Here is a 121896-nt window from a genome sequence, read left to right on the forward strand (position 1 = left end):
ACCTCGAGCCCCATCTGGCTTCCACTGCACACAGACACGGGAGCTGGCACTCGGGGAAACAATGCCCGTTTCCGCACACCTTATTCCTCCTCCTCCTCCCTCCAGCCTTCTGCTGCTCATTAAAAAGAAAACTAAAACACGCACTCTGGAGCCCTGTAATGGCAACTGCTCCTCTCCACCTTTCATTGAAGAGAAAAGTCCTCCTGACCGGTCTGACACAGGCTGTCTCCTCCAGACTGTTGCCTCGGTTGTGCAGGAGCAGGGTGGGCTCAGTCCCTGGAGCAGGCAGGAGGTGGGTGCTGGCTCCCAGCCTCGCCGGTGTGGTTTTTATTCATTCCTTCAAAGCCGAAGGGAATGAACACCTGCATGCAGGGAGCTCACGGTGCCTGTGCACCCGCTCTCGCCAGTGGCTCGCTGCTGTTGTGCACGGGAACGATGCACACTCTGCACCCTCCTGGACATCCCACTGCCAGCCTCCTCCGAGGTTCACCGGGGGTCGCTGGGAACAGCACTGGAAGAAGTTGCTGTTTTCTGGCTCTTGCCTTGTGTGAATGAGCCCAGGAAAACTGCGCTTTACAAACCCAGTTCCTTAACAGAGGCAGGCTCTGCTGTAAAAGGACTCTGCACAACACTTCAGCTTTCCCAACAGCCCAGAATTCAGCGGTTTTTAAAGGATCTGAGTGCATAAATTAACAGGGAACTTGTGGATAAAGGCAGCGGACCCTCACAGCTGTGTCAGGGCTCAAGTCGAACAGGGTTTGCCATTGATTTTTCTTGCACAGTAACATTAGGCTGATTATTTGCATGGTTCAGTTATGCAATCCAGGTTAAGGTATCTCTATGATCTGGGAAAGTGCAAACAATCAATCTAAAACTGTGAAATAAATTACTTGAATTATTACTGCATCATATACTCTTGGTAATTCTTTGCCAACTCTTGGCCCATACAGACACACACAAATACTGTCCTCCCAATGCATTACTAGAGCACATCCAAGCCACATTTTTACCACAAATTTTTGCATAAGGAGACACCATTGAAAATACTGACAGACAGACACAAAAAAGTCTAATTGAATTAAATGTGAGCCATTTATCCCATCTGCGGGCAACCTGGATTTTTGCACAGCAAACCTACAACAATCTCACTGGCACCCAGGACCTAACTGCTCCCTCATCCTGGTGGGTCCAGCTTCCCTGATCCCCATCCCTTCAGACTCCCTGCTTGGGGTTGGGACGCCCGGGGGCTCAGCCCAGGGGTCACCCACTTGCTCCCCTCGGGCAGATCCACCTGTGCGGGACTGAAGTAGAGCTGCCAAAGTCCCAGACGGAGTTTCCAGATTTTGGAGTACCGTCTTTCCCAGAGAGCTTGACAAAGAGGCAGGACCCCGGGGCACCGGTGGGGACCACAGGGGCTGGGGGGTCTCTCACCTGCGCTTACTCCTCCTTCTCCCAGCCCGGCGCGGGGAGCCGGTGCTGAGCCTGTTCCCCTGCACCCCCGGTGCCCAAAGCATCCCTGGGGCTGGAGAGCGGGGGCCGCTTGTCCTCGGCGCCCCTTTCCCCCAGCCCACCCCTCCGCGCCCCCCTCCCGCACTTGGGGCTCACCTGCGGGTTCCGCCTGCCTCTGGCGCGGGGAGCGCGGCCGTCACGGCTGGATCTGCCGCTGCTGCAGCCGCTTCCCGGCCAGGAGGAGGAGGAGAAGGAGGAAGAGCCCGAGCCTGAAGCCCCAGCAGGATGCCATAGCGCCGGGCTGCGCTGACAAAGGCGGCAGCAGGTTGGCATGGGAGGAGGGAGAGAGGGGAGGGAGGGGAGGAGAGAGGGAAGAGAAGGAGGGGAGACGGGAGGGAGGGGGCTACACAAGCCGAGCCTCTCCGCACCGCCCCCCGATCCCGCGGCGGGGCTGCCCCGGCCGGCCCCGGGCGCTGCGGCAGCGGCGGCCCCGGGTCCGCAGGGATGGGGCGCGGCGGGAGGCGGCGGGGCCGGGACTCCGCTTCCCTAAACCATTATCCTTATTATTTTTATTATTAGTGTGAGTCCCGGCGCTCCTCGGGGCGGGGGACAGCGGCCGGCTCTCCCCGCACCGGCAGCCCCGCTGTCCGGGCAGGAAAGGGGGTGCCCAGCGGGAAAGGAGCCTCTTTCTTCCCAGTCGGGGACATGGAGAGCAGCAGTCTGAGGAGGAGCGGCTGAGGGAGCTGGGGCTGTTCAGCCGGGAGAAAAGGCGAGTCGAGGGTGACTATCGCTCTTTACAACTGCCTGAAAGGAGGTGGTAGCCAGGTGGGGGTCGGTCTCTTCTCTCAGGTAACAAGCGATAGGGCAAGAGGAAACGGCCCACGTTGCACCAGGGGAGGTTGAGGTTGAATATTAGGAATTATTTCTTCACTGAAAGGTGAAGGCTGGAACAGACTGCCCAGGGACTTGGTGGAGTCACCATCCCTGGAGGTACTTACAAGATGTGTAGATGTGGCACTTAGGAACATGGTTTCGTGGTGGACTTGGCTGTACTGAGTTAACAGTTGGACTTGATGATCTTGGAAGTCTTTCCCAACCTAAACAATTCTATGATTCCATGACAACACCCCCGTGCCCACCTTGCATGCCCACCACCCCCAGGCCACCAAGGCCACCGATGCACAGTCCCTGTACTGCACAGCTGCCCACACCCCCCTCAGGCAGGTGGTCCTTGCAGGGATGGGGTCTGGCGGTGTAGGAAGGGGCTGTGAGGGCTGCACGGTGTGGGTGGGAGTCCCCACCCCAGGTGTGCTGCGGTGCACGTGCAGCACCACGACACTCACGCTCTCAGTCTGGGCAGGCAAGGTCTTACCTCAATCAGAGCACTGCCTCTTCCCCTGCTGCTGCTGGCTGGCCACGCCACGCAGAGATACTGCAGAGAGTTTTTAATAGAGGTGTTGCTGGGTGAAATAAAGCAGAAAGATGTCAAGGCTCGACTTTTCCTCTCACTAGCACTGTTTGGGGAGCGGACTATCGGCTTTCCTTTCCTAGATGAACTAATTTGAAGGGTTGTATGCACAAGAACACCACAGCTGTCAGACCACCATGGACAAAGTGGCCTGAAACTATGTGGTTTACTTATTCTGACAACCTTGGGAACAGAACTCTCTGCTTTCCTGAGAGAAACGAGGGGTCAGGAGGGGTTTTTTTTTTCTGAAACCCACTGATGGGTGAGCTCTTCCCCTGACTTGGAAGAATATTGTGTGTGATTCAGTGTATGCATAACATCTGTAGAGACACTTAACACATATAGCAAGTAATACAAGAGGAGAAGGTAAACATACATCCTTGCAAATGGAAAAAAACTTGTTTATACTACATTATTCTTACCACTACTCAACAGCACTGAAAGAGGCAGTGTCCTTGGGCCTCATTTTCCCTGCTTTCATCAGATTTTTTTAGTCTGTAAGTATCCATTTACTTGCAAATTTCATGGCTGGGTGATTTCAGCCCTACACCACTTCCTAGAACACATGCCTTCAGGTCATCAGAACAGTGAGAAGAGGTCTCTGTACCCTTCAGAATTGCACACACCAGAGAATAAATAGACATTTCTTACCCCTAGTTCAGGTCTAGGTGATCTTACTTGGTTTTGCCTGGGTTCTGAAAGGTTTTCAGAGCTGGCTCCCATAGCTGGAGCCAGAGGAAAATTTGGTGACTTCGTCTTTTACCTTCCTTGTTTCTGCCTCAGCATGCAGAAATTACATTTAATTGATGGCAAGGGTTTCATTAGCTTTTTGTGGGCTGTGACTAGCAGCATATAATTAGGAATCGCCTGCAAAAATTGGTTTGAAACAGTTGAACACGGTGCAGACTCATAAACACATTGATTTTACACTGGGTGGTGTGTCCCGAGGGCAGCAGGGCTGGCTCCCCTTGGGGCTGGGGAAACCCTCTCTGAGTAATTGGGGTGCTCCAGGTCTGCAGGGGCACCTGCCACCACCCCTCCTTTATCTCTTGTTTTCCAATCTTGGAAAACAAGTTCTTGGATCCCAGTTCTCCTCCCTCCCCAGGCCACGTCTGACAGCAGCTTCAGTGGGAATTTCGTCCAAGAGGAGAGCACCAGATCAGCACTCCCTGTCCCAGTTCTCCATCTAATTTTGGCACCATCAACTCCTGTCTCCCCTCCCCACCTTTTCTTGACATTTCTGCTTTGTTCTTCACTCTTATTTTCCCTTTCATCTCCTCTTTCCTTCAGCAGCTGGCACATTTACCTCATCTGGCTCCACCTGCCCTCTAGGCCTCCCATCTTCCTTTCCCCTCTGCTTCAGCAACTCCTTCCAAATTAAACATGGGAGGTAGGAGATGTCTCCTCGAGCCAGGGGTGTCCAGAACTGAGCACACCCACCTTTCCCACTTTGATGGGCATCACAGTGCTGCAGAAATGGTGCCCAGTTCCTCATGGTCTCTTCCCTCTGTAGCACAGCCCTAATATAAAGATAATTCAGCCCAATTTGGTTGTCAGGGCATTTTCCTCCTTCTTACATGATGCTGATTCCAGCTGCACAAAAATGAACACGTTTCCACTGTCCTCTCTCACAGCAGCAGTGGTGCTTTTTATTTGTGCACAGGAATAGTTCCTCAGGGTTGGAAACACTGAAGCTGATGGATGCAGAAGGGGAAATGTTGAGGGTAAGGTCTAGGAAAGAAAATCTGATTTTCATCACTGCCACACTCACTAGATATTTCTCTGAAACTTTTTGGCCTCCTTCACATGTGAATAACTCCCTGTGGAGGGGCAGGTTTTTTCCACTCTTGTCTTATCCACAGTCTCCTGCAAAACTTCCTCTCTGTTGCGACCCCTCTAGAGCAGTGTGCGTCCAATGAGCCAGCATAAACATCAGCAAGCCTGGGCTCTGGGCTCTCACTTTGCCTTTCCTCATGCCCGTGGCTGTAGCACCACACAGCTGCTATGTGCCCCTCCTCGCAGAGACTCGTACAAGTGTTTATAACTTCAAACCAAGCTGCTTGTCCCAGTGACAGCAAAGGGACTGCCCCAAGGGCTCGTTTTAAAGCACTAACTAGTCTTTATGCAGCAAGTCTTTTCTTCACCTTCCTTATTGCAACCTCTGGGCAAATTTGTGCCATTAGAAAAGCAAGACCAAAAATCCTTCAGTCAATTTGGTGTTTTAGCTGCTCTCAGGAACCCCCAAACCGTTTCCTGGTGAATCTCTTTTCCTAAGAGGCAAAAGAAAAAAAATTTCATTTTAACTGGGACATGACCTTGCCTAGCACCTTCTTCAGCACAGGCATTTCTTAAACAGCTAGCAGCATTCTAATGGTATTAAACTGTAGAAAAAACAGTCCTTTGCCAGTATCATCTTTAGTGCAGAGACTGGTTTATATTTTCCAGTGTTCAGTAGCAAGTCCTTAATCTCTTCTGGGCTTGCTTTTAAGAGAAAGAGAAAATCTAAAGCCCAAAGCATAGCCTGTGCTGGGAGTACAGTTAGTTACACTCCAAACAGACAAGTCTCTCTGAGCCTGCTGTGCTTCCTGAACTCTTTAACCAGGATTTGGGAGAGCAAGGCAACCTCTGGGGGAAGAGCCAGACAACCCAGAGCACTGCTTTCTTCCTCTCTGTCATGGTCTGGGTGAAACATGGAATCCTCTCCTAGCTTAAAGACAAATACTAAAACTTTCTGCATCGTTAAATAGCACTTAGCAATACGGAGCCTGCAGATTGCTATTTTTATCGAGTACTCCGTATTTGCACTTCCTCTGAAATCTCAGCAGGGTCTCAATATTGCTGAAGCTGACTCCTGCAGCCAGTGTGCACGCAGGCTGTGCCTGGAAGGATGCATCTTGGAGCTGGCAGCAGTTATCAGTGCGTGATTGATAATGGGCAAACCTCTTGTTCAGCTAAACGGGCTTTGGCACAGGATCACTTGAAATATAACAACAACCAAAAAAAAAAAAAATCAGTCTGTTGAGGAGCATCCACCCATACCAGATGTGCTGACTGGAGAATATGCCAAATTCTTCAAAGCAGTACAACTTGACAGCAGTTCTAGGCAGAAGTGATATTTTTCCCCCAATGTATTTACAAACAAAAAGAACAGTAACTGTGGAGTAGGGTGGATAAGATATTTTTGTGAATGTTAGTCTAAATTTTTTAATGAGTTTCCCTCTGCTATATTGAATTACTTTTCAGTGGGTGTGGGAACAACTGGCTTTCGCTGGCACAAACACCTATGAAAAATATACACACCCCCCCATACTGCACGTTTGAGCATTTATAAAGTGCACTTTTAAAACCATGTAGAAAAACACTGATGATTAAAGTGGCCATGGGCTAATCCATCAGAGAGAAGAAATGTTACATTTAAGTTTCTTTAACCAACTTAAAACCAGAACAATTTTATTATTTATATTCACGACCAATACTTTTCCAAATGAGCCTTCACTTCGCAGTTTGGGTCTTTGTGAATGCACTGCTGACCATGAGCAGAAGGGGTACGATTCAGGCACTTCTCAGGTCACGGCACACGCAAGCTCTCCTTTCTGGAGTGAACATGCACAAAAGCACGGGTGCAACTGATTTTAGGTCAAAAGTGAGTGAAAAGATAATCAAGGGTTTGCTTTTCAAGTGCAGCCTGCAGGAGGGAGTGAGGGCTGGAGGGCCAAGCAGATGGAGTCACGGTGGCTCACGTTCACCTGTGCCCAGCCATCGCTCCGGCTGTTTGGGCACCGTTTCCTCTCAATCTCACAGGTGAAGGCAGCAGCAAGTGTGACAGGTGACCACCTGCTATTTTGCAAGGCTCCCTCCAGCACAGCTCCACAACAGGCTGTGGAGGATCTCAGGTCAGGGCTGGAGACAGATTTGTTCCGTGTGAGCTCTTGGGAAGGTGTTACCTTCCATACTGAGTGCCAGAGAGGTGAAGGTGCTTCCAAGCTGTGCAAGGTACGTGCTGATTTCTTGCACGTTCAGGTGAATTTTCTATGCAATCTGTCTCTCTGTTGGTTACTGGCTCATCCCCAAGTCCCCAAGCCCATCAAGGTTTTCATAAGGAAAATCAAAATAACGTTCTCAAGAGAGTCAAAACCCTGAAGGAAGATAGCTCTCATCCAGTGATGCTCTGTGATGGAGGGTGGCACAGCTCTGCCTCCCTGCTGGCTTTAGCCCTCACATTTCCTCAACTGTGACCTAACCAAATGTCCACTGAAGCCAGAGGAGACTTTCCAGTCGTATCGATGGATGCCTGATTGTGCTCACTGGCACTTAGTAATACACTAAACAGTCTTCAGATTTCTTGTGGTCACCAAGGAATTCACAAATGCCTTAGCTTTTACAGCCCTGAGTAATTATTTATTGGGATGGCCTTTTTATAGAATCTCCTTAAAATGTCCATCCAGGTTTTAAGGCCAGCAGAGACTATTAGCTCATCGGTCTGCAGAATAACCTATCCCGTAGCATTTCACTCAATAACCACTGTGTTTAGCTCAGCAGTTAGCATTTGATTAAAAAGTATCTTCCAGAAAATCCTGCAGTCTCCACTGAAGAAATCGAGAAATTAAGAAACCATCATTGCCTTCAGTGGTTTATCTGGTGCTTAATCTCTGCTTTAAAAGTAAGATGTATTTAATACAGAATATCCCCCCCACCTTTGAACACCTCTGGACATTTGGCTGGGAAGCACCAACATCTCTAGCCCAGCACCCTCACAGGTTTGTATCCCCCAGAGCAGTGTGACACAGTGTGTCTTGCAGAGAAATGCCTCGAATTGTCATAGGGGACTGAGCTATTCATCCTAATTCCAGCCTTGCAGTCTGGAAAATGGAGGGAGAATCTTTGCAAATCATTGTTGAGAGAAAGGACAAGTTCTCCCTTCTGCCAGGTGGGTTGGAGGAAAGCAACCATCGCTGTGATGGAGTGGTTTAATTCTGACTCCTTCTCCAGCTGAATCACGAGTTGCACTGCTTTGCCTTTTTCTCCCTCAGTATTTCTGTCTTGCTTGTTCTGAGCTCTAGCTCCCCATCTCTTCTGTCAGTTTTGCTCCGGGGAACAATATCACATTGTGGTAACAGTCCTAGGTCCAGCTTGTTCATGTCTGATGGTGGGCAGGAATGCACCTCCACTTAACCTTGGCTTCTTTGGCCGTGCTTTTATTTATAACCATTTCCTGGATCTTCACTGTGGGAATAAGGATCATGTATTAACCAGATGCTCCAAGGCTTTCAGGGATGGAGCAATGTATTTTCTCTGAGCCCATGCAAAGTAGAGAGTCAAAAGTGAACTTTTGCAACAACAACTGCTGTGTGGGGGCCAAGGTCAGCTTCCCTGGGAGGGGACCAGGGGAAGGCTTGTGGGAGGAGATTTGTAGAAGCTCTAAAGGAGTTCTTTCACATGTTTCAGCTCAAATCTCTAAATTGTTCCCTGCTCCTAGTATCCATACCTCTGGGCTGAATTTGTCTGCCTTAAAATCCTTTGAGGTGATGCAAGTTTTTGTGCTCCCAGAGTGAAGAATAGTTCGGAACGTATCTATGGAAAAAAGCCATTCCTTGCTGGCTTCTCCAGGCAACTTTGTATCTCAATGTGGTGCAAAATTCATTGGCTGCAATCCAAAGATCCAGGCAGCAGCGCACATCAGATTGTGTCTTTGGGCTTGGTGGGGTTAAATCACTCTCTTCATTTGAAATTGTCAGCAAAAAGCATATTGATCTCAGCAGCCCTGGGATTTCTCCAGTAGCTGATAAGGCTGGAGCAGGTGGTGTGATACCATCTGACTGCCACTGGACAGAAAGGGAACAGTGTCTTCACATATTCCCATTCTCTTGTATTCCTCCCCTGGTGTCACTGGCTCATTCACAGGAGGTATTGCATGATATAATAAGATGCATCATAACAAGATGTCTTTATAAGCCAAAAAGTCATGCTTCTCCATGCTGGGAAAAACAGCAGATGAATGACCCATATGGATCACAGTAACTTAAATTACATTATGGAGACAGTGAACTGTTTGTGACACATCCTGTACAAGGCTCCTGAACCACAACAAATAGATTGAAACCTTTCTAGCATTTAATCTTTTCTCCCATTGACCACGGGCAGGCCATAGAGAGAAAGAATCTCTCTTCCTTCTGTATCTGTATTGCATTTTATTAGGTTTGCAACATTTGCTCCCTGTGTGAGTTACTCTAAGTCCTTACTCTTGCCCTGTGATGTCTGGGGGATTATACACATGCTGCAGCCCAGCCCTTCCATAATTGCTTTATCAATGGGGACCATGTAGAAGCACATTTTACGTGGCAGCTTTGACATAATTTGTTTTGCTCATGGGAGAGATGGAATACTTAAAAGGAATTGCTCCTCTGCTCTGTACCAGAGGGGACCCATGAGGTGTGTCATACCTGACCTACTTTCGTGCATCAAATCCATGAGGACTGAGGAAAGTCTCACCTGGAGGTACAGAGACAAGTCCAAGGAGCAGCATCCCAGGGAATGCCTCATGCCAAGAAGCTGCATCCATTCACAGCTGGGCTGGAGCGGAACAGGTTTGCTCAGTGCAAGAAGGTACCAAGAGCAAGTCAAGCCTGACTCCTGGTGCCAGCTTCTGGGCAGTGAGCACCAAGATCAAGGATGTACGTGCCTTGTGAGCTGCATCTCACAGGCAGTGATGCCATGGCCACTGTTTCCAGCTTCCAGCTGAAGTGGGGAATGATGGAAATGCAGCTCTTGCCTCCCACTTCTGTGCATAGGGAGGGAACAGAGCTCACCCTGCTTTGCACTTTCACCCCTGAGCTGCATTTGAAATGCTTTTTGAGCACTCTGCCACAACTGAACATTTTCATCAAGCCCAACAAGAACTTGCTCCTGAATTTGCAAGACAAAATTATTTTACAATATCTTCATTTAATCCAACACTGCTGCCGAGATCCAGAGAAAGTGGTATAGGAGACCTTTTCCTTTAAGTATCAGTACTGTAAAACTTCACCACCACCGAGTACTGCCAAAGGTTAAGAGCTAAAAAAGCTTTTTAAAGTCTCTTCTAGACAATTATACTATCTGGACTTGGAGTGATAAGCATGACAATCATACATGAGTTTTGGGGGGATGCCCAAAAATAGAGAGTGGGGCACAGAAGTACAAAAGCAGTGATGAGACAAATTTAATTTCTGCTGGTAACTGGTTGGTCTGGTTCTGCTCTTCCATGGCTTGCTCTGACCTCACTGTGGAGGCACTAATATATGTTGTTTTCTTAGATGAAAATCAAGCCATGACTATGCATTTCTGCAGTGCTCCCCAAAATGCCTGCTGCTGGCCCTCCTGGTGACAAGGTCTTGCACTGGAGGGGCTCTTCTGATCCGAACTGTCATAGCAGCAGCCCTGCTTCTGTGCTCCAGCAGGGCATGCCAGACTGCATCCAAGGATAAAAAGGTAATTGATCCTACAGAGGAAAAGAGCGAGCCTGAGGCGAGAGACAGACACACAAACTGGAAGAATGCAACGTTTATACTTTTACCTAAATCAATAGTAACTATGAGAAAGCTGCTATAGCTGGAGCTCTTAGGCTGTGGCTGCGTCTCAGACCTGGAAAGGGGTTTGGAAATTCTTGTGTGCAAGAAAGTACCTGAAAACTGCACAAAACTGGGAGTGAGGTGGAGAAAAATCAAAGCCACCAGGAATTAGCTGCTCTTACACATAGGCACAAGGGGTAGTGGGCAATCTTCCTGCAGCCAGGACATGCCATTCTGGAGGTGTCAAAATATAGGGTGAGACCTGTCAGTTCACTTTGCATAAGACAAGTGTTTTTCAAGACAAGGTTTCCTGACCTAGGCTGCATTGGAAGAGGCAGATCAGACATCCATCAGTACCCCACGCACCCTGTCCACTGGAGATCATTTATTTTGGCTCCAGTGGCAAGCAGCAATACGTGAATTCATCACGGTCAGATAAACACTAATAAAATGTCCCAGGTTAGAGCAATAGTGATTTTTCTGTCAAGCCCAAACTGAATAAAAAGCAGAAAAATTTCATTTTCTGCTCTGGATCTGGAAGGACCAAGGTGTAGAAACAGAAAAAGAACAAACCACATGAATTCTTTGCAAATAGCTTCCTCTCTCCTAATTGCATTTCCCATCTAACTCCACTTTCGCTATGGCTTGTGGAGGTAACAGCTATTGATCTACAACTATTTTGACAAGGAGAGGTGCTGCAGAAACAGCAGAAATCTCCTCAGGTCGTTGTCAGCTAATCTGGCCACACAGTAAGGGAGAAAACAATTAACACCAAGCACTAGCTGCTGGGCTTATCATTATCCAGCAAGTATAAGGTCCTCTGAGGACTCGAATTCTCATTTGAGTCCAGCTCGTAATACAAAAGCCACACCTGAGTAACATGTGCTGGCAGAGCTGATTTCACAGAGTACAGAAATATAAGCACAGGAGCTGCAAACATGTTTTCCATTGACTGGAGCGTACAATGTCTTATTTATCACAAGCCAATTGATGACTAAACTCACCCAGCAAAGTCATAAAAGCATTAGTTTGTATTTGTTGTTCACATTCAGAGACATTATACATCAAAAAGGTCAATGCTTCCCAACTAATTCAATTATAACACAGCCATCTATCATACTAGTTCAGTTAATACCATGTTAGCTTTCTGTTTCTGAGGAATGATAAAAGTTGAAGTATCCATACAGGATATTCCACTATAATGACAAACCTGTTAGTGATAACAGAGCTCGTTGCAAACCTTTCTGCAGCCATTCTTTGCCAAATGCTTTGTGTATCTGAACTACTGCTCTTTGCAGGTGACAGGGTGTTTAAATGCACTGAGACACAGTGCTGCAGCCTGAAGCCATGCTACCTATACAGAGCTTGAAAAATGAGAGTCCCTAAGGATGTTCTATTTGCCTGCATTTGTTATTAAATGCATGGTGACTGGGATTCATTTACTGGTCTGTTTTCAATAGATTTCATCAAAGAAAGAACCATCATCCTCCCAACGCAGGTTTGAAAATCTGGATGTAAGATAGCTACAAGGCAAGGATTTATTTAATAAATCTGTGCAATCAGATAGAATGAGAAAATATGATATTCCAATTTTTCTAGAAGTGCAGACAAGCAATCTGGAAGCTACGGGTTCTTCAGTCTGATTTCACAGGCAAGCGAGGCTTTTTAATACACGTTGAAGAAAAGGGCTCTGGAAGCAAATGGTGGCAGGAGAAAATGCACCAAGATAAATCACACCCGGGGACATCGTTATCTTTCTCTGATAAAAAACCTCATTTTTTAAAGCAGCACATATAACCTATCAGGACTTCAGCAAAACAGCAGACATGGAAAATTAAGTTCACTGGAAATTATTTGGATTAATTCACAACTACTTCCCCACCCACCCTGTAGGAGAGATGCTGACATGCCGTTTCAAGAGGAGGATGAGCAGGCTGGGGGAGGTTATTAGAGGAATTCCTCTGTGTCTGGGACCCATTTCCGTTACTATTTTCATTAATTATCCGTAGACAGAGCAGAAAGGCACTAATGCCTTCAGTGGCATTAGACAGAGAGCTGGGAAGCATTCTTAGAGAAATTGCACAGAACAAGAGGCTGAGGGATGAGTCAAACACAAAAAATCATTTATGATTCTGTACTGAAGGAGCAGCAAGAGTATCTGTGAGCACCTGGGAGCTCATCAGTGGGGAGGAAGGGGAAAAGCAAAGCACAGGATGCTTATGAGCATTTGACAGGCTGTGGCCACACAAAATCAAAGGGAACGGGGTGAGTAGCTCTGCACGCAGCTACTGGGGAGAGTGTTGACACATTTGCAGGGCACAGATCATTGGGAAGGATGAGGATCTCCCTGGGAAAACCCTGCCCCACATGGTCTCCTGTGCTCAGCAATGCCCAATTCAGTGCAAGAAGCAACAGGGATGAGCCAGTGTTGTAAGAGGAAAGTGGACAAGCTGCTCCATTTAGCTTTGCAAAATGAAGCCTGAGAGGGGCTGTGATTATTTTCTATAAATACATCAAGGGGGTAAACACAGGGGAGAGAGAAGAGCTATTTCAGCTGAAGGAGAATATTGGCACAAGAACAAATAAATGTAAATTGATGGACTAAAAAAAACTTCTTCAGAAACGTGAGTTTTTGAAATAGCCACACAGGAAAGGAGAATAAGCTCTCCCCCTCTCCCCACAGCCTTGCTGTGTTGCTGAGCAGGTTTGTATGGCCCATTTGGGTGGGATGAGAGCATGCTGCTCCCAAGCCATGCTCTGAGGTCTAGGTTCTCACACCGAGCAGACACCAGACCTGATAATTGATACCACCGAGACCTCCAAGCCCCCATTCAACCCATACCATCCACAGAATTCCCAAGAGTTCTATACTTTCAGTTTTTTAAATGGTGGGGTTTTCACCACAGCTGTGTTTTCCTGGTCTCAGGCCAGTGGCCAGGAGGACCATGGAGCTCCTGCCCTGTACCCTGGCAGGCAAGTGATACAAATGCAACCAAAACCTGTTGATGTGCACACAAACACCTGGGGCCCTCTATCCCTGCAGGACCAACCTGCTGATTGCTGTCCTGATTGCTGCTGACAGCCAGGACAGATTCATACAGAGGAGAGCTCATAATAATGGGATTTTTAACGTTCATGGGGATCAGAAACCATAATGCTTGGCTCAGTCCTTTTGCTAGTGGCAGAGCAGGCTTTTAAATCACAGAAAATAACCATTGTCCATACTTACACAGTAGCAATACTAACTTAAAAAAATACCATGCCTAATCATCCCGTACCATGGCACTAAACAGTATGTGGGAAACTGAGGCACAGAAAGTAAATGCCACAACTCGTCAATACTTCGATGATTCCTTTTCAGTCAAATTATCCTGCTCTAGCCTTACAAGAGGTGTAAAAGTCGTGCCTGTCGCTGGAAGGAGATCCCTGCAGACATCAGGAGCAGCTTTTGCCAGCTCTGTAGCACTTTGCTCAAGCCCTGGCCACGACCTCCCTCCCTGTGCAGAGGCACAGCACCCCAGGAAGGCATTTTGTCAGGCTGAGGCTTTCAGTGCAGCACATTCACACTCGCTTGGATGGCCCTCCTCCATCACGTAATACATTTGAGCATCTCCGAGCATCTCCTTTTCTCGGGGCAAACACATCATCTTCTGGAGTGTTTTTACATTATCACAGCAGAGCTGCTCTGATGACACACAACTAATGTGGGACTTTGCTTTTACATTTTGTTGCAGTCTGCAGTAAAATTAGATGGAGGGCTCCTGAGATGTACATTTTTAGTCCTTGCATATCACACTGGAAAGTGCCAACCCATCCTGCAATGAGCAAGTTAAATTCAGAAGTGGAGACTTCAGTATAAACTCCTATTTCAATGAGTGGGGCAGTAATTCTCATTGCTCTTCCTCTGAGTCACACACGAGAACTCTCCTGCAGACCCAAATGAGCTCATATATCCCTCAAGTGCAAATAGGAAATGCAGTCCTCTCCTCTGGACATCAACTACCAATTTGTGTGTTGCCTCATACTGTTCAGATCATGTTGCAGGCTGATATTATCACTTTTACCATCAAGTTTATTGGTTTCATTTATACCAACTGGAGTCACTCTTTTTAGCATAGACTATCACTGTGCTTTATAAATCTTATCACAAGGGTAAATCAAGAATAACATTTTTTGCTAGTCTATGAATCCATAATTGGCATTTGTTCTCTGATGTGTTATGCAGAGGAGGATCTTTCTCAATACATTACTGCACATGCAGAGAAAAGACCCACACTCTGCTCTTGAAAACCCAATGAATTTTAAATTGAAACCTTCCAGATTTTTGTGCATGAAGGTTGATTTTATTTGCACATTGAACAAACTCCTGGAAGAGAAACACCTTCATTTTAATACTTACTGCTGGATCTTAAAGCCTGTTTTCTTTTACATAAAGAAAACCTTCAGAAAAAAAAATACTAATAGAGTATTTGCTCAGAAGCTCTTCTGGCTCTGGGAACTTCTCTCTGAAACTGATGGATGCTATGTGACAGGGGCACAGGGGGTCTCAGGACCTCAGGACCCACATCCTCCCTCCTTTTTCAAAGCATCAACTCAGAAACCCCAACTGGGGCATGGGTCAGCGACAGCTCCAACTGATGCAGTGGTCACCAAGAGCTGGGAAATATGGCAGCAAAGGCAGCTGCAGACATCCCAGCCCTTGCTTTTATTCTGGTGGACTCTAAATCCTCCTAATGTGCCAGGGCTTTAGGAGAAGGGAAAAAACTTAAAGGACCTTATTTTAGTCTGAATCTATAGCAGAGAAAATAAGGTGTCATGAGTGTGATACACTTGGGGCAATATTGTAGCTTCTTCCTCTTTCCCTAGCATGATATAAAGGGTCTACTAAAAGGGAAAATACCACTCTCTCATAGAAAATAAAAAACCTATGCCCTTTCGAGACAAATAGATGTCAATCCAAACTGATGGCTTAAATTAAATATTAAAGATTAAAAAAAAATAAACCTCCTGAACCAGAGTTTGATTTATATAGTACTGCTCCTTTAGAGAGGATTTGTGGAAACATGAACTCCTTCTCTCTGTTGTTCTTTGTAAAAGAAAAAGAACAAAATCAATTTCTATAAAGCAAGATTATTTCAGGAGTCAAGTTATCAGAAACACCTGCTGTATCTGGGACAACTGTTTTTCTCTCCCCCATTCTTTTTCTCATAAGGCAGTAACTGCAGAAAAAAACTGCAGAAAAGTATCCCAGGGCCTGCCCAAAACTAGGTTATTACTGCTTTTCTCAATGTGATTAAACTTGTCTTTAATGCAACCTCACCTATTTTCAGCTAACCTGATCAGCAAAAGCCCAGCTCTCTTCACAGTCCCACCTTCACTGCAGCCAGCAGCACCCCTGGGCCCATCAGGTGGTCTTTCATGCTCTCCTCGTGTCATTAGGACACCATGGAGCACGTGGGCACCCAGCAGCCAAAAATCCCCACTTTCCCCAGGAGGACTCTCCCACAGACAGGAATGGTGCTGGCAGCACTTGCTAGCAAAACCAAAACAATTATTCCTCCAGCAAACCCTGGACTCTGAACAGGTAATGACAGGGTGATGCTTAACAGCAGTTATGAACCTTGCATCCTGTTTCCAAAAACAACAGAGGCATGGACAATTCCGAGTGGACTTTGGGCTTCTTAATCTCCCAGGCTCTTCTGGAGGGACTACAGTATCTAGCACTGGTTCTCAGAATTTTGCAGTTTTCCCATCTTCCAGGAGCATTTGGCACAACACAGCCCTGGAGACAGGGAGTGTTACAAGCCCCTTATGCACAGCCAGTGTTTTACATTTTATGGTTTTCAGCTGCCCAAAGGAGCCAATCCCCTGGATCTGATGGACCAACTCTAGACCTAAACCATGAGAGGAGGTGACCCAGATGCCTGGGAGCATGTAGGAAAACCTGAGTGAGGGGAGCTGGTGTGGGGCTGCAAAAGGCAGCCTAAGGTGTGGGAGAGCTTAAAAAATATGCTGGGCACAATCTGTCCATGGTGATGGGAGGGTTAATCACACAACAGCTCCCATGAGGGCCTGTCTCACAAAGGCTGCCTTTCACAGGGAGAAAAAAAGGAGAAAACAGCTCCTAAAGAGAGAGAAAAGATGCTGCAATGTTAGAGGACTCCTCTGGGCTTGCAATAAGTCACTGGAGCAAGTTTATTCTTAAATGTGTTTGAAATATCTCCAAAGGAAACATGTTATTTTGAAGAAGGATGTTTTTATATGTAGCTTAAAAGAGATCAGTTGCCAACAGAAGAGCACAGCAGAAGAAAATAGTGAAAAACAACTGGAGATTGTTCTAGTGATTATCACACTGGTCAGCAATCAATATTAATGTTGTCACACATTAAGTGTTAGAAGCCCAAATGAACTAAGGACACCCACATAAGCATAATGAAATCATCCACCTGTGTCCAACCAGTTTAGAGGAGTTTTCTCCCATCCTGCATCTGCAGCCTCTTGTACAAGTGACATGGGAGTTTGCATCAGAATTTCAAACAGATGGAAAACCCAGAAAATTGTTCAGATCAAGCTGGATTTGGCTCCATGGCTACAAAGAGCAAATGCAAATCCTGTTACATGGTGCACACTCACAGCAGGAGAAAGATGGAGCAAGGGAGCTGCTGGGACCTTCAATAAAGAAACAAGCACAAAACTTGGCCTGTCTTTCACCAAACGCCCAGAAAGAGAGGCTGAAAGGCTGTCCTTACTTGTTACTGTTCCCCATGTTTCTTTTCTCCCCAGAAGATGCCAAAATATTTATCCAGCTGGCGCATTTTAATGCTGCACTGGAAATGGACTGGAAATATTTTACAGCTCTTTTGAAAGTTTGGGTTTTATGAAGAAAAAAATAAAAAGAAAACTGAGGATCTATGTAGCTGGGTAAACTTCAACTTGAAGCTCTCAAGTGCTGTTAGGCAAAACAGCAGGGTTTTATTAAAGCAGAGATGTGCCTGTTGCCATACATTACTATGTGCCTTTCTGGATGCTCACAGTTGCAGATACTAAGGCTACAGGAAGTTTTTCAGGGGTCCAGCCTGATCCATATTTCTGGGCACTGAAACAAACAAACCAACAAAAAAAAAAACAAACCAACAAAAAAAAAAAATCCTCACCTGAGTTTTCATAGGCAAACCAGGTTCATCCAGCTTCCCTCTACCTAATTAACCCAAAACCTTTAAATCTTACAGAAAACCCACAGGCCTAAAGTCACAGACTTTGAGAGACAAAGTCAACTGGCTTTTAAAGGTTAATTTCTAGGTGCACTGGAAGATGCTTTATGTGTACAGCTCGGTTGGCTCCATTATTAAATTAGCAGGTTACAAAGCTGGTACACCATGCTCTGCACTGGGACATTAAGCTGCAGGAATTTTCCTCTCGACACTGGCATCTCATTATTTGCTTCTGTTGATTATTCAGATTGCATTAGATGTCAAGGCTTGCTAGATTCAAAGACCTCACTGAGACGAAGGCAGTTCTATCCATCACAGACAAAGCCGAGGAAATGAGTGCAAAAAATACACCATCCCTCAGGATAACAAGTGATGTAAAATATACCACATCATGCCTTTTTTAAAAGTCTTTTGAAATGTCATAATAGCTTAGATTTAATGGGGGAAGGTGGAAAGGAGGGGGAAATCTATTCAGTTTCAAGAGGGTCTACAGCCAGAGCTCAGTGAATTGCACTGTTTTTGGGTCCTCACATCTATAATTCATACCTAGCTCACCTCTGCAGTACAGACTCCAGCCCTGAAAAGTGGAAGGCATTTCTACAGCAGAGGAACAAACTAATTAAGAGATTACACTTCCAACTGCTCCTCTGAAAAGAGAGCTTGGTGCAGGAACAGGTCCTGTTTCCCCCTGCCCCAGCAGCTTGAAATCTCCTCTATGGACAAATAACAGCTGCACCTAAAGATAAAGCAGCCCCGTGGGCTGCAGCTCCAAGGCAGCCTCGTCCTTCCTGCCTGAGGTTCCCCACCACGATCACCTCAGTGCCCCATCCCCTGCTGCTGCTCCCTCCTGCCTGCCACAGGCACCAGGAGACTCTCCAATTCAGAGACATTTGATCCCACACCCTCACTCGGGCACAAACAATGGAAAAGAGCCTGCACAGCCAGAAAATTGAATTTGCTTTTGTTTAATACCAAAAAAAAAAAAAAAAAAAAAAAAAAAAAAAAAAAAAAAAAAAAAAAGTGGAGATTGCCTAATTGCTCTCTCAGCTAACCATTTTAACCTTCTTGCCTCCTATGAATATCTTATGTGATTTCTGTGCTAAAAGCAGATGAATGTTACAGATATTGATCTTGGCTCCAGCCTTTTTTTTTTTTTTTTACAGGATTTGGATCTGCTCTGATTTGGCACCATGTTATTGGTTTCTATCAGTGTCAAAGTACCGCTTTCTGTTTTGTTTTTGCTTGCTCACAGATCTCAGCCCTTTGGAGGGCGAGTGCCAGCCTAAGTACTCAGGGCACTGTCATGGAAGGAGACACTCCTCATGTCCTGAGAGCATCCTCTTGGTGCTTCCAGTGGGAAAATTATTCCCAGAGTAATTCACTGCCTCCCTTCTGTACCAAAATGACTGCAGACATCACTGACATCATATACCAGCACAGTGGGACCAAGCAATGCTGGTGGTGCAGCAGCAGGACTTACATCTCAACTTGAAATCACAACTTCAGTTTGGAAGATGGCAGCTCTGTCAAATGAGAGAGGGAAAAACCCTCTGCCCTGCACAAGTCCTGGGCTCATTGAATGATCTTTCTCTTTTAATAACTACCTTCTGCATTCAGAGCATCCTCATTCTTTTGTTTCTGTTGCCTTCTCCCTAAGTACTGGACCCTGTCTCAAGCTCCCTGCATGCTCTCTAGAAAACAAGTACAAAGCACTTTCCCCCCCCTTCTGGGATGATAAACTATATAAAACTACATAAAGGCACATTAATCACAGAGCTCACATTCATTTATTCATGCCATTATAGATGAGAAATATTCTTTGGTTTTAAAGGTTTCTTTAACAAATGAAGGTTGAAAAGCCAAAAGAGAAAAAGAAAGAAAAAAATGGAAATTAAAAAACTACATCAAAATATTAAACTTGGGAGAGTATCAAGCCAATGTTCTCAAGGATTTCTTGCCAAAATCACTTGAAAGACTTTCACAGCTGAAATCTGGACAGAATAAAAGGACTGAAATCACTAAAAGAACATGCTGAACAATTGAAAAAAAAAAAGGTGAACAGAAGGTCTGTCTGAAGAAACTTAACTGTGATCCCAAGGCATTTCCATTATCCATGAGAATCCAAGCTCTTCTCAGGAGCTGGAATTATCCTTCCTTCCCTGCCAGCCCCAGAACAGGGGTCCTGTTTGGGACATTACTCTCAGCATTTCACCACCCTAAATCACAACCCCAGGCTCTAGAGGAACAGCGCCTTCTGCAGATGTCCAAGAGCAGGGCAAGGGACAAGCGTGGTGACAGCTGGGAATTAAAACAAGCAAATGTAGATCAGGTCAAATTCGGGCTCAGGAGACCATCAGCAACCCCTTCCCGAGGAGCAGGTGGGAATGAGGAGTGGGAAAGCAGAGAGGTGTGGCTGGGGCCAGTGCTGGATCCAGACCATCTGTTGGAGAAGATTTCATTTCCAGCTCAGCCTACTTTGAAGGCAACTCAACACCAAGTTTTGGCTCAAGAGCATCAAAGAGAAGTAATAGATGGGGCTTTTGAAGCAAAGAGCAGGAACAGCCAAGAAGGTGCAGTGAAGCACAAGAGATTCTTGCTGTCCATACTAAGAGCTGAATGAGGCAAGGGGCTCTGAACATCTCTTGTGGGAAGATACTATCCACAGGAACAGCGATCGCTCTCGAAACCCAATTAGGCCTTGCTTACATCAAAATGTCAAAGGGAAATAAAGGTGTCTGATCCAAATTTGTCAAGTGCCTCCCAGCATTTCCATTACAGATGGCGTGGTTTCTGACAGAACTATAATCTGTGAAGTCAAGATTCATCTGCAAACTGCAGATGATGAAGATGTGACTAAGGAAATAAGAATCACTCTTGGAGACAGTGGTCTTAATCAATTAGTTTCTGTTCCTTGAATGCTTGCCAGTGTCTGTTCTGCAGGCCATTTGCAAGTGACCAAGGACACCTAAGTTACCAGTAGCTTCCTGTAACAGCCAGAAAACACAGCAACTGATAAAGCAAAAGGTGAATGCAAGTTATTAAGTCTTCCAAAATTCCTGTTCAAATTTGAAGTTGGCCCTTATTTTATAGTTGAACTTCTGTCTGTGTGTGGTGATGAGGGAGCCAGATGTTTAATTAGTTTTAACAAAAACTTCCATTAAAATTTGTCTTGCTTCTACTGAACTAGATGTATAACCTGTGTAGACATAGACAATTGAAAATCCCAAGAAAAATATTCTATGGGGAATCCAAGAAAATCTGTATCTCAAAACATTTTCTCCTCTACTTGGGGACCTTCAGGGTCTGGAGACTCAGATGGAAAGACCACGTGCATTTTTCAGCTGTCACCATCACTTATTCGCTTAACAAAGGAAAAAGAAAAGCCTAATTACTCATGGGTCCCTTTTTAATTTGCAGGGTTAGCAATGTTTAAGAAAGAAAAAAAAAAAAAAGGAAGAAAAACACACAGATGAATTATCCCTTCACTTAGAGCAGTAAGAAGATAGCGGTGCTTCCAGGGAGGCAGGTCCAGAGGGGAGTGCTCAGGAAGCTTTACGACCCACAGCACTGCTCCAGCCAACCACCAACATCACACAGTAGCTGCCGGTTTGCAACCCTCTGCAGGTTTTGTTTGCATGCTTTTAGGTAACATTTTGCTCAGGGATTTGTTTCTGTCTTATCCTACCCAATCTCATCAAGGCAATTTGTATCCCCACCCTCCTCAGGCACAACTTCCCCGGAATCCTCATTTCAGCAGGTCCAGCAAGCAGAAATTTTTTTCTGTACAAAAAAAAATTCTGAGCTAGACTAAGGCCACTTCTTTTTATTTCAAATAAAAAGTGTCCTTTCATCATAGCCTCCCCAGCTGTTATAGGAAAACCCTCCACGTACAGACAAATGATTGTGCACAAGCAGTTCCAAGCTAGTGTTTTGCCATCATATGTTCCACTATTATTCTGTGGAGCACAGAAAGACCTACAGTCATGGTTATTTTGCCTCTTCAACCCTCTGAGTGCCCTACAAGTACAGCTGTGACTGAGAACAGATCCATCCCCTAGAGGCTGCTAACAGGATTTTCTACTTGTTGCAATTTTCTTTCCTCTTCTCCTAATTAACACTGCTGTGAAGCTGGTTGCTCTCCCTTAACCTAACTGATTTTAACATACACAACAACATCGATGAACCCCTCAATTAATTATTTAAAAATACCAATACAAACATGTTTTGGGGCATTGTACAACCACCTCAGTGTAAATCAGACTTAGATATAAAGCAGATCCCTGTCTGAGCTGAAAGGACTTGGTTTTGATCACAGTAAAAGCCTGTAAGCACAATAAGACTTTGGTCTTTTTCAGGCTGCATTCTCATGTTTTCCTGGCTGAAAGGAAAAAAAATAAAATTGCAAGCACGTTTCTTTCAGGGTAGATTTCAGGCTTATACAAAATTGAAATCTTTGTCTTAAATAACACTACCCTCTCTGCCGTTGTGAGGGGCAAACTACATTAGCCAAGAACATTCTTTAAACTGCTGTTAAGAAAAATAGTTTTTTCTAGTAAACACAATCCCATGTCTAGACTGGGCCTGAAAAGAATCTACTAAAACCATCCAAAGAGAAACATGTAGAAACAGCATAGTCTCCTTCATGCAAGAAAAGGTTTTTCCTGGAGCTAAAGTATCCCAGCCCTTTCTCAGGGGCTTCAGATGCATCTAATGGGAGATTCTGGCCTCTTGTCAGTGAGGTCAGGAGAGTTGCTCCAATTCCTGACACCTCTGTCAATACTTGGATCTATAGAGGCTGCACCCCTGCCCCTCACCAACAAATTCCCTCCCTGGCACCAGGGAGAGAGCCTTCGGAGCATCGTGAGGAGCAAGATGTGTGAGTCAAATATACACAGGAGCAAACCCCAGCAGAAAGGGGGCTTCATGAAGGTCTTTGCATTTCCCTCAGGACCAGATTCTCCTGGTCCTCAGAACAGGGAGAATATGGAAGGGGGCTACAGCCCCAGGGCTCAGCTCCTGCCTCTGGATCCATCCCACTCCTGTGGCTGGCCTGACCCAGCAAACCTCCACTGTCATCTCAAGGCCATTCCCTGCTCAGGAAAAGCTCAGACAGTTTAGATTATCATCCTCCTCCCTTTCTAAAATGTGTCTTGTACTTATGCCCAGGGCAGGAGCAGTTTAGATAGCATAAATAGAAATAAATGATAACTATAAAGCAAATAACAGCAGCGTGGAAGGAATGGCCTCTTCCAGAGTGTGTTAAGGCAGTGTTAAGAAACACAGGACAAGCTGCACTGAATATCAAATTAGGAAGAACTGCTTTTTTCTTCCTCCTCTTCTCCCTGGTGAAACCCCAAGGCATTTCTCATTCTGCTCTGAGGCACAGTGCCAGTGCCTCTTTTAACAAAAACTTGTTTTCTAGCCAAGCATGGGGAATGGGAGACTCTGGTTTAGCAGAAAGTGCTCTGCTCTCAGTATTCCAGTGGGTGCTGGAATAAATCTCTTCTTTACCTCCCATGACAGCAACCTACATAAAGTCCTGGCAGGAGAACTCTGTTTTCCCCTCGTTTTCCCCAATTACAGTCATTCCTCCCTCCACCCCGGCTCAGACACAGGTCCCCTTCCCTAAGCACATCCCATTTACCAGCCTTCCTTGGGGACTTCCATCCTCCTACCCTTCTGAACTTACCACTCCCAGCTGACATCCCCACAGTTCACCAGTCAAGCCATGGCTTGTAGGAAGGAGTATGAAAACTCACTGTGTGTAGAGAACTGTTCATCAAAGAATTTATTTTACTATGCCATGTCCCTTATCCATTTGGTCCAGTCTGTGGAAATGGGTGGAGAGCACTTCTTGCAAAGGCTCAAAGTGCCCTGCATTGATAATAAGGCCAGACATCAAAGTGCAAGGAAGAAAATAAATGTAAAATGTAAAGTGACACCAATGTCACAGCAGACCTGGGGATTTCTTGCATCTCAAACAAGGTGAACGATGAGAGGATTCCCAGAGTGCTGCTTTTCCCCGCCCAAATCAGGGCTAAGATCCCTGAGCACAGGGAGGGGAAGTGAAGAAACACCCCAGGGACATTGCAAGCAGCATGTTCGAGGTGGTGATGGAGTTAACAACACTTCAGCTCGTTGAGGGAACGGAATATGGAACTGAATATGGCAGGTGAGAAACCACCAAGGAACGTGTGTGACAACAGAACAGCGCTGAGCAAGAGCCTTCAGTACCCAGAGGAGTTTGGCAGGACCCAGAGCCAGCCACAGGGTGTTGCAGGCACTGCTGCCCAAACAAACCAGAGCGAGCACCGAGATGCTGCTCAGGCTGTAAAACAGATGGCAAAAAGGCACAGGGCTGCTCGTGGCACGTTCAAAGCAAATCACTGAGGACGGGAAGATCGTACCAGGGAAGAGTCACTGCATGCCCTGCTTCTCCTGTAGGGTCACCATCACAGACCGAGGCCTCTTCAGTGCAGCATCTACCATGGAGGGGGCTCTTGCATGACAAGAATGGAATAGAAAATAAATATAACTTGGTACAATCTCAAGCCTAAATGAAAATTGGACTTCAATTTGCACTCCAAAAAGTGGATTTTGAGTGATGGGGCACAAATAGGATGACTAATATGAATGAGTTAATAGAAATGGAAATCACTCCCATCTGAAGTGAAAGTAAGAGCCAGAGCTTAACACAATCAGGTTCTGGGGACTGGTTAATTCCTGAGGATAACGATAATTAAAAAAATTAAATCTATCAAGGCATAAACGGCAGTGTGTGCTAGGAAACAGCAAATATAAAACTATGTTTAAGAGAAGCCCATTAATCCAACTGCAGTAGTGTGGAAGATTTCCTGAACAAGTTATGAAGGGAACAATAATTAAAAGATATGGTGGTTAATGGAAAGCAGTATAAAATGTAGCATGGGTGTACAAAGAGAAGCTCATGCCAGACTGAATCCAATATCTTCCTTTAAAAAGATAACCAGTTTTCAACGGGAAAAATGCGGTAAGTCTAATCTATTTGGACATCTGGAAGGACCTTGGAAATAAAACTGCATGAGAAAGTGCTGGTTGGAACTAGAAAAAAAAAGGGGGAGGGCTACAAAAATTATTAGCAGCAAGAAACTTTCCAAGGAGGTGACCAGAATACACACATGCTGTGTTCTTGCCCTCCCATCTTTTATCTCAGCTGTGGCTTAATTTTTTAAGGTTAATCTGAGTTTCTATGGTTGACGAAATTCAATTCTCACATCTTAGGTACTTAAGAAGCCTACACACAAAATGAGTTGGTTTTTTTTTTTTAGGGAATGTAACAATTTATTGTCCTTTGAAGTAGATACACAGTGGTGTGTATGTCCTTAGTTTCAGGAAAGTTCTGCAGAAATTTTATGCCCTAAACCATCCAGTTTCTGATGCTCTCCAAGCCTGCAGTTCTCTCCACAGCTGCAGCACAACTTTGTTTCTTCACATAGTTTCAGTCCATCCCCTCTCCTCTGCAAACTCACTCACATCATTGCCAATGATATGGTGTGAAGTTTGCTTCATGCCAACAAAGGGGAGGCCCAGATACTCCATCTCCAGCTTTACACTGTGGATTCCCCTGAGGAACCAAAGATGGACATCAGGCATGTGCCAAATCCCCTGCCCCACGAGGACCAGCAGCACTGAGGTGAGGTTTAGAAAAATACAACCATTGGCAAAGGAAAGGACTAGGACCACTCTTCTGCCACCAGACAGAGAAGCTCAGTGTTTATGGCTGTTAATCAGCACAGTCCCAGCACCAGTCAAACCCAGCCTTACTGTGGAAAAGCCCAAAGCACAATTTCCCTGGGCCACACCAGGAAAGTCCAGTACCAAACAGGAGTGACATCGGCCTGAACCTTAGCTGGCTGTGTTGCCCTTTGGGACACCTACAAAGGCACATTGCAGGAGCACATTCCCAACCTGAGTTTTGCCCAGGCACAGTGACTCTTCAGCTCCGACATTGCAAGCACAATTTTCCCTGTATGGGCAAAGTGGCAGATACTTCGTCAGCAGGAAAATGTCTGTATGGCTATTAAAGGAATAAAACCCAGAAAGGCTGCACACACCAAGTGGTGCTAAACTGCTATAAAATTCAAATTAAGCTGCACTGCATTGCACAAAATTCCCCCCAAACCCACCCCATATAAGGTTACTAAATGAATGTGACTCAAGTGCTACAGAGAAAGAGAAAAAAAAATATGACAATTCCTGAGAAGCCAGTGCATAATTTTCCTGTCTCCAAGCCATAATGTGGCAGTGCTAGGAAGTTTTCCTATTTTGGAAACATCAGGCAGGCACATTCTGTCTCCATCCCAGCATGTCTTAATCAAAAGCATCCTGATCTCAGGTTCAGCAGCTATTTGCAGGAACAACCAGCAGCACACAAACAATCAGAGAGATTACAGAAGAGATGAGTCCAGCACCAAGAAGCCTCAGCAGGGTCTGCTACCCTCTCCAAACACGTGTCTTTGTGCTTTGGTATGTCCATACACTGCTGCAGGAACCAGACAGGAGCAACACAGCCAGGATTTGAGTAGTACAGCCAAACCAGGCTTTCCAGGGCATCACTCATTCAAGGATGCTGAAGATAATTTGGTTTAATTGCACTGTAGCATGTTTTTCAGCCTTTGGGTACAGTGAAGAAAGTGGGAGAGACACTGGGAATGGGGGGGGAAGGTGCTGATCCAGCCTAGAAAGCACCTGCAAAGAGCAGCAGCATGTAAAATCAGAAGCTGTCTTTCCATGGGGAGACAGAAGAAGGTCCAGTCCTGGTGTAATTTGAGGCTTAACTGTTTAAAACAGATTTAGCCATGCAGCAACTCACGGTTCCACCTTCCCTGAAACCAGAGGTTCAGACATTGTGAAATGGAAATCAGTGATGATGAGCCAGAGCTCACTTTTCATTACAGAAATAATGAATAAACAGCTACTCCTCACAAAGGGCAATAGAAAACTTTACAAGACCATCCACAGTGTGAATCTTAACAAGCTTAAAATATATGAATACAACAAGCATTTGATCTTTTATGAGCAGGAAAGGAATTTTAATTTACTGCTGAGGAATATTTTGGTTTTTCACCTCCTGTGATGAATCTCTCAGACAAAATCAAATCAATTCACATTACTACTTGTCTATCATCAGATCATACTTAGGTACCGTTCAGAAGGCAATTGAATAAAGTTTTTAATCTTAGATGGCATTCAAGTATAAGTAAACAGCTTTCTCACTATTAAAAAAAAAATCACTCTTACTTAACAGATAGCAGATGTAATGATGGCTTTTAAAGAGATTGCAGCATTAAGTTGAGCAAAATGACAGAGCTGACAGTGTCTCTTCAGTGCTCTTTAGAAAACAAAGTTTGCTTGCAAACTTCAGAGTTGCTGTCTCAGAAGCTCTCTGGGAAAGACTAGCTCTCCATGGAAATGGTCAGATAGAGACTTTTGTCCCTCACAGCACATCCCTCATTTCTCCAGAGCCTGTCCTCCAGCACTGGGGAAGCCAGTGCAGCTCAGGTGTTGGCGTTCAACCTTGCCTCCACCCATCACCTATTTTGGCACATCTTCCCTCTGGAAGATTTTAGGGAGGCAATAACCTCTGGTCTATGAGTGTAAGAGAGAGACAGTGCTTCTTCCTGGAAGCTTTGTATTTTATTAGAACAGCAATGTAGCTTCAAAAAAAATAATAAAAAACAAAATAGGAAGGAACACACTTGCCTGGAAGCCTTCCTCACTGCCTCCTTTTACATTAATACAGATATTGCAAACCTTCCCTAGACATATGAACACCTAAAGAATTTGCAGAGCTTGCTGACCTGGCTCCGCCTTGACACAACAGTTCCCACAGCATGTGCAATAACATCCACCTGAAAGAGACATTGCCATCAAAATCCAGCATGCCTGCTAAATTGAACAGTCCTGCAGAGACTGCAAAATTCCCCCAAGACAAAGACAAAATAGTTCAGAGGAAGCCAGTGCCCTCCAGGTTAGCAGTGAGTTCACCCAAGCCAAAATCCCCCAGGGGGTTCTTCAGACATCTCAGCTCCTGGCTTTGGAGAGCCAACCTCCCTCTCACTGCCTGACCTATACATAAAATATTCCCTGCCCTGCTGCCCTGCACCAGGCTTGGTCCTGCTTAACCTGCATGGTGCCCACTATATCCCCACACATTTGGGAAACCCCTGCAGTCAGAACTGCTCTCTGTTGAGAATGGTTAACAATCCAATTAGTTTAAAATTAGCTGGTTTTAAGGTGCAAGGCAAGAAAATATTTAAGATGGGAGGAATCCTCCTCTTTAATTAACTTTGGTGGAAAACAAGTTTGTCAGATGGTATAGATGTGTTTGTTTTGGTTCACTAGATTTCTTAATAAACACATTAGGGGTAACATACTAAGGTGAGCTTAATTGCACAGCTATAACAAAATTCAATAAAGAACATAGTTAACAATTGCCAAACTGCAGCAGCTCCTGTTATTGCTCACAGAGTTATTACAGCTGGCAGTGGTCATCTGGCTCCTCTGGAGCCTAGCAGAGCAGGAACTGCACCAACCCATAAAAGAGGTAGGAGAGGGGAGAGACCAATATACACTTAAATAATTGTGCAGCAAAGCCTTGTAAATTCCAATTTCTGCTAACACTGCTTCCCACAGAGAACAAACAGCTTTGGCTGGCATGGTCCACGTTTCTCCCACCCAGGAGCCGTTCTGTTCCCTTGCCGAGAGCTGAGCTTGCTGTGAACTGAGCAGCAGAGATGCCCCAAGCAGAGGACCAGTCCTGCCAAGCCCTCCATCAACACACCAGGGTGGAGGCTCGTGGCATCAGTCACTCCTGTGGCACTCACTCATAGCCCAGGGAGGAGCAATGAATCATTCTTCTCTGCAGGTCAGTACGGGGCTTTAAGCATTTCTGTCCACGAGCTAGGAATGCTTGGAGGGAAGAACAGAAGGAAGAGAGACCACCAGCCCCTCCCTGCTGCCAGGGCCATGCCATCCCAGCTGTAAGGATTATGAGGGTTTGCCCAGTGTCCCTTTCTGAAGGTCACAGCTAAGCAAAATGCACATGCTTGTTCAGTATCAGATCACTGGAGCCTCAGACAGTGGTTTGGGTATTACCTGCCCGTGTGCTGCAGACTTCACTGGTGGGAACACCCATTTTGCAGCAAGAAGAATCAATGCTTCTCCACACACGATCTTCCTCTGGCAGGAGAAGGGACACCACCAGACTGGGGCTGTTGGAGAGTGATCCCTGCAGGCTGCTAATGCAGGGAGACTGATGGTACAGGAGCAGGGCAAGGGCAGATCTGGTGGGATCCTGTGAGTCCCTGCACCACCAGCATCTCTGCACATACTGGATGAGATGTGTCCCACCCCAGGGAACCCTCCAGGCACAGCTCCTCCACATCCCAACACATGAAGGTCTCAAACTCAGTACAGGCTGATCCAGCCAAGACAAGGAGCAGCAGTGACAGAGACACAAATAATTCTGGTTTTGTTTGACATAGCTTCAATTTTCTACTCCTCCTGATAACCTGAGCAGCAGCAGTTAATCCTAATACACACATACATATATATATAGAACCCATTCCTGTGATGGATGTCTCCCTTCCCTACCACATCTCTCAGTCAGCACACAAATTAACCTCAGTCAATCAATCATTCTGCTATCTGCACCTATCACCATGTATTAACTCCAGTGATAAGATGAAGTTTAGATACAGGCCTCTACCTCTGGCTAGTGCAAATGAGTTTACACTGCCCATACTTTCACAACCCCATGAGAAGAAATAGTACTTACTACCTCTGGTTTAATGATGAGCACAGACTGCATATCTGTACTTTTATAGATACCCTGGAGAAAGGTGAGGGAAGGTGCACTCCATAAGCATATTGATGAGTTATGTAGAAGTTCTCCTAGTACCCATTAAACCCTCTATTATGATGGACTCTATTAAGAGGAACATAGGCTGGACAAATCACTGTACTCTGTTGCTTTACAAGTGATAAGCAGAGAGGCCACGGATGGAAAGAAGTCCTCTGACTAAAATTTAATCAGAGGACAGTGCACAGTAGGGGTTTTGCTGCTGTTTTACTCACCATCCCTCAAGAGAAAAACAATCCTTGCTTAGCTTTGTTGGCAGAGAAAAATTAATGCCACACTGGGGGCAAGGGTTGAGGGCCTTTTCTCCACAAAACCATCTCCGAGAGCTGTTCATTTTTTTTGCCTCTTCCCAAAACCAATCATGTCCCAAGCCATCCATTGCACACACCCACAAAATGGTGTCATTTGTTCCATTCCTTGGTAAAGTCCATTTTGGCCTAAAACAGCAACAATTCAGCAAAGCAAAATGAATCCAACTTCTTTTGGTAGATCAAGCGTATCAGTCATGGAAAAAAATCTGCAGTTTTCCTCCCTCTGCCTGCAATTGCAAACTGTACTTGGCCTCAGGTGGTTCAAAGCATTTATGTTTGGAAGTACTCGTTGTCTGCAATTAAAATTGTGCATTACCATTCAAGGGAAAGGGCAAACATTCTCCCCAAAGGTTTTGCAGGTGCCTTGCTGACCACACACCCCTCCAGACCATGCAGCCATCTCAGGAGGCATTGCCAGTGACTCAGCTGTCATTCCCCCTCAGTTTGGTGAATATTCTCTGTTCAAACGCAGTAACAACAAGAAGAAATAAACTTCAGTTGTGTCACAGCAGAAAGCCTGGAGAGCATCAATTAAGGTCAAGGGAAAGAGTTAGAAGGGTTAAGAGCACAGGAGCAGTCAGCAGCAAAATGTTGCCAATTAACATAAAAAGCACACAAGTTGTTCATTCTGTTTAAGCTTGTTAAATATTGAAATTAATGTTATGAACTATTAAATAAAATTAAAGTCAAAATTAACTGCCCTGCATGCTATGCCTGGCCTTATAATGGCTCATTAGTGATGCTCACCAAGGAGCATCACCCCACACACAGCACCAACGCTGCTCCCTCTGGGATCTGCCTGCGGAGAGTTCCCATGCATCAGGCTCCCAGAAAAGTTGGTGGGCAAGAGTTTGACACTTGTGGGTCAGGAGCCAACCTTGTCCATCTGAGCTAGACACAGCTGGAGAGACATAATAACCAGCAGCAAGCTCCTCAACGTTTCAAGTGACAGAGCTCTTCTCAGAGCAGCTTTAAAATCCCCCCTCCACACGTTTGCTAATTAGTCACACCTAAAAATACATCATTTGCCCCAGAGACCAAGAGGATTAAGTCACAGATTTCTTTTTTTTTAAAGACACGATATTTTTACAGGAAGAGAATTTGGTAAATATATGGAAATGAACCAACTCTCCTAAAAGGTTCTCTGATTTTAAGTGAAGACTCTTCTGCATCACCAGCTGTTTATATGCACTGATTGAAGGCATAATTGACAAGGGATAATTGCTTATTCTTCCTAATACGTGGTGAATTACATTTTTCTGACTCAGCACACCGTGCTGATGAGAAGCCTGGCAAAACATTGCAACAGAATCAGTTTGGAGAGCAGGAGCCAGGCACACTTTTCAACAGGAGGGGCCACTTGGGGCTCATCCTGAGCCCTGGAGAGCCATGCTGCATCCTCAGGAAAGCTGTGACACCATCCAGGAGGGCTGGGTCTCCTTGGCACTACAGAACAGCTCAGCTCAAAGTGCTACAGAGCTACCAGCACATCATCCCTGGTGCAAATCTGGCATCCAACACAGACATATTAAAGGAGTACAACAGGATCAGAGTTCAAGACTGCGAGAGGGTTTAAATATTGACTATTCACTAAGATCTACTTAAGACTAAAAGCATTTAATAATGCTGATAAAAATTAGCAAAGGCTGATAATTTCTTTGCAGAAAATACGGCCCAAGGAATGAGTGGGAGAAGGATTTAAACCCCTGTGGTATTTGAAAGGAAAATAATTTTGTCCTTAAAATGCTTCACAGCAGTTTAAAGTGGGCAAAGAGTTTTCAGAAAGTGTTTTAGAGGTTTGAGAAGTGCATGTGGAAGTCTTTCCAAAAGTCTTGGTGATTAAGTTGGAAGAAGGTATTATTGAACATCCTCAAGTCCAACCAATTCCCCAGGCTCAGCCCAAGAGCAGAAAGTGCCTCCTTGTTTTGGCACTGCTGGTGGGCTGGTACAAGGTCTGGTCAGCGTTGACACAGAGGGCCTGTTCAGACAGGATGACAAAATTCTGCCTTGATCAAATGCCAATTTCAGTGTTCAGGCAAATGTTTCACACAAGTGAGGCCAGGGTAATATTTTATGGATGTTCTTACAACCACCCCAGCCCTCCTGACTTCAGAGACTTTGGATGAGTATCTCCAGCTTTATCAGATAAGAAGCTTATTTGAAATTCAAGGCAAGGATATTCCAAGGTTCTTCCTTTTCTTCGTGTTCACTGTTCCAAAGGAAAAATATTTTATCTAATGTTTTTTAATTCTGGCTGCAGAGTATAATTGTCCAAGACCGGAAGATAAGCAGTTAAAAATCTCCAGTTCCTTTTTAAATTAAGGCTTTCTTGAAAACAATCTACATCACACTCAATGAACTCTAAATATTTAATGCTGATTCAGTAAGTTTCACTGGAATTAATTTTTTGTTTATATCCAAACAACACTTCTGATTGTTGAAATACAGTGTGTCTTCAAATTAAAATCTGCTGGTGGGAGATGTAATCTAACATTTCCTTCAGATTAATGCCAACACTAGAGAACACATTTCTTGAACAACCTTACTGCTCCAAAGAGCTATTAAAGGATGCAAAAGAAGTTACAGATGCAGAGGTCCAGAGTTCATCCTCCCAAAGGATTCCCCTTGCTGGCTCTCCCCTCCCCACGCACATGAAGGATGGGTGCTGAGCACACACAGGTCCAGGTTCACCACCCACCCCCACAACGAGACGGGTCTCTGAATGGCCACAAACTGACCAAATCCAGGTCTTTTTTCTAAATCTGCCTCCAACCTGTGCACCCCACATGGTCACTGGTTGGGCTGTGCTTCACAGCTGGGTGGTTCTCAGCCACAGCCTGTGTTCTGATTTGTACAGCCAGTCAAAAGCATCCCAGTGCTCAACTCTTAAGGAGCATCCTTTGCACAGAACTCTTTTGGAGTCAGCAGCTGTGCACAGCAAAGGGCAGAAAATTCTGTCAGCTCATGTGAAGCTTTGTCCTGGTATAACTTCCCTGAGTCAAAGGTGGGCAAGGAGAAATCAAGGTGGGACATCATTGACCAGATCAGATCATAAGATGGAGACAAGAAAGTGCCACTGGAAAGTATCAGCAAAAGGCAGAGAAGCACTAATGAGACACAGATTAACAGTCACTTTGGTTTATCTCTTCTTTCCTGAGGGAGGGAAGAATCTGTAACAGCAGGAGAAGTGGTCTCAAGCAGCAGGTGAAGCTTTGGGAAGCCTTCTAACCACACCATGTTGCCAGGCCCCCGTATCCATATTTCATCAGTGTTTGCCTGGGTGGAGAGGTGGAGCAGACCCCCTTTGGCACTCCAAGGATCAGCCCCTATTCGGTGCCAGTGAGCTGCCATGCAGTGTCAAAAGCTTTGCAGTGTGACATGGGAATACAGCACATGTAAAATCACCATTACAGACTTCTGCTGTTTAATTCAGGGAGATAAAAAGGGAACAGTGGAAAGCTGTAAGTCTGGATTGTGTCTTTAAGGCATTTTAGGGCTCCAGCAGTGATGCCAAATTAACACAGGCAGCCAGTGCCAAGCACACCCCAAAGCACTAGGTGCAGATTACTCTGCACAACACAGACACTGCCCTGCATGGAGGTGGTAGGCTGTTTTCCAGAGGCTCTGCTGCATCTCACAGAGTAGAGTTGTTTCCTTAATCTACTGCTGCAGGCTATGGGTGTAGAAGCAATACAACAGGAAAAAAAATGACAATAACCCAAAGAAAATAAACCCGCACTTGCTTTCAAGGAAACTGCTGGCTCATTCACCAAGCACAGCACCAAGCCTGCCAGAGTTTAGGAAATGCTTGGTCAATAGTCAGGCACGTGGTGTGATTCTTGGGGTGGTCCTGGGCAGGACCAGTTAGATTTGGATGATCCTTGTGGGTTCCTTCCAGCTCAGGATAGTCTACAATTCATCGGCCAAGAATTAAATGGCAATGGCTGCTCAGTTTGGGTTTTGCTGGCCAGGATGAGTATCTGGTGCAGGAGCATCAGGTGAGCTATTAACAGACAGAAGGGGTTAAAAGGTGACCCCAAGGCAGGCAGATTTGGCATTTCAATAAGGTACCTCTAATTAGGGCCACAGGCTGTGGACAAGAGAGGGACAGCCAGCCTAAGACCCAGCACAGCAGAACAGCTCTGATCAATCTGTTGTGTTTTACAGAGACCACTGGGCTTACCCAGGGTCATGGGAACCTGAGCAGAAGGCTCAAAACAGGCTGAGAAAATGAGTAAGGAAAGTGAGTGTTAGAGATGCAGACCATGTAATTACAGGCAGAGACACTTGGAAAGCTTAACAGATGTCATATATGAAATCCCTATTTGTGCTTGGTCTTTGCATATTAAGTGCTTTAATTAATTAATTTTGAGTTAAATATTTTTAAATTGAATCTTAAAATTAACCCATCAGCCCAGGTACAAAAATCCAGTTCCATTATCAGTGTTTTCAATTGTTCAAAATAATTTATTAACAGAGTTGCACCCTTCTCAATTAAAAATTCCCCAGCTAAAAATCACTAACTTGCCCTTTTCAAACTTCAAACCACTGGTACACCATAAGAGCTACCTTTCCTGTGTTTACTGTATACTTTTACAAGTGTTTTGAGGTGTGTTGGATGTATTTTAATACTTTTTTAGGTGTTTTCACTTGCATTTTGATTCCAAGGCCAAAAAAAACCCCACCCAGTCTAATAGCCAGCAGCTATTTTTAGCTACAGAGCCATTACTCTGCAGGCAAGCTCCGTGGCAACCTGAACACCTGACTTTTAATGAAGGCATTGTATTTCCCTTATCTCAACTACTACCATCCCCCGGACAACGATGAGCCATTGGTGGACGGAGATGATCCATCAAAGGGAAAGCACCAATCGCTTTGGACCGAAGGGGCGGGCTGTGGGCAGGCTGTGGGCAGACTGGGAGCGGAGCAAAATCTATAAAAAGGACAAAGCGGAGAGGCGGGGCCTCTTTTCCCCTCTTGCTGTCTCCAGAGTAGCTGTGGGAGACATCGGTGCTGGGTGTTAAAAGCCTACTCCTATTAAGGAGCCATTAGTAATTTTTTGACTTTGGACCAGCTAAAAGTCAGCCCAGCACTGCAAGTTCTTTTTTCTCTACCTGAGGTCTAGTGCTGTCTAAGCCAGAAGATCTCACATCCCTGCGCTCCTGGGGCATACCATCTACTGAGCCATAGGATCCCAAATTTTTCTATTTTTCTAATTTCTGTTATTTTCCAAATTTTCTGTTTTCAATAAATTAATCTTTTTAAGAGTTGTCTCATTTCTCACAACAGAGGTAAATGAACTCAAGTTCATTAAGGGTCTAACACAAGACAGCCAATGACCTCAAGTGTCAGCACTAAATAGGGTGGAGGAAGTTAGCTCTTCAGGTCCATCACCAGTTTGTTTTGCACATCAGGATCCCAACAGGGCTGCTTGGGCACAGCTGGGAGTGGGAAGCAAGCAAGAACATTTTCCTGCAAGCTCGTATTGAAAGGACAACACAGGGAGACCAGGAAAAAACAGGAGATCAGCCAAGGCACTCATAGCAGGCACTTTGCAGCCACAAACCTCTGTCTTAGCTTTGCAGCAGCTGGGAGATGCCTCTCTTCAGGCAGCAGCTCTGGCTTACTGTGCCAGCCTTGTGCCACCAGCTCCACATCCAGACAGAAAATGGCTTTTCCAGCCCTAAGCTCACAGCACCCAAGAGGCCACTGACTTTGTGCTGGCCAGCCCTTACCTGATGTGCAAGGAGCCCAGAGGGGCAGAAAGAAAACATTCAGAGAGGCTCTGGGCTCCAAAAACACACTGGGCTTCTAGTACCTTCTTCACACTACACATCTGGGAAAAAACCCCAAACCAAAACCTAGGCCAGCAGGATTGCAGCAGCACACTTTGCACCAACATGCATCCAGTTTGTGCTGCCTTCCTGCTCTGCCCTTACAGAGAGGCTTTCCAGTGCCAACCACCACCTAAGGAGAATAAACACTGCAGGAGGGCAGAGAAAAATCTACTTCCCTAGGCTGTATCAGAGCTGTTGGCAAAGAAGAGGAGAACCTGAGCCTCCTTCTTGCAGGAGATGCTGAATGAACAGCAAGCTGTGCCTGATGCCTTTCCCTGGTCTTAAAATCAAGAGTCATACATGGTTAGAAGGGGAAAAGGGATTTTACCTTGGTATTTATTTTAAGGATCCTCAGGTGCACACGTCCAGGTCATATGCACCTCAGTGCACAGTGCAATGCACCCCCAAAAGATTGGGTATAACATTATAGGTGTTACTAATTAGCATATCTGTCAAAGATTCCCCAATGAGAGGCTCAAGTGAGCCCCCCTCCCCAAGGAACCTTCCCCTGGATGGTTCTATCTTGGTTTACAGAATGTGTTCTGGAGAGGACCTTGGGGTCTGGGGCACACTGATCCCCAGCTACGAAGCTTCTAAAATGTTTAGTCTTAGCTTGACAAACAAGTCCAAGAATGTAGGCAAAAAGCACTAAGAATACAGAAGTTGTAAAAAGGTATGACAGGGGTATAAAAGAAAAGGCAAAAATCTTCATGGCATCATGCCCAGCAGCCAGACCACTGAGGGCACCAGCTGTTTTGCAGAGCTGGACCCTGAGCCATGTGCTGCCATCCCGCTCCTGGTGGCAGCTGGTGTCCCAGAGCCCAGTGGGAACCACCCTTGGTGGCACAGGTGCTGCCTCGCAGCGCTCCAGAAGAGAACAAGCTGCCTCATTCAAACAAGAGAACTTGAATTCCTGCCCAGCAAACCATCCCCTTGAAAGGGAACTTTCAGATCAGCGTTTATTAATTCTGGAGTGTGATTTTGTTTCCAAGAAACTTTCTCAGCTGAAACAATGAAAAAAAATTGCTGGTTTGGCAAAGTTTCTGATTGAGAATTCAAGTGACAGTGCAAGTGTTTTGCTGATAACGAAATCATGTACATTTTTGTTTTATAGCCACTGCTATTTGCTGCAGAATATTTATGGGATGGGATAAAAAAGAATCAACACACACAGCACAGCTCAAACTTCTTTCTACACGCAGGCCTTTACCCCATCAGAAGTTTTGTTGGGACAAAGGTGTTACCTCTCAGAGGTCCAAACACACACACCTGCTGCTCAAGTGGGCCAACTTGCCCTTCTGTGTGGGAGCAGGACTGCCAAGAACAGCTAGGAGCTGCACAAGACCCATCCATGCTCTTGAGTTCCTGTTAACCAAACAACTCTCACCTGGGAAAACAATCTGACATTCAGTTTAGCCAGAGGAACACACAGTTGTCCTGCTCCTATGCATAAAGCACATTAAAGCCCATTCAAGAGCTCTGATTCTCTCCTATATTTTAATTTGTACCAAATCAACATTAGGCCAAATAGATGCTCTCATAAAAGCTCTTCATAGGCAGCCTGGCTTATGAATGTGGTTTTATATGACTTGAAAATACTTTTCTTTTTTTTTTCTTGTTTTTTAAGCCTCTTGCGGTTAAGACTGGAAGCATAAGGAAATTTCCAGCTCTGGCTCTAGCCTCGCTCAGTTTGCCCAATAGATCTTCAGGCAATGGTGCAGATTACTGGATTGTTGCTAGATCTCACACTGCCACCTCTGAAAAACAGTGTGTTGTTGACAGACACTGGTGACTGGAGGTCAGAGCAAGCAGCTGGCAAATGGCTACCAGCACTGCTGTGGGGGAAGCAAGACTATCAAGCCTGGAGTATTTATCAGACTGCAAGAGAGCTGACTTGCCTGCTAAACAGGGTGGGTTGGGTTTTTTTTCCTCCATTCAGATGAGGAGGGAGTCAGAATCTCATACAGCTATTTGCTGGAAAGGAGCAGCTTTCCACTCCAGCAGTAGCAGCCCTGCTCGAACTACTGCCCTGACAGCCAGGATATATTGCCTTAGTACTTTTGTTAAGAACAAAATCCAGGGATTTGCAGCTACAACCCCCACCATTAATCATTTACGTTCAAAGATTTTACTTTTGTGCACCTCCAGCAGAGCCCTTTGATATGCAGAAGCTGTATTAACCCCCGGCTGATGGCTCTGGTGTGGGGAGGGTCGAGGGCACAAACCAAGACCTCGAGTTTCCTTTTAGACAAACGGCCACGATGGGAGTGGGGGGCACTGTGAAGAGCCTGGAAACCATCCCTGAGGTCTGCTTTCCTTAAGGACATGCACATGCTGGAGATGATGAAGTCTGACTCATCTGAGAATTAAGACTAAGCTCATGAGGTCAGGAGCCCCAGCTGATCTGTTCAGGACCTGTTTCCCAGGTAAAAGCATCCCGGGTGCTGCAGACAGGGCACCGTTGGGAAGTTGTGATGTATCTGCCACCATTACTGAACCCAGCTGGTTCCCTCCACTGCTCAGCTCAGCTCATCAATCCATGGAGAGGCTGTTACTGTTACTGATGTGCCTCAGACCTCAGGAGTCCTCAGACTTCCAACCCCAAGAGCTTTAAAGTCATGAATTAAACCCTAAGAGTCATTATTAAAAAAGCTGCAACCATTGCATTATTTTCATCTGCCGTCTGTTTAAATGCTCTAGGCTATACTTAGCTCAAGGTTTCTCTCCACAAGACCTAGAAATTTACTTGCTCTAAATGAAAAAAATTCCAATTGTCCTGGAGTTATGCAGTGATTTGAACTGAAGTTTTCATTACTGTGATACTTGCAGTATAGGCAAAATGCTCCAGTGCTTCCAGCTTGTCCTTGAGAATGTATTGCTCAAGGTGGGGAAGGATGAAAATCCAGGATCTGGCCAGAGCTCATCTCACATCATTTTTTCCCACATGCCTTTGGAAGACAGGTGCCACACTCCACATCAAGGCAGTGATTTCCTTAGGTGTTTGCCTGCCCTCCCCATCATTTATTTGAAACCACTAGATCAAGAGGAGCTTAGTTTACCTTAAGTTTTCCACCTAGATTTGTTTTCAAGCCATCACAAGTGAATTGAAAAGTAAACCACAGATTCAGTTTCCTAATCCACTCCGGTGGATCCCCTCCATTCCTCACAAACAGCCTTCATTCACCTGCTCTCACTAAGAGCAACACTGATGGCAAAAAAAAGAAAAAAAAAAAGGAAAAGAAATTAGAACATCTGCCCTCAAAATTAAGGGGGTTTTTTTTAAAAAATTTTTTTACTAAATTCCCATTCCCCCAAGTCCTAAAGAGGAGCAAAGATCAACTACAATTGATTAAAAGGTTCTATTCTGCAGCTACAGTATTTGAAGTCCTTAGACCTCAGCCAGAAACAGCCCATTTAGATTTTAATTACCTCTAACTCACATAGTAGAAAGTTTGTGGTTACAAGTTAGGACCCAGTGCCATTGAAATCAGTGAAAAGATGGCACCAAGATCAGACTTGGCCATGCAAGAGAAAAATAAAAACCTTCTTTTCCTTTAAGAATAGCATTAATTTCTACCTTCAGTAAGAATTCAAGAAAAAAAAAAAAAAAACCCAGTATGTTTCTCAAGCTGGAGAGGGCTCTGTTTTATTTTCTGCTTTATAAAATAATCCTATTGGAAACATCTCTGTGCATACATTCAGTAACTCTATTCCAACAGAAAAGGAAGCCCTGCCCAGTACTGTTGATAGCTTTAACAAATATTGAAAGGATTGCTCTACAAACACCACAGCCCTGCACAGAGCTGGAATCAGGAGCAGCACTGGAAGGAGGGTGCATCTTCCCCAGACACGAAGCACTCTCCTTCCACAGTACCCTTGCCATGCAATCATCCCCCCTCTGTGGGTATCAGCTTAGTCAATAGCAACATAAAGCAGATTTATTGCAAGACCTCCACAAAAGAAACTCATGAGGAACACACACATTCCCGTTGCTGGTAAGGTAATTGCTCCATTAGGGAATGAGGCCGTTCACTGAAGTCAGTGCAAAGGCTCTCATTTGTAAATGAGTGCCCACAACAGCAGCTATGCCTTGTTTATCTCTCGGGGACTGACTCCTTGGGAATTGTGAGCAGACATCTGTGGGTCCTCACACCCTCGAGAAGGAACAGGCCCTTTGCACAGATCCCACTGCATTTTTGGGTGGCTAGATTCCAAGAGGAAAAACAAAAGGACTAAGTTACAGACTCAAAAATCACCAGTCCTGGCTGAATCAATTTGTATTTCCTCCTCATGATGCCAAAGTCTCCTTTCTGAGAGCACCAAAAGCTCTAAAAGAGCTGTACCACTCACAAGGGCAATAACAATTCCTTCCATATATAATTTTAACCCCCCCACCACACTCAGCCATTCAAATCTTTGATACTCATCTGCTGCTTTGCTGAGGCCCTTTGTTAAAGCACACTGTGATAGACCTGAAGCTATCTGAGGTGAGCCAATTTTCACAGAATGTGGCTTTAACAAATTCTATGTAGCCAACTGGAAAATTAAGAACTGCCTTTTTTTCCTCTGGAATTTATTAAGGTTGAAGTAGTCTTTATAAGTGTCTTCTCAACATGTCAGTACTATCTAATCAATTGAAGATAAATTAAGGGTTTGATCAGACTTCCTTTCACAGGAATTGACCTGATGATTAGAGACAATACTTTGTGTTACTTCATCCAGTGCAAGAAGAAGAAAAATCAACTGTACCTTGCTACAAGTGGCCAATTTTGGGTACTTGAGGCCACCTGACCTCAAGCATCACTCAGCACCCACTGTTGCCTAAGAATGTCTGTACGACACACTTGCTTTGCATTTGGCTCTGCAGGAGAATTGCCATAGTTATTATTTAAATAGCTTAAAATTGGGACAGCTTGCAGCACAGCAGGGCAGACTGGACCGTGAAAACCCAAGCAGTGCCACACAGCCCCCTGAGTTCACAACAGTGTCTCCTCCAAAGCCTTGCTGAGAGACAAACACTTGATTTCTTTACTGTAAAAGACACCACCACAGTCTCTGGGCAGTCAGAGATCAGAGGTAAAGTCCTGATCCACTTTAACATCACAGAATCCACTACAGCTGGAAAAGATCTCAGATTTTGGAGTCCAGTTGTTAACACAGCACACCGTGTTCACTACTAAACGACTGTCCTCAAGTGCCACATTCACATGACTTGAACTCTTCCAGGAATGGTGATTCCACCACTTCCCTGGGAGCCTGTTCCACTGCCTGACCATCCTTTCAGTGAAGAAATTTTTCCTGTCATCTATTCTGTAAGCCCCCCCAGCACAGCCTGAGGCCATTTCCTCTCATCCTGTCACCTTCACACATTTAAATTCCCACCTCCACCATTTCCTAAACTAGTTAGGGAAAAGGCTGGAAAGCCCACACCAGCCTTCCCTCCAGCCACCTGCAGGGTCTGCAGAAATACCCCCACAGGGAGAGAAAAAACATCTCCACAGTGGCATCTTCCCAGCATCCCAGTGCAGTGCTTCCATCCCTTACCAGGCAGAAAGACACTGCTCTTAACACAGCTGCTCAGATTTGCTGTTCAGGAACCAGAATTGCTGAGCAATACTGATTTGCCCCAATATCCTTCACCCTGAGGTGCTTCTCAGCCACACAATACTATGGCTGCCAATCTCACAGGTGCCCGTAGAGATCCTGAAACAACCAGGTATTCGTGTCAGGGAAAGTGTTGAAACAAGAATAGGAAAAAAAATAACCCACAGGAAAACATAGTTTCTATTTGAGTGTAATAGATGCCCTGGGAAATGACATCCTTTGTGTATTTGTTGATAGAACAAGCTGATGATGTGACTGAGCCACAAGAAAAGCTAATGAGTTTCTGCAATTATTACAGAAGGTCTGCACAGGAGAAGCCGAAGATCAGTGTCATTGCTCAGGCATCCCAATTTAGGAGAGATCTCATTCAGATGGTAACAGGTAAAAAGAACCATACATATTTAGTTAATCTCACAAAAGAAGATTAAAAATAATTCATTTCAGTTTGCAAATGAAAAGTCTAGTGGTACAATTGCAGTCTTTGAAGAGATCAGGGAGATTACCAGCATCAGACCCTGCCTATTTTTACACTGAGAGCTGGAGTGACCCCTGACTCCACCAACAATGTGCAAGACAAAAAGCAGTTTGGGCACAAGAGGTATTTTTTACATTTAATTTCCAGCACAAATACATTGGCGAGTTAAACATCTAAGTGTTAGATGAGGGCATAGCTGGAAAAGCTTTCCCTTAGGAGAGGGAGAAACAAGCATCCTTTATCAAAAGGATCCCACCTGCTTGGAAGTTCTCTGAGCAGGACTGGGATCCTTCCTTGAGCCAAGACACGGAGTTAAACTTTCAGCTGCTTCCCTTTTTCCCTGACCCCACACAGCAATTTGTGTGGATACCAACATCCCCAGTAGCATCTCCAAAGCTGTCCATGTTTTTCAGTCTCCTCATCCCTGAATATTTCCATGAAGCATTTCCAAGTCTTTCAGAGAGGAATGGGGGGGGGGGGGGGGGGGGAAGGAAGGAAGTTTAATATACTGAAAAATTAAAAATTTAGGGGCAGGATAAAACTAATTGAATCTTGTGTTAAATTATACAACTGCAGGAACGCCAGTGCAATTTCATCATTCATACGTAGGCTAATAAAACCCTCAGACCTTTAACTTACCTCCACACCAGCACCATCCTGCATCATGAAAGGGCTGTGCCACAGAGCAGAGGTCAGGCTGCAGAGCACCACAAGCTGTAAATACAGCAACTGGCTTCAGCTGCTCCCCCTCTGGGAATGACATCAGGATGCTCTTTTCCAAGGATAAATCAGAGATATGCACAGCACCTGAGAGCTCATTTGCTTTCGTGTTCTGTACAACTGTTTTACTCTCAAAAGTGGACATCAACTTATGCAAAGCAAAGGTGGGGAAGTCTCAGCTGGGCTTGGCCTCCAGCAGTGTCCCCCACACAGGAATAATTCAGAGCTTCGGTGGTTGTTGCTCATCAAGAGGACAGGAGAACAGCTTTCCTTTTTCCAAAGCCATGGTCCATCCCCTCGCTCTGAAAGGTGCTTAAGGCATCCTCAGGATTTAGACAGCTTCCTCAGACCAGTCCCAAATTGTTTGTAAAAAGGCAGGGCTGTGTACCAAGCAGTTGCCCCATCTGACCCCAGGAGACAGAGCAGATAGTGCTGGAGCTTGCAAAGCCTGCAAGACATGCTGTACTTCAGTTCTCGGGTCTGTAGGGATCTGTGACAGATACTTTGTGCGTCTTCTGGGCTAGAGATTTATTGCACAGCTGCCTGAGCTCAATGTGCCAGCTGTTCCACATTAGCCCCATGCCCCTGGTACTTATTTGAAGCCCTGTTTTGAGTTGATTGTCCCAAGATGGGCACTCAGCATGTTCTGGAAGATCCTTGTGGCTCCACCTGCCTGAGATCTGAGGGGATTTTGATTTCACATGAAGTTGCTCAGTGAAACCTTCCTACTCTGTTATCTATTTCCCAGCAGGTTTCACAGGACCTTGCACTTGAAGGAGCATTGATCCCTGCCAGCCATTCACCCCACTCAACACTCAAGCTCAGTCTGTGCACCAGTCCCCCCAAACCACACAGGGTAAAATTTCCAAAGTGCCTTTCAACTCTAAAAAGCCACTAGAAAAATGAACAGCTGACTAAACTGTTGCATGGTTTTGAGGAATTATTAATTTCCCTTATTGGTGCAAGCTATGCATTCATAAGCAGCTCAGAGCCTCACCAGACTCCAGACTGAATCATTTTAGCTGGAAGATGAGAAACTGCAAAAGTTCAAGGTTGCCACAACAGCAATCAGGCTTTAGTTCGGGAAATGCTATAGACAAGTAAGCAAAAAACCTCCCAGCCTCAAGACAATGGAGATTCAATTCCATCTAGCAGAGCTGGGCACACGAGATGCACTGGAGGAGGGGATGGGATCTGTGGGAGCTCTGCAGTGGCCCCATCCCAAAAGCCTGAGGGATGGAAGGACCCACCAGGCAGCAAAGGGTACCCCAGAGACATCAGTAATTTCTTTGCTGCAAAGATGCCCTTCAGGTATTTCTTACAAGTTTTAACCTGTCCCAGGACAAAAAAGACCATTGGAGCATCTCCCTCAGGTGGGGAAAAGCAGCACAACTACTCCGTCCTGCTGCCTCTGCAGGGACATCTTGGACAGCAACCTGTAGAGCTGCACTGAGTAGGTGCACATGGTCAGGGACCACCTTCAAAACACAGCAGTTTTAATTATTCTTGCTCCTGTGCCAGACTTATGGCATTTTACCTTCAGTTTAAATGCCATCAGCTTCTATTCCCATATTGTTCCTTTCCCAAAACTTGTCCTTTCTCCCCACTTTAATATTTTAAGCTACAACGGAACTAGATTTTTTTCAAAGGCAAAGTTTGTAGCCAAGCAAATATGTCCATGTCATAAGATGAATGACTATGCAGCTAAAGCAGTGATGTTTTCAGGATTAATCTTGCCTAAATATTTCATTTCTTCATTTTGAATTATGAACATCTTTTTACATAAGTACTGATAGAGTTTATAGATCATTCCCAAACGGAAAGTTTGATTAAAAACTAGAAAACCACTTGAGGAAGAGGACTTCAGTCTTATCTGAAGGACAGTTTTTGCCACCTACTGAACAGCCTATGATAAGATGATAGATAGGTCACTTATTTTCAATAGTGTTTTTATTTTGGCAAAAAAAGGACTACCATAAGTCTTGTGCTACTTTTGCCATTGTTGGATTAATACAATGAAACATTTCCTTGAGTCTAAAACCATTAGGCATTGTCGGGGAGTATCTGGGACTCAGCACTCCACAAAGATTTGGCACCACATGCACCTCCTTGTACTGTGGCATTCATTGAGAGCTGTCAATACACATTTCCTTCAGGAAATCAGAAAGCATAAGAAACCCTGTGGCAGACAAGATGCAAGACTGATGAGCTGCAATCAGTATAAATTAGCACCTGCAAAGGATAAATCCAATACACAAGGAAAGAAAATATCTATTATGACTGTCAGAAAAATTCCAGGTGCAACATGAACTTGAGGAAGTCACAAGGTTGTTATTTACAGCTAGACCTCTTCAGCAATGGGAGTTTTGCAAAGAAAAAAAAAAAAAAAATCCAAAACTAAACCAAAGCTGCTAAGATCTTACACAGCCTGAAGATGGGTGTACACCCATCAGGGCACCATCCTTCCCAGCTGTTAGTTAACATGCCAGAGCTCCTGGAAAGGGCTGGCTGGACAGGGAGAAGTGTTGCATCTGCCAGAGAAGCAATTCTGCAGGAGGTTATTTGCCCGTTTCTGTAGGAACACCAGAGTCCCTTTTCCCCCATGCATTGCTGTGCAGACAGGACAGAGACCCAGAGCGGGCAGGAGAAGTTTTAATAGACCAAGCAGATGAGAAGAGCAGATTGGTGTCAAGGACAAGCACAGCCCAGTGCCGCCAGGAACCCCAGCAGGTCACATAAACCGCCTAAGTTATGAATTTCATTTAGAGCTCCTTGTTCTTACACCACCTGCAGAATCCAGATAGGGATCTCGTCCAGCAGCGCCTCTTAACTAGGAGATAAGTACCATTAATTACCTGCAGGCCCGAGGATATCTCCTTTCGCTGCTAACCCACTCTCGAGTGCTTTGATAAATACCGAGTTTCCTCTTGCAGGGGGAGGGATCCTATCTGCAAAGCGTTAATAGTCTAAAGCCACTTTCAAAATAGCGTCTACCAGCTGATAAGTTTATCCTACATCTCAGCACTTCACAAACAGCAGCTCCAAACATTTTTCCCTGACCAATTTATCAAGATTTGTACCAGATTTGGGTTCTCTGCTCCAGCTTGCGCCATCTTTCAGCATTCTGTAACCAAACCCCGAGAGGCCCATGACCTACGGGCATGATATCTTCTGCTTTTCAAGTTGCTCCTCCTGTGCTATGAAATAGAGAGGTAGCTGTGCCAGGCAACAAGCAGGAAGAGGATATTTCATGAATACAAAAGAAATAATTAAAACTCAGCAATTTATTTGGGAACACATATGTGCTTTCATTAGTAGGAGAATGTCATCCATGGCTTTTTTAATCTCGGGATGCACTGATGTATTGTGACACTTTGTGCTTTTCAGTGCCCTGCATTTCCATCCATTTCCTTCCCTCTAGTGGGGCAGGCTTTCCAATGGATTGTCACCATTTAGTAATTACAAATATAAATGTCACTGCTGTCAAATAACATAACGCACCTCACGCATCAGGACACAAGCTGTTTAAAATTGAGCTATTATAGCAAAGCCACCGCTGTGTGAACACGCCTTGATTAAATTCATAGACATTAATCATTTTAAATAAAAACTGAATTTTGTCAAGGCAGCAATGAACTTTCCAGAAGATATAGGAGTGAAGTGATGTTTCCAGAAGGCACTGCTCCTCCAGGCATTGCTTTAGCGTTGGAGTACATAATGCAGAGCTGCAAAAAGCAGTTTGTAAGAGCGAGCTCCACAGAGCTGTTCAGGACCACAAAACCCCTGAAAGCAGCAACCCTCAGCATATGGCAACTGCTCACCTGAGCACAAGCAGAGCCATCACAATCAGGAGTGTTGTCTGCAGTCACAGCCCCGGAGAGCAGAGGCTGGGGTCCAGGGTAATTGGTTTTGCCACGCTGTCAATCCCACCCCCAGGAAGAAGTTTCCCTGCCAGCCTGCTCAGTGCCAAGACAGTTTCTATTTTCCACACTGTCAGTCTCAAATCCTATCAGATTTCAGGCTGCAGAAGATAGATTATCTGGGCAGCATTATGACAGATGCACTGCTGAGGATGTCCAGTTACTCACAGAGAAAAGGGAAAATTTCTCCCCCTGCTCCTTTTCTGTCCGTGTCAGGCCCATCTGCCATCCACTGCTGCGTTCATCAGCATCACGCCTGGGAAGGACAACTCCACCAAAGGGTCTGCACATGCATTAATTAGGTGGAAACATGGTTTGATGGAAAGATTTCATTTCTTTATCTTCCCAGAGAAGGGATATGCTGGGAAAACAGTCTATGATTATTCCCCTGTATATTAAAGAAGTTATTCTGCATAGGGATCAAATTGCAGTTGCAGAGTGGAGCAGCCACTTGGCACAATGATATCAGTCATACCTGTGAACCTTATTTACAGAAGCACCACAAAAATATTTGAGCTGGCAGCTATTCCATTGTGGGAGCAAATAGAGCTAAGAAAGGTTTTGTATTTTGCAGAATTTCCAGCTCTTAAAAAAATGCACATGCAAAACACATCTCTTCTCACTGTCATCCAGCTCCTGCCCACCCTTTTTGATGAAGAGTCTCCTAAGTATGAAGCATGTGAAATACAATGATGTTGCTGTCACTGTTCAGTCTACTTATGAGAGTCCAGCTCTAAGATCAAAAGCAGATGAAAGAGGAGAGAAATCTCATTTGGAGTCAGATGATGCTCACCCCCAGCTTGCTGCATGTCCAGCCAAGTTTTTTACTCCACCACTGAGTCACCTTGCACTTACTGGTTTCCCAGGTGAGACTGAGCCTTGCCCAGTTTGGGGTGAGCAGACACTGGTGCCAGCTATAGGGACAGCAGAAGGTCCTCAGGGCCATGTCAGAACTGCAGCAGCAAACCAGCATCACAGCAGCCCCAGAGACCAAATTTCTTACCCTTCCCTCCAATTTCAAGTGCAAGGAGAGCTCAGTGCCCTCACACGAATTGAGCACAGCCAATGCACAGCCCTGCTGATCCCTCCCCTGCCCTCAGCCCTGTTCTGCTCCCTCCATCACCCAGCTACAGCTGCACATGCAGCTGCACAGCAAAAGCAGACTGAGGAACTGATCTGGGCTAAAAAAAGAGGCAACTCCTTGCAAATGAACTCTTAAATTTAGCTTCAGAATTTGCAGCAGAACTCTCCTTGATTCAGGCTGCTGTGCTGAGAGGGAGATGCCTCCTGGCAGGCTCAGCTCTTCCCTGGAGATGTGGGGTTTCTCTGGACGCTGGGGCACATCAGCATCGTGCACCACACAGCCTGTGGTCCCCAGCAACACCACAGTCCTCCCTGGGCTGTCCCCACCAGCCACAGCCTCACCAGGCAGACAGGAAGCATTGCAAGGCCACTCATCTGACTTGAGGTAGCATTATCACAAATCCTTAGGCAGCAAAAGCCCCTCGATTTTGGGGTTTACTATCTTTAAGAAGCTGAAACATGCATGTGTGTGTTCCATCTCTCTGTTGCCAAAAAGAAGCTGACAGGTAAAACACAAAAAGGCAAAATTTGTTATAAATGCAAAAGCCAGAGCCCACAGCCCTTCCCCTTCTATCCCCCAACCTGAGTCAGGCACATTACCCAGCTCTGCCACTCAGCCTCCTCTTCCTGATATAAATGCTCAACAGAAGGGAAATTGTGCCAGGACACAGAACACATTTACCACTTACAAACAGGCTCAGCACTGCACTTTACACTGGAAAAGTCTCTCCTGGGTGCTTGTTTCAAACTCAGGGTCAACATTTGACTCCCCCAGCATCAAGTGAAGCAACTCTACTGCTTGAAAGCTGCTTGAACTGCAAGGTCTTGCACTAGCACAAATCTCTCTCCCCAAATATGCTTGAGGAGGTTTGCTTTCTCACTTGCTCTGCCTAAATACAAGCCTTCTGCTGCTGCTCAGCACCCCTCAACAAGAGACTGAGCCTCAAACAAAAGCAGCTTTTCCAAGCACAAGAAAAGCCAGAGCAGACACCACCTCAGCTTTCCATCCAGGCTCCCAAGCAGCTCCATTTCCCACAGCCATGCTCCTCCTTTGCAGATGCTCTTCATCCTCCAACCTAAACTCCCCACCTACCACCACCCTCTGAGCTGGGGAAGAGCCTTTTATAAACTCATGGCCCTTAAGGCTTTGTCAGGGGGTCCAGATTCAGTGCACCAAAAAAGCTCATCCTCCCCACCTGAAAGCTTTGACCCCATTCTCCTGGATTGCCCTGGGAGGAGACGTGTTGAGTTTTGTGACAAAACATTTGTGTTCCTTCACAGGAGAGAGAGAAGAGGCCAACCTAGAGAAAAGGGATGGCACAAACAGAAAAGTTTGGTGGTTTGGGTTTTTTGTTTGCTGGATAAAGAAAACCTTTTCTATGCAGAGTATAAAAGTGTTAGGGGTCAAGTCAGCAGCAAAACACACATCTTGCACTAAAAAAACCATATGTTTGTGCAGATGTAATAAAAGCATCAGAGTCTTGCTCTGCTCTTCAGTAGTGGAAAAATAACCCTGGACTCTCCTTTGCCTCATAAATCGCTGGCACAATTGTCCTGTGCAGAAAGGTCTCACTCTGGCCGGGCTGGGGGTGGCAGGAAGGGCAGGGCTTGGTGTTGTCACCCAGTGCAGTGGCCAGCAAGGCAGGTTTGCAGTCACAACCTGTCAGAATGAGGCCCCAGACTATGGTGTGCTGTCTCGCCCTTCACTTTTCAGCCCCTGTTTCAGTATGCAGGATTGAATTCTTTGCATTAGCTTCAGAAGCAAGAACAGGTCCCCAGCAGTACACACCTGAGAGCATTTGCTGCTGGTGCAATGAGACATCCCCTACTCTTACCCACACATCACAAATGAAATTCAGAGTAACAGCCATGCTGTACAGTCAAAGGGAACCTTCTTGTGGACCACTGCAGAAACGATTCTCTGCAAAACATGTTTTTTCTTTGCACATGCAGAAGATGAGCTCACTGAGACCACACAGGCACTGGAGCCTCAAACCCCCTGTGCGTGGCCAGCTCGGGTCAGCGGTGTGGGATGCGTGAATGCGCACCTGGGTTCTCCCTCCCATGGCAGTCCAGGGAGCACGGCATCCTACTCAGCTCCATGACCCCTTGTGCAAGAGCAGGAGGAGGGAGCACTGTGGGGCTGGGAGGGCTCCAGGAGGCACCAAAGCAGTTTTGCTGCAGCTGTGGCCACACACGGCGCGTTAGCGACGGCACAGCCACGGACCTGAGCTCCGAACTCCTCAAACACCAGCCTTGTGATGGGCATCTGAAAACCTTTAAAAACCCCTTTCGTACACCTCAATTATTTTAACCGCTTAACCATCACGTTCCAGTATTGATTTGAGCACATAGGAATTATTTAAGTCAATTGCCTATTAAAATTCATTTTCGGTGAAAGGTCAGACCTGCAAATTGAAACCAGATGCAGTACATTATGCCTATCAGTACTGTGATCTGCACACAAGTTCATTATAATGTTTCTGCAGAAGTAATTTCTCTTGTCAAACTTTGCTCTGTATGCCACTGTGGCTATTACAAGCTCTATTAATTAAAAGGCCTCTTTACTCTTATTAACAGAGAGTTTTAAATACTGCAGCCTCAAATAAAGATATGTAAAAAAGCATTAGGGTTTACCCTACTAGCATGCTGCTCCTGACATTCAGAGAGAAATGGAAATGAATTAATTTTGTAGCTGGATGTGCATTTTATTCAGATGCAGAAGATCTGAGGAGATTTTAGACTCCCTGCAGTAACAGTGACAAGTAGCACCCTCACCAGAAGCCACCAGCAACATCCCTGCATCCATGACTGCATTGCTTGTAAAGTGCAGTGACTTCTGGGCAGCCCTTAATCCACTGGAAGTCCATCAAGAGAAAAAGGCCACAGGAATGACCTCTCCATGTCACCTTGAAACCTTCGTCAGCTCCTGATGAAAGGCAGCAGAAGTACAGCAAACCTCAAAGTGTTTACACTGCTCTCTCCCTCAGCAGCCAGAGCTGGGAAATCCCACCCTGACTTGATTTGGGTTGCATCTGGTTTTCAGTTCCTAGAAAAATAAAGGCCAGTTACTCATGGTTTGCTCTGCCACTGCTTGTGTGAGTCTTGCCCCAACGCACACACTGCCCCTTTGTGTCTTTCTTTATGTACACGTGGCTTATGCAGGAAAAGGGGCATTGGAACACAGAGGAAACATGGCATCTTCTCCCAGAGTCTCAGAAATTATTTGTTTTCTTTGAGACTGACCCCTGTATCTCCTGTCCCAAGAGAAAAATTAGTTTTCTTCCAAAGTAAAAATCATTTGAAAGGAAGGCAGCTGTTCCAGTGGGAAAATGATGGTGTTCCTCTTGGGAAAACTGAAAACAAACCAAAATGGAAATTTTCATTTCATTTTAAAATGCCAGCTTCAAATAGGACATTTGCATTTCTGGCCTCCAATAGCACGCCGGTTTTTCCTATTAAGATGTTTATAAAAAGACTGTGTTTTGGTAGAAGGAGGGGGTGTTTGATACTTCTGATAGGGAAAGCTGATCTCTGACCATCTCTGAACATCTGAAAGTGTTTTGAGCTCTGCAGCCTACGTTGACATTTCAGAGTGTTAAAAGTTGCACTGATCAAGTCAACAAATTTCAAGCATCTTATGAGTAATTCAGTTCATAGAATCTCTCCCAGCCCAGGGAATCACTTGACTTGCACGTTGCACCAACACAGACCAAGGCTGTACTTAAATTACAGCTTATTCCATAGTTCTTCCCAGAACTAATAGCTCTTTAAGACAATCACCAGGGAAAAGTGGAACAGAAGAGCCAAGAGAAGAGGAGCTGCTCTCGATGCCATGCATATTTGGCAGTTCAGCAGACACACACAGAACACATCTTTCTTTGCCAAAAGTTAAACCTTTTCTTCTTAAAGTTCTCGTTATTTTCTTGTAAAAATACTTCTTTTCGGTGGAGTCCTGCAAAGTCTGTCCAATTTCCTTTTACTGTATTTTCTGGAACAAGGAGCCTGCGAGTTCCCAGTGGGTCACCCCAGAAGCAAGTGGGAGCTTGTGGGTGTCCCAGGGAGGGGGCACGGGTGGGTGCAGGGGCTGCGCCCAGAGCAGATGTCTCTCTGCAGCACAGCTCATGGGAAATGAGGGGGTGTCTCCAGAAACTGGGATCACTGTGCAAGCAGCCACAGAAAAGGGGTCGAGCATGGGGAAAGGCATCAAAGGCAAGAGTCCTGTTCGAAGAGGTGCAGTGCTGGTCCTGCTTCTGGTTGGGCTGGGCTTAACTCGTCTCTCTCAAAAGTTACTTGACAGTAACTCTGTGGACACAGCCTCTGGGAAGGGCCAGTGGAAGGGATCAAGCTGCTCTCTCAGAGCCCATCACCTTCTCAGCTCAGCTGCAGAGGTGACTGGTCCACAGGCAGGGCAGGGCCTCTCTTGCTGTGGGATTTGTGACACAGGCACAATCCTGCTGGGAAGAGAGTGGCGTGGCCAGGCCAGCAGCACTGGCAGATGGTGAGGATCTTCCATCTCAGCAGAAGCTGCAGGGCTCTCTCAGGAGGAGGGGAGGCTCAACACCTGCTCTTCCAGTCACACGTGGCTCCGTGCAAGCAAAGGGATGATCCATGAGCAGAACAGGCACTGCCCAGGGTGCTGCCTCTCCAGCTGTGGCTGCTGAGACCATGGAAAGAGCTGTGGCTTTTGGAGGTCCCCACTGGGGATTGAAACTGCTCCATTCAGTCAGAAGAAATCATGGCAAGGGCTAGTGCTGTGGGGCCATGTGATCCAGGGGTTAAATAACAAATTCCAGTGTCATCTCTCCACCTCCCTTCCTCACTTCCTGGAAAAAAGAATGAGATAAGAACCCAGCCCTGGGCAGGACTTCACAGTCTGTGGCAGCCAGGTACTGGCTCTCTGAATGCGATTCACAGAGGGGAGGCATCTCAGAGCAGCTTCCAAATGACCAGCATTGAGTTCTCCCCATTTGGCTGAGCTCATCCCAGTGCCAGTGTGAGGCAGTCCCTGTGTAGGGTACACAGCTGATGCAGAACTGATGCTACACTTGATCTCAGCTGAAAGGCCATTAGAGAGAAATCAGAAGAGACTGGCTAAAAGCAATTTATGGGGTTACAAAATGATGTATTACATGCACCAAGGCTCCAGGTTTGCAGTAATTTAGGCTGGTATTGATTGAGGAGAGACTGGGGCATATTCCACCACCTTTTTAATTTCAGTCTGATTTGGCCACTACTTGCAGGGCAGCAGGCAATTTGATGAGACAAAAACAAACGAAGCATTAGAGCAGCCTAAATCACATGCTTTTAGAAGTACCTTGTAAATAACTTTTAAGGCTGAACAAGGAGAACAAAATGAAAGAATTGGCTATTAAGGAAATTGAGACTGAAGTTTCAGGCTCAGAAAAAATGGTTTCATGGCGCAGCTAAGAAAGAATATCACTCACACCTACCATCATTGCCTGCCTGCATTTTCCCAAACAAATGCACTGTCTTTTTTCTCATATTACGGTGCTAATTCTGACTCAATGTGTACTGATTAGATACCAAAATAAAGCCAAAGTTCATACAGTTTCTTACAAAGACCTCTAATGATATTATGTCAACAATGAGATGGATGACTTGGTAGGATTCCAGATTATTCAAACCATGTAATGGGGCAGGATTGTTTCTGCACTCCAAGGAAAGGGACAGGCTGAAAATCTGAGTGTAAAACTCCTGGAAGTGTAAACCGGAGATGATTGTTCTCCTGGAGGTAGTGATTACAGTACTAAGCATACTGGCATATGGAAGGGCACCCATCAGCACTTGAGGTGGGGAAATTGCCCAGTGACTTCCATCAGGGAAGAAAACTTGTCACGTACCACGTGATATTGAGGAGAAAAAGCACAGGCAGAGGAAGAGGGTGGAAAAGGTTATTTAATTCTTCATTACTCCTTTTTGGTTCTAGGGTTGAAGTGGTCCCCTCTTCACAAAATTGCATTAAAGCACATGAAATCACAGACTGTTTCCCCTTTCCCTCCTAGGAATGTGCCCTGTAACTCATCAGGCACATCCACAGAGCGTGAGAGGGTGGTGGAGGTACATGGTGAAGGGGGCAATCATTTCAAACCAAAGAATGTATCCAACTGCAAACTGCCTGAGTTCAGCCCTGAGCTCACCTCTGCTGCGTTTGACTGTTGAGGTTGTGTAGGACATGGGCAAAGGTCTAAGCAAAGCAGATCGATTATGTCACTTATACCAGCCATCAGGTGTGGATATAAATGGATTTTCCAAGTTTGCTGCGACTACCAAAAGCTTGAACTCTGATGTGCACAGGTAGAGAGAGACACAGGAATCTCTGATTGGAGTAATTAGCACTTTCCTGCAGAAGGCTTCTCTGATCTCTAATTGCATGTTCATTTCAGTCTTTTAATAGCACCCTTGTGAGGAGCTTTTCTACTTGCTGCAGGTAAAGGGAGATGTGACCTTGTGTTCCATTGCACGTGCTGGCAGAGCAGATGTGAAGTCCAGACTTGCTGAAGCTTGGGAGGGAGCTGGAAAATCTCAGAATTTACTTCAGACCAAGCAATTTCTGAGGAGCCAGTTCTTTCTTCCTGGCTAACAGGGAGTTTGTTCAAATGGCACCCCAAGCAACATAAAGTCCCACTTCACGTTTTGCCTCATAATAAAATCAAGTTGAGTGGTGTGAGGGAGGATAACATCTCTCCTTCCATGGGCCTGTGGGAAATGATAACCTGCTCCCAAATATATGCACGTGTTGGGAAGGCCAGTCAGGCTCTGTGGACTCTCACAGATAACACAGAAAGTGCAGGGCTCTGCTGTCAGTGAACCTGATTCCACCCTCCTAATAATTCATTGTACAACCAAATGAAACTACCTGAGCATCTTCTTTGTCTCAACTCCAGAAGTCAAACACCTCCAAAGTTATTGGCATCTTTAATTAAAACTAGCTTTGAGACACAGAGCAACCTATAATGGTTATGGCTCATTCTGGATAATACTGTAATAACCCTCTCTCATATTAAATATAGCACCAATATTGTTCACCAGAGATGAGGACATTAGCACAAATAATCAGCCTCACTGTTGTGGGGACAGCACTGAAGCCAAGAGGGGGTCTAAAATGACTGCATAAAACACATTTGTTCCTCAAAAAGAGACATCCTGCAGCTCCCTGCCCTCTTCAGCATCCTTCCCAGAAGGCCCCTGAATTTCCAGTAGATTTAGTTCAACCTCCCCATACTATCTCAGCAATGTGCTGCCAGCGGGAGGCAATTTCCAGGTTCCTGCCCCTGCCTGGGCACTGGCTGTGTTGTCTCTGCCAGACAGTCTCATTCACACGAGCCACTTGTCACCAGCACAGAGCTGTAGCAGGGAGGGCTGTGGGCTCAGTGACTGCAGATGTGTCCACAATTTCAGCCCCATTCAGCTTCTCTGATCCCAGACCCTGGGCTCTGCCCAAGGACTTGCAGCAAACGCAAGGCTCAGCTCAGAGAACTTGATGTTCGTGTAGGCTGACAAACAGAATCATTGTTTGGCTGCATTTCAGAGCTGGGGTGGCCATGGTGCTCCAGCAAAGGGGCTTTGGGTGGGAGCCCACGAGGCTCTGCCTTGGCCTGGAGGTGCAGAGAGCCATGGCAGATTACCACACCCTGCTTCTGAAGCAGTGAAGCCAAAAGGCTCTGCAAATGCACCCCTGATGCAATGTCTGAGGGACGTATGGAGGCACCTGCCTTCTGCCCACCTACAAATCCTCAGCACGGCTGCAGTTAGCTGAAGTTCCTTCCTGTTGATTTAAATAGGAATTATTTTTTTTCCATGGTGTAAATCCACTGAAGTTGACCCATTCCAGGAGTGAATTTGACCCAGGGAAGTTCATGTCACAGGCTCAGGTGTACATTGAAACTGCCCAATGGCATTTGCAGCTTCAGCCCAGGGAAATTTTAAGGGGCAGTGGAAAACTTGGTTCTTTCTTCACATGAATGATAGCCAAATCTTCAATGCATCTTAGGTTCATCTGAAAATCTCAAGACACTCTGATTTGCTTTGAAGGAGGCCTTTGGGGTACAGGGAAAACAGTCCATTTGAAGGAACTCTAGTTGAGTACATGAGATAAAGGCATCCAAAATCATTCATTTCTTTTGCAAACCACATCTCTGCTCTTTCCTAAAGTATTGAGGATGTACATGAAAGCACTGAAACAAGTTTTGCTCAAAAGACGATTCCAGTGAAAAGGATTGTAATTTTTTTAACTAATGAAACAAAATGCAGCAGTATTTCTCCTTTGAGAAAAATTTTTAAAAAATAAACCTTCTTCCTTAGAGTTCTTATTCCTTCTTCACCCTGTGTCTGCAATAAGTTAACAAAGACAAGTAAAAAAGTACACGGGGGTTTTATTCAAAATTTGAAAACCACTGGATTTTTTACAAACTTCTTGGGGAAATATTTAGCTTTCTGACAGATGATACAAACTTTACTTCTAGAACCATAAGCTCCTGCTAACTTGAAATCCCTTACATATGAAATGCACTTCAGTGGCCATTCTGCTCAGGAACAGTTCATCCTTGGGAAAATATTATTACTGGAATGCTACGTGAGTCCACAGCTTAGAGCTGGATGATGCATTTAAATTCTCTAAAGAGGATTTAGGAATTCATAACAGCACTTGATCTACCTTTGGGGAAGGGAATATGAGGGGTTTTGTGCTGTAACAGCTGAAATAATTAATTGGCTGATCTTTTCACCAACAATTCATTGTATTTCATTACGTGCCTTTTATGTGTCTGTTGTGTTGCCCCAGTGCCTTGCTAAATATTTCCTAGCTGCAGCGTGGCATCTTTGAAAGAGGGAGAGGGGCTCCAGCCATCCCTCTGTTCCCAGAGAATGAAAGCAAAGTAAAAATTAAATGGGAAAACAACTGTCACCACAATGATAATCAAACTGCAGGCTGCATTAGCATTTTTCCTCCAGAAGCTCTGGTATGAGGCAACAAGATGCATTTCTTTACACAAAATAATTATGCTGTAATGAAACTGTCTTAATGCATTCAGAAAGAAAAACTGCTGTTAAGGCTGACTAAATGGAAGCACAAAAGCAGAACAGGTAGCCTAAATGGCAGCTAGGCTTTACAGTTTCTTCCCCAGTCTGGAAGATGGGGATCAGTGTGATCATAGCAAGATGCAAGTGTAAAGTCCAGGTCTGGATTTCAGGTTTTCCCTCAAGAGGTGGAGAATATACAGAGGAAGGCTTCAGATTCATTTTGTAAAGGAAATGTGTAAGTCTCTATTTGTTCACTCTGGTTCCAACAAGTAAATAACTTCAGCCTCTCTGATCCCTGAGGAATGATGATTTACAACACTGGTAATGTGCACTGAAGAAAAATACAGCTTGTTCCTGAAAACCACTGATTACGGTGATCATAGCAAAGCCAAATAACTCATGGCTTTCTCCTTTTATCACTCATACCTGCCTTACCCCTTTTTACTCCACTCAGCAGCACTGGCTCTGATTTAATCTGCTGGAAGGGGACTTGTCTGCAACGCTGATCAACACAACTCAGCCTTTGCAAACACTTGCCAGTGCCAAGGGACTTTCTGGTAATGCTTTTAGCAGAAATAATTTTAGGAAAATGAATTGCTAAAATACGAACTTCCACAGAGACAGGACCAGGAGAAAAAATGACAAAACCATAGTAGGCACTGCCTGCTCACTGGGAAGCACAAAGGATCCGAGTTATTGAACCAGGAGGGAAGTACAACCTGGCAGATCTGTTTAGTCCTGTCTCATCCACCACTGCTGCCTCCGTCTCTGCCAGGAGTCTGTCACGGGGGAGATCCATAAAGAGCAAAAGCTGCTAGATGGAACCGAACATCCCATTCCCATTTGGACAACTGCAAATCTTTTTTGTGGTTTGTATCCCTGCTCCTGTTGCCTCTCTGCACTGTCCCAAGAATCGTGTGAAATGCTTTTCTCATTTCCTTCTGTATGTTATAGCCTTCAAAGAGAGAGAGGACCCAAATGTGGAATGTGTGGGAAACACTTCAGGAACCCAGTCCATTTCACTTCCAGAAACTGAGAATCACAGGGAACCTGGGCTAGAAGAAGTTCAAGAGTGCCCCTGTCTTAATGAGTCTCCCTGGCCAGAAGAGATCCCTCCACTTGATGTATGCTGCATGACTCCCCAGAAATACACACTTATGCTGCCTCCACAGCCAGTGCAAATTTCCCCTCACCTCTAACCTGAACCCACTGCTCAGGTCCCCCATGGACACTGCGGCCTCTTTAGTCTCCCTACATCTGCTTTGCACCCACACTCAGCTTAAAGTCCCTCCATGAAAACCACACCTTTTGCTGGTGGAGTCTTCCATCTCCCAGAGACCCAACAAGCTGGAGGCTGGAACGTGACCTATCCAGGTCAGAAACAGGGTGCAAATTCAAACAGCACAGGTAGTTTAACAACTGTGACGACTGACCACAGGCTGTGCTGGCATCAGTGATGAGCAGCTTAAAATTAGGATGCCGGATGTCTTTAAATGATTGCTGTGTTTCAAAATGGAATTAATTCGGAAGCATCCTCCACTTAGTGTTTACCCTGTATTGCTGTGCTATATTATCCTATAATTGGTTGTTAGGTCAGGATTGCAACCTAGCAGGTTCGTCTTCCTTGCCTGATTAGTGTATCTTCCTCGTTGCTGAGTGCAGGCCTTGCTGTTTTGCCCCTACAGATCTCCTTTTCCTGTGAACACCCTCTTACAACACAAATTTATTCCTTCTCCCTCCAACAATCCAGCCCTTCACATGAAGAAGAGCTGCTGTTTGCCCGAGCGGGCTGACCTGAAGCTTCTAATAAAACGAACTGTTCAGTCTGACGAGCTTGAGGCAGTGGAAGTGTTTCAAACTTGGCAGCACAGCCAATTCACTACTCAGACACTGTACATTTCCCTCCTGTCTGATCTGCAGCCCTGCAGTGACATGAGTCATTCGCCTTCCCCTTCTCTTAAACCGTGGACCTTCCTGGGGCCGAGCCAACACATGGCACCGCACAGAGGTGTGCCATGTGAAGGCTTGGCTCCTGCGAGGACAAATCCCCCCCTACGGCACAACGAGTCTGCTCCTCTACACCCCAGGCCCAGCACTTGGCTTGTGTAGGGTGTGAGTTCCTCAGAGCACAAGCACTGTTTGTCTTCAGCTGCATGGAGTGCCTGTAAATCCAACGGGGCAGGAGCCAAAATGCAGCATCCCCCTCCTCATCGTGCAGATCTCTTATCTCTCGAGCACCCTCAGCTAAGCTCAGCCAACTTCATCCTGTATCTTGGCCTCAAAAACGTGGCTCTTTTCTCATCCCAGCCAATTGTCCTGCTCTTGCAAAATCTGGTATTAAGGCCAGAAGAACCTGGCTCCCCATGTGAGACCACACACAAACACTGTACCAGGCCCTAGATAGAGCAGTACCAGAAACACTGGTGACCATCATACTGGAACAGAAACCGGGACAAACTGGAAGGGTTTGCAGAAGCCCCAGATTAAACCAGACTGAGATGTCTGGCACAATGCATTAGGGAAGATTAAAAGAGTTGATCTGTATGGCTTGGCTGAACAGCACAATCCAACAGCAATAGCCTGGACTCAGAGGAAGATGAGAAACTGCACCCTGGTACAGGGAACTGGCATTAGAGGTAATGAGGCAACACTAGTTTGGACAACGAGAGCTATTTCAGAAATTAGGAATGGGATGCAGTACATGGTCTACCTATATCTAGACACAAATTCATAGAGCAGGGGAGGCAGCTTGACCTTCCCTTGCTACTTCAGAGCAAACTGAGAAAGAGCTTGCTGGGACTGTCCTGCCCCAGGCACCACTGCATGTCCCGCAGTGTCTTACAGGGACATTATTTCCCCCAGGTAGGACACAGAGGTCTTTGCAGCTTCCTCCTCAGGATGGCTTCAGGTTTATGTGGTTAGACACTACAGGATACGTGGATTTTTGCATTAAAATTGGCAACACAGGCAACAAGGAGTGCAGATCCTGGAGCACACAGCACTTCAGCTCTTCCGAGGACCACACTCCTTCCAATAGACACAGAAGTGGTTTACCCAAACAGCCCAAACTTTTGCTGGCCCTGGGAGTGGGGGAATCAGATCAGGTCAGCCTCTGATTTCCTCTGCCTTCACAGAAAAGGCAAGTATGCAAAGAAGTAAGATGACATTTGGCTTCTTGCAGAGAACAGCAGATAATTTAGCGAGATTAAACGACAGCCTCGTCTCCCTTCTCGCGCAGAGAAACCATCTCCACCCGGCTGGGCAGGAACCTGGCTCTGCTGGAATGATGCTGCTTGAGCGCCTCTCTGTGGCTCTGAGCCCCTCTTCCTCCCTCACAGCCTTCTCTATCCATCAACTGATCTTTTTACCTTTCTTTTACATTTTTTAAAATACAGAGCCAAATTGCTCCTATTATACCCTGGCAGCACCGCTGAGTTCACTGAACTTGGCACTGAGCTAGGAGCTGGCCCAGCCAGAATTCACAGTTTCATCTTTTGATGGTGAGATATATATATATATGTATATATGATAACACTCAAGGCCTTTCAGTAGTTTCCAGCAGCAGAACAGCTGAAATTGGAACAGACCCACAGCTGCCCAGGGCTGTAGAGTGACCGGGAATGAAAGCGTAGCTGCCAAGGGCATTGTCTCTGAATAAGCAGTCAGGTGCCTGTGTTTGTCTCCAGAACATGCTGTGGAGCTCAGCACAGAGCTCCATCACCAACACACATGTCAACACACTGATCATGCCAATTTTTCTGTATCCCTCGAAGAAGCAGGAAACAAATGGTCCCCCGCTGAAATCATGAGTTAAAACAAAGGCTCTTCATCAGCCTCCTGCAGCTGCTTGTTGTTTTCCTTTCTCTGTGGAGCCTGCCAGCTCCTGGTTATCTTGGCCAAGCACGATTAGAATCTTAGAGCAAATTCGAACTGCAAACAAACAAGTACATCTTGAGAGGAATGCACAGAAACTGGTGGATGCACAGTACGTCTAACCCTTCAGCAGATCCTGTCCTGCCTCTTCTGATGCCAGGAAAGTCCTGCTCCTCTTCTGGATGGAAAGCAGATGGGCTAGGATTAATGGCACAGATCCCCAGGCCCGTTATATTTGCACAAATAGCAAGAACTAGACCCAATGCTGTTCAAGGGGCCACATATCAGTTGTGCTGGCTTTCTGCAGCATGAGAAGCAATGTAGGAATAGGAATTCCTGCCCTGAGTCATCCCCTATGCCTGGCTATGGCAGAAGGTCTATTGTTCCTGAAAGTACCACAGAAACAAAATAATTAAGCTGTATGGCCACCACAGCAAGAACAGAAGGAAGGATCAGGGATTGCTCCTTGTTCACTTCAGTGCTGACCCAGGTGGCTTGGTTTAAACAGGAATTGAGGGTGGTTTTTGGGCTTACCCACCTGACTTCGAACTGAGGCAGATGGCAAGAGCTCACACAGCCCAGTCCCAATATCCATAACAATCAGATGAGCTGTGAAGCTGTAATCTGTGGCAGATGGAAAATGACAGCACAAAAGCTTTTACTACAGCCCTCAGAGCCTTCACGAAGGTAGCAAATAGGAAGGTTCAATTCAAATAGCTTGTCCTTCTCCAGAGCAAAGACAGGCATGTGAGACTGTGAAACAAATGAAATGCTTCTCCCTTTTCCTACCTCCCCAACAGAGTGGCTGACTTTATTTCCAGGGGATTAGCTGAAAGCTCTCATCAAAACTTGGCCCAAAACAAGACAACTTGCTGTAAAAAACTGAAATGGGACCTTGGCATAGGAGCATCTACACAGCTCAGTCTGTGCCGAATCCCTGGCACCTTGCATTGATGCACTCCTGTACTTTGGGGGAGGCACTAGAGAGAGACCTGGGGGAAAAAAACCCTCTCCCATGCACACAGATTGGAGTAGTTCCTGGGAGATTTGTCAGATTCTTTGTGGGTTAGGCAATCATCCTGGAAGCATGATCAGTTGTAAAAATACTGAAGCTTTCTCATAGGGTTTCCAGGCTGTAATCCTAAGTGGTCTTATCCCAAAACTTCCTGCTTTGAAGCCAAAAGAAACAACTGCAGAACATCCTGTGTCAGGCCTGTCACACTCTGCAGTGTCACTTCTGCTTAGCACTGCTATGCTTTGGGGGATGACAGACACCTCCACAGCCAATTTGCTGCCTCCTTTGAAAGGACCAGGTCTCTGGTTAAACACAAGGATGCTGCTGGCTGCCCATCAGGGTAGGAGCTGAAAATGAGACCCACTGGTGAGCTCCAGCAACACAAAGACAGAAAATCAGAGTCTGAAGAAATGCCAGTCATATGAAGAGCAAGAGACTTTTAATGGAGAAAAGACTTTATTAAGGTCCTCTGTATTATTGTAACATACCAGATTGCTCTGATGCTCCAGGTCGCTGGGAGAGAGATGATTGGAATAGAGTGTCTATCAAAATGTCAGTGCTGGATCATGAGCCTGGCCCCCAGGATGCAAGGCTGGCTACTGCTTCTTCTCTCCCTTCACTTTCTCTCTCTCATTGTCCATGGCAGCTGCTTGTGCCTGCAGACAATCCCAGTATTCCTGCTCCTCCATTTCCAGCAGTACCTGCTGCCTAAAAAGGGGAAACAAGGGTGGTTAAAACAAAAACAGTCCCTGACATTCCCCCAGTGCTCAGACAACTCCCCCAAGGGCCCCTGGGGCTCACTACCAATTAAGCAGTTCTACTTCTTGTGTCTGAAAAACCTCGGTGATCCCCTCATGCCAATCAACACTCAAGTTTACTGTTCCTGACAGCAAGGACCTCTGAATTTCTGTTGTCTGTAGATGTCTGTAGACACAGGTCACACTGCAGTTGTATTTGCACTGCTCTGGCTTCAGCTCTCAGTTCCCAGGGAGCAAGATATCTCTGGAGGTGATGTCTGCCCGGTTTTCTGGTATAAGGCAGACAAGGGTCTCCTCTCCTCTCCAGGAGGAACAGAACTGGTGGCTGGTAGCATAGGATAGCACTTTTCTGCACTTAACTAACCAGACAACTCCACAGGATTCACCCTGGAGACAAGGAATTAGGGAAGGCTGCCAGGTAATATGTGCTATAAGGTCACACCTGCACCCACCTGTCCCGTTTCAATTTGGAGAATTAAGGCATAGTGAAAAGAAGATGCAAAATGTTGACATGGATCAAGCGCCGGGTTCCCAAGAGAATTCAAGGCAAAGGACCCCAAAAAGAGGTGTCACAGCGCCATCTAACGACAGCATCGACGCAATGCATCATCCCCGAGGCTGCCGGGGACCACCTCGAACCGAGGAATCTCCGACACAAACCTATGTAAACATCACACGAACCCGGGAATGCAGGGGAAGAGAGAGGTACAAAGAGATCCCAGCTCTACCTGGGAGATCAAAGGGATCAAAAGGAATATGCAAACACGTGAGGATCATATTCCCTGACAAACTTGCACAAACTTTTGCACAAAAACACATTAGATCTTGCAAGCCCTCTCTACCTGGAAGGACAAGCCTGCTCCAGGCACCCTGACTTACAGCTGAAGCTGTCTAGGAAGGACAGAAGGGAGAGGAGGAAGGGTTCTGGGTGGCTGTCAGGAATCCAGCTGCCTGTACACCAACCTCACTCAGACACAAATCTGTCACAGCACTCAGAACAACCCAGAAGCTCCAGGGTGAGACCTTGCATGAACTCAGCAACACCACAGCTTACAATAATGCAGGTGCACTTACCTCTCTGGCAGAAAGTGAAACCTATCACGTAAGAAAATGTTACATCTCTCAATCCACTTCAGCTCCTGCAAAGATTTGAGAGACAAATCTGGTTTCTTTGGGAAAGCCTCCTTCAGTGGGCAGGAATTGAAGTCAAAAAGGAAGATGGTGCTCTGAGCGGCTTTGCTTTGGGCCAATTCATCTTCCTGCTGCTGCTCATCTCCTGGACAGAAACAAGAAGAGTTAGCTACTGCATCAGGAGTCATCCAACAAGAACTACCAAGGATCAGTGCACAGCTGAATGCGCCCAGTGATGGTGTATCTGTGAGCACCCAAAGGTATCACCCACCTCGAAGCAGCAGGCAGCAGTTCATACTGTCCACTGTGAACACTGGCTGCCAGGGGGGTGCTACAGCATGAGAAGGTGGAGTGCAGAAGCAGTAAACAGTCTGTGATGTGTCAGTGTTCATCAGGGACACTGTGCCATCCCAGGAGAAGATCAGGACCTGAAGCACCAAAATTGACTCGTAGGTGTAAAAGAAGTGAGAAACATTTTCTGTAAAGTTCATGGGATGACATTCAGGACCTCATATCCCCAACTATGATGCTGTTTTCTTTGCCTGTCCCACAGTCATAGGGCCACAGCAGATCAAAAACAGGCCTAGCAGGGAACTTGGACTGAAAATGCTGAAGGTTGGGATTAGAAAAGGGCAACAGAATACATTAGAAATGAGCCAGATCCAGCCTTCTGCATGGCTGCTATGGTGAGTGGCTTTTAGTCCTTTCCTTCTCATGCCTGAAAACTTTCTGAGGCCACTTGAAAGGTCTGGCTGGACTTGTGTTCCTCCCCAGGATGCCCTCTCATATTTGACCCTGATGCCTGAAACTTCATGGCTGAACCCTTTCACCTCCCAGCTGGACCTGTCCATGTGCACCTCAGTGGCCAGTTAGAGGACATGGGTGCAAGGGGATACTGAGTAACATCATGGAAGATAATTCCTGTGAGCATTACCAGCTACACACAGACCTGTAACAGGTGCAGGAAGTCTTCATGCTAAAAATATTTGGAGGCTTGGAAAGGATGTGAGGGAAGAACTGTATCTGATTGCCCTTGTCTTTATCTTCTAGGCACCCAGTTACCATCCTTGCTGGAAACAAGATCCCAGCACAGCTGGACATGTATTCCCACCCAGTTGTTAAGAGAGCTGGCAGTAATACTCACTGCACTGGGGAAGGCCAGGACAGGCACCACTGCACTGATAGTAAGATTTGGATTTTCAGGCCTGTAAAAGAGACACAGCTTTATGCTGCTATTGCATGTACCTGGCACGTACTGAGAAGCTGTGATAATGACAATGGCAGTTTTCAGCATGCTGGGTGGCCTAAAGTCCCAACAAAGCCCCTTCCCTCTAGAGACAAAGCCTGTCTCATCCCAGGCAGGAACCCCCGAGGCCCATCCCTGTGCAAACCTGCCTAGGAACTACATTGGAGATACAAATGCCATGGAGGCATGAATCCAGAGTCTTCAGAGCAATAGCTTTCCTTCTCCTCAAACCAAGGGGATAAGTGAACCCAAAAATGATAGAAAAATGGCAAGAAATGTTTATTCTGACTTCTAGGGGGAAGCTACTCTGTTAAGGGCAGAAGAGAGAAGAAAAAAATTCCCCTGGGTACCTGGCACAGATACAAATACTTCACCGTGAGCCCTGGAGCTGTGCTAGAAGTATTTGTGTTCTGGTGCACAGAAGAACCCGGAAACACCCTTAATTCTGGCAAACCACCAGATTTTAGCACTAGCAAAACCGCACTTGCTGCTGACAGCAGCATGGCAGAGCCATCTGGGTAAGAGCAGTAGGAAGCTCTCTACTCCACAGAAATCTGGGGCTCCCTGTTAGACCTGACCACTATAACCATGGCTGAAGTGAGATCTGTCAGAGTCTACCTCACCTGTCTGCCAGGAGTGTGATGCTGGACTTCCCAGCCCGGGGTGCTTTCACCAAATAGAAAGAGCTGTCTGTACACAGCACTAGAAGCTGTATGATGGGACAGACAGGATCTGCACCAGGACAGACAGGATCTGTACCAGGTGTCTCATCACTGGCAGCTGCAGAGCCACACAGAAAGTGGATACTACGGATGAAACGTTCCTCTAGAATGGCAGTCACAGACAGTGGGTATCCTGAGGAAGGAAGAAAAAAGGAACTGGTAATTTATCCAAGCAAAGCTTAGTTTGGAGTGTGGCCCACTCAGAGGGAGAACAAGCAGATGGCAGAAGAAGATTCTTCTGCCAGGAGAGTCCCTGCATCATGGCAGGATGACACCAGCACTGATGGCAGCCTGAACTGTGATGACACAACACTCTCAAAGATGACCTGAGAGTGCAGTGGCAAAGCAGTGACCGTCACTGTCTCACAGCCTCGAGGAAAGACTGTGACCAGTCCTTGCTGCAGCAGTTCCAGGCCATGCCTTGCCCTGGATGGGTTCTGAAAAGGCCAGGGCAGTCATTCTGTGCTGGCAACTTCTGGCCAAGCATCCAATGGACAACTGAATCCAAACTACTTCCAGATTTGCTTGTAGACTCACTACCAGCCCCTAATTTACACTAAGTCTGAGCCTCAAACTCCTAGGCAAAGACCTAATTTATCGACAGTGATCCCAATATACAGTCCTAAAGGGCAAGCTCACCTAGGTGTTTATCCCAGATAGTTATTGTTGCATCTTCACCTGCCAGTGCCAGGTACCTGGAGCAGGAACTGACAGCCGAGCATGCAATTGGAGCAGCACATGGCCACACAACATCAGGCATCAGATCAGAATCTAAACAGAGTGGCATGAAGAGAGACGACGTGAGAAGGTGCAGAACATTCCCTCACATGGTACTAACATCCATTTTCCCCATTAAACATGCACCATTCTGCAGCCTCCTGCCAGAGTGGCTTCACTAAAAACACTGCCAGCCTGTGCAACACTGAGCCCCACAATCCAAATGCCAGCCTAACCCACAAGATATGAGTCAGCTCTCCTCCCAATTCCTCATTTCCCTGAATCATGAAGACCTGGCAGAATGACAGCCATTGGCCACAGAACACTCCCACTCCCCACAGAGTGCTCTGCTAGAAAAAGCAAAACATTCTTACCTGCTTTCCCCTTGAGAGAATGGTTAAGTAAGTACAAGCAGAAATTATGGTTTCCATCCCAATGCACACCGATGCCAACTGGAATATCTGGTACAGAGAAGGGGATGACAAAAAGAGAAGAAGACTGGGGACAAAGAAAGGAACAATCCAGGACACCAAAACACCATTAGAAAGCTCTCATTAGAGCTTTCATAGTTCCCCTGAGACAAGCTCTGCTCCCACAGAAACTAAACCAGAATAACCTCTCCTCTGTCATTTTTACCTTGACTATATGCCTTCTTTTTCATTTTTTGGGGGGGGCTTGCTTGGTGTTTTTTTCAGGGGGGAGGTAGTGGGAGTTTTTTAAACTACGGAGATTCTTACCCCATGCTGATAACTGACTTATAAGTCTTAGAGCTGACAGTTTTACCAAGGCCTATGTCCTTGGAGATGGAATTTACAGAGTGGATGCAAGCCAGACCCACTGAGCTCTCACTGGAGCTCAGTGTCATGCAACGACTGTGCTTCACAGATTAACAGCTTTTTGTCCATTTGGATTACCTGGCTGTACTTCCATTTCTGGTCCCATCAGGATCCGGCTAGGCAGGAGGAAATGAAAGGTAGCATGTCTGAAAAAAGGAAGAAATACATGTAAAAGAAAGGCTTTGATAAGTAGGCAGCACTGTGACAAGCCCTGGCATGGCTCCAGCCCCCTGCCCTGAAGCCTTGGGATGAAGGAAGCAAAGCTAAGACAGGGGCTTCCATCTATGAGTGCCCAGTGCCCTGTGTGGATGACTCGTGGACTGAAATCCTGGTTGGTGCTCCCACTCACCTGGGGATCTCCTCCTTGGTCACGCCCTGACCCTCCAGATACTCCCGGTAAGTGCTACAGAAGATTGCTTCGTGCAGCTCCCACTGGGAATCCTTGATTAGGTGGTTGTACCCCAAGCCAAGCATGCTGTCATCATCCACTTCCTTCAAGGCATCCAAAGGGTCTTTAAAACTAGTGCCTGCATTGGGAACACAGAGGGAAAAGGCACAGCCCTGGAGAAGCAGACACCATGAAGGTATTTGGGGCTGGCATTGTCTTCAAGCACAGAGGACACACTTTATCTTCAGTAGGACTTTCCACATCTCTAGTCCATTTTCCAGTATTTGAAGGCAGGGATTAGGGGAAGACTTCTGAGGATCCTGCTCACCTTGCCTTTCTGTGGCATTTTCCCAGCATAAAGTCTGTCCCCTCCCCATCCTTGGCATTTTTCTATAAATCCAGGACTCAGTGATGAACTAGGGGTACTGCTAGGATCTAGGAAGCAGCCTCCTCCCTCTCCAATGACACTGAAGCCAAGGGTGTAATGACACCCACTCTGAGATACCCTGAAGTATTTTGTGCTGGCAAAGGTGACATGTGAGATAGTCTGGTAGGAGGCAACTCCCACTACAGGATTACATGTAGTTAGAAAGACAGGTCAGGAAAGGACCAGGGAGGAGGTTACTGAAACTTTCTGACCTGTTCTGTATTTATAGGGGCCATGATTCCTTTGCCACCTGAAACGGGCTGCAGGCTGCACATACAGAATCAGTCCTGACCTGTAATGGGTTTGGGTGGCCTCACTGTCAGCAGCAGCACTGGGAGATCCAGCTCTACATCAGCTTGGATTGCAGACACGGGAAGCTCCTGCAACAGAAAAGTGCCCGCCTGAGAACTGTGTTGTGTGCTACACTGATGAGTTTCACCTGTCCATGGGAATCAAATGCTTCCTAAGATTTAGGAAAAACTCCTTTGTGTATGCAAAGGTTGGCTGGCACCATCTGGGAGATACAGGGTTTAGGCTCATTCTTCAGGATAAAATACAGAAGCTCCATGGAGGTCACTACATTTTCAGCTACATTACTAAGGATGTCTTGCCCAGACTCCTGTCTTTGTGCCATCTCTGAATTATTCCTATTGCAGCACAGGCCTGTGTGAGTCAGAGCAATGTTCAGAAAATAAAGGGGAAAAAAAGAAAAAAAAAAAGAAGCAGGACTAAAGGTTGAAGAGTGTCTGCTGAAAGCAAGAACCAGATTTTACTTCACAGAGCCCAGGACTGGAGGAGGTCACATATATGCTTGGCTGGGAATAGAAAATTGTAACACATTGACATTGGGCTAAACAAAAAAGGTTTGGCTTAGTAATCAGACATGTCTGAGAAGGAAGGGGCAGGAACTTGGGTAGTTTACATGGAATCAGCAAAGAGGGAATGCCTGAGTGTTTGGTTTTGGCTTGGCTAAGTTACGTGGGGTGTTTGTCCTAAAGACAAGGCTGAGAAGCAGTTCCCTCTTAAATGTCCAGACAAGTCTTTGCTGAAGGAAGAGGAAAGAGTTAGGAGGCAGCTATCCCAGGGGGTTAGTTCAAGGTGCTGGGCAGGAGGTGTCTGTGTGCTGAGAGGTGAAATCCAGCAGGGTGAAAGTGAGAAAGGGGAGGGTTAAGCACTGACTCAGCACTTAAAATTCCCTGTGACAGCTCAGGGATGGTCACTGAGGCCAGTGACCATCTCTGCAGAACCATCTCCACGTAGATCCTGAGTTTTCTGGCAAAGAACCAGAGGTAACAGTGGTTCGTGCACACAGGCCGAGGCTCTGCCCTGCTCAGGTGGGTGAGGCCGTGACCCCACCAGGCTCCTCTTGCATGTAATCTAAAACACAAACCGTGCTTCAGGGCCAGACTCCCAAACAGAGGCATCCTGCCTGATCCCCACTCCTCTTCACCTTCCCCCAGTAACATAAGGGAGAAGCCCTGTGGGAATACCCTTACACAGGGCCCCCTCAGATGGAGCAATACTGCTCAGAAATGAGCTGCCAGTTTCAGGGAGGGGCAGCAGGAACACTAACCCTGGGACCAGGGAAATCTCTTTGGAAAGCCTGTCTTGGGAGAGTAAACATGTCCCAGTAGCACAGAGGCCTTATGAAACGTGGGATGGGTGGCTGCAGCAGCTGCAGAGACACACACACATCATCCCCTTGGGCCAATAGGAGTGTTCAGGCTGTGTCTTGCTGTCACTGTCTGCAGCAGCAAGGCTTGGGGGAAGACCTGTGGGCAAAAAGGTGTAAGAGAAAATAGCACAGAGAGAGATGGAACTGTTTTGTACCTCAGATAAGCAGCTTGACCTCCTCTCACTGCAAGCCAGCCCTTCTGCAGCTCCTGAGTTTTTTTCCATCTCTCTCAGCCAGGAATCCTTAGGCAATTGGTAGATCTCCAGCCAAGCTTTTGTGCTGTCTGCATTGGGAAAGCATGTTAAGCAATTGGAAATGAGGAGAAAAGGTCTTTCAGGCAAGCAGCCTCTGTTATCTTATATTCTTATAAAAAGATTTGTGCATTTTTTGAAATGTAAAGTCTCTGTGAACTCCATGCAGCCCACCTCTTCTCCCACTTAATGCTTGACATGCTTGACTGAGACTGATAGCTCAGCTCAACTCCTCAAGGTCCCACATCCACCAAAGAAACTCCATGAAGCTACTAAGTCAAGAATCTGACTTGTAGCCTCTGAGTAGTAGACTAGAAAGTAGAAATGGAGACATGGTCTCATATTAGTTCTCTGTGGATGCTACATGTGTCATTCTCAGCATGTGTCCAGGCAGATTCCACCAAACATGGGGCCAGAAATCCTGCCTGCCATGGATTCAGCTGCCATGAAACAGAAGAATGTTGTAGCAAGGAGTTTCTTGTAGTGTTTTTAGAGGTTCTCTATGTTCTCTGGCCTATGTTTGCAGAGAAAATTCTTCAGGTCTACCTACATCTTTCCAGTGTAAAAGTGAGCCATAGCAAGCCAGAGGAAGAACTGAGTTTGGTACTTCTGGAGGGAGGGTAACCTGCTTTCACTGAGTCTCCTGGGAGCTGGGGACTGCACTGAGCAGCTCCAAACAGCTTACTTTTGGGATCAGTCTGATCCACACCAAGGAGGGGACACGGAGGGGCACGGGCAGCTCTCTAAGCTGGAGGAGGAACTGGGAGAGTTATAACACCGTCCCTGGGTACCCACACCACTTGCAGCATTTTAAAAACATTGCTGCTGCCCCTCTGTTAGACCACAAGAGTCTCCAAACACAGCACGTTCCTGCACTTGCCTTGCAGCAGGATTCCTGCATAATCACCTCCTCGGGACAGCACCTCCTCCACACAAGTGCTTCGCTGGCTGATATCCTCCTGCCAAGGAAAAACAGGCTGGCATCAAAGCAAGATCACTGATTCAGAGAGCTCCATGGCCTTACACGGTTCTCCACAGGCTGAAGGCCAGGCAGATTGTTGGAAGAACAAGAATAAATATTGGGCAGCAGTCTTGGAGTGCTGCTGCCTATGAATAAATTTCTGAGGGCAATTAGTACTCCTCATGATTGATTACTTCCCAGCCTGTGCCCAGAGTCTACGGAATTAGCTCAGCACTTACCACTTCATTCAGGATTTTAACGAGCAGGAAGCTTTGCTTGTGAAAGCAGAAGAGCCAGACAAGCCCTGAAATAGAAATACAGAAGTATCAGGAGGAGGGAGAGAAAAGTGAATGAATGTTAGCCGCACTCTTGGGAGATGGATGTTACAACATGTGCAGGAGAGTGAACAGGGCTACATTATTTCCTGGGCCCAAGGAACAATATCTCACTGTTTCCAGCACTAAACCTATGCTGGCTTCCTTATGCCAGCACCAGTAAAGATTTGATTGTGTACAGAGATGGATAAGCCAGTCTGAAAAGTGTTTCCACCAGAACTGATGAGTTTCAGATGAACCAACAAACTATTACAGGTGCAGGACCAGCTCACAGGCAGCGGGTCATACCGAGCCTTTTAGTTCTTTCTGTCCAGCCCAAGATGTTCCTAAATTTTACTGTGCTTGATCCTCAGTTCTGCACCTGCCTCTGCTGCTCCAGAGAGGCCACCAAACCCACACCTTCTGCTAATCACCCCGTCACCCTACAATCTGTTAGCTGTCTAACGCCCTCTTTAAAGGGCTTTCTAGGAAACCTGTCAGCCACCCTAATGTTCCTCCTGATCCAGCAGTCTTCTGTAGTGCAGCTGCCAATTCAGCTCCAGAGCACAGTTATCCCCAGCCAGGGCAAGGAAATCCACGTCACACTAACCCATTTCATCCACAGCAAGCAGGACATGGCACTCGTTCCCCAAATCCAAGGCATGGACGGCACAGATCTCTGTCTTGGCTGCATCCCAAGCACAGACATTCTTGAAGTCACACGTGTTGAAGGCAGCCAGACCCTCGGACAGACCAACAAAGACGTATTTTCCAGACACTGCAAGGCAATTGGCTCTTTCAGTTACCTACCAAGAAACAGAAAAGGTGAGTGTACCCGACTGCCTTCTCAGTGGAGGACACCTCAGCCATGCTAATGATATATTCCTGGCCTTTTCACCAGAAAATGCTGATTTCTTCCACAAGGGAAAAACTTGGATACATTCTTTCCCCAGAAAAGCAGGGGAGGGTCTCTCATCTCTGTCACAGAGATTGGCCTGTGGTAGGAAAGAGGAAGTTTTCTCCCACCTTTCCCCTTCCCACAAACAGAAGGGGCTTTAAAGGCCAAGAACTCAGGAGCACTCAGCCTTTCCATTCTAGAGCAGGGATGTGATGGGATGCTGAACTCCCCCAGGCAATCACAGAACACCAGCAGACACCAGTGTATCCTCCTGGACACCCCCACATAATCATGGGGAAGGCAGTACTGTCATTCTGCTCACGGTGCTGGAGTATTCACCACAACACAGAGCTGAGCTTGCCCACTTGTGTGCTACCGACTAATTACTTTCTCCTCAGCAAACAAGGGTGGAGCCAGCCTGGGAAGCAAAAGGTGAATTTAGTGTTTAATACCTGCTTCTCTCTTTCCAGAGAGGTGTGATAGTCGAGTGGGAAGCAGAACCTGTCAGACAAGCTTAGAAGCTGCCGGCTTTTAAAGAGAACCAGCGAGACGGTGGTGGATTCTGAGGAAGGTCATGAACAGAAGAGTGACAAAATCTGCTGTGGTGGTTAATGCTATCTCTGCTGTGAGAGGCTCTGTACCTGGAATTCAGCTGTAGGGAAGCACTTCTTGGGCTGGACCTTTCGTTTTTGTGCTTCTCGGAGCGTCTCCCTTCTTTCAATGATTTCCATAGCACTCTCAAAAACCTGCATCACCAGTTTGTTGATCATCCTGAAGGGCTGCGGCAATGCATCACGCTCTCGATCAGGATCCAGCAGGAAGAAATCTTCCTCATCCTTTGGCCAGTCGTTTTCAGATGGTGGGGGAATCCCCAGGGGATACTTCCATGTATTCACAGCCATGGTTCTCCCCTTCCAGATGCAAAATGCACCACGGATGCAGGAATCACCCTGGATGCAGAAGAAGGAAGGGGATACCTTCAATACTTTCTTTCATGAGGTAATGGGGGAAAAGATGATTAATGATGTCTAAGGGGGGTTCCTTTCAGTGTTGATAGCCAGAGCAGCCCTGTTCTATACAGCTCATTTCTCCTTGTATCAGCTCTGTTACCCGGGGGTTTTGTCCTGCTCTGGCGATCTCAGCCACACAGGGATCTGCAGGCTGCCCACAGGGAAAGGGAGCCTAAAAACTTTGTCACGAGCTCGTGTAAGAATTATGACAAAGCATTCAAAAACAGTAGCTTGTTCTTCATTAACGGACTTATTCGGCCTGGGTAAAATCCCAACAATTAACTTGGAAAGCAGGTGTTCCCACTGGAAGTTTTATACCTCATTTCCAAGACACCGGCTGGTTTTGAGCTTCACCTCTGCGGCGGGGCCGTGCTCACGCGGACCCACCCCCACCGCCGTCACCCCTCACAGCGGCCTGGCCTCGGAGCGGGGCCGGGGCTCGAGGGGCCGGGCCGGGCTCCTCCGGCTTTCCCGGCAGGATCCGCCGCAGGTGCGGCCGGCGGCTCCCGGGCGGGGGAACCCTTTAGGGGTGACACCGCAGCCGCTCCGTTGTTGACGGTTGCCGTGGTAACGGCGCCTCGGTGCCGCAGCCCGGCCCGGGAACGTAGCGCGCAGCGGAGCGTTCCGCGGCGGGCGGGGCCCGAGCGCGGCGGGGCGGAGCGGCCGCGGCCCCCGCGCTGCTCCCGCCGTGCCGCCGAGCCATGGAGGGCTTCGTGGACTTCACCAACCGCTGCCAGGGCCGCGACCAGCTCTTCCGGTGAGTGTGGGGGAAGGCGTCCCCCTCGGGACCCCCAGCACCGACCCAGGGCCCGTCAGCGGCCCCGCGCCCATCCCCGTCCCGCCGGGCCGCGGCCCCGTCCCCGCAGACAGCCCGGCCCTGGCGCGGCGCGGGCCAGGGGCACCTTCTGCGCCAAAGGCGGCTGTCAGAGGACGGTGCCAGGCTCGTGGTGCCCAGCGACAGGACGAGGAGCAATGGCCGTAAAGTAAAACGCAAGGAGTTTCACCTCAGCGTGAGGAAGAGCTTCTTTACATTGCGGGTGGCAGAGCCCTGGGGTCTCCCTCTCTGGTGACATTCCAAACCCCCCTGGGCGCCTTCCTGTGTCACCCGCTGCCGGTGACCCTGCCTTGACAGTGGGGTTGGACTGGGTGGTCTCCAGAGTTCTCTTCCAGCCCTGACAATTCTGTGATTCTGTGAAATAAACCTGTCCTGCTGCTGCCATCCCGTGATTGTCTGTGTCTCACCTGTGTCTCCCTCTCGTTTTTTCCCTTCCAGAGCCACTCAGTACACATGCATGTTACTTAGCTATTTAATAGAGAATAAAACCGATAAAAAGAAGCTGGTAATGAAACTCAAGCAGTTGGAATCTAGCATGAGCTCTGGCCGGAAAAGTAAGTATACCTGGTGTCTAGAGGATTAAGACCTTCTTCACTTGTTCCTTCCAGTAAAACAGCTCCTGGCCTTGTGTTTTCTGCAGTTAACCTACCTTAAGCCACAAAACCTCTTTTAGTATATTTACAAAATTGTCGATAGACCTTATCCCTGCCATGGCTTGCCAGGCTAGGTAGGGCCAGATAGACTTTTTTTACTTCCTCAGCCTCCTCTCCAGTTAGGCAATTGGAATTACTGCTGGAACGATGAGAGGAATAAGTTAACAGTCAGCTGTTGTTGTAGAGGCCAAGCTGTCATCTCTGTTCAAGGACAGAGCAGGGTTACAAGGCAAGGCTGGCTCACTGTGTGCTCATTAGTCCTTCCAGCTGATGGGTTGAGACAAGCCAGCGTTAAAAGATCATCATCCAAAAAAATCACTTTGGAAGGACCATCCTTCAATATGGCTTTTATATCTACTTATTAATTTTCTTTAGCATTTATGCCCCACTAAATCACATACCCTTCCATGCTTCTCGCACAGCCTGGCCATTTGCATCCCTCCATTCTGTGTCACCGTTGCATCCACGATGGTTACGCTGTTGCTATGTTTGTATCCCTTGTTTTCAGCTTGGTCTTCCACCCACTTCTCAATTGCTCAATCCTGGAACAACTGCAACAATATGAGACAAGTATTCTAATCTATGGTATTGCCTGGATTTGTTTATTATTCCATTAGCTCCAGAGTATGGTAATTTCTAGTAGGGAGGCCAATTGGTTTGTCAGCATAGCCATAATTCTCGTGCTTCTGCTAAACAAATCACTCACAGACATCAGGCCTAAATTCAGGGCTCTTGTAGTTCCACCAGGCTTGGGTGCTGCCAACATTTGCCACTGTGACAGGGCAGCAGGGTGTAAAAAGTGTTTTGAATAATATTGTATTAACATTCAGGGAACAAAACCCAAATTGTGCAGCAGGTGAAATCAGGTTTGCCTGATTGTTGTAGCTTGAAATGGAATATGCTGTTCCACACAGTTTGCAGGGAGCTACAAGTCCCTCTGACAGATTCATGTTTGAGGAGGGATTTTGGTCTCTGTGCTCAGCACGTGAATCACCGGCTTTCACAGACACTTAGGAAAGCTGTAGCTCATGATTGCAATAGGATTAATGCAGTAACATCTTCTGTCCACAGAGTGAGGTAAAATCCAGCGAGGTGTACATCTGAAATTAGAGGCTCTGTTTGTGTTCTTTATTTGCTGGCACTGACTCCTGCAGAGCTGAGGGTGATACTGGTCCAGAGGGCACCCAGGTGCAAGAACAGAGTGGCAGGAGAGGCTGCAAGTCCTGGCTATTGACAAAACACGTGTGTAGGTCCTGGGCTGGTGATGTTTACACAGAACTGAGATGTTTACACCCCTTTCCTCACTAATTCCAGCAAATGCTTAAGCACAGAAATGCCCAAAGCCGTCTAAGTTTTGTAAAAGTACTTGCAGACAGTGGCAGGCCGGCTTCTTCGTGAGGCCAGGCCGTGCTAACCTTTGTGGGGTTTCTTGCAGTGCTCAGACTGGGCAACGTGGTGCACGCCTTGGTGGCAGCGAGGAGAACTGCAGAGCTGCCCGAGGTGGTTCCTCGTTTCTGCCTCACAGCCTCGCACCTGAGCCGGGCCCTGTACTTCGTGTGCGACGCGGTGCTGTGGCTCAGGAGCGTCGGGCTCCAGCCGGACATCGACAAACCCAAGTGGCAGAACTGGGCTACCAAGTGCTACTACTGCTCACTCCTGATGAATCTGGCCAGGGACTGGTATGAGATCTCCTGGAGGCTGGAACAAGCTGCGCTGGAAGAACAGACCAAGGAGAATTTCTTCTGGCAGAAGCACAGCAAGGAACTAAACGGTGTGAAAAGTGATGGTGTGCACGGTTTTCTCTGCCAGCTCTTTCAGATACTGAAAAGGAATCCTCCTTTGCTGCTGGACTTGATGAAGAACCTCTGTGATCTTTCAGGCCCTTTGGATACGCTGGGAATCTACAAAACCAACCCAGGAATGATTGGTTTCTGCGGCCTCCTCTCCTCCCTGGTGGGGATCCTCACACTAGCAATCCCACATCTGAAGCTGAAACAGTGACATAAAAGGAGCTGCATAGTATGAGGCTGCAGCTTTGATCTTCTGATAGATTTTTATCTTCATATGGCACTTTTGAATGATCGTGTCTTACAATAACCTCAAGACTAATTTTTTCCTCTGAATAAGTGAATTCTGCCCTTTTTCCTTCCTTGTGCCTTTGCAGATGAATTTGGTGCCATGACACACTCCCTGATGGAGTGGAGAGAGGAGGCCAAGTAATATTTCACAAACAGAAAGAGGACTTGGAACTTGGCTGCTAGATAAGAAAATATTCATTTATTTTAATACAGGGTTGTGAAATAGCTGCATAGGCAACTGCAATAGGTATATGATTCATGACTAATCATGTTTACACTGGAAAGCTTCAGTTCACTAACCCAAGGTCCCAACAGTCAGATTGTCTGGAGTGGGCTAAGGCAGGTTAGAATGGCCTGAAGTCAGGGATGAGCATTCTGATGGGTTTGGGTTGGTGGATCCTGTGTCCTGCAGGCACTGTCTGAGTGCACCTGGAGATGATCTCTGTGGTGTGCACTGGTGGTGCTGGAGCTGTACTCTAGTGAGTGCCAACTCCTGTCCCACAAAATCTGCACTTTCTTCATTTCCTTTGATACTGTGAGCCAAGGACTGTCGGCCAGTGACTCTGACTGCTCCAGCCAGCCACAGCTGAGAGCTTTGGTGCAGGAAAGCACATTAACTCCCAAACCCCTGTAACTGCAAGCACAACAATTTTCCATTAATCATATTGTGATAAGGACCTTGTTTTTTTCTTTTAATTTAACATTAAAAATTCCAGTATAATGAGGACTTTGGAACCTGCTGTTAAGGAGAGAAGCCTGGCTCAGAGCTCTCTGAGTCAGAAAAACTGCAAGGACGTGTTTCTAGTTGTGCAAGCTCCAGGAGGGAAGAGAATGGAGCTGGTCATGTTAACATCAGAATTCCCTGGGAGAAGAAAAGCTTTTTACTGGATTTGGGCATTCATGGTTTCGATTTTCCTATCTGGTGCTCCCTATCCTCCCTGCTCATGACCACAAGATTGGTTGTGTGTTCTCTCGCTGGCTGAATGGGTTCAACCACTTGAAAATGCTTCATGTTTGCCCTGCAACTGCATTACTGTTCATCACTGACCTCACTGGCAGTGATGGCTGGCAGTGTAACTGGGTTAAAACAGAAATGCTGTGTCCAGCTGTCTAGCATGGCATGCAGTTTTTGCTGCTCCTGACTTTGCAGAGTACCAGTCTGACACCATCTGAGACAAAATTGCACATTATATAGGGGATAAATTTAACTTTTTTCTTTATCAGAGTTAGGCCTGTGTGTTCTGCCGCTTCCTGGTGTAAGAACTCCTTGTTTCATCTGTCAAGGAGATGTGAACAGACTATAATAACCTGGACCAACGTGTTCTCTTATTATTTCTGATGCTGTCTAAAAACAGCAAATTAAAAGGTGTGGGTCTCCTTTATTAAAAGGCAAAGGATATGGAATTAAGTAGGCAGGAGAGGCGGTGCTCCAGTTTACCTGAAGTTGTTGTGGTTGGGCTTGGAATTACTTCCAGTTTGAATATGAAGTGATAGCCTGCCAGTGAAGTGTTTAAAAAGTAAGAGGTTGCTGGGCAGGATAATTGTGTTTGAAGACCAGATGTGGCCTTCAGCAGCTCTTCTTTTTTATATGGAAATGAGTAGCATTAAAAGTAGAGCATACTGGCAGTTCAGGCCAAAATGGAGCATTGTGTGTGGGATATGTTATATTCTAGGCTTCCTCTCCTTTATAACAATGGAAATTTTTTGTTTCATTCTCCATTTGTCTTTCATCTCCTGGCAATGTGAACCCATCCCTCCCTTGGTCAGATTTGATCATTATCCCAGTGTGTAGCAACCCCTGGAAGAAAGGAGGAGGAGTCTTGATGATCTGACCGTGGAGGTTTGACCACCTTTTGTCTACAGAATTCCATCTTATTGCAAAAAATGTGTTCTCAATCCCACTCAGAGGAGCTCTCAGATGCAAAATATTTCACAAAATACTTTCACTGGTTTGCAAACTGCTTTCTCTTGCTCTCTTACACTTTGCAGGGAATCCCATACAGGGATGTAGCCCAATCTCCCCCTCCCTGTGCCCTGCAGGCAAACGCTGTGCAAAGCCCTGAGCCAGGCTTCGATGTCTCTGGGTAGGGCCTGGTGTGGATTAGCATGTACAGCCTTAATGTGGGAGATGGGGGGTGAGTTTTCAGCCTGTCTCAGCCCTACCTGGCCCATTCTCCATGATGCAGGCTAGAACATACAGGAGTACCTCTGGTACTGGATGTTAAGCACTTAATATTTGCCTTCTGCTCCTCAGCTGGAGGCTGGTGATTTAAGGTACCTTCATGTAATGCAACTGAAGCCATAGGATCAGGATCATATGGAGAAAATCCTTTTAGTGCCTTGTTTTGTATCTGTTTCTAATACAGCAATTGGAGTAAGAACAAGGTGTTTGAAAATGAGCAATAAACTGTGATGAGTGTGGCACTGTGTCTGTGTATAACTGAGAAGGTGGTGTAAAGATGCTGAAGGAGGGAGGATTCCTCCCATCTCTGAATTTTATGCAGGGTGATACTGTTAAAGAGGCATTGCCTGTGGTTGGGTGCTGGAGCTTCCCTTTTGCAGTAGCCAGCTGGCAGACAGATTCATCCAGCTAGTTTAGAGTCACCATTTCAGCTGCAAAAAACATTAAGAAATACATGAGTATCAGGTAAAACTGCATGTTATGAACAGCCTTTCATTTGGATGGTCATGGTTTAATGACAAATTCCAGTTCAGGGAGGGAACAAAGGGTAACATCTCCAGCAGAGGTGGCAAGGGATGGAGCCAGGATAACCATTAAACTGAGCTCACTGTTAGCTCCTACCCCCTGCAGTGAGAGTCTTGCAAACTTGGAAGCTCCAAAATGTCAGCTCCTGAACAAAGTATAAAGCATGGCATTCAGGAATGCTTTAGCAAGAGTTTCCTTCTGGATCAGTGGCCTCATACACATTTTGTAATGGAAACAGTAGGAGAGTGGTCATCTTCTCTTCTGCTTACAGACAAGGCCTTCCCAACATTAACACTGTGCTTGGCATGACATTTCAAGGAATGTGTGAGCCATTGGGGATTCCCAGGTGAGCAGTCAAAGGTTAAAAACCAACATCTCCAGGGAGATACCAAATGAACCAGTTCTGTAGAGGAAGTGTGACTGGGGGAGGGTGTGAGTAGTCTTCAAGTGTCTAAAAGCTCTTCTGCCAAGAGCGAGGCAATAAATCAGTCGCTAAAGCCAGGAGGTAATACTTTTATATTGCCACAAAGAATTAAATCACACTTCTTTTGAACTGCAAGTAAAATAAAAATCTAAATAGATTGCCCAGGAGGGCAGTCCTTATAAAGAAACTGGGCAGACATCTGTCAGCAGTGGTTATGGGGCTGCTGATCCTGCATGGAAATGGATCAGATCCTTCTCTAGCCCCCTCACAGACCGAAGTGAGAAGGTGCCTTGCAGGGCTTTGGGGATCTGGCTCATCCCCTCGCCATGGTATATGAATGAGTACAGAGCAGACTGCAGAGACAGGGGTGTGGAACTGCTTCCCTGCACCCTGCAGATCCTGTGAGCTCTAAACATTGCCTGCAGGAGCACAGGAAGTGTTTGTGGTGTGAGCTGGAGTGGTGGGGCAGGGAGGCCATGGTACCTTTGCCCTGCAGAGCCAGGGCTGGCACAGCCTTTGCCCCAGAGGAAGGGGAGGGGATGAGCACAGGCGTTAGTAGGGCAAAGGCTGTGTTGGCTCCTGACTCCAGCCAAGGCAGAGAGGAGGTTGCCGTGCCCTCTGCACTTTTAGCCAGGCCAGCAGGGCTGGAAAACATCTCAGTGCCAAGAGAGCAAACCTTTAAGCAGGCTGGTGCCCTTTGTCCCTCTGTCTCAAGGGCAGTGACTGACCCCAGCACCCAGCTGGAGGCAGCCCAGCACGTTCATGTGCCTCTGTACCCAGCCAGCAAGGCAGGCACAGCCCTGGGCTGGCAGTGAACTCTGCACTCTTTGGGAAGGAAAGGGGGCATTCTTCTGCCATCTGTGGCTTTCCCAAGCCTCCCACCCCCAAGTACAAGCAGTGCAGCCACAAGCAGAGAGCCACAGAGATGTGTTGGGTGCTCACCTCCATGTCCTGCACAGGAGTGCTGGGCAGCTGTGGGCATCGTGAGCCACATGCCAAGGGTCTCCCTGCCTCATGCCAGCTGGTCCAGGACACACAGCAGCCCTGGACCACTCATCTGCACTGATCTCCCTGATTATTGCCTTGTCCTCTGGCATTTGTCCCCTTTCCACCACATTGTCCTCATCAGTGTGGCTCATCCGTAGTCAATAACCAAGACCTGGCCTGGCCCCTCACAGGTGGTGTGGTTTTTTTCAGTCAGTACCACAAATGAATTTGTTAATGATGGTGTGAGTCCTCAGTGTGCCTCCTGTGCAGTGAGGCCATGGAAGAGCAGCATTTTAGTGAGAGCATTGCTGGCAGGTCAAGGAGGGCAGTTGTTCCTCCACAAAGCATTTGTGAGTCCACATTTGGGGAACCGTGTCCTGTTTTGGTCCCACCATCACAGGAGAGATCTTGACTAGAGTCCAGCAGAGGATCATTGAGAGATAAGGCATTGAGGGGCATGGAACACATGCTGCACCAGCACCAGCTGGGGCACAAATTCTGCTCAGAGGTGCACAGAGCAAGGACAGGAGATGTCAGACACAAATTGCAACAAAGAAAATTCCAGCTGGACATAAGGAAAAAATAGTTAAACCATTAGTATGGTTAGCACAGGAACTGGGCCCCAGAGAGAAGAGAATCTTCTCCCTGGAAGTTTTTAAGACTGGACGAGAACCTCGAGCAGCCTGATCTGGCTTTGAGAGTAGCCCTGCTTTGAGCAAGAGTTGAATGAGGTGATCTCCCGAGATCACTTCCAAACTGATATTCTTCTCCCTGTACCCCAAATGCCTAAAGCTTTCCTAATGTAGTGTCTGCCCTGACCCTCAGCTAAAGCCTCCTCACCAAAAGCCTCATGAATCGTCTTAGAAATTACAAACCTGCCCAAACCAGATTGTTTCAAGCAGAATATGTCTCCCCACATCTGCCTTCTACTCCCTGTGCTTAGTAAACTCTCCTGGGGAGAAACCATGTTCTTGGTCTGTGTTAGGTTTCCCGACAGGATCGTATCCTGGTCCATCATGAGGCATAACAGGGCTTACAGAAATACAGGAAGGTTTTCATCTCTTAGGAAAGCCTGCCTGACTCTTCCCCTTCTCCCTGTCTGCTCAAGATCTGTTGCTTTTGAGGTGGTGAGGTCCAAGGGCAGCTTCTTCTGATCTTCTGTGGAAGCAGTGGTGTTAAACCCCGGAGCATTTCAGCCAGGCTGCAGCTTCTGGACTCTGCAGGGAAGGCAACAAAGGGGATTTTCTGCCATCATCTGTTCCCAATTACGGTGGTTTCAGGGAGCTCCTTGGCCCCTTTCCACCGCAATCCGTCAGCTCCCAAGCCCACGCAACTGGGAGGTGGGGCCTCGTGGTGGTGGTAGTGGCCAGAGCCCAGTGCATCACCCTCACAGGACCCGGGTGAAGGAACGGTGCAGACACTGCTCTCTGCTCCTGCTCTGTTGGGGACAGGCTGGCCCTTGGTGAGTAGCCTGTGCCCTCTGGGTGCTCCAGGTCAGCTTCTGTGGGACCAGGGAGTGAAAGCAGGGATCACCCATTCTCTCTAGATTTCCAGAATTTCATCTGCTGCTAAGAAAAGGGGGTCTGTGCTGGGGCTGGGAGCTGGAGCTGTTTCACAGGGATGAGTGTTGGCATTAGAAGCAGATGTATGTGAGGGGGATGCTGACCTCAGCTGGACATCTCAAAACATCCCTACCCACTACTCTTCTATCTGCTCCTGTGCTGCATTCTTACCCCTCCTCAGCCAGAGTCTATTCTCATGCACATCTGTTAGCATCCTGGTTTCTCTGAGTTTGCTTTGCCAGCATCTTTTATCCTGCCCATACCATAATTTCTCTAAACTAGATGCCTCTCAACTAATTTTGTTGTATCTTTGGGTGTTAAGGCACATGAGCAGGGCAGGGCTGCGTGCAGCCTTTGGTTTTACAGTTTAACTGGTAAAAAGTCAAGCGTTGGGCAATGCCGCGTCCATTGCACCCATGGGAGGTGTGTGTCAGCCCAGCTGCTGTGCTTGGGGGGTGCAGGAATGAGGGGGGAGCCCAAGCCCAGCCCTGCCTTCAGGCAGAGTCTGCGGCTCCCAACTTTGCTTTGCAGGTGGATGCGCCACGATGACGGTGAAGAAGACTCAGGCTCTGCAGGATGGAAGTGCCAAGGTGGGTGAAGGGAAAGGGAGAGAGAGGAGGGCAGAGATGTGCCAAGGGGGCCAGGTAGTGTGTATTGACTGCTGGATGAATGCCAGCCACATCTCACGCCATCCCACATGTGCCTGTGTTATTTTTATACGGATCTGTACCTGCAGTAGTATAGAGCATCATCAAAGGGAAAGGATAAACCTTTTTACTTGCTTGAAATTAAATAGTTCCGATTCAAAAAAGTTAACCTTGAGCTGATGCAAGGACTAACTGATAACTGCCAACTGTGCCTGTCCTTCATCCGTGCCCCATTTAGTCCCCAAACCTCCAGAAGTCATGGAGGTTTCCACCAGGGTGGGAAGCCAGAGGGAGCACCCAAGTAGCTGTTCTTGGACAATTGGAGGAGTGGGGACTGTCTCCCTTGGGACATGCCTGCAGTGTCCCTGCTCCCTCAGTGGCAGCAGCGAGCCTGCTCGTCCTTACACAACATACCTGGGAGACCCTCAGTGGGGCTTGAGAAATGGCTTCCTCCTCCTCCTGTGCAAGCCGAGGTCCTCTGGTCACTGCAACCCACCAAGAGCCACCGGTGTGTGGGCAATGGGGCACTCTTCAGGGAAGGGCTCTTGGCTCACCCATGCCCATCTGCCCTTGCAGGAGAACGTGCTGCAGAGGGTCCTGCAGCTGCCCGTGGTGAGCTCGACCTGCGAGACCCTGCAGAGGAAGTACAGCAGCACCAAGGAGTCCCACCCGCTGATGGCCTCGGTGTGTGAGGTGTACGAGCGTGGCGTGCAGGGTGCCGGTGCCCTGGCCATGTGGGGCATGGAGCCCGTGGTGCGCCGGCTGGAGCCGCAGTGTGAGTCCACGTGCTGGGAGGGATGTGGCAGGGGGGCCCACCAGAGCCTCCCCTGGTGGGACAGTGCTGGCACAAGCACGTGCCTGGCACAGCCCAGGCGCATTTCTTACCATGCTTTTGCCCAAGGCAGTCACTGTAGCCAACAACCTGGCTTGCCGGGGCTTGGACCACCTAGAGGAGAAGATCCCTGCCCTCCAGTACCCTGTTGACAAGGTAGGTCACAGGCAGGACAATCTGGGACCCTCCAGCCCCTCTGAAGAGCCCACAGCGTATCTCCTCTAGTCTTGTTGTCTTGTTTCTGGATGGTGAGGGGCTGCTGGCTGGGAAACACAGCAGCATCTCCAAGTGAGGGCTCCTCCAAGGGCTGCTGCAGCCTAAAGAACAGCTTGGGCTCCCAAATATAAGTCGACAATGCCCTGTGTCCCATCCCTGCCAGCTACCCCCAGCCCAGGTTGGAGAGAGGTGTTATGTCACTCTTGGAGCTGTTTGCTGGCATGGACATGGATGGGGTCCCTGCAGTCCCTCTGGCTGTCCCATGCCACCCCAAGCACACCAGTGGGGCTGTTCTCCACCTCTGTGCCCACAGCTTGCATCTGAACTGAAGGACACCATCTCCTGCCCCCTCCAAAGCGCCAAAAGCACCATTGGCAGCTCCGTGGATAAGATCATAGAGCTGGCAGCAGAGGGCTATGAGGCCACCAAGAACACTGTGGAAACAACAGCCAAGTACACGAGGAAGAACTCGGTGACCCAGATGGCAGCTGCAGGGGTCGACACAGCCCTGGGAGGGCTGGAGAAGCTGATGGAATACCTGCTGCCAGAGGAGGATGAAGAAGCAGGTAGTCCTGATGCCCAAATCCCCTCTGAGGGAGTTTGGTGGCAACTAGCTGGGTGGCTCCTCGGTTGTGGGGTGCACAGGGCAGGAGGCAGCCCCTGGGTTTTGGCATAAGGCTACCTAGGAGGATTGTCCCACCAGGATGTAACCCTCCCACCATTCTTCTGCCTGTACTCTTCTGCCTTTAGAGAAGAAGCCCAAAAAGAAACATCTGTCAACATCAAAGGTATCCCAGCAGCAGCCCAGCACTCCTAGCACTCCCAACACTCCCAGTGCTCCGAGGGCTTCCAGTGCACCCAGCACAACCAGCACTCCCAGCACTCCCAGCGCTCCCAGTGCTCCCAGCACCCTGGGCCGGATCAGCGCTTTGGTCAGCACCATGTCCCACCGTGCTTACCAGCAAACCACCCAAAGCCTCCAGCGTGCCAAAACCAAAGGGCAGGAGCTGGCCTCCTGGATCCCCATCCTGGTGAGTGCCAGGACCCATCTGCTGGGTTCCTGCTCCCCCACATCCTCTTTGGAGCTGGTTCTGCTTTCAGACAAGACACTTCAAGCTCCTTGGAGCAAATTGAGCAGGGTACATTTCCCCTGCTCAGCAGGACAAGCTGGGGCTGGCAGCTCCTGCATGATGTTCACACGTAACCATGTACCACATTAGTGGGACAAGTTATTTTTAGCAGGCTCCCAGTGTGTAATTTTTGATTTATGGCCTTGCCATAGCATCTTTCCTAAAGCAAAAAGCCCCTGCAGAGACCCAGAGGGGATGGGGAGAAGGAGGTGCCTCTCCTATCCCATGCTGCAGTGGGAATATCTTCCCTGGCCTGTGCCAAAATCCCAGAGCTCCCATCTGCCCTCAGGGTTTCTCCCCAGATGCACAAATGAACTCCCTGCTCCCTGCACACCCCTGTGAAATCCTCAGGCTGAGCAGGATGGAGTGGATGGGACCAGCCAGCTCCCTCTGAGCCGTGGCTTTTTGCTCCCCTTGCAGGGTAGCCTGGCCAAGCCGAGTGTCCCCCCAGCCCCACAGACCCGCAGTGATGGGCAGGGCAGCACGGGCTGGCTGAGCCAGCACCAGAGCAAGGCACCAGAGCAGAAGCAGGAGAAGGCAGGGAAGAAAGACACCAAGCACACCAAGGTACGGAGAAAAGCAGAGCAATGAGCTGGGGATGCTCCAAAGCATCCTTCTACCCATGCAGCATGCAAGCATGGAGGCTGTTCCCCCACACCTTTGGGGACCAGGCCCCCACCCCTGCTCAACCCTGAACTGCAGCTTGGAGGAGGCAAGAAGGGGTTGGCAGTGGGGCAGCCCCAGCTGTCCCCTTCCCTGATTCCCCAAAGCTGGGGGCTGTGGGCAGCCTCTGTGCCAGGCAAAGTCACCCCAGCTTGTATGTTCAAAACTCCTTTGGAGCTGTGGGATGTCAGCACCAAACTCCCTACTGAGCCTCTGAACACCTCTGAAAATCCCCCTGCCATGGTCCCAGCTGTGAGGGGTGGTGTGAGCCAGTGGCGCTGGGAACAGTCTCCAGCCTCGGCTCCGCTGGGACCTGGGGACGGGAAGCGGCAGGTTGGGGTCAGCGCCCTTTGCCTCTGCCTGCAGCGGAAGCACAGCCCCGAGCAGAGGGTCCCCCGGGGCCTGGAGTGGGGGGAGCTGGCAGGGACAGGGAGAGACCCTGCTGCAAAGAGCTGTGGTGGCTTTTGCAGAGCAGCAAGCTGAAATCTCTCAGGATTAGTGCTGCAAAGGGGATAGGGAACCCAGGGCCACCCCTGCTCTGCCTGGAGGGGCCGGTGGGGCAGAGGCCACGGCCAGGAGCTGAGCTGGTTTCTCTGGGCAGGCAGGGCAGGACCCCGGGCTGGTGGGCAGCATGGCTCACAACCTGCAAACAGCCTGCGCCTCTGGCATCTCCAGCGTGAAGAAGGTCCCAGCCGTGGCCTGGGATGCGGCAGAGGGCTTGATCCTCTTCACCCCCCGCAGGCTGTCCAGGGCCATGGAGACAGTGGATGCTCTTGGGGGCACCCTCGTCAGTGCCCCGAAGCATCTGCTGGGCACCCTGTACAGCTACGTGCCGGTGAGTTTGTCCCCAGCCAGGCCCTGTCCATCTCCAGCAACCCCATTTTGCTTAATCTCCTCCCATGAGCACCCCATAACTCCAGGCAATGTCAGGGGGTACCAGACTGGGGGATGGGGTGCCTTGAAGACCCCTCAGCCCCACCCTCCTCCTGAGCATCCCCCAAGCCATGACAGTGAGGCCTCCAGTAGAACAAACAGGTCAGACTGTGGTGGCACATTCACAGTTCATGCCCAAGCCAAGGTGTGACCACACTCCTGGGAAGGTGAAAGTTCACGCTGAGATCCTGTCCTCTCTCCTTTACCTCAGCCTGTTGTTCCCCTGGGACCATTTCTCCACCACAGCTGCTCAAGGGCTGCAAGCCACCCACTCCCCTCCACCCTGGGGGCAAACTGGCTTATCCCAATTTAAGGGTGGGCTGTGTGGCACAGGTGGAGCAGGGCTGGCAGGTGGGTACAGCCTGGCCAGGTGCTTACCCCATCTCTCAGCTCCGCAGACAGTCAGTGAAGGAAGAAGAAGCATCCAGGGGCAGCAAGACCAACACAGAGAAGAAAGAGAAGAAGGAGGAGGAGGAGACCAAGCCTGCTGCCCCCTCCACTGAGGAGAAATCCCAGCTAAGGAGTGACTGGCGGCAGTACCGCGGCCATCACCCCCTGTCCTTCCTGGGGCTCGAGGACCCCCTCTTCCTGCGGCACAACTACTACCGCAGCCCTGCCTTCGATCCCGACTACCCCTTCCCGCGGAAATCCGCCTTCTCCCCCTACAACAGGCGGGTGAGCGAGGGCTCCTACCGCTTCAGCCCTGAGTCCATGTACAGCCGGGCCTACTACGGCAACTTCTACAGTCCTGTCTTCAAGAAGGACTGAGCCGGGGAGGGGGACAAGCACATCCCAGCCTCTCTCAAATCCCCTCAGCACGCTTTGCCTGGGCCCCTGCCAGCTGCCCACACACACCCCTGTTCCAGGACAGGAGCTTGAAGTGGTAGACAGGCCATGGGATAGCTTATTGTGGAGTGCATCAAGGCCAGGATGGGGGAATAAAGGCAACCAAAAGCTCTGCTGCTGGAAGGAGAAGGTGGGGGAAGGTGGGACTAGAAAGGTGAAGGAGATGTGGAAAGAACCATGAGACCAGAAGAAAGGGACCAGCCAGGGCTGGCACGAGGCTACCTTGGAGCCTGCTCAGCAGACAGAGTGAACTTAGACGGCCTACACATTGCGAACAGCAGTGAGAGAGAGCAGGGAGGATGGCAAAGCTGTCAAACATCACCATAGAGAGCCTGTTTCTCCATCCTTCCTCCCTCCATCCCTCCTTGCAGGGCCCATCCCTGGCCACAGATTTCTCCTCCATGGAGGGGCTGAAGATCCCCACCAACCAGCAGGATTCATGAGTGGGAAAGCCCTGGGACCTCCCTCCCAGCTGGTGGGGTCAGGAAAAAGGCTGGTGAGAACAGGTGGAGCTCTTGGAGCCCCTCTCCCACAGGATCACCTGGCTTCCCACACCACCTTGTTGTATCTGCTGCAATAATAAACCTGCAATAATAAACCACACACCGCTCACCCCATGTGCTCGGCTGCTTTATGGGAGTGAGACACCCAACCAAGGCAACAGAGTGGGGTGAGACCCCCAACTCAGGGCCAGGGGAGCGGGTGTGGGAAACATCCCGTTACATTCCCTGTGGGTAGCTGCCACAGGAATAGTGGGTGCTCATGCCCAGCATGGTACGTGTCTCTTCCCATGCCCCAAGTACAAATTCACAGCTCCAAGGAGCCGGGGCTTCCTGCCAAAGACAATTTATTGCATTTCCAGAAGAACACAGCAGAGAAATCAGTGTCCATTCAGCACGCACAAACCCTCTTCCAACACACTGCTTTCCCAGGGCTCAAAGGGAAGGGTTTGGGAGAGGCAGGGAAAAACCTCCCAGCAGGAGAAGGGTTCATCAAGGAGCCCAGCGACCCCTTTCCCCACCTCCTTTCCTCCCCGGGGACTGGCAGCCCTACAGAAGGAGTGGCTTGGGAAGGCGCGTGGTGCGATCCCCATCCTGGGAACGAGCCCCGCGCCTGGCTTTTCCCAGGCACAGCCTGTACAGCACTCGCCCGCTCAAGGGAAACGGCTGCGATCGCTGAAAGGCTGTGGGGGAGAAGGCCACGAGCAGGACTGTTCAAAAGCAAGGCGGGGGGATGGGAAGCACCAGCCCTCACCAAAATGCTCCAGGACTGCCAGTGCCGTGGGCTCTGGGACACTCTCACACGGTGATACAGACGTGGGAACTACCAGTGCCTCCTCAGCGGAGAAACCACCTCCTCTCCAGCTCATGGGTGCTCCAGGGTTACTGAAGAGGATCCTGATGAGTGTTAAAGAGGAATAAGGATCCCAGGGTAGGAGGGGAGAGACAGGGAGTCGTGTGCTGTACAAAAGCAGGATCTCTTCCCTACTCGCTGACAGCCTGGGCAGTCCTGTGGCAGGAGCTAGGGATGCTGCTGCCTGGAGCTTTGGCAAAATCACCCCATGTTTTCCAGTGCTGGAGGACAGGAGAAGAAAGCAGGAGGCACCTAAAAAGCTGGTACAGCAAAAAGATGAGACTGTCCCATGGCAGAGCCAAGAGTAACACACTACAGTCCTCAGCTGCACTGGCTGTGCATGGCAGGACACCCAGACCCTGACGCTAGGAGGACAGCAAGGAACCCATCACACTCATGGAAAGACACACACCATCTCCATGGGCACCCAGTGAGGAGGTTGGGCCCAGCTGGGCAGCACAGAGGGCAGCAACATCCGTGCAGTAGCTCAGAGGGAGTCCGTTCGCTTACGGGCAAACACAGCCGACATGGTCTTGACGATGCCACGGATCCCTGTACCCTTCTTCAGAGCCAGCTTGGTGTCCGGGATACGCTTGGCCAGTCCATGGAAGACCATGAGGGCCCCGTGATAAGCCTCAGCTGCAGACACCTCATAGAAACCGCAGTCTAAAGAGAGGGCCAGGAGCCGCCCCTCCTCGCTGGACACCACCCGTTGGTGGTGCAGGTCCCGTTTGTTGCCCACAATGACAATGGGCACCTTCTCCTGGCTCTGCCCCTCCTTGGCTGCCTTGATGAACTGGATTTTGAGGGGCAGGATGTTGAAGCTGGCACGGTCACAGATACTGTAGACCAGGACAAAGCTGTCTGCCCACTGGATTCGCTTCTCCTCTGAGGAGCCATCCTCTGCCTGCTCCTGGGGAAAGAGGAAAGGAAGGGTTGTTTTATCGGGCCCCCTCCCCCCACGCCTGCCTGCTAGAAGAGGGCAATCCTGAGGTTGACGGGACAGGGACGGCTAGAGAACAGCAAAAGGGCAGAGAGAAAGAGGAGTACTGAGGAGGGCAGAGCAGCACCTGGCAGACCTCACCACGGAGGAACAATTCAGCTTTCAGCATCACACCCTAACCCTAACCCTCACCCAGCTGCCAAGCACTGCAGGCTGTAGGTGGTAAGAGTGTGGGGACCTCAGAGCAGCACCTGCCCTTCTTTAGCACAGTCCTGTATTAGCATCAGTGCTTCAGCTCCAGTGTTCTCAGCCAGAGGGCCATTGGGCTAAGGTAACTATTGCTACCCTGCCAGCAACACTGCTGCCCTGTGCTTGGCAGGTGAGAAGGGTTCCGTCACCTATGAAACTCTGATTTGAGAGCTTTGCTCAACTGCACCTCCCAGCCTGTGGTTCCCCAGAGGTAACATCCAGTAAAGGGGTTTTTTGTCCCTGGGGTAGAAGCGGGTGATAGGAGTGGAGCCCTCTCACCTGGGAATTGGGGACGTCCCAGATGTGGAAGAGAATCTCTCGGCCATCCACAGTCAGGTTGTGGCTGTAGATGAATTCTGCCCCCCATGAAAGAAAAAAAAAAAATAGTCGTCTTCATGGTGTCACCAGCTGCCACCCTGGACCTTTTGCACCCCAGAGAAGCAGTTCCAGAGCAAACAGATGGGTCACTGAACAAATACAACATTGAGCCCCTGGGAGCAGGCAAAGGCTCTGGAGAAAGGCAGGAGAAGATAGGCTGCAATGAAATCCCACAGGCAGAAGCAGGGTTGTCTCTCAACCCAGTCCCTGCTGGGAACTGGCCTGGACCTGGCCTGGCACTCACCCATGTCTCCGTACTCTCCAATAAAACGCCGGGTCAGGAAACGCACGGTCAGAGCTGCAGAGGGAAGGACAGGAATCATCAGAATAACCCTAAACCTGGAGGACTCTCCTTTCTAAATCCAGAGCAGAGTCAGGCACCATCCCATTGTAAACTCCTACAAGCAAGAACGACCTCTGAGTTTCCCCCAGCAGGTCTGTGAGTGCAGCAGAGGCACAGCACAAACCCAAGCATCAGCATGACCCGGAGCATCAGCAAACTGCAGCTCAGTGCAAAATACCTTTCCCTGTCATTCACCAGCTGCCTACAAGGTTGTGCTCAGCGTCCCCACCTTGAATCACAGCTGCACCCCAGGGCTCAGCCCCACCTCATCAATTTGCTCCGTGGGCTGTTCCCTGCCACTCGTCCTCCAAACACCGCTGCAGTTTTCAGCCTGGGAATCCCCTGTTCCAGTTCACGGTCAGTTCTCACCTGATTTCCCTACGTTGTCTGCTCCCATGACAAGGACGTTCGCTTCCATCTTCAGGGCAGTGGGGCCAGGCACCTCCATGAGGGCAGGGTGGTCGGGGGTGAAGCTGGTGCTGCGGCGCAGTGGGAGCCGGAGCCCCATGCCGAGCGTGGCCGTGCCCCTCCGGCAGTCCCAGCCGTGTGTACAACTCCGCTCGGCACAGCCGACAGTCCAGCGCTTCCCACGGCACCCGGGGGACCCCACGAGGCCCCATACCCCTCCCCGCAGCCGCAGGGGCGGTGCAGAGGGAACTGCAGGCAGCCGGATGAAAAACTTTGTCATCGCTCAGATTGTCCTGAACATACGTCAGTGGCTGAGCCGGCCCTGCCAGCCCCCAGCACGGCGGGCGGCCGGGAAGCACCAGCTGTCTGCACCAGCTGCTCCGCAAACTGCATCCCAGGAGGTGCCCACGCCTCCACCTCAAGCACTTTGTGCCTCGGCAGGGCCACGTAGCCCCTTCTCCCTTCCCCACGGTGATCGTGGGAATGTCTGCGAGGAGTGGAGGAGTGTCACAAGTGCTGGGGTGTCTCGTCAGCGATGAAGCAGCTCACGAGAGATGCGAGTCCCTTGTGCCTGACGGAGCATCTCACGGGTCGGGGAACTGTGTTTCACCACAGACGGAACACCTCACGATTAACGGGGTCTCGCACGTGACGAAGCATCTCACGAGGGATGGAGCCCCCTGTGAGTGGCGAAGCATCCCAAGAGTGATGGAGCGCCTCCCGAGTGACGCAGCTCCTCGGGAGCACCGGGGAGCCGCCGCGCAACCCCCAGAGCCCACGAGCGTCCCCCGCTGCCGCCGGGCGCTCTCCCCGGGATGCAGCGAGGACCGGCCGCATCCTCCCTCCCTCCCTCCCTCTCTCCCGGCGCCGGGAGGAGCCGCTGACGCCATCGCGGCGCGCCCGGCGCGGCCATGGCGGCGGAGGCGGCGGCGGTGCGGGTGGCGGTGCGGGTGCGGCCGCTGCTGCCCCGGGAGGCGCTGCGGGGACACCGGCCCTGCCTGCGGGGCGATGCCGCCACCGGCGAGGTGGCGCTGGGCCGCCGCCGGTTCCGCTTCGCCGCCGTGCTGCCCGAGGCGGCGGGGCAGGCGGCCGTGTACCGGGCCTGCGTCCAGCCGCTGCTGCGCGCCTTCTTCCGCGGCTTCAACGCCACCGTCTTCGCCTACGGGCAGACCGGCTCCGGAAAGACCTACACCATCGGGGAGGCCAGCGTCGGTGAGTCTCGCCGGGACCGGAGGCGCCGTGCCCGCCAGCAATCCCTGCTCCGCCGGCATCCCTGCTCCGCCGGCATCCCTGCCCCGCCGGCATCCCTGCTCTGCCAGCATCCCTGCTCCGCCGGCATCCCTGCTCCGCCGGCGTCCCTGTCCCGCCAACATCCCTGCTCCGCCAACATCCCTGCTCCGCCGGCATCCCTGCTCTGCCAGCATCCCTGTCCCGCCGGCATCCCTGCTCTGCCAGCATCCCTGCTCTGCCAGCATCCCTGTCCCACCAACATCCCTGCTCCGCCAGCATCCCTGCTCCGCCGGCATCCCTGCTCTGCCAGCATCCCTGCTCTGCCAGCATCCCTGTCCCACCAACATCCCTGCTCCGCCAGCATCCCTGCTCCGCCAGCATCCCTGTCCCGCCGGCATCCCTGCTCCGCCGGCATCCCTGCTCCGCCAGCATCCCTGCTCCGCCGGCATCCCTGCTTCGCCAGAATCCCTGTCCTTCCAGAATCCCTGTCCCGCCAGCATCCCTGCTCCGCCGGCATCCCTATCCCTCCAGCATCCCCACCAGCCTCGCATCGCCACCTCCTTCCATCGCCATCTCCTTCCATCCGCAGCCAAGCCACCCACACCACCATTATCCCAGCCATCTCTCCCAACCCACCAGCCTCACCGGTGCTGCTGTCCACACCCATTTCAGCACCTTTGCTCTCTCTACCCGAGCCCAACTGCATCATCATCTCCATCACTTCCAGTATCACTCCCAAACACACCCTGCCAGCCCCTCCAGCTCAAGCCAACCCCCCCCCCGTACCCCCGGCAGCTTTTCCTTCCCCCCTACCTTTGTTGCTGCAGCCAACCCCCATGGACACATTTGAGATCAGGGTGTGCAGGTTTCTCCTCTTTCACTGCAGGACAAGTGACAGGACCTGGTCCTCCACCAGCTCTGGAGGTGGTGGTGATAGTCTTAGGTCCTGAAATAAACCTGAAGGAGAGGGAGGTTTGCAAGTGTTAATCCTGTAAGTTTCTTTATATGAAGGAAATGGAGAAAGAGGAAACTTCTTCATTCTGATTTAACGGCATTGTGGTTTCTTACAGAGGATGTACTGTAAATATTTCAGTCATCTTTACTTAATTGCATCATTTGTAAACACTAAATTGTTTCATACTTTTAATCTACCTCTGTTTTCAGTCTCCCATTTTAGGCTATCATTGCACCAAATTTGGGAATTGCCATTTTACATGGCTGTTGGAGACAAAAGGAAAAACATTTAAAGTTCAGGCAGCAGAGTGCTGTGGTCAGATACAAGCAAGCTGCAAGCATCAAAAAAACCTCTTCTTGGAGCTGGAAAAAGTTGTAGAGCCATGTTGGCTTCAAAGCACAGCACACTGTAGCTGCAGACATGGTGTTTGATACTCACTAAAATGCTAGGTGCTTTTTCCTTCTTGAGGAAGGACTGGAAACAGGAAGCTTTGCTGGAATCCAGCACAGCAGTGGGATAGGATTTGCCCAGAGGTCTTGTGGGATGTTTAACCCAGGCTGCGAGGGCTGAGCAGTGGGAGAGTTGTGAGGCTGCTCCTTTCCAGCTGACGTGTGCTGCAGGCAGGCTTCTGACCACAGCTCTGTCCCCAGCCAGCGTGGGCTCCCTGGACATTCCCTGCTCTCCGTGAGTGTGTGCCTCTCTTTGCCAGCTTCCATCAATGAGGATGAGCAGGGCATCATCCCACGAGCCATGGCCGAGACCTTCAGGCTCATCGATGAGAATGACCTGATCGACTACACAGTCCGAGTGTCCTACCTGGAAGTGTACAAGGAGGAGTTTCGGGACTTGCTGCAGGTGGATACAGCCAGCAAAGACATCCAGATCCGGGAGGATGACAAGGGGAACATTGGTATGTGTGGCTGTGCGCGGGCTCCTTTTCTCCCCACGTTGTAGGCCAGAGTTGGGTTATCTATCCATGAAGGCAGAGCCAGGTCTTCTTCCTCCATCCCTTTGTCTCCTGCAGCAGTTTGCTGTGTTTAGTCCTGAAAGCCGGTCTGGGCAAGGCCCACTACAGGCAGGGTGACAGCAGCAGGCTGTGCAGAGGAGCTGCATCCTCGGGCAGCCCATCCCTCCCAGCCGCAGCTGCCTTTGCTTTGCAGTGCTCTGCGGTGTGAAGGAGTCAGAAGTGGAAGGGCTGGACGAGGTGCTGAGCCTGCTGGAGATGGGGAACACAGCCAAGCACACGGGAGCCACCCACATCAACAGGCAGTCGAGCCGCTCGCACACCATCTTCACAGTGACCATGGAGCAGCGGCGTGGGGCTGGCCGGCTGCCCCTGCACCACCGCCCCCCGCTGTCCCCGCCGCCGGACAGGTCCTGGTGTCCAAGTTTCATTTTGTGGATCTGGCGGGCTCAGAGCGAATTGTGAAGACAGGAAACACAGGGGAGAGGCTGAAGGAGAGCATCCAGATCAACTGCGGCCTCCTGGCCTTGGGCAACGTCATCAGTGCCTTGGGAGATCCTCGGAGAAAGACCACCCACATCCCATACAGAGACTCCAAAATTACCAGGTACCTCTGGGACCAGGACTTCCCACATCTCACGGGCTCAGTTAACAGGTCTGCCCTCTCTGTGGGTTTTCGTGTAGGGAATCTCAAGGAGCAATGAGGCCAGGCTAGAAATGGCAGGCCTAGCTCATTGCAGTGCTGGAGAAGATGAGGCTTGCATGAGTCGTGCTGCTGAAGCTGAGATGAGGTGTTGCTGTGGGTTATCCTGCCCTTCCTGCCGGGCAAGGAATAAAAACTACTTACAGTAGGCTCAGTTCATGGTCCACAGTTAGCTCTTTGCTCGAGCAGGTGGCCTTTGCAGTCTCCAGCAGGAGCCCTGGCAGCACATACCTAGCAGCAATCACAGAGTCAGGGAGCTCCCAACCTGAGGAGTTACGTGGATGGAAATTTGCCGTGGTGCAAACTGTTAATCCTCTGCTTAATGATTCCACTCACCTCACTAGTGCCAAACCACCTACAGAGCAAGGCCATCATTTTCCTTCAGCTTAACCTCTGAAAAGGGTTGAAAACGTTCTGTTTCCTGTGTTACTTTGTATTTCCGCAATTTTAATCCCTGTGCTCTCCCTTAGGATCCTGAAAGACTCTCTGGGGGGGAACGCCCAGACCGTGATGATAGCCTGTGTCAGCCCATCATCCTCTGACTTCGACGAGAGCCTCAACACTCTGAATTACGCCAACCGGGCTCAGAACATCCAGAACAAGGCGGTGGTGAACTGCCGCAAGGAGACGGAGCACATCGAGGAGCTCCACCTGCAGATAAAGAACCTGCAGAAGGCGCTGGAGCAGCGGCAGCGCTCCGAGACCCGCATCATCCACCGCTCGGCCGGCACCAAGCGCTGCACGCCGGACGCCACGGCCCGGCTGCTGGCCGAGTGCGCCCATTACCGCACCTGCACCGACGCAGCGTACCGGCTGCTCATGGAGCTCCAGGAGGACAGCAACCTCACCGTGGAGCAGGTGCTGCGCCTTAAGGAGTGGCTGTGCGCGGTGGAGAGTGAGAGGAGCGAACTGACCTCAGCCGGGCTGGATAGCGGCATTGAGAGCACCTCCATGGAAGATCAGGGCGCTGAGGCACAAGGCTCAAAGCTGGCAAAAGCCCAGGTGATGGGGGTGTTACAGCTCTGAGGTTGGGTTCGTCTCATGGCCACAGCAGCCCCAGCGTGGCATGATGGAAGGGTCAGGAGAGGGATGGGAGGAGAAGCAACCTGTCCAGGAGGCCCTAGGGAGGCAGAAAGACATGGTCATCCCAGCAGGGAGGGAGAAATTGGATTCAGCTGCAGCTGAGATATATTTTACAGGAAAAATCTGAGTCTGCAGAGCTGTTGTGTCCTTACAGAGTTCAGCATGGGAAGGGCCAAGGTGGGTGCTGATGCTGCCTCTCTTTTATTTTGGGGAGCAGGTGAGCACCAAGAAGTGTGAGTCCATCAAAGACGAGCAAGTGGCCAAGCTGCAGAGGCAAGTGGAACGCCTGGAGGAGGAGAACCGTGATTTCCTGGCTGCCCTGGAGGATGCTATGGAACAGTATAAGCTGCAGGTATTTCTGGGCTCTGCTCTCTCTGTAGGACTTGCCCCACTCCTCTCCTTGCCCAGGGGCACTCAGCCCAGCTTTCAGGTTCCTCTGCAGTAGGTCTCAGATCAACATGTGTGTAAACATATTTTTCTCATTGTTTCCTAGAGTGACAAACTGCAGGAGCAGCAGGATAAGATCTCGGAGCTGCATGTGCGCTTGGAGATGGCAATGCCAAACCTGTGTGTGCCAGGACTGCTGGAAAATCTTCACCTGGTGACTGCCAGCCAGAGACCTCACACGGCCCCACTGGATGCTGCCCCATCCCATGGCCTTGGTGGGGTTCCCTCGGGGCTGCTTCCTGAGCAGACGGGAAGAGCTCTTTGCAAGAAGGTGAGGGCATGAGGCTGTGCCATTGAAGAACTGCTGCCTCTTCACCTGTCTGCTCCCCACTGTAGGAATTGCTTTTTCCCTTATGTTGAGTGTGACCCTTGTCAGAAGCATAGTCCAGAGGACTGTGCTCAGTGTTCAAATCCGGAGTTTTACAGCTCTGGCAAAAACAGCCCAGCTTCAAAACTGAGGCTTTTATTTTGATGTTGTGGGTGAGTCCCAGATTTGTTCAGTGTCTGAGCAGCAGAAGCACAGGCAGCTGGGTCTGGCAACACACCAGTTCTCCTGAAAATACACTCAGCTCCATTTTGTTGCCTTTCTTTATGTCTAGCAGCGATGCTCAGCTGGGAGCCGCTTTTTCTAACACTGGCTCTCACACAGCTTGTTTCCTCTTTCCAATTCTGTGCCCCAGAAGCTCAGCAGCAGCTCCTCCTTGCAGAAGGAGGAGCCGGCAGGCTGGCAGCCGAACCACACCCAGTGCCTGACTGGTGATCCTGAGGTCAGAGATGTGGTGCTACGGAGGGAGCTCAGCCAGGACTTGGAGAAGCCATCAGAACTGTCCTCGGGAGAGGAGCTGGAGGAATGGGAACGGAAACGGTCCCTGTCCCAGCGCCGGTGAGTTGGGGCTGTCCCAGCCCTGTGCAGTGCCCTGGGCAGTGAGCTGGCTGTCCCACTGCTGCAGCTCTGCCCTCATGTCTGATATGGGGGCAAATGCTGCCTGAGGGATCAGTGATGCTGCCCAGACACCTCACTGCTCCCTGGGGAGCTAATTACCGTCTCTCCTGACCACAGCTATTGTTTCCATCTCCTCCTGAAGCCTGTCGATCATAAGGGTCCTTACTGGGAACAGCTTTAGCACTGCCCAGACCAAACTGATTAATTTGCTTCTCCTTCTAGAAATGGGATCCAAAATTTGAGCAAGAAGGAGATTTTCAAGTTGAGTGAGGAGCCAAGTGGAGGCAATGCCCACTCAATTCAGGAGGAGCAGCTGGAGCTGTCAAAAGGCAAGTAGCAACCACAGGTTGTTGGACAATCTTCTTGGGCTGGCGGTGCTTCACTGGGTAATGTTGATGTCCCACCTGAGCCCAGAGGACAAAAATGGAGCAGTTGACAGTCCAGCTGCTTTTATTAGGGAGAAACTTGAACTCCTAGGGTCTGGCAAGGGTGTGTGTTTTGGTGGAAGCTTCAGGTGACTCTGGGCAATGCTGTGCCAGGCTCTGGCTACAGATCCAATAACAGATCATCCTTCTGTCACCCAGCTGCTAAGATACGACTTTCCTTACCTGAGAATCTGTGTTCCAGAAGTCTGTGGGAAGCGGGAGTCACTGCTTGGTTCCTGGGAGCGCCTGCCAGGGAAGGACTCTGAGTGGAGGCTGGTGCAAGCACAGCAGAAGATCCGAGAGCTGGCGATCAACATCCGCATGAAAGAGGAGCTGATCACAGAGCTCATTAAGACAGGTGCAGAACTACTGGTGGGATACACACCCACTTCCCATGAAACCTGCTCCTACTCTTGGTGCTTGATCTCTGCTTCCATCCCCGTCTTCTCTTCCTGTGTTGCTTGTGCTCAGTCTCTTCCCCTGTAAGCAGCAGGGCCTTGTCTGCCCGTCCCTCCAGCTGACAGAAACCCTTCCCACTGGTTTCTTGCTTCTCTGGAGTGGCTGAAGGAAAGGGAACATTCAGTGTCTGTAGCCAGAAATACTTGGGGAGGGGGAGAAAGGGTCAGGATCCTGGCTGTGAGAGAGGGGACTGTGTTGCAGGCAAGGACGCCCAGGCTCTGAACAGGCAGTACAGCCGGAAGATCAGTGAGCTGGAGCAGGAAGCAGAGCAGGTGCGGACAGAGCTCAGCGACAGCCAGAAGCAGCTCCAGGAGCTGGAGGGCAAAGAGCCATGGGACCCCGGGGAGAAGCGCAAGCTGCAGGAGTACCGCACACGCGTGGCGGCCGCGCAGAGCAAGGCACAGGTGAGGGGGAAGGGCTCTGCCCACCCCGGCGCTGAGCAGGGGCAGAGTTGGGGGCGTCTCTGCAAAGGGCACCAGGGAGATGCCGAGGGCAAGGACGATTTTCACCCTCCGGCAGGTTCTGTGCAGGAAGAAGCAGGCGACGGAGAGGCTGGTGTCGCTGTCGGCACAGAGCGAGAAGCGCGTGCAGGAGCTGGAGAGGAACATTCAGCTGATGCGGCGGCAGCAGGGGCAGCTGCAGCGGCGGCTGCGTGAGGAGAGCGAGCAGAAACGGCGGCTGGAGACTGAGGTGCACAAGGGACAGCACCGAGTCAAGGTAGGAGAGGGCAGGAGCAGCTGTGCTTCTGTGGTGGTTGTGAGGATGACAGCGGGTGGGCTCTGATGTGGTCTGCGATTTTCTCGGAGAGCGTGAAGACGGAGAGTATCCGAAGAGATAGAGGAGAACGTAAGCTGTCCCTCAGCCCTCACACCTCCCACTCCCTCCATGCTCATGGCTGCTTTTTCACACGCAGGAACTGGAACTGAAGCATGAGCAGCACCAGAAAATCCTGCGCATCAAAACAGAGGAAATTGCGGCTTTCCAGAGGAAGCGGCGGAGTGGCAGCAATGGTTCTGTCATCAGCTTGGAGCAGCAGCAGGTACAGACAGCAAGCCTTGCCTCCGCATTCGTGTTCAGAGGGGATGCTTGGCAGACTGCACGCTGATGGGGGAGATCTGAAAACAGGGACCTGAGCCCATCCTGCCCTTGAGAAGGACAGTCCATAGTGTCATTTGCATCTAGTAGCAGAGGACTTAAGATCTTGTCTTACCCCCAGAACCAGGATCTCTCCTAAATCCTGGCATTGGTAAAGAAGCTTTGAAATTTTGTCTGCTAGCAGAAGGGTGGTGGGAGATGTGCCCTCCAAGAACTCCTTGACAGCTGGGAATTTAGTTTAGCTTTGCCTCTTGGAGGAGCTGGAAGGATAAAACCAGCGGAGTCTGGGCTGAAGGGGTTAGCAGAGATGAAATTGAGACTTTTGTTCTGATCTCAACCCCACTGCCCTTTAGTCCAGGAGTCCTGGGCATTGCTGCTGCTGTCTGCACACACACATGCCTTTTGCCTCTCCCTCCATCAGAAAATTGAGGAACAGAAGAAGTGGCTGGACATGGAGATGGATAAAGTTCTTGAGCAGCGCCGGGCCCTGGATGAGCTGGAAGATGAGCTGAGGAAGCGGGAAGCTATTGTGGCCAAAAAGGAAGCCTTGCTGCAGGAGAAGAATGGCCTGGAGAGCAAACGGCTGCGCTCCAGCCAGGTAGGACAGCAGTGTGACACCTCAACCCCGTGCTTCATTTTCAGCAGAGGTGGAGGCTGGAAATTGTAGGTGCCATCCTGGGTCTGGCAGAGGGCTGCAGGCCAGGATTAGTTGGTGTTGGAAAGTGGGTGGGAACTCTGTCTCTATGGAAGACTGGTTGTGCTGTGCCTCTGAGCTCATTGGTTTGGTAGTCCTTGGCTTACGTCTGCCTGGGGGTCACTTGACCTACAGAGGAAGTAGAACGGGGCTGAGGGCCTGACTTGCCTTCAGAGTAGCTCCCCTTGAGCATCCTCTGCTGCAGGCCCTGACAGATGACATCGTGCGTGTGTCCAGCCGCCTGGAGCACCTGGAAAAGGAGCTGAGCGAGAAGAACGGGCAGCTGCGTCACGGCAGTGCCCACGACCAGCAGCAGATCCGCCAGGAGATCAACAGCCTGCGCCAGGAGAAGGACCAGCTGCTCAAACAGAGGCTGGAGCTCGACAACAAGCTGCGTCAGGGCACCCTGCTGTCCCCAGAGGTACCTCTGCTGGGGCTGGGGAGCAGGAGGTTGTAGGAGAGAAGTAAAAACCTGAGCACAAGGTCATTAGCAGATGCTCCCCCGCATCCCAAACAGTGTATATCCCAGCTTCCCACCATCACTATTGTGATGACAAGGTTAGAGCAGGGTGAGACAAAGCAAACCCTTTGCTCCCTAGTAACTGCAGCTCTGCCCTGGCAGGAAGAACGGATCTTGTTCCAGCTGGATGAGGCAATCGAGGCTCTGGATGCAGCCATTGAGTACAAGAATGAGTCCATCACGTGCAGGCAGCGAGTCCTGCGGGCCTCGGCCAGCCTGCTGTCCCAGTGTGAGATGAACCTCATGGCCAAGCTCAGCTACCTCTCCTCCTCTGAGACACGAGCTCTGCTCTGCAAGTACTTTGACAAGGTGGGAGACAACTGCCTTCTGTGCTGGTGGGAGCTGTATTTCATTTACTGGCTTTTAGTGATTACATTATTAGCCAGCCAGAACACATAATGAAATTAACACAGCTTGAAAGCACTTGTTAACAGAAACTATGATCTGACCAAACTCTCGTTTTCCTCAGTTTCAAGCTTTCTCCTTGCATCATACTGTAGTTTTCCTGTAAACTCAGGCCACAAAGCTACAGCACCATGACCCCCAGCTGGGAGAGGGGCTTAACTAGTCATAGGATGCATGGATCCCTGCAGTGGCTCTGCCACATCAGTGCAGCCACATCTTGCTCTTCCCTCCACGAGGCAGCTCTGACATCCCAGCAATACTAACCTCTGTAAGCTGTACCAAAAAACTAACTTGACTGAGGCTCAGTGGGGCAGGAAATCTTCCCAGGCATGAAGGAGCTGAAGTGTTCCTTCCTCTTGGGCCCTGCCCAGGTGGTGACACTGCGAGAGGATCAGCACAGGCAGCACATTGCCTTCTCAGAGCTGGAGATGCAGCTGGAGGAGCAGCAGCAGCTGGTGTACTGGCTGGAGGCAGCTGTGGAGCGCCAGCGCCTGGAGATGGATCGCCAGCTCACCCTGCAGCAGAAGGAGCACGAGCAGAACATGCAGTTACTGCTGCAGCAGAGCCGTGGTAACCCCCCAGCTGCCCAAACGGGCAGCAGTGCCACTGCTTTGGTCTTTCACAGGACGCCCAGGCTGGAATAGCCTTGTTTTTTCTTGTAGAGCACATGGACGAGGGGCTGGCCAGCAGCAAGCTGCAGTATGAGGCGAGGATTCAGGTGCTGGAAAAGGAGCTGAGCCGTTACATGTGGGCAAACCAGGAGCTGAACCAGAGACTGAGTAACATGAACCCCCAGCCTGGACAGACTAAAGGTGAGAGGAAACACAGGCTAGGGCTTTGCTGTTCCTGCCAAGTTAAAACGGAGTTTCAGTTGCCATGCCTGGCAGTGAGAGCTTGGAGCAGTCCAGAGCAGTCCATGTATAGGTCCTTTAGCAACTGCTATACAGGCACCAACTTTGATGAGGAAAGTAGGGATCCTGATACTCACCTCACTGTACCCTCAATTTTTCTCAGCAGGGATGGAGAGAAGCATTCATGGGGCTGGGGACAGAGCTGCCCCTGAGCTCGGCACCTGTGAGGAATCCAGCCTCAGGGAACAGCCCATGCCTCCAGCTGTCGCTGAAGAGAGCCCTCGGGCCAGGGATGAGAGCAGGGACCTGGTGCATGCCCCTTTGCCCTCGACCTGGAGGCGTTCCTTGCTGCCCAACGAGAGCCCCGGTGACCTTCGGCAGAGGGACGCAGAGCAGGCGCTGAGAGCGGGGCAGCCCCACGAGCTGCAGCCAGCGCGGAGCCTGGCTCCTGCTGCCAAACCCCGCCGGGAGCTGCGCAGAGCCAGCCTGAACATGAGCCCAGTGCCTTATCACCCAGCCATGATAGATGTGAGGAAAAACCCGCTCTAGAGACAGCCTTCACACTCATCTGGCACCGGGCAGGGAGCAGTGGGTGTTGCTGACCCCGCACGCCAGCCTGACTACGACCCTGTTACATTTCAGAGGCCTGAGAAAGATGTGACTTGTCACCCTAAGGGAGTTGAGGGTGTAAGGTGTGGGAGCACCAGCCTACATTCTCCACAGTGCTGCCAGTCCAGGCAGCACTGATGGGACTTTTTCTCTGCTCCCTGAGCAGCTTAAACACTGTGAAGCAGGAGACACCTTCCTTCCAGGCCTCTTAACACTAAAAACTTGTTTACAATTTGGAATCCTCAGCTCAAGGGTTTGCTCAGCCCTGGCAGCTTCAGAGGGAGATGCTCTGCAGTCCTGCAGAACTTGTACATAGATTTTTGTAGTATCTCTGAGTTTTTTACATTTCTACTATAACTTTTCTAATACAGCAGAGTGAGTTTTATGAAATGGTCAGTTGTCGGAGGGGCCGCGTACTCCAGCTATGTAGGAAAGGAGTTGTATTTAAATCTCACTGCATGGGAAGTCAGCTGCTGTCACAGTGTTGCCCTAATGTCTAAATACCTGCTTTAAGTAGTCCCAACCAGATCTAGTAGGCCTCCTACATTAAATTGCCACAGGAAGAGCATCTCCAGCCAGCAGCAGAATTGTCTTGAAACATCCATGATAACTCAGTGGTTCTGGTTTTCTGTTGCAGCCTATAAGCTGCTTTTAAGCAGGGTTTTAATATTCTGGAGAGAACTTCCAGTCTGGATTTAAGGGAGACTAAATATAATCCTGCATCTTAACACTTGACAGCTCATGAAGGGGGACGTAAGTTTAACTCCAGCAGAGCAAGAAATGAAAGCCCAGAGATCTGCTTTAAGAAGGGCAAGGGGCAGGGACAAAGGGCTGCTTGACTACCTGACCCTAAAAACAAGCCTCTGCTTCAGCCTGAAATCATGAGAACAGCTACCACAACCACTACTTGAGGGGTAACACAGCACATTAAAAGCCAGCATCTGTTCTAAGAACCACCTTCTGATCTCCTGCATCATTGACCTTGCCTGTAGTGGTGTCACAGTGAGGGGGGATATTACTGAGGGCTCTGGCTGTGGCTGAGCTGCACAAGATTAAGTTCAGAGACTTTACTTCCTGCTGTTGAAAACAAAGATCTTCACTAGGGAAAATAAAAAATCCATCCTACTTGGAAGTAAGTAGTAGATTTAGAGCTCCATGCTTGTCACTCGACGTCCTTGAAGCAGGTGCAGCTCTCCCAGAAGCAAAACAATCCCTGTTAAGCACAGGATTCCACCCCTCTTCCCAGTGGGAAATGAACAGCTTTCCTGCAATGAATAGTGTGTCCAGGAAAGAAGCTCCACTCAATCCCATCTAGCCCCTCAAAGCCTTAAAGCAACCTAACAAACCTCTGGTTTCCCATGCCCTGTTTTAGGATGACCTCACACCATCTTCATAGCTCTCCAATTCCTGTGCAGTCAGTAGACACAGTGGGGTGACTTCCCCAAGATCCTGCTATGCACAAACAGATCACTATCCCAAGGGAAAAAATTCAGCCCTTCCAATATTATGCACTATTTTAGCCCCTTGTAGGCTACATCTCAGGCACTGAACCACAGCTCCTGCTCTCTTCATGGGGTTAGAACACAAATGTGGCACGGGCAACTAAATCACTATTTAATCCGTGACTCAGTTTGGTAAAGAGTAGTCTTGAAACTGACATCTCCAGTTATTCCATCCAAGTTTTACTTCTCAAGGACACTTCCCCAGCCAATTCTCTCTTGCTTACTGCAAGTTTGTAGAAAAGGGCAATGAAGTCATTCCATCAGCATCTGCTTATCCAGCAGTAGCCAGGAGCGGATACACCAAACCATTCATGATCTACAAACATGTTCCCAGTTAAATTATCTTCCCCTTTTCTGTACTCTTGGCACTCGGCTAATTAATTAATTCCCTTGTTATTTTCCCACTAAGCTGTGGCAAACTGGATGCAATTAACAGAGGGATCCATTTAGTATCAGGACAAGACACAGCAGGAGCACGCAGCTTGTTCTGTACCCATTCGCCTCCAGCATCCTCCTTCCTGCAGCCCCCATCCCTAAAGCCAAAGACAGATTTTGGATTAAGGGACACAAAGAAGATTCGTATCAGTTTATTTTACAAGAAAGCTGTAGAGAACTGACAATTCTCCCTCTTGACCTGGGAGAACTGAACCTTCTTAGAGTGCAGAACTCACTCTAAGCTTCCACAAGGAGAAGGACCGAGCCAGGCTTTGAATGGATGGAGAGATGCTGCAAGTGATGTTTAAGAAACCATAAATTTTTAGAGTGGTCCTTATTTCTACTGCCATGTGCTTGCATCCAGTCTCCTACCAGCACAAGCCAGCTCCAGTCCAGCACCAAATACAGGTCTTTGTTAAAAGGTGTGTTGTACAGCTGGGATAATACAAAGTTTCCCATACTATCCTGGCTCCAAACTTCAGCTGAGCAGCTTTTTCCGTGAGTAAGTCCTGCTAAGGGGACGCCTCCTGGAAACCATGATGTGGAATGGAGACAGCTCCTGGTTGGCAGTAATTTGGACAGCATCAGACTCCTCTTCTAAAAAAACAGAAAGAATACATGAGAGCCACAATTTACCAGAGTTCACTGGTGATTCCAAGAAGCCAAATACCAAGTGGAGACAGCAAGAACTGGAAGCTGCACTTCTCACTTAGCCCTTTCCTCACTTGTGCTTACCTTGGACATGCCTTCTCCGAGCTGGCGGTGGGGACAGCAGTGGAGACTGGGTCAGGGCTAGAAGGCTGCTGGCAGAAAGTCCTCTCTCCACGGGTGGTGTGGAGCCTGGAGAAGCACAGTGAGATGCTGCAGCAAAACCACTCAACTCATCTGCTAAGCCTCACACACAGCCTTTATGCTACCTCAAAACTGCCATCAATACAAGTGATATTTTGAGTTTATCTGAAGCAAACTCTAGGCTGGCACAGTGGGGTTTTGGCATTCAAGAAAGGTAAATGGCAGTCTGGAATCAGCTCTTAGCACATTTAATTTTCTTAGCTGGTTTTAGCAGAAAGGCACTTCACTTGTATTAAACACAGGTAATTCACATGTCCTGGAAGAAAACTATTATAACCACGATGATCTAGAAATATAAACACAAGGTCTGTAGGTACAGAATGTCTCTTACAGGACCATCTTGAGGCTAAACACTGCTATTATTTCATGTCCTGAATATGGAGTAATGTTGCTTAAAGGTTTGGCCTTTTTCCTCTGTTATAATGTTGAGTAAGACACTGCCTCTGTACACAGATCTTTCCTTGCAAGAGGAACGACACCAAAGCTAAGTGCAATGACTTCAGAACAACACCTGCCAAAGCCCCTGTGATTTCTACAATACTGGATTAAGTATTTGAAATTCACAAGGCCTGGTTTACAGAGCTGTTTCACCATGGTCAGCTGACTCGTCTGTACCCACAGCAAAAGCAATGAGGCAGCTTAAACCTATACACCTACTGATACAACATTACTGCTAGCAAGGGAATCATTTCTGGTAGCCACTTTCAACGGGCCCACCACCACAGGCAGAGACAACTGGAGCACCAATAAACACCAACACCCACAGGATTAACCCCACCAACACTCTAGTCTACACTGAAGCAGCCAAGCTTTAAACTTAAGACTGCTGGCTTCAGAGCTGGATGCTGGGCAGAAACAGCCAGTGGCATCTACACAAACCTGAACAAATCACCAGCTGGATGCCACTGGAATCCTCTCTCAAGTTCTCAAACTTTCCTTTTAGTTCCTCCAGCCTCCTGCTCTTTTCATATTTCTCTGATATCTCTTCCATCATTAATACTCATATCCAGTCTGCCTCTCCACATAAGTATCTTCCATGTCATCTACAAACCATTCCCCTTTCACCTCATTCTCCCTCAGATAATTACACAGAAAACAACTGGGTTCTTGTTTTTGTCTAACCTCCACTTTTAACCACATCTGAACGTCAGTGGAGTGTCTTTCATGCCGCTTAATTACCTGACAAAAGGAAGACATCATCATCCCCTAGACAACTGTGCTGTTCCAGTGCTTTGAGAGCACATGCTCCTGGCTTCTCAGGTAGTACAGAGTCTGTCCTTGATTTGCTTCTGTTGCCCTCATCTGTGGAACAGCCAGTGAGATCCAAGCTGCACCTATCAGCACGTGATCTCTTGGCACCGTGACTCTCCTCCTTTTCTGGTGATAGGTAAGTAAAGACCCGCTTCCGAGATTTCAAGCCAAAAGCTCCCATGGCAGAGTCCTCATCAGCCCTCGGTTCAGAGTCACTAGGAGATGCCTGATCCTGGAGCCTGCAAATCCCTTCCAGTTCAAATTCCCCAAGAGCATTCGTTATTTTGCTGCTGCAGTGTTCCGAGACCCTCATCGTTCTCTCTCTGCCTGTTGACACCCACGTCCGTTCATCAGCATTCCTCTCGCTCTGAGCACAGCTCCCGTTAGCAGTGCTGCCTGCTGCTCTCTTCCTCCGAGGCCAGTCATTGATGGCATCAGGAGTAGTCTTCCCCTTCTGCTTTGGAGAAGGTGTCTGGAGAACTCCTGCTTCCAAGGGAAATGGGGAGGTGACATTAGAGGCACAGCTTGTTGGGGTGTATGACTGGCATATGTACGTCTGTCCTGCACCTTTCCCAGGTGTACTGTGGAAAGAACGGCAGCAGGACGGAGAAACACAGGCAGCTGCTAGTTTTCCTGGGTGCTTGCTGCACCAGGTCATAGCAAGATCACCGAAGGGGCTTTCTCCTCCCTTGAGTTTGCTGGCACTTGCTTCAGCTTGAACTTCCAACGATGAGCAAGAGCAAATTTTCTTAATGCGAAGCTTGGGCAGGCCCGAAGCTTGCATTTCAATTTCCACTTCGTACGTCGGTGGGCTGGCAGAAGGGAGTTTGCAATGACTTTCAGGAGTCGAGAATTTGGCTACAAAGGGAGGCTCTCCCATCCGTGCCGCAGCCTCCCGCTGCCTCCTGTCTGCAGTGCAGCGTAAGGAATAGGCAGGAGCAGACTTCTGCATAGGAGGCGACGTATTCAGGGCAAATCTGGAGCGTCTCTTGAGACTTGGAGCCTTCAGCCCCATATAGTCTTCCCTCAGCAGAGTTCTGGCTTCCAAGTCATCACTAACTGTTTGCAAATCACTTAGGAAGGACTCACAGGTGTTTGCACTGCAGTTCTCCCCCTTAACTGATGGCTCACAGTCTCTCTCAGCATTCTGTGAATGTTCCTGCCCTCCAGCAAAAGGCTTTGGAGACAAATGGTTTTCCAAGTCCTCCCCTGAAGGAGGCTTTTGAGACACTCTATCCATCTGTTTGTTTTTCTCCAATACAGGGGTATTTTCAGACTGATGAAGCTGAAGGCTTTCAACAGAACAGTTACCACCAGTATCATGACGACTGTCCTTATTTTCTGAAAGCGTTGTACATTTAAGTGTGAGGCTCTCTCCTCTAGAATCTGGATCATGTGTGGCCAGCTTGGATGTGTGAAGCAGGGACCTCAGTGAAGTGCCTGGAGTCTTTTGAGAAAATGGTTTAGATGCACCAGACTCCCCAGCCTGTGTGTGGGAAGGAGAGCAGATTGTCTCAGTGATTGTGGAACTTTCACGGAGTGGAGAACTGCAGAAAGGCTCTGGCCTCACAGAAAGCTGAGGTATTTCTGTACTCAGTGGGATGGTACATAACTTTGAACCTGGATCTTCAAGTTTCCTGGGAGTCCTTTTAGGTGTTCGAGGTAACGGATCTAACTGCACCTGAATTTCGTTTGTGAGGATTTGCCTTCGAGCACTACCTGGAGATGCTAATTTTGAGAGGTATCTCAAGGAACGTCTTGGAGTCTGAAGTTCTGTAAAACACCTTTCTTGGATGGCAGAGGGGGAAGAAGCAGCAGTTGGGTTTGAATCTGTTGGAGGTAATTTTGAGGCTTTAAGCACTGCGAACCCTTCACGTTTTGGTGTTTGCAAGCCAGACTCTTTGCAAGGAGGGGAAAGTGTTTGTGCTGCACAACAGGCCTCAGCAGTTACTTGCAGTAAGTGAACCCTCTTGCTGTCACTTAGCACAGATGGAGACTTGACCCTTTGTGAAGGATGAGAAAAGTACTTTCCCAAACATTTAGCTACAGTCTGCTTAGCTGCTGGACTTCTGCCAGGTGTCTTCTCCAGCTTCTGTGGCGTCCTGTGGGCAATGCGAGGCGATCTCCTTGGGAGCTTACTGGCAGAATTCAGTGGCTTCTGGGCAAATTTATGAGGTGTTTTCCTAGGAGTCTGCAGGGGAAAATTAAATTAAAGAATTTAATTTAATCATCTACTCATCTTCATATTTACTTCCCAAGATTTGAAAAACAAAAAACCCATTGGATTAGACTTAAAGAACACTACATTTAAGATGCATAGGTCTGACTAAACATTAATAGAAAACAAGGATGGGAAGAAAGAGGTAACTGTTTCTACCTGACATGAGGTGACTTCCTCTAAGTGTAAGGAATCTTTTCTTGTTCTCCTCCTTCCAGGTGAATGCTTCACTGCAGGACTACACATGTCAATGACTGCACCAAAGAAAAACCTCTTGGGAGTCTGGACAGGGGGGCTCTCTGAATGCTGGTTAAGGCCTATAATATGGAACAGTACAATTTAACTAATACAAAGTAACGTGCCACAGTTGTCTGAATCACATCAGGTGTGTGGAAAAGTAGTGTAAAAAGCTCATATCCCTGGCATGTGCTTTTCTAGCCAAGTGTTAAAGCTTCATCAGAATTATTGTTATTTCCCATTATGAAATTAATATCCATCTGTAGGAAGAGTGCTCCAATGGTAAAAAAAGGTACAAAATACCTCAGCCTCTTATTCTATTTATAGCTTGTAGCTTTAGATAGTTCTGGTTCATGACTAAGGATTCTAATAAGTAGAATATAAAGAACTAAGTGTCACCATTTTTAGCTGATAATCCTACTGAGAAAGCAAAGAAGATCCCATCCGTCATTGCTTTATGCTGCCACAGAGTAGACTGAAAGTAAGCTATAGGATTTCTGTCCCATATTTTACAAGGATTTCACTGCATGTAAGGAATGCAGACTGACAATCAGTGGTATTCTGTTAGATGAGCCTGACTGGTTTGTTAAGTTGGCAGTGAATTCAAAATAGCTGCCTTACCATCCTCAAAATTCAGATTACCAATTAAAAAAAATAATTACTGAGGATGAATTTCTGTCTACAGAAGATATTACATGACAGCTCTTAGCTTCTTACAGTCTCTTGTAGAGCCAAATCAAATCAAACTCAGAGCTATCCATGCCAGCTTTTCAGATCAGCAGTATCAGTCTGCTCAAATCCCACTCAGTACCTTCTACATCCTGCAGTTTACAGCTCTCCTTTTCTTGTCTCTGGCAGAGGCGCTCTGAATTTTTTGAGCTGGGCTGTGTAGTGGAATAGAAAGCACCAGAGCAGGTCCTATTCAAAGACAGCTGTTTGATGCGTGGACTTCTTCTCAAACCTGCTTCTGCAAAGGCAAGGACATTGGAGATTGAGCCTTCTTTCTCCCTCAACAATGGGCACATCATCAGGAACAGTTCCCAACTGCAAGGAACATACTCTCAGAATAAACTTCTCTACAGATACCTATCTCACCCAGCAAGGCAAGCAGGTGAAGAAAAGGTTCAGCTTTCTTGAGAATTTGGAATATTTATGCATACCAATCTTATTCTAAATTATGATGCCCCCTCCTCTAAGTCATGTTTACACTCATTCCTCTTTAGCACTTAAATGGAAAGGAATGCTAGAAAAGCCATGTTCAGTGCAAGTTACATCCAGGTTAAAAGATGGGTTAATACTCTTGTCTCTTTCTGCTACCAATTTCATTTTCCTCCTTGCCCAGACGTGCTGGTTTTTTCTTCCCTTCTGGGGATAAGGAACAGCAGTAGCCAACATAAGAGACGCTCCCCAGAGCCAAGTGGCTGTCTGTTACAGCAGAAATCAGAGCAGGGTCACAGCACAACATGGTGAAGTTACATTAAAAATAAGCATGTGCTGGTTTGACAGTAATTATAGCAGCTCGGAATCTTGTTCACCCTTCAAGTCCTTCATGTTTTTTCATTTAACAGACTTACTATCTACCTCTCTTTCTTAACCTCTACTGTACAGAGCTGTTAAAGCAATGAGCAGCAAGTGGTTCTCTCAGAGGCAGCTGTGCTCCACCAACAGAACAGTACAACACTTTTGGGCTGACTTCTCATAAATTAACTAAATCAAAGCACACTCGTCTTACAAGCTATGACACAGCCAAACCACCTTTAATGAAAAATCAGTGCTTACCATATATGGCCTTCTCTGGAGATTCTTCTACAACACCAGTGTCACAACCTGGATCAGAAGACCTTGAGAAACAACAGACATTTTGGGCTTAGCATACTAAGCACATTTACAGGAACACAACTTGCACAGAGACTGAAAAGCAGTACTCTATTCTACACCAATATATTGCTTTGTGGGCTACTCTAAGTGAGCAGTTAGTGAGCACTTCACCTCCTATTAACATGTAATTGAGTATGGGTAGCTCCCTAGCTGTACAGGTAACAGTTCTACATGAAAGAAAATGCTACAATTCAGCCTGGAGCCCACAAGATACAGCAGGAACCTTTTCTGAAGAAGCCCTGGAATCAGCAACTCAACCCAGACAGACATTAGCTGCAGGAATTAAAGCAGCCTGACTTACATGATGAAGCAAGCAGTATTTCCCCCAGTGGCATTTAGCCTCCCCTGGTTCCCTTGCTGCCTTAAGTGAAGATGATCTTCGACCACAACGATACCTGATAATTCTGCTCATAGCCACTAATTAGACATCCATTAATTAGACACCCAATACTTACTGAAAAATTCAGAAGGAACTCACCGGCCTTTGATCTGCTTCTGTAGGAGTCTCCTGGACACCTGCTTATGTAGTGGTGTTTCTGCAACTCTCCTGGTCAGTAACTTGCGATGATCTAAAAATCATGCAAGATGTGTAACATCCCACAATTAATAAGCACTTGGAACAAATAAATAAATACAGTTTCATACAGGCTTCAGCTTAAGAATGACAGTCAATATAGAACCACTGTGCTGTCTCCCAGCACTCACAAGCTATCATTATTTCAGTCCAGTGTCTACGCCTCCTTCCCACTCCCTCAATATTATTAATAGTACCATGTCAGACACAGTTAACCTACTGAGATAACTTTCATTCTTCATCTTTATTTCACAGGTCCTTTTTCAACCAGGCATTTTAATTTTCTTTATATGTAAAGAGTTCAGTAAAAAACAGGTTTCAGCTTCAATACCATCATTATTCAATCCCCAAGCACCACAGCGATGACCTCCTCCTTTATTAAAAACAGATCCTAATTGTTTCATAGAACTAAGAATGCAAAAATAGGAATTTTAGCAAAAGCTCTTCCACAACAATCTTACATGTGCAAGTCATAGCCTACCTTTGTTGCCCTCACTGGTGCATTTGTATTTTAGGCCTTCCACAGCAGATACTGACTGGCTTCTAAGCATCTTTTTCAGTGACCTTTTTGATGGTGGAGGTATCTCTTCATTGAAGAGATTCCTCCTTACCTTTGTAACCTCTGTGAGGCAAGAAAAGCAAGAAAAGATCAGATTACAAGGAAAAGCAGAAGAAAAAAAAAAGAAAGAAAGGAAAAATCATACAAAGTTAATTTTGCCAGGCCACTAGGGATAGGAACAATTTACCAGCATGGAAAGACAACTTTTTAGAGGCTACAAAGCTTTGAAAAGTTGTTTTTTCTGCTACTGGAACATGTCCTCCTCTAAATCCATTCCAGCCTTCTCTCCTGAATTTCTATTATTTGCATTATTCCAGCAATAAACTACAAGCAGATGCCATAGCAGAAAAAGCAGACAGTCAGTGTGTCCCATGTGGAACATTAGGTGTACTACAAAATCTCAACCAAAGCACATCTTGGTTGAGAGAAAACACGTGAGATTTATTTTTATTAAGTATTTGTGGGGATATATCCTATTTTCAGATATAGTTCATTCTTGTCCCCATTTTCTTTCCAGGACAGAGAAGACGGAAATAATTTCAAGAGTCAAGGTTTTCTTTTGAGGACACAGAATTTAAGTTTTCTGCATATAAGTACACAGAATATCGCGTATTTTTTTCCCCCTCAAAGTTTTTGCACAACTCAGCAAAACTTCCTTCACATTTCCAGCATGCCTCAGCATAATTTCATCATGGCTCAGTAAAATTTACAGGGACAACATGTGCTGAAGATGCACCTTTCCATGAACAAGCCAGAAGTCAATATACCTTGCACTGCCTCTTTCTGCAACAAAGGTACCTGCTGGGACTTCTCAGTGGCAAGGTAAGAACGCAAGTTCTCCTGAAACAAATGAGAAATCAGCCTCAGCAGCAGTGCAATGTTATGTTTAAGTATGAATATTAACTGTAAGCTCTGAACCACACATTATTTCAGTTTCTCCTTTGAAACAATTTGATCTCTGTACAGCTGCTACAGGGCACACTTACTAAGGGAATACAGAGCAAGAGTTTTTGCAGTCAAGCATCGCAACTCACACACAGTCCTTCCGGAAGAGTTTTACCTTTCTGATGGGATTCTTGGCTACCTTGGGAATCTCAATTTGACGCAAGTTCTGTGGTGCTTCTGTCATGCTCCTGTGTCTGGCTAACACATTATTCCTTTAGAAGACAAACAAAAGTTAAAATAAGATCAGAAGCACAGTTATCAACCTACTGACAATTAAACTCAGGTTTGACTCGAGACATAGGAAGTGTTTACCTAAACTGAAATTGCAAACTGCATTGATAACTCACTTACTATACTAAGATATGACTTGCAATATCAAAAGCTATTCCTATCTAAGGTTGGTATTGCAACTCATTCACAATTTGCTAATATGAACACAGAATCCCCAACACAGAGATCTCCAGTAAATCACTTTTAACAATATAGGTCAGCTACTGCACAGCACAACATGCTTTTCCTCTCCTAGACAATGCTCCTGAACTCTACTTTTGCATAAGATACAAATACAGAACCAAGACTGTATTTTTATAGCCAACAAAAAGCTGCCTCCTGTTCGGAATTATTACCTTCTCTTTTTGGCAGATCTGGTGCGCAGCTCCTCCAGCTGATCACTCTCACTGCAAACAGCGCTGGGAGTTAAGACAGATGATAAAGAGGGTGGAAGGCCTGGAGATTTGCTATCCAGAGTCATGGAGTCATCACTGAAGAAGTCTGAAGGCAGAACAGATGCCAGCTTCGGAGGTATTTGTGTACCCAGACCATAATAAATATCTCCAAGGGTCTTCGGTATAGAATTCATATACCTGGAGCATCAGAGAGAACCCACATCAAATACACCCCTCCTCAAAACTGTTGGTATTTCAATCCCAAGGTTTGAGCTAAATCCTTGTTCTTACATGTCAATTTAAAAACAAACAACAAATTGAATATCAACTGGGTTTTTTAATTAGTTTACTTGCTTATCAGCTACTTTTTCTTTAATCAAGAGATAAGAAACAGAACACATGTAAATTTCTGGGTATTACAAAGATGCAGTAATCAAAGCTATTGATTGCTGTCTACTCACAGACAACATCCAACCCAAACCACAGTCCCCAGCAACACGTAAGTCATGCTAAAGAACTTACAATTCTAATATTTCCTCTAGAAACTTTGTAAGATAGGCTGGGTCTTCAGTCAGACATAAAATGCGCAGCGTATCTGTCATCTGGAAGAGAAAGTCAGGTGGGAAAATGGATTAAGGTGTGACAGCTGCAGCACCAGATATTTTACCAAAGAATATAAAGTGTTAGTGTAAAATCAAAGGAAAAGCAGTTTCCAGGTCTGCATTTCCAGTGCCATGCAGAAACACAACCTGGTTTATACTTTACTTGCCTCTTCTAACAGCTGCTCCATTTCCTCAGCGTTGCTTTGCAGCGAAGGGCACTGAAGGCACAACTCAAGGCGCAGAAATACCTGAAGTCGGCACCTAAGAAAACAAGTAATTATCTACCACCTCTTTTTCTAATGGAAACAGCATATTTACTGCAAAAGGTGTGCTCAAAAAAAGCAATGGGAAGGGAAGTGGTTCCTTTTGACAGCAAAATTTAGTTAGCATTTCATTTTGGTGGCAAGGGAGATGTCTCATTCCAGAAACAGGCTGCAGTGCTTATCACACAGCATGGGTATATCTGCATTTAATGAAACGGTTTTACTGCAACCAGAGATTCTCCTTGAAACATGTGCCCCATGGAAATACTTTTCCAGTTGTACAAAAAAGCCACCATTAAAAACTGCTAACCAACTCCACAGTATCTCAGAAGCTGAAGTAAATACAGTGTCTCATACTCTCTGACTTTGGTCTCCTTCTGTGAGCCCTGCTGCTGTCTGAGCATTTTGCTGGTCTTCAGGAGATGGTTTCTGACTCTTTCCACACAGGCCACCTGCAGACACATAATGACAGCAAGAACTTCAACTCTGTTCCCTGTCTGAAGGGCAGGTTCCTCCCTTGTCCCCCAGTTATCCCCCCAACCCAATACATTCTTTTGGATGTAGTTCAGTTTTTTCCTTTTCTTTCAAGGAAAGGAATTACTTTTCAGTAGCACAGTTATGATGAGACAGAACAGCTTAGAGCTTGAAATCACAGAGGTTTCTTGCTCACAGCTTCAGGCCTTCTTCACTCTGGATTTGTCTCTCACGGTATTTTTGTTCAATTAATCACAGGTTTACCAGTTTTGGTTTCAGATTGTTGTAAGCCTGTAAATAGTGCTAAAGATTTTAAGAAATACCTTGAACGATTTCTCTTTGCTGGCAAAGCCAGGCCTAGATTTGCCACGTAATGGAAAAACAAAAGATGCACCTTCTTTACAATACAGTTTGCAAGAATGTATTTTTAAAAATACTGTCTTTGAAATTAGAATTTTTAAGGAGGCCAATATAAAGAAAAGACGTCTTGCAACGTTTAGCAAAGTTGTAAACTGATAACTGAACTGGATTTTCCTACGTTCTTTACAACCATCCACAGTTTTTCACTATTGAGTCCTCACAGATAGAAGCAGTCAGTGATCAGGGTGCAACTGCACATAAAACTTCAGAGAACATGAAGGAAAGGTAGCCCAAAACAGTAAAAATTCTGACTTCCAGATCAGTAACAACCTCGCTCACACGCTCTTACCTACCTCTTTCTCTTTGGCATCTTGTATTTTCAAGAACCTTTTAATGGCCATGATCATATTCTGGGCACGTGCAGGTGAGGGAATTCCCTCAGCAACAGCCTTCTGGTAGCTCGCAGTCAGGTGGGACTGCAGCTCCTCCTCTGTTTGAAAGTCTGCAAGGAAATGGTCTACATTAACAAAATGCCTGTTCCCCACACCTCACCGATAAAATACTCACCCCAGCTGAAGTGGGGAACAGAGGAAGTAATAAATATTTTCTCCAGCAAGGACACATCCAGACCACAGAACACTAACAGAAGCAGTCCCAGGTCCAGGCCCTTGACATACTACAAGCTAAATCAATTCTATAATCAACAAAGTTTGCTTAAGGTCAGCAAACTTTTAGGCTACTGTAGCAGTCAAGAAATGCCCTTTATTTCCACCTAATTAGTAAACAGGACTACATTTCCAGTTACACGTTGATGGGTGCTTCCCTCTATTTTTTTTGGTTAAAAAAATAAAGAAGTAAATCCTTATTGCTTTTTTCAGATGGATATAAGGCAAGAAACTAACCCCAGAAGCAGCTGTAACACTAGCTTGTAAAGAGACAGAAACAAAATGGGGTAAAGATGGGAAAAAAATGTCTACTGTTTGCCATGCTGAAGATACAGAAACCCAAACACTGATCTGCTCCTTGGCACTGAATACTCCATTATTCTCTGCTCTCCCTTCCATAAAAATCCTGCATGGACTCCTATATCAGGATATCAAGAGTTCATATGGGATGTATCAAGACAGAAAGATAACAGGACTTAACACACACCAATTGATATTTTAAGTGCCTTTTCCTTTCCTTCCACCTTTTCATCCAATCTTTTTGCTGAAAGCTTCTGTGGAACCTTCTCGTTCACTGCTGGTGGCACAGCATCAGGTTGAAACTTCTGAGCTTTTACATTCAGTCTTGCTACATTGAGCATCTGCAGGGATCTGGACATGGTCTTCATCTTCTGCCTGACTGGAGTTCGGGGAACTCCACCTGCAATGCCACAAAAAAGTGTTCTACCATCAGGCATGCTGGGACAGGTACTCCATCCAAGGTAGAGCACAACACTAAACTCTGTAACTGTGAAGTGAAATTAGTAACCTCCTAGAGGAAAGTGTGACCCAAAAGGTTCACATTTCTTCATGAAATGAGCATACAGGCAGCACAGTAGGCAGCTGCTTCCCCAAATAAAAAGCAGGTGCACATTGCTCTGCATAAAAACTTAGGTAGATTTAATCAAATTTATATATATAGGAGGCAATCTTATGTCACAGAAATAGAAACAGCTGACAGGGTAGGACTTGCAGATACATGAGGCTAGGGTAAAGTCAACTATGGTTAGTGTAGAGAAATGCAATGATTAAACTCTTCTAGAAGAAAGTGTTCTATTTCTCTAATTAGAACAAAATTGAGAGGTTGCAATATTTACTAGTAGTTGTAGCAGTCCCTGTTTCAACAGCTAATTAAACTGCAGAGCTCTGCATGCTGCTTTTAACAGCTTTGTCAGTCACTGCACAGCCTTGAATTACAGTAATTCAAGTTCTACTATAGGACAAACCTAATACTTAGTAGATAAATGAGACTGTCCCTAAATAAAATAATCCAAAGCATGCTACTACTTAAGAGTACATATCTCTGCAGTTCATGCATTATCTTTTTTTGACAACATGCACATATAATCCCAAAGTATACATACGTCTTTTTTTGTTATTTCCTGGTCCAGCTGCAGCAGAAGTTTCACTGAATTTTCTCTGGTACAGCTCAGATAGACTTTCTGAGAGCTCCACATCAGACTGGTCTGCATCATCCTTCCTGTTAGCACAAGGAGCCTGCAGGAGCCTATATGAAAGAACACTACAGTTATCAAAAAAAGGTGGGAATAGGAGGCGTATCCCTTCTTCCCTGTGGACAGAAACAAGGTTTTTCTAGGTTCCACTCTGCAGCAATACAATGCAAGTAGCACACACTAGTAACTCTTCCAGCACCTGTTCCCCAACACACTTAGGAGATGCAAAAAACCCAAACCACCCTCTTAGAAGGGTCATGGCAAGCTGGAAACAAGCATTATATTAATGTACAATGGATATGGCACTGACCTGTACCACAAAACTAAATCAGCAGCTTTGTGCTTTCTAAACTGCCCTGCATTAGGCTCTCTTGTTTCACTCAGCAAGCTCTTTGAAGAAAGCAAGCTCATTCATTCCAAATAAATACCAACTGTGAGAACACAACCACATCTTCAGTATCTTGCATTGGATCTCACCATGCCATAAAAGCTCAAGCCTGTAATTTCCCAAGTAGCTTAAGGTCATTTTAAGTGACCTGTATAACTCTTGAAACTACCAAGATTTTGATCCACACAAACTGATACCCAAACAACCTGTTCCCATTTTCTTTTGTCTATACACCAAGATTTAAGCCAACAGTAAACTGAGTACAGAAATAAAAGCACTACTAATTAAGAGGCACTTAATTATATTACTCTAAGCAACACTACAGCCATACTCCTTTAACTGGAAGCAGAAATCCTTGATTACTACTCAGAGACATTCAGAAAAATACCTGAATGACTCCATCAGATCCGAGCTTGCTCCACAAGCATTTGATGCAGGATACCACGCTTCCAGCACTGAAGGATGCCAGGCCCCTGTGTGGGACAGTTCCCGCTGGACCCACTCTGGCACTGGAGTTTCTTCTCCTGTAAGCAGACACACACATACATAAAAATTAGAAAAGCTGAACGAAGTGGCAGAAGGTCCCAGGCTTCAGAGAGGCTCTAAAGCAGAGGTTCCCAAACCTTTGATCCTGGAAAGGCATTTTCATAGCTAATACATCAGAAGATGAAAGATTCACTCAAACACAAAACACACGAGTAAAAGCAGCCTTCTTGCTGCCGTCCCACCCAAAGGCTTTCCTGGCCAGGGATAGCCTATGTGACACATTTTAGGAAGCCTCCTTCTGAAAACATGGCCCCAGGCACATGTAGCTGTGCTTTAGCTGCAAGCTAATGGAAACTAACACTCTGCCAGAAAGCTACACCCCTGCAGATTTCTCTCTGTGTCACATCACAAGGCCTCAGCTACAGATGACACAATGAACAAGTCCCAAAAATGAGACTCCTCAAGGACAAAATCATTAACCTTAGATTTTTTCCACTGCAGATCTGGAGATGATCAAAAGATGGCAAGTTTTACATTTCCTGACACCTACCCAGACTGGCCAGAGAATTTTCCACTGACATGTCAATTTTACTCAACACACTATTCACAATCTCTGGCAGGTGAGTAGCACAGCCTTGGGAAGAGTCTTCCACTACAGCTCTTTCAAGGCTGCATCCCTGAATTTCAGCAGTCTTCTCAGGACCAAGCACAGTCAGAACTGCAGTATCCTCAGAAAGTGGTGACAGAACAGCAGTGCAGGGGCACCAAGTTTTAGACAGAGATACCTCAGCAACCTGCATTTTAAAAGAAAAAAAAAAAAGGGGGAAAGCGAAGAGTTTACATTATCTGGAAATACAGAGCCCTAAGGAGCACAGATACTTTAAAAGCAGGTTGTAGAGTCACATGATCTCAATGAAAATGTTCTGAATTTAGCTTCAAATGAACAATTTGCAGTGCAGCTTTTATTACTATTATTGTCTTACCAACATGATACTGCCACCCTTTTTGTCACAGCTCATTTCAGAGCAGATATTAGCTTAAGGCAAAGAGGAAGATTTACCATGTGCAGTCCTTCAGCCACTAGACTCCTCAACAGCTGATGAAACAGAGATGTGTTACATTCTCCCTGCTCAGCCTGTGAGCTCTGCAGTATCCAGCTCTCTGTGAGGAAGTGGCCAGCCTGTGCCAAGCTCCAACCTGTCAAGCTTCCTTTCAGGAAGATGCTGACTGGACACTGCAGGTGTCTTTGGCTCATGGCAAGAGGTTCCAGGATCACGGCACAGCTTTCCTGCTTCTTCCCTCCTGTGCAAGGATAGGATAAAAACAAAAGTCTGAAAGCAAGTAAAAAAGGTTTTTCCATCTAGGTGAAGAGACAAGTTCAATGTAAAAAAGTTAGCTCCAAGATTAAATGAGGAATATATTCTGCAGTAAGTGTGTTACAGAACTGACCTCCTTCCCAAGCTCTCAAGGAGCTGAGTGCATGGAACGACCACTAAAGAAAGACCCCACCCATACTGCATGCTGCTTTAAAGCTGATCTGTTTTATTTTGAAGAGGCTTTTAATCTGTGGGGTTTTTTTAGCTAAACTGAATAATCGGATGAGAAAAGGGAGTACACCTCTGTAAGGTGGGACCAGCAAAGAGCTCTTCATCCAAACTTCTAGGAGCATGGAAAACTGAAGAGGCTAAATCAGAAATAGAGCACAAGCAGAACTTTAACAAAAAAAACCACCTAGGCTTTTAAATATCCGAAGTTACTTCTACACATACTATTCACAAGGGAAGCTCATCAAGGACCCTGCATGAGAGATCAGTTACTATCATATATATCTATATTTTTCTTTCATTTTTTTTTTTTATTACCAGGCATGCTGAGAAACAACGTTCCTTCTTGCTGGGGAAACACTGATCGATACACAGATGGCCTCGAGAACAAGCAGTTCAAAGTCGCATCCAGCGGCAGAAGCGTGGTCCAAGGCACAGCCTGTGGCACTGGGAACCTGGAGTCCCCAAGGAAGCCAGCAGCAACATCTGCCCTAGGGTGACTCAAACAGTGCACCAAGGTTTCAGCTGGCAAAATGGTGCCTCCCATCTGACAAATCACTTCAAACATTGTCCAGTAGCCACCATGATCCGGGCATTCGATCAGCTGAAATAAAAGTAAGAGAGGTCTCAAGTTAAGGTTGGCAGTGAGAGAACTTCCATGTAAACAAATAAAGACTGCACGTTTTCAGAAAAGCTGGTATAGGAAACCTATCCAAAGCATCTAAACACGGTGCTTCCTGGGAGTTTTTATGGACTTTATCAGCCTTCACAGGAACCTAGCAAAGTTTATACTATTCCCAGTGATCTAAAAGCTAGCAATATTTTCAAGCTCTTTTTTTTTTTAAATCTGGTGTCTACACACCTGAACTATCAGGCTGCTTATCTGCAATTCTGAACAACTGTAACACCCCCCTAACTCAAAGCACAAGACATCTCATCAATAAACACTGCACAGCTACTCCACTGCAGATGTATCTCAGCTTCCAGGTCGATAATTCCGTTCCAGATTTCAGTCCCTTGCTAAGATTGTGAGGCAGTAAATGAACCTTGGCGCGCTTCCCTACCACCCAAAGATGACTTATGCCAGAAAGTAGCGTGGCAGATGTCCCGCTAGTGCTCCCAGCTGAAAGCTATGCGGTGTAACCTCGTTACCTGAGCCCAGTCGGCAGTGTCCACCCAGAACAGGGTGATTTTCTGCTCCGTAAGCAACTCCTGGACACTCTTGGGCAGGAGTTTCTCCGCCAGCTCCTGCGCCGTGGGCGGCTCTCCAGGGGAGGAGGGGGCATCGTTCCCGGACACGAACTGCCGGAGGTCCCTCCGCGAGTGCGGGCAGGGGGAGAAAAGGAACACGGCGTTCACGAAGCCCTCGGGCGGCGCCTCCGGGGGCTCTCGGGCAGCCAGCCCCGTCCTGCGGCTCCTGCGGGGCGGCTTGGCGGGGGACGCGATCTCCGGGCGGTCCCACTGGAAGTCGAGCAGCGTCTCCTTGAGCCCGCTGTGCGTGAGGGCAGCGCGCGGCGCGGGGCCGGGCAAGGCGGCGGGGGCCCGCGCCCCGAGCCGCTCCGCCAGCTCCTCCTCGAACCGCTCCCAGGCGCGGGGCCCCGGCGGGCGGAACCCGCCGCCCCGCGAGGCGCCGCCGCGGCCGCCGAGCGAGTCGAAGAAGCGGAAGGCCCAGCGGAGGCGGGAGAGGCCGAAGCGGCAGCCCAGGAGGGCGAGAAGGCGGAGGGCGCCGCGCTGGAGCCGCTCGCGCGCGCGGGGCCGGCGGTGTCCAGCAGGAACACGGCGCTGTGCGAGCACGACATGGCGCAGCCTCCTCACGCCGCCGCCGCCATCGCCCGCCCGGTACGGCCGCTCGCGCCCTCGCCCCGCGCGCGCCCCCATTGGCTGCCGCCGAGCACGCGCCACGCCCACTTCCCGCGCCTCCCTCTCCCATTGGCGGAGAGCGGAGAGCTGGAGGGCGGAGCCGCGCGGAGGCGAGACGGGCGCTCGCCGCTGATTGGCCGGCCGCGCGGCGAGCGCAGCCAATCCCATTGGCGGGGGCCGGAGACGGAGCGGGGGGCGGGGCCAGCGCGCGGACCGAGCCGATTGGCCGCCGCCACCGGTTTAAAATTTAAAGCCGGCGGGGCGCGCGTAGCGGTGACGTCACC

The 121896-nt window shown here is 48.0% G+C and overlaps 7 protein-coding genes across 13 annotated transcripts in view; 3 read left to right on the top strand and 4 right to left on the bottom strand.

The window, feature by feature from the left end:
* The window catches only part of MINAR1 (membrane integral NOTCH2 associated receptor 1), a 25515-nt gene extending 23706 nt beyond the window's left edge, over positions 1 to 1809 (bottom strand). For 4 of the 5 annotated variants that reach the window (XR_005602821.1, XM_039557945.1, XM_039557944.1 and 1 more), the window contains exon 1: positions 1606 to 1809. The gene's annotated coding sequence lies outside the window, so the exon portion shown is untranslated. Of the gene's footprint in view, positions 1 to 144; positions 614 to 1605 lie in introns of those variants that run through there. The other variant, XM_010391057.4, reaches the window with a different exon arrangement.
* A 60082-nt stretch (positions 1810 to 61891) lies between these two features.
* Positions 61892 to 72704, bottom strand: WDR93 (WD repeat domain 93). 2 transcript variants are annotated; one of them, XM_039557702.1, is made up of 15 exons: positions 72423 to 72704; positions 71494 to 71689; positions 70809 to 70873; positions 70489 to 70567; positions 69513 to 69640; positions 67975 to 68062; positions 67217 to 67394; positions 66946 to 67013; positions 66406 to 66492; positions 65954 to 66085; positions 65216 to 65447; positions 64491 to 64551; positions 63618 to 63774; positions 63290 to 63491; positions 61892 to 62165 (listed from the first exon to the last, which is right to left on the bottom strand). In XM_039557702.1, the coding sequence occupies exons 1-15, from the start codon at positions 72681 to 72683 to the stop codon at positions 62054 to 62056; spliced, it is 2046 nt and encodes a 681-aa protein (XP_039413636.1). In that variant the 5' UTR covers positions 72684 to 72704; the 3' UTR covers positions 61892 to 62053. The 2 variants fall into 2 exon arrangements, with proteins under 2 accessions (XP_039413636.1, XP_019136527.2); XM_019280982.2 differs by having other exon boundaries at positions 63618 to 63792.
* PEX11A (peroxisomal biogenesis factor 11 alpha) lies at positions 72627 to 78781 on the top strand. Of its 2 annotated transcripts, none has more exons than XM_010391052.4 (3): positions 72627 to 72780; positions 74065 to 74180; positions 75715 to 78781. In XM_010391052.4, exons 1-3 carry the CDS (start codon positions 72638 to 72640, stop codon positions 76278 to 76280), a joined length of 825 nt encoding a protein of 274 aa, XP_010389354.2. In that variant the 5' UTR covers positions 72627 to 72637; the 3' UTR covers positions 76281 to 78781. The 2 variants fall into 2 exon arrangements, with proteins under 2 accessions (XP_010389354.2, XP_039413637.1); XM_039557703.1 differs by lacking the exon at positions 72627 to 72780 and adding an exon at positions 73438 to 73548.
* Positions 78782 to 81832: 3051 nt separating this feature from the next.
* PLIN1 (perilipin 1) lies at positions 81833 to 87916 on the top strand. The gene is made up of 9 exons (XM_010391053.4): positions 81833 to 81937; positions 82569 to 82627; positions 83261 to 83459; positions 83590 to 83672; positions 84046 to 84298; positions 84483 to 84763; positions 85283 to 85429; positions 86127 to 86360; positions 86849 to 87916. The coding sequence occupies exons 2-9, from the start codon at positions 82583 to 82585 to the stop codon at positions 87224 to 87226; spliced, it is 1620 nt and encodes a 539-aa protein (XP_010389355.2). The 5' UTR covers positions 81833 to 81937; positions 82569 to 82582; the 3' UTR covers positions 87227 to 87916.
* Positions 87917 to 88134: 218 nt separating this feature from the next.
* LOC104683939 (ras-related and estrogen-regulated growth inhibitor-like protein) lies at positions 88135 to 91805 on the bottom strand. The gene is made up of 4 exons (XM_010391051.3): positions 90940 to 91805; positions 90472 to 90525; positions 90129 to 90205; positions 88135 to 89570 (listed from the first exon to the last, which is right to left on the bottom strand). The coding sequence occupies exons 1-4, from the start codon at positions 91256 to 91258 to the stop codon at positions 89145 to 89147; spliced, it is 876 nt and encodes a 291-aa protein (XP_010389353.2). The 5' UTR covers positions 91259 to 91805; the 3' UTR covers positions 88135 to 89144.
* A 69-nt stretch (positions 91806 to 91874) lies between these two features.
* Positions 91875 to 103317, top strand: KIF7 (kinesin family member 7). Its single transcript, XM_039557541.1, is given in 19 exon segments — positions 91875 to 92190; positions 93873 to 94073; positions 94324 to 94502; positions 94505 to 94734; positions 95301 to 95832; positions 96131 to 96265; positions 96407 to 96631; positions 97041 to 97243; positions 97526 to 97632; positions 97931 to 98086; positions 98389 to 98591; positions 98707 to 98904; positions 99101 to 99226; positions 99704 to 99880; positions 100182 to 100397; positions 100599 to 100805; positions 101273 to 101471; positions 101564 to 101713; positions 101916 to 103317. Coding segments are annotated over 19 exon segments (4131 nt in total). The 5' UTR covers positions 91875 to 91889; the 3' UTR covers positions 102302 to 103317.
* A 1103-nt stretch (positions 103318 to 104420) lies between these two features.
* Positions 104421 to 121566, bottom strand: TICRR (TOPBP1 interacting checkpoint and replication regulator). The gene is given in 23 exon segments (XM_010391272.4): positions 104421 to 104895; positions 105034 to 105138; positions 106330 to 108592; positions 108779 to 108936; positions 109668 to 109823; positions 110636 to 110697; positions 111213 to 111303; positions 111790 to 111930; positions 112635 to 112707; positions 112928 to 113024; positions 113439 to 113675; positions 114000 to 114079; positions 114247 to 114340; positions 114700 to 114794; positions 115530 to 115678; positions 116329 to 116541; positions 117245 to 117387; positions 118111 to 118246; positions 118759 to 119002; positions 119269 to 119510; positions 120071 to 120356; positions 120905 to 121500; positions 121503 to 121566. Coding segments are annotated over 23 exon segments (5829 nt in total). The 5' UTR covers positions 121552 to 121566; the 3' UTR covers positions 104421 to 104776.
* Between the last annotated feature and the right edge of the window lie 330 nt (positions 121567 to 121896).

This window comes from Corvus cornix, chromosome 10 (genome assembly GCF_000738735.6).
Source record: "Corvus cornix cornix isolate S_Up_H32 chromosome 10, ASM73873v5, whole genome shotgun sequence".
Classification (NCBI taxonomy): Eukaryota; Metazoa; Chordata; class Aves; order Passeriformes; family Corvidae; genus Corvus; species Corvus cornix.

What these genes read in the sequence shown, in the direction of transcription:
- PEX11A (XM_010391052.4), top strand. Translation starts at nt 72,638, where the DNA reads ATGGTGGGGGAATCCCCAGGGGATACTTCCATGTATTCACAGCCATGG. An exon ending in TCAATACTTTCTTTCATGAG is followed by an intron (nt 72,781 to 74,064) that starts GTAATGGGGGAA and finishes TTTCCCTTCCAG; the next exon opens with AGCCACTCAGTACACATGCA. An exon ending in CATGAGCTCTGGCCGGAAAA is followed by an intron (nt 74,181 to 75,714) that starts GTAAGTATACCT and finishes GGTTTCTTGCAG; the next exon opens with TGCTCAGACTGGGCAACGTG.
- WDR93 (XM_019280982.2), bottom strand. Translation starts at nt 72,683, where the DNA reads ATGGCTGTGAATACATGGAAGTATCCCCTGGGGATTCCCCCACCATCT. An exon ending in TTCTCTCAAGGGGAAAGCAG is followed by an intron (nt 66,086 to 66,405) that starts GTAAGAATGTTT and finishes CACTCTGTTTAG; the next exon opens with ATTCTGATCTGATGCCTGAT. An exon ending in ATCACACTCCTGGCAGACAG is followed by an intron (nt 64,552 to 65,215) that starts GTGAGGTAGACT and finishes TCTCTTTTACAG; the next exon opens with GCCTGAAAATCCAAATCTTA.
- PLIN1 (XM_010391053.4), top strand. Translation starts at nt 82,583, where the DNA reads ATGACGGTGAAGAAGACTCAGGCTCTGCAGGATGGAAGTGCCAAG. An exon ending in AGAGGAGGATGAAGAAGCAG is followed by an intron (nt 84,299 to 84,482) that starts GTAGTCCTGATG and finishes TTCTGCCTTTAG; the next exon opens with AGAAGAAGCCCAAAAAGAAA. An exon ending in AAGACACCAAGCACACCAAG is followed by an intron (nt 85,430 to 86,126) that starts GTACGGAGAAAA and finishes TTCTCTGGGCAG; the next exon opens with GCAGGGCAGGACCCCGGGCT.
- LOC104683939 (XM_010391051.3), bottom strand. Translation starts at nt 91,258, where the DNA reads ATGACAAAGTTTTTCATCCGGCTGCCTGCAGTTCCCTCTGCACCGCCC. An exon ending in AGACAACGTAGGGAAATCAG is followed by an intron (nt 90,526 to 90,939) that starts GTGAGAACTGAC and finishes TTCCCTCTGCAG; the next exon opens with CTCTGACCGTGCGTTTCCTG. An exon ending in GGGACGTCCCCAATTCCCAG is followed by an intron (nt 89,571 to 90,128) that starts GTGAGAGGGCTC and finishes CTCTTTCCCCAG; the next exon opens with GAGCAGGCAGAGGATGGCTC.